Source organism: Ictalurus furcatus, chromosome 1, assembly GCF_023375685.1.
Source record: "Ictalurus furcatus strain D&B chromosome 1, Billie_1.0, whole genome shotgun sequence".
Classification (NCBI taxonomy): Eukaryota; Metazoa; Chordata; class Actinopteri; order Siluriformes; family Ictaluridae; genus Ictalurus; species Ictalurus furcatus.
This window is the reverse complement of record NC_071255.1, coordinates 19345057-19478070: the sequence shown is the minus strand read 5'-3', so window position 1 is coordinate 19478070 and position 133014 is coordinate 19345057. Positions and strand designations below refer to the sequence as shown.

Genomic DNA, 133014 nt, shown 5'->3' with positions numbered 1-133014 from the left:
GCCTTAGACTCCAGTTCTTGGATAACAGGAGTGCTGGTCTTCTGCTGTTGTAGACCATCTGCATCAAATTCAGGTGTGTTGTGCATTATGAGATGCTTTTCTGCTCACCACAGTTGTAAAGAGTGGTTATTGAGTTGCTGTATCCTTCCTGTCAGTATTGCAAAGCTGCTGCTCACTGAATGTTTTTATTCTTTCTCCATCATTCAATTGCAAAAACTGCTGTGCGGGAATGTCCCAAGAGTTCAGCAGCTTATGAATTAATCAAACCAGCCTATCTGAGACCAACAATCATGCCAAAGTCAGTGTCACTGAGATTTGATTTTTCTCTATTCTGACTTTTGATGTGAATATTAACTAAAGGTCTTAACCTGCATCTGCATGAATTGTATGTATTGTATGAATTGTGCTGCTGCCACATGATTGGCTGATTGTAAAATTGCAAGAATGAGCAGGTTTACAGCCATTCCAATTAGTTTTTTTAACTTCTCCATTTTTTTTCATGACCAATCTGAGGTTTTCTTTCAAGAACAGGAATAAATTCTGAGCCAATTAGTGTATAAAGCCGTGCGTGAGACATGTCTGAAAACTAATCTTTCCATGGGAGGCCATGTCATAACCCAGCCCACCCCGGTGACCGGGGATAAGGAGAAAGTGTTGACCATTCACTGAAATGTGCCTAACAAAGCTCTCTGTGTGTGTGTGTGCACGTGCACGTGCGCGCATATGCTAAGACTCTAGAGAGGTCCCGTCACACACCTTTATCTGTGTTTTTACGCTCTCATTATTATTATCCTGTCTCAGGTGCTGTGTGTGTCCTCCTGTCCTCCTCATTCACACTCTCTGTACACTCACACGCTCAGCAGGCACATCTGTCCATGGCGCACACACTTTCTACCACCGCTCTGTCATCTATCACCACCCTTCATCTCTTCAGTTCTTAGAAAATATCTTCTTTCTTTTTTAAACTTTCTGTCGGCTCTATCCTGGAAACGCATCACACCCCTCGCACACACTCTTAACTTTCTTTGTTCAGCAGTTGGAAGAGATAAACTTCTGGTTTTAAAGTTAGCACCAAATTCTGGGCTATTCATTACAAGACCAGACCCTCACACAATCAATCTCTTCGGCTGCCCAGGAAAAAAAAAAAACACCTCTCTTGCTCCTTATCTTGGTCTGTCCAATCCTTCTGTCAGTGTCAACAGCAAATGGGATATTGAGGTTTAAAAATGACTCGGTGGCAATGGATCATTATGCATGCCACATATCCGACTCTGACACCAATTACTCACTGACCTTTCAAAGTAATCATTTTGTGTACTTTTTCCCCCACCCAAAGTCAAAGCCATTGCAAGAAGCCGTGTAGATTTTGGTCGATGTGATGACTTTTCTGTTTGTATGGTTTGTTATAGTTTCACACCCTCGTATATAAAGGGATACAAACTTTTTGTCTATGCATCCCACAGTCCCACAGACATAGTGGCTGCCAGGTTAACCAAACCCATTGATTTTTGCCCGTTGATTTATGGAGGTGAAGGAAAGCTGTACTACTAGAGAATATGCTCTATGCCATCCAAGGGGAGGCAGGTCAGTAGACAATAACTGGACCTGCCCAGAGTATGTAGAATCTAAGGTCAGAGTCAAAAGAGTTTAGTTGTAATCAATTAAATGTGTGTAAGAATATATTATACTTAGGACTTTTCTAAATCTTTATGAAAGTGACTTGGAAATGGATATTTGAACTAACCAGTCATTTTACATTAACAGTAAACAGTAATTATTAAATAAAGCTTTATAAGTCCAAATAAGTAATAAGTCCAACTAGGTTGAATAATTTCACTGAAATAAAAATTTCCTTAATATGCTGGAACATTAAAGCACTTGAGCTTGAACTAGTGACTGAAAATGTATCACTTCCAATCTGGGCATTCTACTGTATGGTTATTATTGTTTAGAAGTTAAGTAAGTTATATTGCAAAATAATTCCTTTTTACATTCTTTTTGCAATGTCCAGGTCTCAGTGGTGTGTATGATCATATTTTCATTCTTTAATCCTACACCATTACTGAGTGTTTAGTAAAAACATGATACTGAACTGATTGTGGATTCATGGAGCCAGCTGAGATGGATTTTTGCAGAAAGTTTTCCATGGCTTTAAAAAGCCTGGTCTCACTGTCACTGTCAAGTAAAGATAACAATTAATGTACCATTAAAGGTACATTTGAAGATTTTGTGGGTGAAGTGTATAAAGTGGGTGAATCCAAACATCAAAAGCCCAATGAAAAATCTTATTAAGTTTATACATTCATTATATTTAAGGTTATTAAACGTTGTTAATGTTCTGACCAGGATTAAAAAATATAATAATATCTGAGGTATCACTGTGTGGTTTGGCAGCAACACCTGAACATACCCTTCTGAGAGCAACTCAATCGAGTATTGCAACAGAACTTGTATCCACAGAGCAATCTGACAGAGATCACTGTAGAGTTAAGGTCTGTGCAATCCTGAAAACCCTATACAGCAAATGTTATAACCCAAAGGAATAAGCTTTTACCTTAGGACAGCATGCCTGATTGCCAAGGGTATACAATCAGGCATGATTTACTGTGGGTTCCCACTGCATCGTCCCAGGTCTCCTGACCCCACACGCCTGCATACTTGTCCATTTATTTCCCTCATTGGACAGTTTTAATGTGCTTGTACCACTGGTGTAAATGGCACTAAATACATCTACAATGTTGAAATAATTGAACACAAACCCTTAAAACTGTCTATAACCAAGAACAATGTCATACAGTTTTCATACACGACATATTTTTTAAAAATCTGGATATAATTACCAAATTCCTTAAAAAAATGATATAGCTTTAATTAATTGTTATCTTTTTGGACTACTTTAATCACGTTTACCATGTTCTTTTGAATAAACAATGTGACAAATTTAGAGGACAATCAGAAGAAGCAAAATTACTGCAGCAAGTGATTGTTTGTGAATAAGAGTCGATTCTTGGGAAATGATTTCTCCTTGTGTTTTGGAGGTGCAATACATCACTTGCCAGTCCACTATTGGCAAAGGTGTCATGTTCATGATTGCTCCGTTACCTTCTCAGGCTTGGAGTACAAGCCATAAATGCAAACTCCTGATATGTGCATTTTTCACAATGCAGTGTCCTAAATAATTATAAATTAGCTTAGAGAACTTCTACCCACAAAAAGGGATGGATGGATGGATGGATGGATGCTGTATGTTGTCTAATTAACATACCTATATACATAAGAGTCTTATAAAATGTTACGTTTATACACAATGTGTATAACTCATAAAGATTTCAGACAATATGCACAGTGTGGAATTAACAGCTACAGTGTTTTGTTTACACCCACAGAAGACATATAAACCAAATAAATACTGTACAGGCTGTAGTTATTCATTCTTTTTGTTTTACTTCCGGATAAGTTATGGTTATCATTTAGGCTGTAGTTTATTTTGTCGTGTATTTCAAGCAAAGGAAGAATGGGAAGATGGGTGGCGGCCAGGGTCTTCTTTTACTAGCACTATTAGAAGAGTGCTCTCGGGTTCTCCCTCCCTCCTTCCCTCTCAATCTTTATGCTGCGCTCTCAGCTCTCCGCGCTCACAGCGTCTCCACATCGCACTGAAAGCAAAGTGTGCGCTCCACGCCGTGCCCATGCCGCCTCATCCTGCCTTTACGCACGGAACAAGACTTTAGAAGCGGTGATACCTGAGCGTTTTTAGGATACAGAAGCAACGTGTGACTTTTTTTCCCCTCGATTTAAAGGCGCTTCGGGCTGTCTGAGATGGTGAAGGAAGTCTTTTCTAAACTACAAACGGCTAGAGATAGATAGGCCTGGGGAAGGCTGAGAAACTTTTGAAGAGACCTGAATAAGCAAACATCAGCACAAAAAAAGTTAAGAGGGAGAAGGAAAAGCGCTGTTTGGGCCCTGCCCAGGCGGGTTCATTAACATTAACAGCAAAGCCAATAGGTCGTTTGGTTGTTTTTTTTCTTTTTCTTAAGGGGGTCCCTCACCAACCAGCAAGATTTCGTCCAAAAGCAGACAGGAGGAGCGTCCCGCGCTGACGAGACTAGTCGGCAGGAAGCGGTTGATCGCGGCCGGGGTGCTCGGAGTGGTCATGGTGCTCGTGCTGGTCGTGCTCATCCCGGTGCTGGTGAACTCGGCCGGCACTTCGGCACATTACGAGATGCTCGGCACGTGCAGGATGGTGTGCGATCCGTACGGCACCAAATCCCCGAGCAGCACGGCCACGGCAGACACGGCGGCGCGCGACACCGGCCTCGTGCAATCACTGCCCACCTTCATCCAAGGGCCGAAAGGAGAGCCGGGACGGCCCGGGAAGACGGGACCGCGGGGACCGCCTGGAGAGCCAGGTCCTCCAGGACCCGCAGGCCCGCCTGGAGAGCGGGGAGAGCCGGGACGGCCAGGCTTACCAGGACCCCCGGGGCCAAACGGCGCTGGCGCTATCAGTGCCGCCACCTACAGCACCGTGCCAAAAATCGCCTTCTACGCGGGCCTTAAGAAGCAGCATGAGGGTTACGAGTTACTTAAGTTCGACGACGTGGTCACTAATCTGGGGAATCACTATGACCCGACCACAGGAAAGTTTACCTGCTCCATACCGGGGATCTATTTCTTTACTTACCATGTGCTGATGCGGGGTGGAGACGGAACCAGCATGTGGGCAGACCTCTGCAAAAACAACCAGGTGAGAGTTCACGCGATGTGTCTGTTATTAGATCCTATGTATTGTTTATTATCTTTTGTCCTAAATGTATTCATGCTTTTTATTGTTATAATGCGTTGTATTGTTTAATATGATGAGACTAGATTTTCAATGGTCAGTGTTCTTTACCAGTTTTCATATGCTCTTTTTCCTCTTTTTTACTCCTCAATTAAACAACAAGGTATTTCCACGTATACACTTAAAAACACCTAGCATACGCCTGCTAGCATTCTTTCTCTTCTTCTTCCTGTTATTATTATTATTATTATTATTATTATTATTATTATTATTATTAAATAATATTTCTTGTTGTTAATGATGCTTAAAAATGCCACAGGGACGTGGGACAGATGCACTATGGGAATGCACTAACGAAGTCTTTTGGCTTTGTGGATTGCCTGCAGTCTTTTAAACCTATCAGTGTATTTTAAACAGTGTCTACCGTCTGCAATCCAGCATGTGGTACTTGGACCTTATGTGCTCATAAAAAAATACACCATGATCTTTGAAAATTGACTCAGATAATGAGGCCTTTTCATATTTTCCTTAGGGTAATTAAAGGCCTATTTCTATTAGAGCTAATTACGTCCTTAAATGACTGACAGTGGTGAGAAATTCCTTGAATTTATGCTATTGTTTTCCTAAATGAAGAAAGGTTTATTAGATGTAGAATGGTGTGAATCATTTTGTATGACTACTTTCATCAGGATAGATTGTGCAGATTGTTCATGTATAAATTAGATTGGCGCTGATACTGCTATGTAATGATATAGTGATACAATGAATCAGTGATATAGTGACATAGTGGCATACTGATACAGTGATACAGTGATACAGTGATGCAGGGACACGGGCTCTGTGCTGCTGTCCGTGGTGCTGAAATAAAGTTTTAATGGACTCCATTGTGAAAAGTTTTTTTTTAAATTCCCAGCAGGCATAAATATTGCTTAGTCAGTCAATAAGGCATCCCAGGAAATACAAAAAGAGTTTGTATTATTCTAAGGAGAGTCACTAAGTGCTATTTTCCCTCCACAGGTGCGCGCAAGCGCCATTGCGCAGGACGCAGACCAGAATTACGACTACGCCAGTAACAGCGCGGTGCTGCACCTGGAGCCCGGGGATGAAGTATACATCAAACTGGATGGTGGCAAAGCACACGGAGGCAACAACAACAAATACAGCACCTTCTCTGGCTTTATCATCTACGCCGATTAGGACACGAGCTTTCTTCCTTTTACCGGGCTTTTCCGACCCATATCCTCCTTTTCACACTCACTTTTCCTTTTCAACCTCAAGCCTCCCCTACAGAGCCAGTGGCTGGTGACGCACTCCCTCATCTGTGCCATTCACCATAAACATGTTAGTGAAAGAGTGTGTGGGCGGGACGTTCTGTCTCTCCGTGTCTAATTCAGAAGTCACACACTTGAAGGACAAGTGATATAATCCCATCACTGAGAAGAACATGGGAGAACAAAATCATCAGTTCCTAAAAAAAACAAAAACAAAAACAAAAAAACATCCCATCGCTCGTCGATCGACAAAGCAGTTACTTGTACTGTAAGTTGTTGCTTCTGTAGTTAACAACAAAGTCTATCTGTAAGATGCATTGTAATTATGGAAATGAGATCACTAGTAGGCTATGTGCAATAATGTTCACAAAAATTATTCTCATGACCATATTTAAAATATTCATTGGTAATCGCTGGTAGGCCTAATAAAGTTCATATGTCGCCCGACAACTTAAACCCATGTTAAATCATTGCTCATTGCTGTGTCCGATTCAGAAGGCAGCTGTCTTAGTGGGTAACCTAGATTTATCTTCTCTCCCTGTGTTAGGCAGTGTTTTAGCTGAGAAAAAACTTTTACTATGTATAGCATTCAGGTCTCCCTTCATCCTGATTATATGTCAGCACTTCTAATGTGCTGTGTACCTGATATTTGCATAATCATAATGGACCCTTCGCAAAGAGGCTAATGACATATCTCCGGTTTGGTTACATCATTTAGCACCAATCAACCTATCAGCACACACATACACAGAGTGTTACACATGGTCCGTTCAGGATTAGCACGCTAGCTAGCTAATGGACACCAATAGTCATGATCCACAGCTGGTGCCTCATGCTATACTGTTACTAGTTACTGTTACTGTTACTGTAACTAGTTCATATACTCTTTTTTTTTTTTTGCACATACACGTCTTTGCACATATTCAACTTTGCCCATATGCTATTGCGCATTCCAGTACACATATTTCTTTGTGTATTTATTTACATTGCACTTTATTTTTAAAATTATGTTCATATTTCATATTTATATTCAATATTCATCACTCCATCTGAGTGTGTGTGTGTGTGTGTGTGTGTGTGTGTGTGTGTACACACACACACACACACACACACACAATTCTCTTTCACATATAGCTCCTCTGGTCTGAAATGCTGGGTACACACAAAAGTACAGCCGCAAAGGATGGTAAATTTGGCTCTTTCCTCTCTCCTAATTGCTGTAATCCATCTCTTCCATATATGGTCATCTTTCATGAAGACATAGAGTCTAAAATCTGGATTATTTTTGCTGTTTGCGTAAAACATATACATTATAATAGCACGTTTTACACTATAGCATTTTACCTCAGTAAGCTTGCTGTGCTGTTTACCCTGCTTTTGTTTACTTCTGGGTTCTAAACACAAACCTGTGGCTTCCTGGCACAACGTTTAAAAGCTCTGGTTTACTGATCAGAAGGTCAGGTTTTAAGCCCCAGCACTGCCAAGCTGCTACTTGTTGGATGCTTAAACAAGGCCCTTAACCCTATCTGCTCTAAAGGTGCCGTATCATGGCCGACTCTGCACTCTGACCCCAGCTTCCTAACAAGCTCAGATATGTGAAGAAAGAATTTCACTCTACTGTAATGTATATGTGACAAATAAAGGCTTCTTCTTCTTCTTCTTCTTCTTCTTCTAAGTGTGAAAAAGGCCCATTGTGCCTTGTTTAACCTGCTGCCTATAGTTAGCTGTCTTATTAATGTTAGCTCACAAGCACAAGACCAATTACCATAGCTATCTAAATTTAATCAAGTTAATGGCTTTGTAAGCTGTGGCAAGCTGTTCAGTTAAGAAAATCATAGCTGGAATTAAAAGGATAGTCAGCTTGCTGATTTAACCTCAAAATCCAGCAAATAGAGCTCCATCCTACAATATGCTCTCCTAAACCACCTGAATACACCTTAACTCATGAAGCAATCTTCCATACTGTTTAATTATGACTGTACACCTCTCCTCCTATGTCTTAGTCTCTCTCTCTCTCTCTCTCTCTACTCTACTCTCTCTCCAAACATTTGCGATATTGTCTAATCCATTTACAAGCACTATATGCACAACAGTATTCCTAATCCTGGAAGTCTGTCATGGGTGTCTGTACCTAGTTATAATAGCCAAGCTATTATTGGTCAATCACTATTTAGGGGTGGGGTTTATGTCAATAAGATTTGCTATATATCAGATATATATATAACGTTTTCATGGAATCTTAGTCTGGCAGCTAGAAAAAAGCAATTATTGAAATTGTTGCTAAGTAAACTCTGCTGCTCTGAAACTCTGCTGCTGCTGCTTTTAAATCTGGCCAAAAAGTTTGTACCTGTGTATGCTGCCTTCTAAATGGGACAGTCTTTATGTTGGATGAGCAAAACTGCTGCCCTCCAAAATTTCTACCTAAGCAGCTGCCTCCCAAATGGAATGAATGACATAAAACAATATCTTTACTAAAACTTGAATAACCCACACAGTTCCTGTTGTAGGACATGTCCTGTGAGAAAGATCAATGAAATGCTCTGTATTGTGTAGGTAAATAATCTAACTGTAAGCCTGTTGTACATTAGCTGCAGTATTATGGTTCAGGGTACAGTGTCATATCATAATCCTGGTGCCATGTGGTGCATTTGCTTGCTTGTAACTGACTGATTCATACCATACCTGCTATGTAACATCTGAACTTTATAACATGCTGATAAAATAAATTCGGCTACTGATGCCATCCCTGCTGGAAAAAAAAAATAAAAAATAAAAAAATAGAAACCCTCATAGAATTTGTAATGGTTTTAATGCCTATAATGGGAATTGTATTGGTTTTAATGAAAACTGTAATGGTCTCTGTGGGTCTCTACTGTACTTCATTTCCTTCTATTATGTCTAGTGGATACCATTAAGGACATTTGGTAATGGTTTTAATGGTTAACTGATTGTTTGTAATGGCATTTGTAGTGGAAACCATTATAATCTCTGTGATGGTTTCTATTGTGTTTTTTTTTTCTTTCAGCAGGCATGACACACTGAGTGATCGTTGGATGTAGGTTATGCAATGATCTGGCCAGTCAAACAGGTATTTATGGTAGGCTAACTACAGTACAGCATGACAGTCAATGTATTCGTCACAGCAGAGTCATCTATGTCTTCTGTATCGCTAATTTTTATTTTATATCCTATATCAGCTAAATTCAGTATATGTCTTGGATCTTGGATTGTCCAGTGGGATGAATGTTTGATAGAAGAAAACCTGTCTGTTTTTACACAGACCTACTGAACAGAGGAAGACTGTGCTTTGTGATGTGAGAGCACTATGCAGAAACTGTGTTGATATGTAAATGTGTATCTATCTAAGAGAATCCGCAAAACATGACTACTGATATTGCAACTTATTTTCTATGTACATATTGTAGTGATTTATTTTTTTTCCTCTAAATATACAAATGGCTGGAAAGCACATTGAGAGTGTCATTGTTTTGGATTCATATCTCACATGACCTGAGGGTTTGGGACTTTTTCTGGCCACTTAGACTACACTTTATTTGTACACAGAATACACTTCACTGTACGCCATTTACATACAGTTTTCCATTAAATAGAAGTTTGATCTGATATGTTATTTCTTCTGATTTATACTGTTTATTCTTAGCTTGTCAGTTATTTAGCAAGTAGATCATTTCAAACCTTGGAAATATAAGGTTCTATCTGTCAGTTCTGTGATTTTAAGATACTGAACCATAAAAAGATCATAAAGGTGAAAGTAGATAGATATAAAAGCATATATTTCTAAGGTCTTGCATTGATGTGAAGTGATGCTTCAGCTGTCTAATATGTTGGTTATATGCTGAAGCATATTTCTGTCAGTCAGAAGTTCTCCATTCCTGCATCTTAACTCCACCCATAAATCAGATTTAACATGAGAAGGAACGTGGCTGCAGTCAGCACCCATAAGTCATTTCTTCCCACTTTATTCTGTTTCTAAAATCAGTGTTTTGAAATTAGAATTGGCCGATGCAGTCACCTGGACAATAACTCATATGCCCTTTTATGCATGGATTTAAGTTCTCAATGTTTGTGACTGTTTATTAACTTCTAGGAGGCCTCGCAGTTGGATCAAGTGACCTAACATATCTAAACAAAAGCTCCACCTACACAGAAATCCACATTTCTTGGATTGTAATGTGGGAAGTCTGATTCTAGTCACCTCATTCTGACAGTCGCAGTGTAAAATGGATCAAGATACACACACACACACACACACACACACACACACACACACAGACACGCACGCACGCACGCACACTGTTTTGTTTCACAGTCTCTAATAAACCCACTGTGGTGTTTGGGCTTAAGATGTACTCTACACCTCCCAATGTTATTTCTGTTCAACTTCACATAAATCCTGTGAGGAGATGGAGAAAGAAGTAGAAGCTGATGATGAAGGATGGGTTAGGGACTGGAGACAGGACATATAGGACAAAGCAATAGACTGACACCTTACACAACAATCCAAATGGAGGCTTTTTTGTTACATCCAATATATATATATATATATATATATATATATATATATATATATATATATATATATATATATATATATATATATATATATGTAGTTTCCTCTTCATGGTGATAATTTGTAGAGAGCTGCATTCTGTAGAATGGGGTGTAACTGGACCAATCAGTGAGGGGTCAAGCAGAGGTTATTTCAGTATGTAGAACACTCATATGCCTTACATAAGCCATAACCTCTCTAATGAGCGTTGCACTCCTTCTGCTCACTGCCCAACACCACCTTCCTTTCTCTCTCTCTCTTTCTTGCTCTCTCTCTCTCTCTCCTTTATTTATCTCGTTCTATTGATGATATCACTTTCATGTGAATGCATTGGTTATTCTTTCATCTTCCATTTATTCTAATCATGGCTCTGCCAGTGACCTTTGCCTAAGTATGAATCAATATTTGGTCACCACTTCTGTAGCAGCAGCAGAGGCCTTGGAGTGCTGACTTTATTAATTAGCTATAATGGCCATGTCACATCTTCAAAGTTCGAGGGACATAAAAGATTGTGGATGGCAGCAGGCAGGCCCATCAGAGGTACAGAGAAGAGGTGCTGCAAAGACATGACAGCTTTCCAAGGGACCAAATGATTATGAAATACCAGGGGTATTTCAATTAAAATGTGCAAAGCTCCTGCTACATAAAAGTCTTTGCTTATAAAGGAAAACCACCTGACAGTACCTTAACATACAACAAACATGACTGAATGGCAACAACAGTTTGTTTTACCATTGAGGATTAGTTTATGGCTGAAAATATGATCATTTGAAATGGTTATGTTTTGGTTCATCGTTGCACTACGAGTTATCACTTTTGACAAGTGCCAGGGAATTTTTATGCTGAGAGAATAAATGTATACTTGTCTGTGCATTTGTCTTTAAGCATTCTGTTTTCATCTACTTTTTCAAGGCCATGCCAGACAAGTGTATAAATAAAAATGTAAAAATCTGCAAAAGTCTGTGAAATCTTGTCTTCGTGAAGTAATGTCTTGTAGCTTGTCTCTGTCTCTGTGAGCTGTCTTCAGCTTAATAATTCACACAAATGCACGTGATTGGATAAACCACAACAGAATATCTGCTACTGAAGCTGAGCCGTCTCATGTCATTGAAATGCAGGCGGTATTTTTTTCCCCGTATGTTTATCAGCACAGATACAGTGCCCCCCCCCACCCCCACCCCCCAAATACTGTTTGGTCTGTTGAAATACTTTGCTGAATCCACATCATGGTCCACCAGGTTATGACCACTCCTTTACTCAATAAGGCAGATACCAAAATCAGTTTTGTATGTAACAATGACAGACTTCATTCCAGATGTTTACTCCTAACAAAAGCCTGTGATAGTATCACTGCCTCTTTGCTGATTTCTGCATGGGTGTCATTCATCATGTAGAATCCTCTCTGAGAGGCCACCTGTTCAGATGCTAGACTCTGTCCTTCATCAGACCTAGCCGGCCCCTGAGTGAGCATTACTGACACATCGCTCAGCCTCTGAGCACTGTAGGTGGGCTGGATCCTCATTCACTCATTCTCATTCTGAGCTCATGAACTGAAATGACTGGAGATGGTGGTAAGATATCTCAAGGAGGTTAACCTAACAAACAGGAGCAGCTATTTGTACAAGGGCATTCTCTGAAACAGAGAGAGAAAATGTCCAGACAGCATAAATGTGCTTTCTTTCTTTAGTATTCGATGAAATTGTAATGTTTTACTGTTTGAAAATGCATTGCAGTATATGAGGTATAAACGGAGAAAAGAAAATGCAATGCAAGAAGATCATACAAAAGAGTCAGATGTTTCCCACAGACTCAGGTTACACATCAAGGCTGAAATTTTGTCATGATGTGGGGTTGAATGTCACTGAATGTTGTGTGTTATCAGATATGTCCTGTAATAATGGCTGCTGTGAATTTAGCCTCCTTTCTCCCAGTTTGTTCTATTTAGTTTTTTTTTTTTTGTTTTTTTTTTTGGTGACCCAGAAAAGCTTCATCTTATATCCATCTGTCCTTTGTACTTTTTGTTGTGTGTGAAATGCAAGTCTGCATAAAGTGTCTAAAAATAGAAAACATTTTGGTGTTTACAATGTACATCTACATACAGTTGGTATGACTTCAAGATCAACACCAACAAGATTTAATTGTACTTGGGGGTGGGGCTTTCAGCACTGTTCATTGATGATTCTTTACACATACATGTGTACATGTGCATATCAAGGAGAACAGAATATACACAGACAAACACAGGGGCTATGTCCGAAATCGCGTACTGTGACAATGCATCCTGTGTTCGATGAGGTATATACTGCACAGCCATTGAAACAGTACGTACTAATCAGTATGTGTGTAGTATGAATACAATCCCGGACATACTACATCCGCCATGTGGGCATTGTCATGTGACCTTCGACTTCATCATAAATACTAAAATCTTAAAGGGACCACCAGATTAAAGCAACTGCACTAACGGAAAAATGCCGGTCAGGAAAGTTAACTGAATTAGTAATGTAATGTGGGCGGCGTTAACAGGCTGAGGTAAATCCGTTACCGTTAGCTTGGCCGGCTGAGGCATGATGGAGACCACAAAAAAAGTTTGAAACACTGTGACAACTGTTTTCTTGTTTAAACCTTCAAGTCAACAATTTATTAAGGTACTGTTACACAAGTCCTGTTTAACAACGGTTTAATACTTAAAAAGAGTCTTTTTTCTGAGCTCTTCCGCACCAGTCCCATTGCATTATGGGATTTTTGACATGCATAGAGGTTGCATACTGAAAAATCACGCAGGATGCAGTATGCCATCCAGGTATTTCGCGCCTACTGTTTCTCACCTACTGAGTATTTGGACATACTACTCCTCTGGCATACTGCTTTTCGCCTACTGTGTAGTAGGTTAGTACATGATTTTGGATGCAGCCAGGGTCTCAAAGAACATTTGCAAAGTAGATTTATTGTTAGAAAAAAGAGAAAATGGAGCTGTGAAACAAAGAAAAGACACTGGCTCTGATGATGCTGTTGCATGCCAAAGACATACGTTGTAGGCTGATTAGCATTTCCAAACTGTCTGTACTGTGTGGATTGTTGTATGAATGTGCCTGCAATGGTTTGGCACCCTGACCAGGGCGTCCCCACCTTGTACCCCAATTTCCCTGGGATAGGCTCCAGGCTCCCCGCTCCCCCTGTGTAGGATAAGTGGTATAGAAAATGGATGGATGGATAATGGATACTGTAGAAACACCCTAAATATCTGTAGCATTCTAAATGATGTCTGAGTAACAGATTCTGAACTTTTATATGCATTTTACATATAAAATGTTATTTTATTCATATTACAATTTTTATTCTTGTGCTGTTTTTAAAACCCTTTCTTGCCTGTCACAAGAGTATGTATATATATATATATATATATATATATATATATATATATATATATATATATACAAGTTTATATATGTATACACTTGCATAAGCACAGCAGGGAACTTATTACTGAAAGAAAAAGGTCGCTTGGATAAAAACCAATACAAATTGTTAAAAAATGCCAAGAGAATAGGTTTCCTCTCATTTATCTAGCAAAGGAGGTAAAAACCAGAGAAGAACTACAGGCCTGGAGCAGCGACAAGAGGGGGGTAAAATCAATCCATATGCTTTATTTTTGAGTGCTATTATATCTGAGGGCATTCATAAAGCTGACATGTTGTGCTACTTATTTAGGACTACAAACAAGTATAAGTACAGCTCAAGCCTGTAGCATCTTCAGTTCTCTACTGCACATCTACTGTGAATGAGAATCTGAGGAAGGCAATGTTACCCAAAGACATGGGTTCAGATGTCATTTCTGCTAACATATATGTATGCAAGGGGACAAAAACCCTTCACATGGTCACGTTTTGGCATTTTGTCCTATATATAGTTCTAAAAAATGCAGGTTTTCTGAATTGAAATATGTATCTCTTTTGCATGTTTCTCAACCAGAAATAAACTTTAAATAAAAAATACAAAATGGTTATCCCAAAAGTGAAAACAGAGAAAATGGCATTTAATGATTTAATTACAATTCCACAAAAGTCACAGTCCTCCAAACTCTACATTTATAACCAAATCTACATATGGAAATTCAACATTACTGCTAAACATCCATCCATTTTCTGTACAGTATATCGTACACAGGGTTGCGGTGGAGCCTGGAGCCTATCCCAGGGGACTTGGGGCACAAGGTGGTGGACACCCTAGATGAAATTCCAACCCATCGCAGGACACAATCGCACATACTCACACTCAGACAATTTGGAAATAAATTTGGAAATGCCAATCAGCCTACAGTGCATGTCTTTGAACTGGGGGAGGAAACCGGAGTACCCGGAGGAAACTCCCAAAGCACGGGGAGAACATGCAAACGCTGCGCACACAGGGCGGAGACGGGATTCGAACTCTCAACCCTCAGAGGTGCCAGGCAAATGTGCTAACCGCTAAGACACTGTGCCAAAACTCCATTTTGTTCCAAATCAAATGATTTGTGTGGTGTTATTATCGGATGCTTTTCACATTCCGCCACATAAACATCTGACAGGATTTCCTAGACCGCCATACACATACAATTTTTTTAAAAAAATAATTATCTCCATGTTAAATAGCAATAAGAGACCAAGACAGTGAGTATGAGAACACAAGGATACAAGGGCTGGGGAATGCATTTTCCTGTTAGAAAATAATCAACAGCTATTTTTCACATTCATGGGCTCAGGTATCTATAACTGTCTTACTTTAATAACACCCACCGACACACACACTCACACACTTTCTTAATTACTGAAGGTCAAGGAGTGAGGAGGGAAATTGCCACGTTAATATAAAAGGTAACATTTAATGATGAGGGGGCGAGAAGGGAGATACACAAGCAGCGTTTCCCTCATGAAAAAGGTTTGATTACAGATGGCGGAGTGAAATGTCACTGGTCTGCTTTCATCACACCACACTTCAGCCTGTAGGCCATAGACTCACATGATACACCTACCATCAGAAGCACCACTAGAGGATTCAGTATGCTGCTCATTCACAGAGGCAAAAGCAAAAAACAATGTAACGTAGAACAATTCTTTCCTGCATATTCATGAAGAGATGTTAAAATATTGTGTAAACAGGTTAAAGGGGCTATGTTTTATTGCCACTAGAATATCTTGAATACATGGAAAAAATATGAGTAATGGAGAATAACAGCGAATTTGACTATTTTATCTATTCTACTCTTCATCTCCATGTTCAGATTTGCAGTGTAGGCCTGCAGCTGGTGCCTGTCTCTGGTGGTGTGTGTGAATACAAAGCATGCTACTCTGTTTGATGGGAGACGACCCTGTCTTGGCTTGATAGACTCAAAATCTTAAAGCTCTGTTTTGGAAAACAGTTTGGTCCACCGACACTGCTGTCCCTGACAGAGCTCCAAGGAGGATAATTAAAACTCAAAAGGAGTCGGCCCTGACAACCCCAAAATCCTTCCAGACTTTGACTGATCTGCGCTGTGGAAAAATTGCCCAATTACCTTCAGCCTCATCCCATCTCCCTCAGTCATGTGAAAAGAGAGAGAGAGAGAGAGAGAGAGAGAGAGAGAGAGAGAGAGAGAGAGAGATAGAGAGAGAGAGAGAGGCTTCATGAAATTGTCATTACATTTAACAAGGAAGTAAACTGGACTGAGTAACTATTCATTACCACACTTTAAAGTCTGACATTAATTTTGGGCTGTTTGTCTTTAAACTATATACAATGTGTATATCTGTGACATACTGTAGAAAAATACACAACACATAAATGTTTATGTTAGCTTTAATAACACGAAGAATATAACTCTGGCATGAATAACATTGCAATACAAGAAATCTGGCAAAGATTCAGCAGATATAGGCACAGACAAACTGACAAAGAACCACACACACACACGAACACACACACACACACACACACACACACACCACCTCGGCTCTCTTCCCCACGCTTTGATTTGATCACTTGTGACAAGTGCTGTGAAACTATTTGGTTGGGGATGTGATTCACTTCACTCCATGCTTATCAAATCTCCAGGAGAGGAGACTATTAACTCAAAGCAAATTGTGCCAAGTAGCTTAAAGGGTCTCTTGTCTGTTCTAATATCACTGATATCTCCATTTGTTGTCAAGGTCTAAAAGAGTATGGTGTTTTCAGTTATGGGAAACTCGATGCCAAAAACATGTCACATGACACCATTGTTCTTTTCTCTCTCTAACATTATAGATGAATCTTCTTGTTATTATTAATATAGCAAATATTAATATGTAATACTAATATACTAATTGCATAAAGTGACATGATGGTGTATTAGTTAGAAATATATCCATCTCACATTAGATACCCATTTGAATGAAAACTGAAACCAAACCCTGAAATCACCAGACAAGCATAATCATCCACACACACATTTGGTGGTATACAGTCTGAGAATATTTTGAGAATGGACTAGTAGCCTTTTTTATTTGAAGGAATTTAAAGAAAAGGACATGATCATGGTGAATCACAAGGGCAATGAACTACACTTCCCATCAGCCCCAGCATGTCACATCTTAACCACTCTCACCTGTGTCTCATTTCACCCTGATTAGCACCTCTATATAAGTTCTAGTTTCTCAGCACCTCATTGCTAAACTTTTGTTGTTGTCGTGTTTGTGTGTTGCCGTGTGTACCAAAATATCGTTTATTATATGCATGCGTTACCTTATATCTCCTGTTCAAGATTAAAGCAGACTCTTGTTTTGGTTATTTGTTTATGGGGGCATGGCTTTACTGGTTAGTATGCTTTCCTGACACATCTGGGGTTGGGGATTCGAATTCCCACCTCCGCCCTGCGTGTGCAGAGTTTGCATGCTCTCCCTGTGCTTCAGGGGCACTCCTCCTCCCCAAGTCCAAAGACATGCTGTGTAGGCTGATTGGCATCTCTAAATTGTCTATAGTGTGTGAATAGGTGTGAGTGTGTGCGAATGTGCCCTATGGTGGGTTTGTGCCCCTTGCCTTGTGCCCAGAGTCCCCTGGGATAGGCTCCAGGCTCCCTGCTACCCTGTTTAGGATAAGCAGTACAGAAAATATCTGATGGATGGGTTATTTATTTATTCTTATAATAAAAGAAGTACAAATCTGCACTTGCATCCACTGCCTCTACAAATTCCTAACACACACTGAAATGCCTTACAATACATTTACAATGATCTGCACTGGTTATTTAAGCACAGAGCAAAATAATTAATTATAAAACAATTTGGTCAGTATACTGTATAAAGGGTTTAAGCATCAGGTTACTTCTAGAAAATCACCAGAAATGTGTTTGGCATACAGTAAATATACAGTGCATATGCATTAATATTCATTCATCGTCATTAATGATGCAGTCAATCCAGAGCCAGGGGTTAGAATTCACCCTCAATAGAGCAATTTAACATAGCCAGTGTTTTAGTAAGTGGGAAGAAACCCACATTGACACAAGAGGAACTTGTAAAACATTGTGCAGACAGTAACCTGAGCTCAGGATCAAACCGAGGACCCTGGAGCTGTGAGGTGGCAATGCTACCCACCATGTTATATGTCAGCTTTTTATTCCCCCTGTATGTCAATAACAATGACCCCGCAATCTAGCATAGGAATCTGAATTAGTGCAGTCATTACCCTGATCTCTGTGTGACTAGTCTGAGCGTGGACCCTTCACACCTGCTCACAGAGACTCGTCCAATATGTCTATAACTAGATGGGCAGGGCCTGTCCAACAGGAGAGAATCTGGCATCAGCTGGTTCAGAAGCATTCCTGACAAGAGCAGCACTGCAGAGACAGAGGAGGACACTGAGGTGGACTTTAGATAAGTCAAACCGGCCACTCATGGAATCATTCCCCACTGGACCCATGTTCAGATAGTCACCATGACAACAAAGCAGAAAGTGAAGCACTAACAATGACATGGTGTGCCATGCAGCAGCTGATCAATCTTCTTACAGAGAGAGACTCTTCATAGTGTGTTATTTAGTCCAGAACCTGAAATCACTGTCTCAGGACTTTCCAGGAATCTGCATGATTAGATCAGTATATATAAATATGTGATTTGGGGTCGTCTTTTCTTAGAGACAAGGTTAGGTTAGAGACAAGGTCTGGATATTTAGACACAGTCTTAATAAAACTTCTGCTCCTGAAATGCGACACTGTCTTCTAATAAGGATTCTCTCACAAACTCTACAATGTGATGAACTACAGTGAAGAACAATGCATTATTGAGTTCTGGTCTGCACACTGTGCAACAATCAGTTGAAAATGTTTGTCTTATATTCTACAGTCAATATTTTTTCAAAAAGCTACAAGTGCTGAATATTCGACCCTCAATCATTACAGCACAACAGTGTACATAGGTCTCTGTATGTTTACCAGTTCAAAAGCCTGTTCAGTATTTGGATCTGTGTTTCCATGGCTTTATTCATAGATAGTATTAGTAGAAATACACTTAGTATTCATTTATTTATTTGGCCTAGGAATGAAAAACACTTTTTAATTAATTAATTAATAATTAATTAATTATTTAATTAATTTTACCAATGGTTAACATAAGAAATTAAAAGTATCCAGATGATGTCAATACAAGCTGATATCTGGTAAAATACACTAGATAAATTAAATATTAGTACTTTCTATGAAATTTGTATGGACATCTATTTGTCCCACAACATCACCTCCACAAAATAGAGGCAATAACCACTTCAATTCGTCTTGTGTAAACACTAAAGTGTCTTTTCACTGAAGATGATAAATCGATTGTGGCATTCCTGGATGGAGTGCAATGCATTTAATTAGCACAAGATGCACTGGAGAAAGTTACACTGCCCTACATGGACCAGCAAAATCAGGCTGTCTGTTAAGATGTGCTGTGTGCAGTTACGTTGGTGTACTGCCTTTTTATATTGGCATCTTTACCCAATTTTTGTTCAGCAGACCGATGCTAATTTGCTGCTGTCTATTAGAGCTACTGGATCACCCAAATCTTCTCCACATGTTTGACTTTTTAACCCTGACACTGTTTCTTATAGTTTTTACTTTCACTTAGCGTTGATGCTGTGCCATCTACATTAATATAATCAATCAGTCTTCATCACCATTCAGCAACGCTCACAGACGGATCTCATTCTGGATGCTTACTCTTATTTTGGACAAGATAAACTGTCTGTGGAAGATGATATGGATGAGCAAGAAGAGCAATATTGTCAAAGTAGCTTGATCATTACATAGTCTTATAGGACTCTGAATAGAGGACTGTATTGACTTACTCACTCCCTAGAGTCCTGTTGCCCTTCTCCTCTCTGTTCGGCTGGTCATTTGTGGTGTGTAACTGTGGTAGAATGAGATAATTGGAGGTATGGTGTTTCCTTAAAAGACGAATTTATCGATTGTGAATGTGGTCAGCACCCTTCTCATACTGGTATTTGAATGGTAAAATGTTTTATATTTTAAAGGGTAATATAAATACATGGGTTATAACAGCATTTGGAGAGAATCGGTCTACTCTGAGGTCTTCTGTGTCCACAATTCTTCTGCCCTAATTCGTACACACATGGCCAATAGGATCAGATTTAGTAATGCAAAGGCCATATGAAATGGGAGTTTAACCATACATCGCAGACACAAAACACTACATTATTCTTCTTCACTCAAACTACTCAGATTGCAGAACCTGGTCCTCTCAGATTTTGTAAAGGAGTATAAAAAAACTTATACTGTACATACCTAGGGGGCCAGAAGAAGTGTCACTCACTCATAGCACATTTATAATAGATACGATTCAGTTGTCCATGCATGTGTGAGGTAGACATCATGCCCTGGTAAGTGAAAGCATGACCACTATTCCCTCACTCTCACATTAGCATGGACCCTGTCATGTCTCTTACTCCGTCCTTGTCTCCCAGTCTGCCTCATTCTCTCAGGTCTCAGTAGAGAGGACCAGAGCAGGAAAATCGATCGCTCCACAGCCTATTTGTTAGCAGTGCATGCCTGACTGAGCCGCTCTGTGCTAATACATCAAAGACATTTACAGCAGGACAGAGCAGAATACACACACACACACACACCAGACACACACACACACCAGACACACACACACACACACACACACACACACACACACACACCAGACACACACACACACACACACACACACACACACACACACACCAGACACACATAACCCTGACGGGTGCTCACACCTACAGATCACACTGACATACCACACATAATCACTGCATGTAGAATCAAAGCACACATCGCTCGATTAACCTAAATACACTGACTAACTATACTGAATGGGTACTAAGAACATTCTAAAATAAAGCAAACAGGTTTTACCATCTTAATAGCGTCAAGCCAAATGAGGACTAAATAAAACAGTCACGTAATGCCCTTAACAGTCATTCACATTTTCATTTGCATATTATATATTGAATTTCTCTCCATTTATAAATTGTCTTATAATTAGAGTTAAAGTTAGACACTTAGAAATTCATATCACTTGTGTTATTTCCATTGATAACCTGTTGATTGTTGAATGACCTGTTGATACATCATCATTCTTTCATTCATCTTCAGTAACTGGTTTATCCTGGTCAGAGTCATGCAGGATCCAAAGCCTATCCTGAGAACACTCAGTGTGAGGGGAGAATACATAGTAGGCCAGTCAGTTGCAGAGCATCATACACATACACACACACACACACACACACACACTTTCACCAAGGGATATTTTAGCGTAGCCAATCCACCCACCAGCATGTTTTTTGGAGGTGGGAGGAAACCAGAGAACCTAGAGGAAACTCACATGGACATGCTAAAAACATATGAAACCTCAAACTCATATGTAAGCCATATGTAACACTCTTCTTGAGGCTTGTGTTCCCTCACGCAATCTGCAATCGGTTAACGACCGATGCTTAGTAGTGGCTCAGTGTGGCTCAAGGTCCCTTTCCAAAACCTTCAAACTAACTGTCCCTCAGTGGTGGAATGAACTTCCAACCTCAATCCGGACCGCAGAATCTGTCACTATCTTCAAAAAACAGCTAAAGACCCACATCTTCCCATCCCAACCCCCACATTATCCTTATAAATCTTGTATAGTAGCACTACTTGTATTGTTCTCTGCTTGATATATCGCTTTGCTTGTATTTCCTCATTTGTAAGTCGCTTTGGATAAAAGCTTCTGCTAAATGAATAAATGTAAATGTAAATGAAACACCCTTACTGTCAGCATGGTCTGTAAATTACGCAGTACTGTATTTTTATTTCCACTCATGCAGATATTTTTTGTTGTGCCTGCTCATGACATTTCCTTATGAATTTAGTTGGTTTTATTTCCCAAAATATAACAGGTTAGTAGCCTAAATGAATCCAGTACAATCCTGACCAGGCAGTTTCTAAAGGATTTTCTGTTCTCACTTCTGCCTGCATGAATGAAAAAAATACTTCCCACTTACATCAATTTTTTGTTGCGTCCCTCAGGTTAACAATTCTGATGTACAGCTTTAGCCTCAACCAGATGTGCTGTGAACCTATTTGTCAAGCTTTATTTAAAAAAAAAAAAATCTCCTTCAAAACCCTTTACAAATGTGAGCAGTGATGCAAAAAAAAGTCCTTCATTGTGCCTTGACACTGCGTATTTATTAAAGAGTAAGTGAGTGGGTACTGTGATACTACATTATCAGAAATATTTGAGTATTGAGATGTCCAGTAATAATGGCCACAGAGTATCCAGTTGGTGATTTTCTGAAGACTCAAAAGATCAGAGAGTGAAATGAAGAACAAGATCACATGATATTAATCTCCCATTGATTTTTTCCTACTGAAACCACATGAGACTTCCTCTTTTCTCCCTAATTGTAGGATGCATGCGGATGGGGGTGACTGATCCAATTCTAAGGTACAGCCTGGGGAGATGTACTAATTAGTTAGACTAAAAAATGTGCTATTTTACCTTCATTTAAGTCGATTAGCTCTCATTTGGAGAAATAATTTTCCGATACTTTAGCTTCACAGGCATGGCCGTTAAATAAAAACCAACCTGAAAGGGAAATGTGCATTTTGTGAGTTGAAGTCAAAACAGTATCAACATACCTACATTGAATGCTTCTCCACTGTCCTGTTATTTGGCGACAGGGTCCTGAGGGTCATATGTGCGCACATTTGTAAGTGTGTAATGTGTGTGTTGTGTCTGAGCAGTGCGCTTTCACACAAGCACAGTGTAATAACAACGTGTAGACAGCTTGCAGCATTGTGTCAGTAGCTGTGGCCCCTGCAGTGACCTGTGCACCACTTGCTTTCGCACCCTGCCGCTGAGGAGAGGAAGTTAACGAGTGTCAGGCTGCAGGAGCGACGGAGCTAAAGACGAGTCGGCGTCAGAATGAATTGCCGCTCCTGCAGCACTCTTTTGGTAGCTATTAATAGAGCAGCACAATGGTTTGAGAGAAGATCCGCACGCCGAGATTATGGCTTGTCAGTCTGAGTGCCACTGGGCATAGCTGGACTGTGAAATCAGGAGCCTGATAAAGAGATAGAAAGCGGGAGGGAGGACTGATTAAACGCAGACTTCTGGAGGTTAATTGTTTGTTTGTGTGAACGGTTCACTCTGCTGGGTGCTTTGTACATCACAGTGGTTGCTCACAGCTGTGAGAGGTGGAATAATGATCAGACAAGGAGAGGAATTAAGAATCTTTGTACACAGACATCACCAGATTTAGTCACATTCTCTCTCTCACACTGTCTCTCTGTCTTGCTCTCTCTCTCTCTCTCTCTCTCTCTCTCTCACTCACACACACACACACACACACACACACACACACAAATACCTGATGGACTGATTGGCAAAACTGGTGTAAATGTGTTATCTGGGTGATTAAGATGAAACGGATTACTAGCTATTATTTGTGTCATGCAGGGAGACAGAGCGGTGTGTGTGTGTGTGTGTGTGTGTGTGGCTTAGTGGTTAGCACGTTCGCCTCACACCTGGGGGTTCAATTCCCACCGTGTCCCTGTGTGTGCAGCGTTTGCATGTTCTCCCCATGCTGCATGGGTTTTCCTCCAGGTACTCCGGTTTCCTCCCCCAGTCCAAAGACATGCATGGTAGGCTGATTGCCTTTTCCAATGTGTCTGTAGTGTATGAATGGGTGTATGAATCACTGCACCCAGGGGCCATCTTCAGTCGTCTTGACTTGGTCTTGCCACTGGATCATGGTGGTCACCGGGAAGTGAGAGTGAGGCCGATGCTGCGCAAGTCTTCCTCACTTTAATCCAATTCATGCGCAAGTCAAGTTCCAGTTTGTGTTCTCCATAATGGAGGCTGAAATGGAAACTTCGGTCTTCGTCGAAATCGACGGACGAACTCCTGTGTGTATGTATGAAACCTTTAGTTTCATTTAGGTTGATTTCCTTTTTTAAAAAAAAATCAACCAGCCAAATGTCCCCACATGTATAGGAATATCTAACAGTTGAGACTTTCTTTTGGTTACTGAGGTTAAGATTAATTATGGAAGGTCCTCACAAGGATAGTAAGTGTGTGTGTGTGTGTGTGTGTGTGTGTGTGTGTGTGTGTGTGTGCGCGCGCGCATATTTCCCATAAAGTACTGTATCCCAATGCTGATCTCCAAACACCTTCTGTCACGTTCTCTTTTCCTCTCTTCCACACATTTCATTTCTCTTCTCTCTCACCACTTCTTTCTCTGTCTCTCTCCACCTCTAGTCCCTTCTTTGTTAACAGCCCCTTGTGTTGTTGCTCTCATTTGTCAGTGTTGCCATTCTTTCCTCAAACCCCACACTCCGTTTGATGAATAAAGATGGCTCCCATACGTTTCAGTCACCATGGAAATGCCGTGCTTGCAAGGATTTAAGAGGAAGAGGCTGTTGCCAAAATCAGCAAGGAATGTTCCGGCACGCTCCAGAGCAGCGATCGTTCTGTTTCAGTGCCGAACACAGCTGTGCTAAGCCTCCCTGCTGCCTGACAGACATCCGCTAACAGCTTCTGTGCTGCTTAGAAATACAGTGCCGCCCCGAGGGAGCACGAGATTCCAGTTAAATTGCTCTTTATGAATTGCTCACCTGGCATGCTTTATTAATAGTATAGTGGAGGCCTGCATATTGTTCTGTTCAACTGGATCTTTAACATGTTCACATGTAGGTTACATTCATAGACAAGAAGTCATACCAACAAACAAAACACACACACACACACACACACACACACACACACGCACAATCAAATACACTGTGCAATATGAGTACATGGTTGTCAGAAATAAGAAGCGGACAGCAATGATCCTCAAGGTTAATTCAATCTTTAAGGCAGTAGGAGTGGAGGTAAAACAGGTTATTCCAGCTGTCATGGCAGGGGATCTCATTTACTAAATGACTGAAATATTCCTGTACCAGATATATCACTTACAGGCTTTTGCCACAGAATGTCATTATATTATACACACTCTTTAAAAAGGTATTCTTCATGTTTCTTTGTGTATTTAAGGTTCTAAATGAGTTCTGTTTGTAATATGTTTGTCTTTCCAGTAAAGAAACACTATATTGTAGGGATCTACAGAGATTCTAGACTTAATAAGATTCTAAGAGTGTAGCAGCTTGCAAAACACTTTGAGAAGTGACTTAAAATAATATAATAAAATCGTTTTAATGTATAATTATACATTTTATACATTTGCATTTTGACTTGTAATGGGACACTCAAATCTCAATATTTACAAAGAAAGATATAAAGATTCAACAGAGTATTTTTAATGTAATCCTAAATGAAGGATTGTATTGTACAAGTTTTCAAGGATTATAAGTTCGATCATTCATGGTTCAGAACTATAAGTTTGGTAATTAGACAGGTTTGATGTGGCATGTAAGAAAATCACAGAGATTTACACCTGTAAAGCTTAGTAGAATAAAGAAGCAGTTCACACCCACATCTTGTCATGTTTCCACATCTCTGGGTTGTGCCATCAGCAGACTCAACTAAAACAGGATCAACCACAATCAGCTCTCATTCGCACTCTACAGTCGATATATTCTGTGTCAACTGGAGCACTGGAACCCGAGGAGGGATTTTAACACGGCACTTTAACAGCAGTATGGTAAGTGCTGTATTGCTAACTTAACTCAAAATCAGTTTATTTTTGCTCATACACTGAAGTTTAGATATATGCTGTCTGTTTTACATTCGTGTTAGCACATCAGATATATACCAGAACTCTAACTTTCACTGTACACACCACATCATGGGTTCTGAGCAAAGCAAAGATAAGATGTATTGCACCAGATATTTAAATGGAAATGGGCCGCCATCGCTGGCTGACCAAGGTATGCTATTGTATTCTGTTTTTATACTATCTTAATATCTTTCCATAGTACAGTCCAGGGTGTAAACCAGTTCATTTTTTTTAATCAGTTGAAAATGGAATTAGCGGACACAAAATAAACTCTAAAATAGTCAATGGAAACCAACCAGATGATGGGCAGATGTCAATAACGCACCTGAGGAGGAATGTGGAAGGATATCCAGACTGTGACACCATACAGATCAACTTTGAATTTGACGATGGAATACAGACGGTCAGCTTATAATGCTTTTTATTTTTGTGTGTATAATTCTGTATTAATCCTTCTGCACTGTCACAGCAACATGTATGCACGACATAGTTTTGGGTTAGATCAGCTGAACTAAACGTACGCTCAGGGACATTCTTCCCAGCATTTCTTCTGCTCTGTGGTATTTGGCTCAACCCGTTTCACTGCTTTGAAGCTACAGTAACATCTTCATGTTCTTTAAAAGCCAGACCTTTTCACGGTGGTCTATGGGGCAGCAAGTAGGTTCTCTGATTTAATTAATAGAAATCAAACTACGGGCAATCAGGACAATGAGGCTCACTTTGTTGATTAGTGTGGTTCCACTTGGACAGTATGACTTACCATCCTTCTGATAGTGTTTCCTTCTTTCCTCTGAAGGACAAGCATCCTAATCCAGGGCAGAAATACTATGGGCTTAAAACAGTGGCCTTTGTGCCTCTGAACCATGAGGGAACTAAGGTGTACCACCTGCTAGAGATAGCATTCAAACACAAGCTGCTGTTTACAGTGGCAACTACTAGTACTGGAGAAGAACGCATTACCTTTGCTGACATTCCTTTAAAAACCAAAGAGAGTGGAGGACATGACAGGTGAGCACTTTGTGAAATCAGGTGGCTCATGATTATAAAGTTTACAGCAAACCTACCAGACTGCTCTATTTGCATTGTTTGAAGTTTTTCTTACATTACATTTTCTTTGTCAGCTTTAGCTATCCAGACCCGAACTATCTGAAAACAGTGAAGAAGATCCTGAAATCTAAAGGGATCAAATGAGAAGTTGAAAGATGATCAATATTCCAGCATAATATATGGAATAAACAGATTGTGCCGGATTTATTCACATGATGATCAAGACTTCCAATTTTACAGTGAAAAGTGACTTTGTTCATTTGTGTATATGTGCAGGCATACACAGCCAGTCAGTAGACATCTAGAGTTTCTCATGATTTATTTCAGTGTAATCACTATTATTGCCACAGACCAACGAAATGATACATAATAAATTAAATATGGAATTTTTAATTCATGTTGAACGTATTAACTGGTCGCTTTGAGATCTGAATAGAACTTTAAACGAGTGCTTTGTTAAAGGCAGGTGTACATGGAGGGTAAACTCCTTAAGTCTATAGATAAGACTCATATACATTGATAGTGATAACTGTTAAAAAAATAAATCTTTGGTGTAATACAAGTGACTAATTAGAGTCATAACGATTTTGGACTTTCAAATTAGATTCGAACTATATTGTTTTAATAAAATAAAGTAATTTCACAATTCATTAAACTCTGGTTAAAGCATCAAATTTCAGAGTATTAAAAAGAAGGTCCTTTAAACAAAAATATCAAAATATAGAGTGATATTTTGACTGGAAAGAATTAAAAGGACAGGGAAATCTGTTATGTTTACTGTAGATGGTGTTTGCTATGGCATGTTGTATAGAATGTTGTTGATAAACTGTCTATTTGACAGGAAGGAATAAGATAGATTGATTATACTGTACAGCATACCTAGCAAGTTATTTAGGCTCCATTGATATATATATATATATATATATATATATATATATATATATATATATATATATATATATATATATATATATATTTAGAAACGCTCTTCCTGTAGATCTCTCTTCCTTATGTCATGCTCTCTACTATTATTAAACTAGCACAGTTTGTACAACCTTACCAAATTATACATATGCAATATTTTATTTGTATAATGTAAATAAACATGTTCGAACGAAGCAAGGATACATATTCTACAAAATCACTTACTCTTTTCCTTTCAAATTCAAATGGATAGGTGTTAATTACAAACCAAGGTGACTCTCACACCCCAGACTCGTGGGAATGTGCCATTTGATTCATCAGGCAAGATGGAAGATTGAGAGTGTAAATTAAAACTCCTAATTATAAGCAAAAGTGTCAACATTAAACATTCTATATCTATTGATATTAGTTTGGCAGTATTGATTCACCACAAATCTATTCTTCTTAAAGCTAGAGGGTAGACTACAGGTAGCCTATATTTTATCTGTTTGTCTGCCATCCGTCCAGCAGATTGCAGAGTCTGAACTTTTTCAGGATGATGGAGGCCCTTTTGTTCTCTTCAAACTGAATTATGGGCTGGGCTTCACACAGACAATAAAGTCTAATCAGATTGGCGGGACCCATTAAAGAGGCCTCTGTCATCTCCACAGGCGTTCTTAAACCACTTTCTCCTGCATGCTCCACCAGGAGTCATCTGTCCCAACTGTCAGCCGCTACCGCTGCTATGACAGCTATCAAATCTGGCCAGGCTACATCATCTCATCCTAGTCATCCTCCACCATCCCACCCCTCTCAGTCCTGCCATTACTCCTTCTGCTACCAAAGAGCAACACTAGCCAACCTCTGTTTGCCACTATAGCCCACATATGAAGTAAACAGGTCTCCATCTAGGCATAGTATCCATACCCTGCCTTCTAATTCATACTGCTAATCTTGCTGTGCATCTCTAACAACTAATAGCTGCATTGTGTGAAAATGACAGACACACACATATACACTTATTTTTCTCAAGTCAGTAAACTGTGAGCTGAAATCTATTACCTACTACAATTCCTTTATGGGAACAAGTAAAACTTAGATTTCCAACAGAAATTATTTGAATTCCTCGCTGTCATACTGTTACTATAGGAAAGCTTAGCAGTCTTCAGCTACCTACTTAGCAGTGATAAATAGGCTTGATTTCATTAGGCTCTTTAATTTGGAGCACAATTAGACTTTTAGAAGACAAAGCAGAATCCGAGCTTGTTAATTAGAAGTGTGGAATCACAGATGCTGATGATGGATGTAGCTTCTGGGGCTCCACTTACAGGACAATGTTGAACCAGAGAAATCTTTTATTTAGGCTTTTGCACCAATATCCTCACCATGATTAATTAAATTTGTAAAGCTGTTTTGTGACAATGTCCAATGTTAAAAGCGCTATACAAATAAAATTTAATTGAAAGTCAATTCAATAAAATTCAACTTAATTTTCCTTATACCAGTACAGTATTTTTAAAAAAGAGCCATTTCACTGTTGTCTGTGAGACATACATCATAAACACAGCGAAATGCGCAGGACCAAAAATCTTTTGGTGTAGACCAAAAAGATGTCCACAACTCCACAACTATAAAATATATATATATATTTTAATCGCTGTCTGTAGATGAGTTTCTTACAGATAAGATAAAATATTACCTGTTGGACCAGTTATCAGTTGAACTGTAGATCAGTGTGAGACAAACTAAAAATGAAATTAAAACTTGACAATGTTTTGTTAATGTACAGCTTCCTCAAGTTAAGTTTCTGGAAAAAGTGTGTCAAAGCCCAAGTATTCATGAAATGTTCTCATTAAATCAAGGTGTCGTAACTGCTTCTCTCCTGGACTGAAGTTAAGCACTACTTTTTTTGTGTGTGTCTGTTTGTAATGCGACTCTGTAAACCATCAAATGCAAACAGGTTTGTTGTGACTGAAGTAGCACATTCCATTTGTGTCATGGAGCGTCCCTTTTACAGGCCCTATAAACTTTCCTGACAGGGAAGAAGAGTGACAACAGACATTGTGTTAACATGAACCGTATCCATAAAAAGAACAGCAGTTTCCACAAAGGTGAGGGGAGTCAATCTTACAAAGGAAATGGTTTATAAAGTGATAAATCTTCTGCAGGAGATGGATTGTACATTTTAGCCACTTCTCCTTTGTACTGATGGGAATACGCTTTATTTTAAGGTTATCAAACAGCCAAAATGAGAAAAAGGAAATATATGGAGAACATTCATAATGCTGACTCTTATTCGCAAGAGGAGTTGGTATTTATTTGAATGTGTTAAGGCATTGTTGTACAGAGCAAACAGGTTAGGAGTTACGGTGCAATACAGGAGCTATTACATGATAAACAGATTTTTGATCCCAGGGCCTGTTAATGGATTAGACACCTTTCCTATTAGTCTCATGGTAGTTATTGAATAATTCATAATAGTTAAAGAATAACATGCTTTACGATGAATAACTGAATAATAAGCTAAAATTAAATCCACAGGTATTAATATGAATCTTAAAATGGTGTGAGAGAGAGAGAGAGAGAGAGAGAGAGAGACTATCCATCTTTGTGATGTATGACTCTTTCTCTCCGTCAGTTCCCTCGGAGAGATCCGATGTTGTGCTTTCATAAGGCCACCAACCAACACAAAAGCTCCAACTTTATACCATTCATCTGTGAAGCAGGTCCCATTTGCAACTCTTTGGTCATCTCGTACTCTTTTCATCAGACACAGAGACCTGTCAGACACCCAGGGCATTTGGGCCCACATGGCACTTTCCTCACTGAGTCAAATCAAAACAGCCAGAGATCAGACTCTCTGATAACCCACACACTCTTTGTGGCCTAAGGTTATTCCCCTTCCGCATTCATCTGCCATGCATCCACATTCACAAAGTACTGATATCTCCATTACGACTGAATGACACCAGGACTTCTAAAAGAGCACAGATATGGTCTTGTGATACTGTTGTATCCTCTCTACGTGTGGCCTTTAACTGGAACAGAGCCTCAGTAGAGAGCCCACATTCAGAGAAAGTTTGATTTTTCTTCCCTTTTGCCTACACAAAGAGCTATGCAGTATAGACCAGAATATCTGAAAGAGAGATAAATAAGTTCTAACAACTGAGAAATAGTAAGTGTCCTATGCTTTGTTATCTATATATTTCTTTGGGTCAAGAGCACGCATACAGAGATAAAGCATATAAAATGGTTTGTGATAGCTAGTGTGTTTTAAAGAGTAAAGTTTGCTACCACTGATCTTTTGTTCCAGTTTGGTGTGTTAATGACGTTACAGTATTAAAGGTGAGTAGGAAAGGGTGATTATTTAGCAGACCACCCATCTATATTCTTTAAGACATTTCATATTGGAGCCAATAAAGCTGGGAGGAAGTGCTCTATCTTTCACAGCAGACCAATGGGACTAGTAAACTATGCTGCCCCTGTTTATCAACTCTTATGAAGAAAGGTAAAGATGACAGGCAACAGATGCAACCATCGACACCAAGAGTAATAATTTATAAACAAATGGGAAATTGAGTTATGTCAAATCTGTTATTTGTTTGTTGCTGGGACCTATTAATCGATTTGTGATTAAAATAAATAAATAAATACTGTGATAAAATGTACAAATATGTACTGATATGATTTAAGCTCAGTGACTTTCTTGTAATAAAACATAGAACTTTTTATTGTGTGCCCTGTTACACAATGGGCTACTAACTTTGAATTAGTCTGGATTAGGGCCCACGGTCATAATACTGAATTGAAGCTTGTTGTAGTGGTCCAACACATGTTTGTAGACTCCTCGATACCTTCTCCTGTGTTGAAAGTTCCTCTGGGTGGTTGACTGGCCTGGCTTAACTGCCTAAACTCACAGCAGTTTGTGATTAATGACCTTTAAGGTGACAAATCACCACAGTAACAAAGCATTGGAATAGAGGAGCAATGGGGCCGGGCTCCCCAAAATCGATGCTCCATTGTTCTCTCCTTCCCTCCTTCCCTCTCTCTCTCTCTCTCTCTCATTTTGTCTGCCATATAGAGTGGTTTAACAGGGACACCATCACCCAGATCTGTAACTGGGATACAAGTTGCACGGTGTGGATTTTTAGAAAATTCACTACTAACCACAGATGGTGAGTTTTATCATGGACACACAGCTGTGAATTGTTAGATACATTTTTGAATGTAGAAATGTCCAGAGTGCAGTGTTACAAAGTCACTTTTATTTTGGAATTTTACTTAAAAAAAAACAACTAAATTTTCAGAAGTAATTTTAGCCGTAACCAACATTATATGTGCCATGTGAACCTGTACATCTCTGATCTGTAGCCTACACAAAGCAAAAATCTATTGAGCAGTAAAGAAATCACAGTTTGTTTCGCAGAAGTGGTAGAAGCACAAATATTTCTTACTCAAGTAAAAAGTGCATCTGTTCATCTGTAAATGTCAGTACATGTTAGTACTAATGTTACTAACATTTACTCCTGTAAATGTTTATTTATTGTAAAGGTACAAGCAGGAGCATCTTTTATAGTTTACATTTATCTGTTATACTCTCTGATACTAACAATCACTTCATGGTTTATGAAAAATATGTAGATTACAGAGAAATGTAGTCCATAGTGTTAGAATAAAATAAAATTTGATATTTTTCTTTTGAAATGTAGTTAAAATAAAAGTGTAAAAAAAAAGAAAGCACAGATACTTGAAAACTGTACAATAATACAATACAACACTGTAGTAATTGTACTTTGTTTCCTCTCACATCTCATGTTCTGCAAATAGAAGATCTTTTTGTCATGTGAAGATAAAAATGTAATACAACATTGTGAACTTTTTATGATGTTATAATTGATACAGATATTACTCATTCTGTTTGCTCTTTTGATGCCATGAGGATTGTTCCCATATGGTTTATATGTAAATTTCCACGCATTAAACAATAAAACTTCCTTTTTAGCCTTAATAATTTTATTTTTTATTTTGCCTTAGATCTTTGTTGCTGAAGGTCACAGTTTTGAATTTACTCTCCAACTGGATGCACTGAGAGCTATTCTATGTCGTGTTTCCATCATGCTCCTCTCTCTCTCTCTCTCTCTCTCTCTCTCTCTCTCTCTCTCTCTTTCTTTTTCTCTCTCGACTTAAAATCAATATCAAATGCTTTACAGTTAGTGCTTGAGCTTCTAAATGGTAAGTAAATATATATATGCTATATTAGACATTGTATGTCTTACCTTCTTATATACTGTTTGGAAAGCACCTCTTTCGCCATAGTTCCTATTTATATTCTGCTTCTTTTAAATAAGATTAACAAGATCTACATATGGTACACTGAGCTTTTTATGTTTCCTGTGATATTTCAAGTCATTAGCATTTACAGGTGATAACTGATCACTTATTACTACAATATTTCCTGACAGCATTTTCTAGTTCTGCTTGAGTGATTGTTCATAATAATTTACACTAGTATTAAAAGAAATGAACCAGCCGCATCCATCCGATACAAAAAAGAATACAGAGATAAAAGCATTCTAAAGGTTGAAATGTATATTGAGTTTGACTTTTATTGTTCATAGTTTTATTCTTACAAAGACATTATCCTACTTCCTTTTTCATTGTTTGTAATGTATAAATTCTTTTGATACTTAAGTATATACAGTGGGGTCCAAAAGTCTGATAGTTTTCAATTATTTAAAACTGGAAATAAATAGAAAGCTATAGAAATTTAAAAATTCTAAAACAAAAAAAAAAAAAAGAAGAAGAAAATATGCAACATCTTGACTATTCAATATTTGAGATTTTGCACAATTTCTAGGTCATTAATTAAAGTTAGACAGATTTGTGATAGTGACCATGCTACCTCAAAAGGTCAGATTTTCCATGAATCTTATCCCTTCTAGTGAAGCATGCGTTTAGACAACACGGTGATGGATTTGACCTAACATGGATCATCAGGTTTAACACAAACTTTTGGAGTCTGTTTCAACTCGAGTGCACTCTCATTAAAGCAAAAAAGAGGGCATGCGAAATGTTAAGAAATTCTGAAATTCATGTAAATATTTCTAATATTCTACTTTTCAATCAAGTTATTGCTGATAACATTTGTAATGAAAATTTTGTGTTGAATTGAAAAAGAATGCCAGACAGAAGCATTTTCACTAGTGGTCTCAGACTTTTTGACTACGTTGTATGTTACTTTAAAACTTCTACTAGTAACTTTATTTGCTACTTTTTCCAGAAAGGTGTGTTTACATTTCCTCAAGTATGGTTACTGAGTACATATAGAGCATTGTTTGTTTTTTTTTTGTTAATAAAAACAGCGTGTGAGTGCGTGGGAGCTAGTGATGAAGAACATTATGAAAAGGGTGCTTACATACAAGCTCTGACAGTTCTCCAGCAAAAGGTCACATCATCTGGGATATTGGCTTATTGAGATTGAATAATTAATGTGTTAATGTCCCTGATGTAATGTAAAAATACACACAGATCCTTCTAGCTATAAGGGAACACAGTCAGGAAAAGGTACTAAATTGTACTTTTCACACTACTAATCCTACCGTCTGGGGTGGTTAAGTTAAGCGCATGTCTTCTTTACTTTTATTACCTTGGAAAGAGAATGTAGTGCACATTTAAGACAATTCACAATACATTTACATGCAGTTAAGAAAGTCTCTGATACACCCACATTGTTTATGCATCTGGAAAACCAAACTGTACCTGTAAAATACACTTTTTTGACAGTTCAGGGTGAGGCTCAGAGTTTTGGTAAGACAGACTCATGTTGTTGCCATATTAGTCCTGATTGGATTACACAATCATAAGAATCTCTAGTAATATTTAATCTAGCAATTACATCTATCAGAAAACAAGATGGCAAATGGTTAAAGCACATTTCTGTAATCATTAAAGAATAAATTGCCATTGTCTTACATCAGACTAAGCATCTTTGCTTCATGTCATGTGATTTTGTTGGCTACATTGGAACACTGAATAGCCGAAGGCAACTTTGAGAACTTCTCTCCTTTATTTCTTAATAAACGGCTTTTCCTCCACAGAAGCCTGATAGATAGCTCCTTTTTCTGCTCACAGAGGAGGGGAAGCCCAAGGAGGATATGCTTCCTGACAGTGGGTCTGTCTTCTTAATGACTGGGACTGCACATAACCTTCAAACTAGACTGTGGCACCACCCAGTCGTTGACAGCTTGACCATCTCCCAAACCTCCAATAAATGTCAAGCACTCATCTCTCTCTCTCTCTCTCTCTCTCTCTCTCTCTCTCTCTCTCTCTCTCTCTCTCCTGCTCCTATCTCCATTCCTGGATTAACAGGGGTCCCATAAATCTAAGTGGCCCAACTTCTCCCAGGTCTGTGTGGGGCCTAACAATTGGTACTGGCACTGTATTCATTTTCATTTTTCTTTATTTCATATGGCTCCTTTCCCTTCAGCCCGTCTTTCTTTATGACCTGCATTTAAGACGTGATGCCCGTCTAAGCTGCTTTCTGTCTATAGGGCTTAAGGGGAGTCAGAGGGATGTAATATTTACAATGTGAAGGACTTCATAGATCATGTCAAGAATAGAGAGAGAGAGAGAGAGAGAGAGGGGTGGGGGGGGTGCCTTATGGGGTCATTTCAGGGACATGGTAAGGTGGTTGCTTAATCCTTTTCAGATCTTTGGTCCATCCACTTATTTCATTCTATAGCATCTGGATTAATATACAGTATACGTGCCACAGGGATGCTCTTTTTTAGTTTGCAATATATTAATGAGTAAGTATATATATATGATATCGATATCTATCTATATCTATCTATCTACAGTGAGGGAAAAAAGTATTTGATCCCCTGCTGATTTTGTACGTTTGCCCACTGACAAAGAAATGATCAGTCTATAATTTTAATGGTAGTTGTATTTGAACAGTGAGAGACAGAATAACAACAAAAAAATCCAGAAAAACGCATGTCAAAAATTTTATAAATTAATTTGCATTTTAATGAGGGAAAAAAGTATTTGACCCCCTCTCAATCAGAAAGATTTCTGGCTCCCAGGTGTCTTTTATACAGGTAACGAGCTGAGATTAGGAGCACACTCTTAAAGGGAGTGCTCCTAATATCAGTTTGTTACCTGTATAAAAGACACCTGTCCACAGAAGCAATCAATCAGTCATATTCCAAACTCTCCACCATGGCCAAGACCAAAGAGCTCTCCAAGGATGTCCGGGACAAGACTGTAGACCTACACAAGTCTGGAATGGGCTACAAGACCATTGCCAAGCAGCTTGGTGAGAAGGGGACAACAGTTGGTGCGATTATTCGCAAATGGAAGAAGCACAAAAGAACTGTCAATCTCCCTCGGCCTGGGGCTCCATGCAAGATCTCACCTCGTGGAGTTGCATTGATCATGAGAACAGTGAGGAATCAGCCCAGAACTACACGGGAGGATCTTGTCAATGATCTCAAGGCAGCTGGGACCACAGTCACCAAGAAAACAATTGGTAACACACTACGCCGTGAAGGACTGAAATCCTGCAGCGTGCGCAAGGTCCGCTGCTCAAGAAAACACATATACATGCCCGTCTGAAGTTTGCCAATGAACATCTGAATGATTCTGAGGACAACTGGGTGAAAGCGTTGAGGTCAGATGAGACCAAAATGGAGCTCTTTGGCATCAACTCAACTCGCCGTGTTTGGAGGAGGAGGAATGCTGCCTATGACCCCTGGAACACCATCCCCACCGTCAAACATGGAGGTGGAAACATTATGCTTTGGGGGTTTTTTTCTGCTAAGGGGACAGGACAACTTCACCGCATCAAAGGGACGATGGACGGGGCCATGTACCGTCAAATCTTGGGTGAAAACCTCCTTCCCTCAGCCAGGGCATTGAAAATGGGTCATGGATGGATATTCCAGCATGACAATGACCCAAAACACACGGCCAAGGCAACAAAGGAGTGGCTCAAGAAGAAGCACATTAAGGTCCTGGAGTGACCTAGGCAGTCTCCAGACCTTAATCCCATAGAAAATCTGTGGAGAGAGCTGAAGGTTCGAGTTGCCAAACGTCAGCCTCGAAACCTTAATGATTTGGAGAAGATCTGCAAAGAGGAGTGGGACAAAATCCCTCCTGAGATGTGTGCAAACCTGGTGGCCAACTACAAGAAACGTCTGACCTCTGTGATTGCCAACAAGGGTTTTTAAACCAAGTACTAAGTCATGTTTTGCAGAGGGGTCAAATACTTATTTCCCTCATTAAAATGCAAATCAATTTATAACATTTTTGATGTGCGTTTTTCTGGATTTTTTTGTTGTTATTCTGTCTCTCACTGTTCAAATAAATCTACCATTAAAGTTATAGACTGATCATTTCTTTGTCAGTGGGTAAACATACAAAATCAGCAGGGGATCAAATACTTTTTTCCCTCACTGTATCTATCTATCTATATATATATATATATATATATATATATGTGTGTGTGTGTGTGTGTGTGTGTGTGTGTTTGTGTGTGTGTGTGTTGGGCGGGGCTAAACAGCTGTAACAACTGCACACACTTTCTTCATACAAGGTCTTTTTTTCCAGGAATTCCTCAAACATTATTCAGTTCAGTGTTGCAAGAATATTTGAGCTGGTTAATCACCTCTACTAACCTTTCTATACAACTCCTTCTACAGCATCTCAAGTGGATAAAGTCCTTAAACTCTCAGGAATGGTCATCAGGTCCTGACTTACATTCCTTACTCTTGTAAATATATACCTTTCCTATTAGTTTCATTTCAGCTAATAAATAATTCATAGAAGTAATATGCTTTATGATAAATAACTGAATAATAATCTGAGAGTGTAAGATGTGGTCAGGTGAAAAGGTCTGGCCACCCCCCACACCCCCACCAAAACAAAAATATACAAAAGTCCTATATACAAAAGTCCTCTTTATGTTAAAAATGAAGAAATTCATAAAAAATAACAAAACTTAAAAAGTTCAAGCTAAAGGTAATCTGTATACTCTGGGCATTTATTGCTTATTTATTTTTAATAATATATTTACAATTTTTATAAATGTATGCTCTATACTTGGAAAACATTTAACATGTCCTCAGCAAGAGGTCACAATATATAACTGCCAAACAAAGTGCCTAAAAATATACATTTATAATGAAAGGCAGAGATCTGTAAAATATCAAACAATACATAAAGTAAATCTTAAATGATATTTTCCACAAAAAACTGATGATCAAAGATGTGTCCTCACTTTGCGTCAACTCTGTCATACTTTTTTATAATCCTGAATAAATGTCACAGTCAGCTATAACCCTGAGGACCCCTTTCCCACTTCCTGCTCCTGGTGGATGCAACAGTAGGATGCATGGTCTGGAAAGTTTGATATTTAAAAAAAATATATATATATTTTAAACAAACAATATTTAAGTCTCTGTGGTCACAGGTTTAACATGTCACCACCATCTTCCCATTGTGATCATTTCTATCTATAATTGTGGGATATTTTGGCATTTTAGTTATCCTTATTGAGGTAGCTTCAACTGAGGAAAAAACCCAAAATGGTTCCACTGAACAAAATTTCTTTATATAGTGATATAATATTATTTTTGAATATGGGGAATTATTCTAATGTTGTTTCATGATTTTAATTGGCCTGAATTACATAAATGTAGACATTCACATGCACACACACACACACACACACTGGACTGTATAGCTTTTCTAGATTTTTAATAAGATTTCTGAAATGTATTGATTTGATCTATAAAATATGCAAAAATGGCTAGAAACAAACTGTCAGAGGAGGAGCAAAGAAGGAGAAATAGGGAGTATCAAAGAAAGAGAAGAGAAAATAAACAGAGAACCAGATATCAGAAGGGAAATTCTTGAGAAGGAAAGACAAAGGTGGAAGAAAAGCATTCAAGACAAAAAAACGAGACAAATCATTGAATTGAACTATAGGGACCAGAGGTATCAGAGAAGGTCCAAACAGCACAGGGCGGTGCAACAGCAAGTAGACCCTTCCAGAGCCACTGCTGAAAGGTTCTGAAGGCATCAATACACACATTACTCTTGACAGCATTAAGGAAGGAGACTCTTTCCAGTGGTGTACGATGACTACTGGTGGCTAGCTATGGTCATCAATGTGGACAATCAGCACCAAGATGTAACAGTGGAGTTTCTGCACCCTCATGGTCCAACAACAAATGCTAACCCAAAACATGGTAGGATGGATGTTTGTTTCTCTCCAGTCAATGGCATTCTCTTGAAGCTAACAGGGAAGGCACTTCCACTCCAATCAAGCCGTACAAGGCAGCTCTACAACATAACCCCTGATTTAATGGACTTCATAGAGAGTAAACAAGTCTGACAGCTGTTGCCCAAAGCTTAAGTCATGCAGGCCAGACAAATAAAATCTAAATAATTGATATAGTTTATGAACACATTACAGATCCCTTGTATTCCTATAGAATTGAGAAGATTTCTGTTGTTACTACTAAATGTCACATAATAATGCTTACTATTACACTGTACCTAACATAAGCTTCTTCGGTTTTTCCAGTGAGCCACCAGAGACCCAGAATGAGACATACTACTACAATGAGAAAAGCACTGGAAGGATTCTGGAACACAGTTATAATAAAATTACAAAATTATATTGTTGAATTAAATGAAATATATATAAAAAAACTACTTAGTTCTCTTAATTTGTTGTCTTGTCAATCAGTTCTTTGAAAAAAAATATTTGTTAGTACTTAATCTGTTGTAACCTCAGTTGGTTCTTTGTCAACTCTGTTATTTTGTCAAGACCATCAGAAGGTTTTTGTTCATTTTGAAAAAAATATTTTATTCTTTGTTCAATTTATTGTACTAATAATTAAAACACTAGCTGAACTACATGATATAATGGTTTATGTGCCTAAGAACATTGGTGATATTATGCTTAATTTTAAAAAGGAGTGTAGAGAATTAAGGATTTTAGGAATTGGATTGTTCATAATATTGTGAAAACAGATTTTTTTTTAATTTTTTTTTTTTTTAGATAATGTATTTTATCACTTAACTCCTTTACTGAACACCATTATTAGATAACTGAGGACTTTACATTCTTGTTGGATGGATGAAATTAAAATATCATGCTTTTCAGTGTGTCTGACAGAGTTGACAGAAATTAAGTTATGAAATGAATAAATTTCTTTCTTTTCTTTTTTTTAGAAAAACACATTTTCATTAAAACTTGTTCCCTTACATGATTCATTAGCTGAGACCTTTGTCTATAAATATATCCATTTCTAATTAATGTAGTATTAAAAAATATAAACTAACTTCTAAAACATGTTTTGTCATCAGTGAAAGAACACTGGGTAAATATTAGACTGTGACATTCCAGAAACAATGTACCTGCAATCTTCTAACATACAGTTATAATAATGGTTTGCTAGAAAATGTTATTAGAACTTCTATGAATCCATTTTCTGTACCTTTTATCCTACATAGGGTCACAGGGTAGGAGCCTGGAGCCTAAGAAGGGGACATCCTGGATGGAGTGCCAACCCACTGCAGGGCACAATCGCACACACACTTTTGCACACCCATTCACACACTATGGAGTGTGTGAATGAAACACACCCATTCACACAATTTAGAGATGCCTATCAGCATGTCTTGGGACTGGGGGAGGAAACCGGAGTACCCGCAGGAAACCCCAGAAGTGTGTGGAAAACATGCAAATTCTGCACACAGAGGGTAGAGGCAGGAATCAAACCCACAACCACGGAGGTGTGAGGCAAACATGCTAACCATTAAGCCACTGTGCCCCCCTGTTATTAGCTCACAAATTCTCTGTCAGGCAAACACTGATAACGGTCCTCTTAACTAAAAATGTTACAAAAATGTCAAACAAACATTTTCAAACATATAAAAAGCTTCTCTGAAAACCAAGAAAATATGACAAACAAAATGTCCTAGAACTTCAAACATGAAATTGTTAGCTGGTTTGAATGATAACTGTAGTAGTTTTCTACATGGGTTCTACCTTTTCTACATGGGAAATACTCTATTGAAGGGTTCTACATAGAGCCTTTAAGGGTTGCCCCAGATTGACAAACCACAGGACCCACTAAGGCTGCACAAGGAGTTTTTAGTGTAATAACAATGTTCCTCAACAATGCAATCTGCTTGTATGTAGATGAGTGTCTCCTAATCAAAGACTCAAAGAAAAAATTGTGCACAACACACATCAGAACAGATGGCACTGTGTCATTTAAACTTCGACCCCATGTCCCCAGCTTCGTGCTCACTTATCATCTTTGTCAAACTGATGGCTGTCAGAAGCATGTTGAATGATTTCTGTTGCAGGTGCATCCGATTGCTTGGCTAAGATTTATAGACCAGGTAACACACGCATGTGAATCAGTGTATCAAACTCTCCAAAATTTCAGCAGTTCATTAGTGACTAATGTTAGTTACTGTCATAAATAGCATACATGGGTAACAAGGACAGTTTACACTGAATCTCAGGTGTCTTACTTACCTCACAAAGCCAAAACTGTCAAATAAAAAAAAATAAAAAAGAATGTCCATTTTGATCATGCATGTTTATTATGAACAACTGTAAATTACAACTTGGTTTCATTATACCAACACTGACTGTCTGTGAAATCTATTTTTCAATTCTCACACTATAAAAGTAGGGACATGGTCTTGGTGAAACTCAACTGTTCTGTATTTTGCCGAACACCAGTGTGGTATTGGGAATTTTCTTCCCAGAACAATGACCTGCAAAACTAAAATCAAGACCCAAATGACATCCTCCCTTTAACTGAAGCACTGAGTGATGAACAACATGGAGACATCCAGATGACACCAGCCATACATCCATCCCTCTGTCCAGCCCTCCACAATGTTCCCTCCTTGGACGACAGCACCAGCCTTCACCTGTGCCCACCTTGGCACCATTACCACCCCCCTCTACCACAGAGACAGCATGGAAATGCAATCAGCTTCCAGCTCCCTGCTGGTAATCCCATCTCCCAGCTTGTGTCAGGGCATTTAGCCCTACGTGAGGCAGTGAGTGATAGCAGTGGAAAAGTGAAGAGAGGCTGAGGGATGGCTTGCAGACTCAGGAACAGCAGAGGCTGAGTGCATATCTAAAAAGAAGCAAGGGTCGTTGCTCTTCAGAAAACACAGAATGGAAACATAGTTTAAGACTTAAACTTCAGGCTGTTCAAGTGCAATTCACAATCACAAAATATTTGTGAAAGACTGTAAATAAAAGCTGCTCATCTGAATTTTACCCAGTCAAACCACAGTGATTAAATACACACAAGTAACAAAACTTCTACTCATAGTAAATGAGATATATATTTAAAAATATCCCTTGTATTGGACCTAAACAATCAAAATCCATGGGCATGGTTAATGAGGACTGTGTTTACAAAGCAATATTTTAGAGAAGGCTTGTTCATGGAGCATGTTATAAGGTATAAATCTGAAGGAAAGTTCAAATCACTTCACTAAAAAAAAAGAATAATAATAATAAATAAAAAATTTTAAATATCAAATGGAATCAAATTGGAAATGAAAATAATAAATGAATTAAAAATAAAATTCACCAAACTTACACACATATCTTGAATTCTACCGTTGATTAAGTATCCCAGACCCAAGATACTTCACCTAACTGTTCACTTTTTCTGCCATTACACCCTCTGTTTCCAGAACATAGAATATCAAATGGACCTAATCACACTCTCTCTTTCTTACATCTTTTCCAGTAGTATCTTTCTGTAATATTATAAGGCTTCTGCATTCCCAGAGTGGATTACAATTATTTGTTATATTCATTTGTCTTGTGGGATAGGAAAAAAGACAAGAGCGTATGTTCAAGTTCGTCATGCTGGTGATTCATGGCTCTGTCTCAAGGGCCGGATTAATATTTCAATGTAATTATTACAACCTCTACCTCTAATGCTCAGGCCAAATGAAATCATGTGAGTGAGGGATTTCATTAAAACAGGGAGTTTAAAAAAAAAACACTGAACAACTTCTTCAGTAAATGAGCTATTGGACACCTTAAATGGGAGTTCTGTTCTGCATTTTGATTGAAGGTGATATGTTCATTACAGAAAGCCATAAAGCATAAGAGAGAAAAGATGTCCTTATTTATTGACATTTGTTTAATGATACATGAATCAATGACAAATACAGAAACTTGTCATGACAAATACTTGTTTAAAAACAAATATTTTTAAAAGACTCTCAATACGATTTTATTAGTGCACATTATTTTAGTAATGCTAAATTACCCAATACATATCTTTCAGCAAAATTAGCACCCCTATGTAGTTTGTAGTTTAAAATTCGTAATCTACCATGATATGGGTACACACACACACAAACACACACACACATATATATATATATATATATATATATATATATATATATATATATATATATATATATCCTTTTTTTTTTTTTTTACAACAATAGAGCAGAATTATTCTCACTGATTTCCCCATGTGTGGACGAGATATAAACAGTACTGGCAGATCCAGTGAGGGGGAAGAAAAGCTGGGCGTATGTTGGTGACAAGCGTCATGCTGTCATCTAGCACACACTCTGCCTCTGCCCTGGGGATACACGGGCCACGGTGAGATGTAAGTCCGATTTAATCTGCACTGAAGGTGTATCAGCATCTGGAAATTCATTCATGATGAAATGCATTTGTTATAGAAATGTGCATGTCTGAGAGTCAGTCTTGCAGGTGGCGTGGTCATTGGGGGTCTGATTGGTGAGGGGGTGATGTTCAGTGTTATTGACTGGGGCACATGGAGCATGCCCTCCAGTTACATTCTTCTCATCCCTTGATCTGATGCCATGTCATGCCAAATGAGAGCTGCACCATGAGACTTACTGATAGGATCTGATTGAAGACAACATTCAAGTTTCCTTTTGAAAAACATTAAAATTCCTCCAATGGACAGATTAAGGGTAAAGTCACTTCACTTTGTTATATTTAACTATATCCCTAGGTTTTATGTAGGTATATATATATATATATATATATATATATATATATATATATATATATATATAGAGAGAGAGAGAGAGAGAGAGAGAGAGAGAGAGAGAGAGAGAGAGAGAGAGAGAGAGTGCATACCTGGAATCTGCTTTACTCAAATGATCACCCAAACAGAACAATTTGTAATTACTAAAGTCCAATTCCTTATTCTGCTGCTGAGTGATATTACAGTACTCTACACTTACATGCAGATCAATGCAGACTAGTTTACTATCTAGTCTGCATCTTAATATCTAGTCTTAAAATATGGTAAGAGTTGTATATCAGCATGCAAGGAGAAGGTAGAAAGAACGTAGAAAATGTTGTTGTTTTTTTTCCAAGGTGGGTCCTGTGCCTGAGAGAACAACCTGTTTGTCCTTGAGAGCGGATATCCACTCTAGCTCTCACTGTGATTTATTGTGTGTTATTGTTGTGCTTTTCAATATTGTTCAATAGCCAGGTGCTGATTACCTTTCTCCACTTCCTTGTCAGGCTGTGGCTTGCTGCCCTGGAGGGCCAGGGGCTTTTTAATTGGTTCTGACAGGATTTTGCACTCTTTCATCAATGACAAATTCATTTTAGGGTTGGGTTAGGAAGCTGGGAAAAAGACAGTCACAAATGCTATACTTCTAGCTTGTACCATGTAGTCTTAGAAGTGTCTTTAAGAGCTGTCAGTCAAGATTGACCTAAGTGTTTGGAGAAAAAGGTGAGTTTTACCTGATTAGTACAGAATATTTATTATAATTAAAGAAACATATTTTGAGTTAAGGGGCATGCTTTCTTTTGTAAATAGATAAACAAATTATATCATTCGAAACCTCCCAAATAACTGCTATAGATTCTTATTACACTTTAATTATCTTTGTAAAAATGCTTAAAAACATACAATTCAAAGGCCTGGAGCGGAAAAGGAAAAAGTTTTGTAGAATCCCTAATTAAAACCTAAGCACATTTTTATCTCCAGCCTCACTACTTAAACAGTCAGTACTTAAACAGTATTTCAGATCAGAACACAATGTGCTATATAGAAGGTTTTGCTATCATCACTTTTCAGAATATGGCATATAATAAGCTTTAAACCATCATTATTATATATCACTACTAAACTAACTTTTATAAAATGTGAAAGCCTGTAGTTTCACTCATTAAAATGAACTGCACAATTTGTGTCACAATCAAATAAACGATGGATTGTGGAGTGTTTGCAGACATTGCCCTCTTCAGTCCAGCACAGGTCACATCAGTTTAGGAGAGAGATATAGTGACGCAGAAGGCCAACAGTGTCGATCTGAGGCGTGCTGGATTCTCTATGATGGATGGCTGAGTTGGGCTGACTATATTGCTGTCCTAATAAAAGCTGCCCTCCAATCCACATGGCTGGGAGTGGATCTAGAAAATGTTGCTGTCTTTAAAAGAAAAACTGCTCTATGCATCAAAAAGAACAATGTTCCTCTGAAAGCAGTGCCTCACCTCAGCAACACTGAGAGCTATATTTGCCCCTTACAATTTCTTTTGTGCAAAGGAAAGCAAGTAAAATATAATGTTCCTCTTGAATTAAATTTTGGATGACATTAAAAAAAAGAAAGAAAATGGGCAAGGAGGGAAATTCTTAAAATACTCAAAATTTTCATTATCAGTTTATACATCAGTTTATACACACAGCATATAAGACACATTCATACATATGTCTATTGCCATAATGTTGATATGTCACCTGCAGCTAATATTTAGCTTGAAGGGACGCCAGCATCAGTAAACATTGCAGTTGGCAGAAGATCGCTGTGTGCACAGGAATTCACTAGTGATTTCTTTATAACCTGGAGCCTCAGTCAGTCCACACCCTATACAAAAAGAAAAATCTTAAGTCAAGACCACATGTATTTTCTTTCTTGTCTGTAGATCTGTGAATGTAAAAAAATCTTAGTCATATTAAAAGACAGTAGTAGTCCAATGTTTAATGTTCTGAGCTCCTGACCAGAGTCTAAATGCTGCGACTGCCAGAGATACTCTCCTAGACTCTTAAGCAATGCATTTAACATGTAGGTATGGATAAATGTAAATGTGCATATCAGGGGAAAATATTTGAACTGTTTGTGTAATGAATTACCTTCTATTAAGTTGTAGAGGTTGCAGTAATTAGTGCCATGGTCTGTAACAGCATACCAGGTTTCTGAGACTGACATGGCCTATGGAGAATAATAATGCTGGTCACATACAGTGCTGTTCTCACGTTATATGTTAAAGTGATATATGCAAAGGAAATTCACTGCATATGCAATGAACTCTTACTGATACGTGGCAGTGGGTGAAGAATTTACAAGGAACCAGTCTGAAGTTTATATCTTCAGTGTATTTCTTCGATGGTGCAGTATGCTTTGCTGCAATGAAGTGGATGGAGGCTGACTGGAGCTGTAATTGTAAAAAGGTTTTGTCATTCATTCATTCATTACAGCTTAATACTCGTTCAATAAATGCACACACACACACACACACACACACACACACACACACACACACTTACCTTATATAGACACCTTTCCCCACCCATAGTACAACCTGCCATTGTCCTCCACTGTTTAATCTGAGTGACCAAGCCTTCGTACACATGACTACAGGGAAGTCCAAAGTACCTGAAATAAAACATATTGCAACTTTTCAACATAGAGTTATGGCCATGGGAGGATTAAGGTCTACACAGGCCACTAGGCTCAGGGGCCTAACCCTAACAGTATTCTGACCCTGATAGTATTCTATTTATTGCAGCCAAAGAGCTTTTTATTCCTGATATTTTCTTCAGACAGAACATATAATGTCCAAGTAGACATTATTTATATGCCTTGCTTTTGAGATATTGAGGTTTGGATTCAATCCATTAAGTTCAAGTGACCAGTCTAATAATAAAAATTCAACTTAAAAATAAAATTGATAATAATGGGTTGTGATTACTCCCTCTATATCAAAGTAAAAAAAAAAAAAAAAATCACAGACCCCCTGATTATGCTTCACCAGACCCCACTTTAAGAACCATTGCACTACAGCACACCCAAGTCAACATAACTATAGAGAATCTCTGTGTTGAGAGAGTTGACATTTGCCCATCTCAATTCAAATGCTGCCATCAGCTGGAAGAAACAGGACATCGCGGAATTCATTCATTGTCCAGATGTTTAGCAGCTCAGCTCACACAGAACCTTTCAAACTTTCAATGACGGTTTTTCGTTTCATTTATTAATTATTCGTGTGAGGTTCATAAGATGCAAAAGGATATATATGTTGTTGTTTTTTCTGTCAGACTGCTTTCAGGATAACAACCAGAGACATGTTGGCTTCAACCAGAGACAGAATGACAATGTGGCCCTTAAGTTCTGTCTGTTTTCGTGCATGTTCTTCCCATGTCTGTGTGGGTTTCCTCCCAAAAACATGCAGGTAGGTGGACTGGTTATGTTAAATTGGCCCTAGGTGTGAGTATGGTGCCTTGTGACGGACTGGCATCCCATTGAGGGTGTGCTCCTGGCTCACAGCTAGCATTCCTGGTATAAACTCTGCATTAACCACAACCTGGAATAAAGTGGTTAGTGGCAGTGACAGAGTGAGTAGGAGTTCTGAAATGCAACAGACACTCTTTTGTTTAGCCTGAATTAGTACATGTAGATGTTCCACATTTATTTGACACATCTCAATAAACAAGGAAATTAATTAATCATATAGTACATAATATGTTCTTCATGATTAACATTGCCATGCTACAATCATTTCTAATGCAAAAGTCAGCAATCTATGTAGTCTAGTAAACTAGGGTGAAAGAGTTCTGATTTACACATATAATCAGGTGATTTCACAACATTGTATTATGTCAGCATGTATTTATTTTTTTGTACAGATTTTTACTTGCTGCCACTGCTCATCCAACAAGAGTTCATTTTCCACTTGTATTCTGTAATCTTAACTGTAACATTATCTTATTGACATCAAATAATAGATATACAAGGGGTGTTCCTTTTAGAGTACAACACTGTTCGACCTAATCAAATCACACCAACCTCACAACAAGAGTTAAGACTTAACATTCATAGCACACACAGTTAGGACTTAACTCTCCTAACTTAACACACACTAAAAATTAACACATAGATTTTTAACGTTTACAGGGCAGAAAGCGGAAACCAAAACAAGCAAGCAAACAGACAGGTACCCAAACAGATACAATAACATATTTACCATTCCACTTTGCATTGTGCATGAAGAGGGCCTGAGGAGCATATAGTTAATGATCCTAATGCCAGCATGGACAGCAGGAGACACCTAGTGAAATGCATTATGATCTCAGTGATTTCAATCCATAGCTATTCTGTCTGATGTTCTGGTGAGGAATGATGAGAGTCGTTGCAGAATCACAGGACATTCATGTGAGCTGTTCTAAAGGAAACTGACTGAAATTAAATTAGAAAACATTCTTGCTCTCTTCAGAGGAACAAGGCAAAGCAAAAGCAATCATTCAAACACTGTGCAGTCCACTGACTTCAGATGCTATTTATTGTTTACAGTTACTGTATAAAGATTCTGGTCCATGTTGACATGATTGCACACAATTCTTCAGATTTTTCAAGTGCACTTTCATGCTGCAACTCTCCCATTCTACCTCATCCCAAATGTGTTCTACTGGATTCAGACTGGAAAGGCCACTGAAGAACACAGTTTGAGATCACTTTTGCTTGTGTGACATGGTGCATTATCATGCTGGAAGCAGCCATTAGAAGATGGGAAAATTGTGGCCATGAAGGAATGCACATGGTCAGCAACAATACTCAAATAGACTGTGGCATTCAAGCAATGATTGATTGGTATTATCAAGCCCAAAATGCGCCAAGAAAACATTCCCACACCATTACACCACCTCCACCAGCCTGGACTGTTGACACAGTCCAGGCTGGGTCCATGGATTCATGCTGTTGCTGCCAAATTCTGAGTTTGGGATTTGCCTCTGGATTCTGGTTGGACAAAAGAGAAGGAGGAGAAGTAAATAAGTGAGAGGAAAAATGTGCCTCAGCAGAAATCGAGACTAGGTTACATTTTTTTTCAGTCTTCAACTATCCAGTTTTGATGAGTCTGTGCCCATTGTAGCCTCAGCTTTCTGTTCTTGGCTGACAGAAGTGGAACCTGATGTGGACTCCTACTGATGTAGCCCATCCGCCTTACGTTTTGGCATGTTGTGCATTCTGAGATGCTTTTCTGTACACCACAATTGTACAGAGTGGTTATCTGAGCTACTGTAGCCTTTCTGTCAACTCGAACCAGTCTGGCCATTCTCCACTGACCACTATTGGCTGATTAGATAATTGCATGAATGAGCAAGTGTACAGATGTTCCTAATTCCTAAGTGCTCAGTGAGTGTATAGTATAAAATGCAGTATATGGGAAGAGCTACTGATGCTTTGGTTATGAAAATGATACATAGGATATAAAACTACAAAAATGAGTAAAATGCTTAAAGCAAACATTGTTCTTATTTGCATAAGTATATCTTTAGAAGCAAATGTCAGTCCCTCAAGGATTTTGAGATTTTGCGATCACAGAAATTAACGCAAATTCAAGCAAACTGTGCAATATTCTGAGGAGTTTGCAATTTTTCAAAATCACGGCAGATTTTCCTCCGATTTGGGTCAAGATGCATCATGTGACGTCATCATAGCATACATCCAGCCAAACCCTCTTCAATTCGCGTGGCTCGAACACGAATACAGCTAGAAGGTCTCATTTACCAACAAACATCACAGTGAAAAACAATTTCATGCAATTGCAATTTTTGCCAATTCAAGTAGTTTTCCACAAAAAAAAAAAAAAAAAAAAATATATATATATATATATATATATATATATATATATATAGATAGATAGATAGATAGATAGATAGATAGATAGATAGATATAGATATAAAAGTTGCACTGCAAATTTTGAAGAAAAAAAAAGCTGCAGCAAAATCAAACATTTTTGGCCGCAACAATCACACACACACACACACACACACACACACACACAAACCTCCTGCATGGAGTGAAATGTGGGCTTTTCAACAGTAACTATAACAGGACTGTTTCTTTGAGCATTCTACAATATCATGCTTTTAAAAAAATAAAGAATGCATTCACATTTAATTACAGAAACTCATATTATAGAAAATATTTATGAAGCGTAATCACTATCTGTAACTAACATTTGGATATGTTAATGAAGTGTATTCAATATGTATAACCAACATTTAGAATTATTACTTAAGCATAATCGAATAAGCAATATTAGTTAAAAAGCATAATCTATATGTATAATCAATAGTTAGAAACATAATCTAAATCCATAGAACAATGTTTGATCCACTATATTCTGAGTGTGGATTGAGTTGGATGAACTCTGTGTCTTACTGTACAATAATTGTACCAGCCTGTATCTTCCTTCACAGAAACAGTTAACTTTGAGGCCCGATACCAACTAACGAGCTAGGATAAGTTTTTTTTTTTTAAAAAAAAGGCGAGTGTGGATCAAGGTCACACAAGCCTGTGTGAAACATCTTTTTTTTTTAAAAAAAAAAAAAAAAAAGAAGAAGAAGAAGAAGAAGAAGAAGAAGAAGAAGAAGAAGAAACCATGACCTCATGAAATCGTTTTGAGGAAAAACAACTAACTGTGCATGCTCCACAAATTTAAGATAACACATAGACATGAATATTTAATTGTGGCAAAGAAGATTGGTCTGTTTTAATGAGGAAAGGCTGCAGACTGTCACACTTTATTGGTTTTCAATAAAGTTTATTTACTTTTTGACATCTACTAACCCTCTGTCTATGAAGTTTTTGACTTAGCCTAAAAAGGTTGATTTATCCACGACAATATTTACTGAAAATGTACCAAAAAAAAACTGTTTTATATGGTTTATACACAGTTAACTGTATAGTGTTTAATACTTGCAGTTGAACTAAAGTGCAATGTTCATGTTTCTTAAAAAAAAAAAAAAAAAGCGTTGCACAGGGCGCTCTCTATGACGTATGTTATCTTTGATTGGTGAACTTTTATAGGAGGCGGGGCTAACATTTAGGCGTCTTCGTGTCCGGTAAAGGACGTCTGCTGTGTGTGTGTGTGTGTGTGTGTGTGAGAGAGAGAGAGAAAGAGAAAGTAGTAGTTTAATACTTTGTCTTCACATATTCTTTTAGCTAGATTTTTATTGAATAAAGGGCACACAGTTAACTACACGGACTCTGTTGTGGACTGGTTGAGAAGTGGGAAGTTTATGTGCTGAGGTATGGCTCTATTTCTGATTGTATGACCCACTAAGTGTATTTTGCTGGCTAGATGTGTTGAATCGTGTCTTTGGCATGATTTCACCTTCAGTGCCATCTGTCTATTAATGTTACACACTAAGCATGAATGGAGAAGTGCTGTGGATCAGCTAGACAGCATGTTCCATGAAATGAGTTACCATTGAAATCATCACTGACCTCCATAACATATGAAGTAGTTGGATTAGTTATTTTTACAGGAACAGATAGTTCAAATATTCAAAAAAGCCACATGCTTCATATGTAATTATGTATAGCGTGTTACACATAGCAATATAAAACCTGTACAGTTTTAGTAATAATGTTATACACTTTGACTTCTAGAATACTCAGTCAGGATGAATAACTCATAATGCTTAATCAAGATACTAAGTGTTAAGCCTCTTAACAGCACCAGCTGTGAAACTAGCTCCCTAACTCCAGGAATTAATGCCTTGGTTATTGCAGGGCAGTCACATGTATGCCAGACTTTGTCTTTGTGCCCCCATGCTTGAAGGGTTCATTGTTGGCATGGGAATGAATTGCAGTAAATATCTAATGTGGAGTTTATCCAAAGGCCTAGCATAACAGTGCATTGTGGGTAAATTTGTAGGTTTTACTGCTCTTTGCCCTACCATGGAGAGATGTCCTTGTGATTTGGGTGAGGTAACAGCGTACCATGATGAAAGCCTTCAGTCATTTGAAGTGGAACCACGAGTACAGCTCACCCAAAAGGCACGGTACAGTACACTACAGCATATTGTGAATGACCCATATAGCAGGCATGTAAAAGAAATAAAACACATACATGTATCAAAACCTTCTCAGGAATAATGAACTTATTCTGATTGGCATGCTTGCTTCAATTAGCTAATATGTTACATTGTTTAAAAAGTGTAAGAAAACAATTTTTGTCATTTGCAAATTATACTAGTTGCCATTTTCTATTTTGTGGAAAGAAGTTTACAGCACTCTGGAGAAACTTCATGTTTAGATATTCTTGGATTTCTGAATAGAAAAGAATTTATGCTTTCTAACTCCTACTCAGGTTTTAATAAATTTATTTTTAGGGGTTTTGTAATCTTTTGGATTGATGTTCAGAGGAAAAACCTAGACTGGGAAGCATGTTTGTGTCTTTTATTGTAACGATGTAGCTGAAAAAGAGTATTGCCCCTAAATAGCATTTATTTGGTACAGCACCATATTATCTTAGGATCACAGTTCTCCACAGTCATAATTAGATTTAGACACTGATTACAGCTCTTGCTTTCTTTCAGGAGCCCAAGGCGGGAGAGATGGAGGATGAAGAGATGTTGTCAAGCATGGATCCTCACCCCTTTCTGTCCTTATTCCCGCTAGAGGAGTTTGAGTTCCCTGTCAGCATTCGCCTACAAGAGTTGCCCCTTTTCCCCAAGTGGCACCTCCCTCTCAAGCTCATGGCTGTTTTTCTGGCTGTAGCTTTTGTGTACACATTCCTCCGGGACGTGATGCAGCCTTATGTGTCTCAGAGTAAAAATGACTTTTATAAGATTCCCATCCTGGTGTTAAATAAAGTTCTACCCTGGACATCAATCACTCTGTTGGCACTTGTCTATTTACCTGGAGGACTGGCTGCTCTACTGCAACTACACAGAGGTGAGCAAACAAGCATCTCAAAGTAATCTTCATTATCGATGATTATGCCAAAGTTAAAAACACACATACAACTGCAACTGCATATTGAAAACTCATTGCAATAAGTAACAAAGTCAATGTTTGAAAAGCATGAGACAAAGTACAGGTAAATAGAAAAATAATTTTATAGAGTGTCCTTCATGCCACAGCCTCCAGAGAATCCATTTTTACACTTAAGACACACAAACAGTTTTTAATTAGTCTGCTGAGGTTGTTTATAACTTGTGCTGATGCTAGAGCTTATACTGGAAGCAATCAGATTCTCAAGGAATAAACGCCTTCTGTCCCTTGTTGTACATGGCATCGGCATTGATAGTAATCCCATAGTGAGTTGTAGGTTTTCACCATCTACGCTGACACCATATATCCCTGGGCATTTCCTGAATCCACCACCATTTTGCAATCAATTACCGTGTCATCAGAGATTTGCGGCTGATGACATGAAATGACATGCTGCGACATGAAAACCGTTGGTGTACGTGATATGATGTCTGCCAAGGACCATGATTTGGATTAATATTGGATTCAAAGCCAACCTGGTCCTTGGCTTGTGTTAATACCACCCTGATCTGGAACAGTTTAAGTTCTTAAACAGCAAAATCATTTTAATTTTACCACCAAAATACAGCTGAATATAAGCTAAAGTACTATAACTACATTGTAACTATAACATATTGTAATATAAGCTACATTGCTATTGCAAAACAAAGCTTTGTTTGAGCAGCTGGAAAAGTGCTTAGTGAAATATGTTAATATGTCCATTACCAAATTATGTTTGGCTCTTTAGCCAGTAAAACCGTTCTAAAAAATATTTTCCTAACCCAGTACTGGTGCCAGCACCATGTTGGTGAACAATAGGTATGTTTGAGGATCCTCAGTGCTTTCTAAAGAGAGTCAATAAAGATTAAGATTACTGTGCCTTGGAGAAATATTGTTTTGTCTTTCCCAGAGGCGCTCCTGTTTTGCAACTTCAAACAGAAACAGTCATAAGAGTTTTTTTATTTTTTATATGCACTGGCTCCTGTCTGATGTTGTGAATCCACCCACTGTTTTCTCATGGACCCATTCACCACTGGGTGTTCTGAACTACTTTGACATGGGTGTAAAATGTGACTTTATCTTCCCCTTTTGTGAGAAAAAGGACATAGTGTGAGAGAGATCTAGTTAGGTGATTCTTGTCTGCTGCTATGGTTGAAATGAAATTGCAGACCTTTTTTTGCCAGTAACCTGCTGAATCAGGCAGGCTGAATGTGGCAGTAAGGTGCAATGTTTACTGTGTGTTACTCTAATGCAAACATCCTGTTAATGAACCACCACAGACAAATGACTTTATTTATAAACCATCCATGACTGATATTATATATTTATTACAGAGCCAAGTAGTTGGCATCAGGTAAATACATTTACTCTTCTTTGTCAGGCACTAAATACAGCTCTTTCCCAGTTTGGCTGGAAAACTGGATGGGTGTGAGGAAACAGTTGGGTCTGCTGGCCTTCCTTCTTGCCTGCCTACACGCCATTTACAGCCTGAGCTACCCAATGAGACGCTCTTACAGATACAAACTCCTCAACTGGGCTTACCAGCAGGTGAGGAAATCATTACGTTTAAATTCTTTTCACATGAAAAGAACATTGTTATTAGTTACTTAACAGCCATGCCATGGCACATTATATTTCCCTCCTGCATTACACATGCAAGACCATGGCCAGTCTTGGGAGTCTGCCCCCCCCCAAAAAAAGTGCCAAAAAAATCCTAGAAAATCAGTAAATTTATTCCTATACTAAAGTCTACAAATGGGAACAATGTACAAAAAGCTTCTTTAGCTTTAAAAGTACTCTTAAATGAGTGAGTGTTTAAGAGTATTTTCAGATGTTTAACAGTAATGAACAGTGGCAGCACTGAGACTGAAAAGATATGCAGCCACTAACTCAGGCTCGTCAGGATGTATTGCAATTCATTCAGAGTTCATTTACACAGTTTCATTTTTATTCATAGACTTAATCACTAATCAAATATAACAACATAATATTGGCTGATTGAGACAGCCATTTTTGTGGTCATTTGGCTGTTCTGTTTATTTGCTTTCAAAAGACACCACAGCATGTAATATTTGGATTGTAAATATGTGTTAGTGCACAATTAGTTATAAAGAGCTTCATTTTGTCTTGTAAACCAAGTGTAGATTGATGCAAGTGCAGTTAAAGCTTTTATTGAAGAGAGGCAGGCAGATGAATCCAAATCGTATGGCAAAATGTGGTCAATAAACAGGCACAGGGTCAGGCGATCAGCAAACAACATAAACTAGGCTTAGATAAGAGCCGAGAAATGCGAGGACAAAACAGGATCAAAACCATGAAACGAGGAACAAAGATCAAAGGCTTGGTACGGGTCTGGCGGAAAACACAGACACACAATACTTCGCAACGTGACAGTGAAACACAAGGGGTTTTAATTCTAAAATGTAATAAAGGGGGCTATCACAGAACAGCTGAGACATAAGAAAACAACTAATAACCGTACAGGTGCGGAGACAGGACAGAAACCAAAACACGTGAGACAGTAAACAAAAGTCTGACAACCCGGAGCGTGTGCTGTCCACTACAGGCTGCCGAGCGCGCTGCTCACTCCGACGTTCAGTGCGAGGGGAAATCTCTGACACCTTTCTTAGCTAATTTAAGCATTTATTATTATTATTATTATTATTATTATTATTATTATTATTATTATTATTATTATTGTTGTTGTTGTTGTTGTTGTTGTTGTTAGTAGTAGTAGTAGTAGTAGTATATTATAAATTACATATTTATTTGTCACATTGGAACCAGCTTTCTAGATTGAAAAAAACAATTTTAGAAGGATTAAAATGTTATAACAAATGGCACTATTCTCCAGCTTCTTTTTATGTTAGCACATAATCTATATAAAGAATGTAAATAATTTTAGTCTGCTCTTTGTTAATGACATCTGTTCTCTAGCACCCATGTGTAGTCTGTGTGATAGGTACAAGAGAAGAAGGAGAACTCATGGGTAGAGGATGATGTCTGGAGGATGGAGATCTACATCTCACTGGGAATCCTAGGACTGGGCATTCTGGCCTTGGTGGCCATCTCCTCGCTCCCTTCGGTTATGAGCACACTAAACTGGAGAGAGTTCCAGTGTGTCCAGGTAGGTGAGAAACAGAGAATCCAGATAAGCACTGAAATATAATACTTCAGTTTTACTGTCACCATACATCAGGGGTCAGGATTCCACAGCCATGATGGACGTTATAGAGATTTGCTTTACACATTATTATTTGACTTGTCATTGATACTTGCTTGATGTTGCATAGGCTCTCTCCATATTTCCGTAGAGAATTCTGGGACATGTAGCCCTGTTTTTGTGCATGGCTCATGCTCTGGTGTATGGATGGAGGAAGTGGGTGGAGCTGAAGCACTATGTATGGTACACACCGCCATCATTTATACTGGCCTCCTTCCTGCCAGGTGTGGTGTTACTGCTCAAGGCTGTGTTGGCCATGCCCTGTTTCAACAAGAGACTGGAACGCATTCAACATGGCTGGGAAAGACCTGGGCGAAAGGGACTAATAGACAAGGACTCTCTCTGACTTAAATTTGTGTTTCAAGAATGTTGGGTTTTAAGTCGTGGTTGTTTTGCAAAGTGCTGTTTTTCACAACTTATGAATGATGTTTAATTTTTTTGTACTATAATGCATCAGGACATTTAGGTATGAACTAATGTGATCTCTCTTTTCTACTTATTTTACAGTAGTTATTAATTGGAAATACAGTACAATTATGTATATTGTTACTATAGCATATTGTTCTGTATAAATGAAAAGAAATAAAATGTTTTGTGACTGATATATGATACTCTATCATGACTACCTCATTAAGCTATCACAAACAGATTCAGATAACAAATAGCACAGGTATCTTACACTCCATTTTGGAGTTAGCTGGAGTTTTGGAGTCCTTCATTAGCTGCTTAGTTAGGTTTATTGTTCCTCAGTGTTCGGTCACTCTTGAGAACTGCATGTGAAATGTGATAAGTGGGGGAAAGCTAACCTAAGCCCTGCAGCAATGTCCTAAATTATACACTATTGTACTAAATAGTGTCTTAGACTTGTATGACATCAATGGTGACATTCGGCACCTTCCTATTTGACCATCTATGTAGTATGGTAGTACGGGAATAAGAATGCAGCCATTGTTTTGAGGCCTACGTTTATACTCGCTGCTTATTAAGTTTCTTATCAAGTATGAAGTTTTGCTAATGTATAAAGCTCTGTAAATCAGGGTCGTAAAAAAGCCCACTTCAGTACTTTTTTTAAGATTTTAAAGGGACATAAACAAAAGCTGTTCATTTTTTAACATGCTCTAACATCAGAATAGGACATTTCTAGAAAAAAACAAGTCCTAACAGAAAATATTCAACTGTATGCACTATTAAGTGATACAATAGTGTATTAGGTATTTTAAAGTTAAAAGTTTTAATATATCGTAGGGGTTATCGTAATATACCGTAGACTAGCTGATTAGATTAATACCATCACTAATCAACACTGATGTTGACTAGTCAGGGTTGTTGAAAAAACAGTAAGTTAGATAGTAAGGAAATGCAGGCAGATGGTAAAAAGCAATCTAGATGTAATGTGACAAAATTCTACTGCACATTGTGTAAGACTACACTGTCATGAGGGAGAGTCCATGGAGGCGGATGCACATGTTGAACTTCTTTATTGCGTTAACACAGGAAACAGACTCAAGGAAACAGGTTTATGGTACAAACACGAGGAGTAGAGTTCCAGTAGAGGAGTAAAGAAGTTCTGCACGTGCATCCCCCTCCATGGACTCTCCCTCGTGATGGAGTAGTCTTACACAATGTGCAGTAGAATTTTGAATATTAATGTAATATATCGTATATATCGTAGACCGTATATCATATATCGTAGACGTATATCATATATCGTAGACTAGCTGTTTAGTCTAATACCATCACTAATCAACACTGATGTTGACTAGTCAGGGTGGTTGAAAAAAACAGGAAGTTAGATAGCAAGGAAATGCAAGCAGATGGTAAAAAGCAATCTGGATGTAATGTCAAAATTCTACTGCACATTGTGTAAGACTACACTGTCACGAGTCCATGGAGGCCGATGCAAGTGCAGAACTTCCTTTATTGCGTTCACACAGGAAACAGGCTCAGGGAAACAGACTTATGGTACAAACACAAGGAGTAGACACATAAGGAACCAGGATTTGCCATGACATACACTTGGGAAAAAATGTATTACTATTATTATTATTATTATTATTATTATTATTATTATTATCATTTTGCTTTAATGGATGGTTTTCTCTTTGATATTTGTATGGAGTATACTGCACTCATTTATTTTTGATGACAAGTCTACTAGTTCAATACTTATTATTATTATTATTATTAGTAGTAGTAGTAGTAGTAGTAGTAGTAGTAGTCCTACTGGTTGACTAGTAAACTGAATATTATGCAACATCTAATATTGGATATATCTGTTCTCCAAATATTGAAAATATGTAAGGGTAAGAAAAAGGTTTCAGAAGAACACAGAACTGTATCTTGTATGAAGATCAGACATGTCCTATAACGTCCCTACTCACTTGTCTGCTCTGAATTGTAGATAGTGTGAAAATGTTGTTGTGTGTACTATAGTGCATTTCAACAATATGTTTTATAAATTTGAGCCAGCTGAATGAAGTGAAGCAGCAGCATATTTTTACTGATTGCTTGGTTTGCTTTTACTTTTATAGTTTATTTTTAAAAGTTATTTTTGTATATATTGTTTTGTTTCTTTTGTATTAAAAAAAAAATATTTTATTTAAAGCATTTAGAGATTCTGGACTCAAAATGACAAGTGCTTTATTATTATTATTATTATAATTATTGTCATCATCATCATCATCATCATCACTACTACTACTACTACTACTAATAATAATAATAATAATAATAATAATAATAATTATTATTATTATTATTATTATTATTATTATTTCTTTATTTATTCCGTTGTAGTCGTGGCCTGGTATCTGGTCGCTGATTGGTGGAGGTCTGCTCGCTGAGAAGTCAGACCCAGCCAATCAGGCCGCAGAGGGCGGGGCGAGAGTGAAGACACCTCCTGCTACTCCATAGTCAGGGAGGATCCATGAGGGACACCGATAACGCCAGCATTTCTTCAGATCAAGGTTAGCTCGAATAGTGTCGTGATTATAAATCCTAAACGTGCGGTCGTACTGTGATAAATAATAATAATACGTAGCCTGGTGAGCGTTTCGTGTTAGCGCAGCGTTACCGGGTGACATTGGCAGGTCTCTGCAGGTCACTGCTGTGTAGTACTACAGTAACATTCACTACAAACAACGCGGTGTTTTCATCCAGATGCGAATCCTGAAGGCTTCCTCTCCAACATTTCCCTGAGTTACAAAGACGCACTCAGGCATGTAGCAGCAGCATGTGGAGTATCGGTTATAAACTAATGATGAGCGGAATAATGCTTAATGAAACATTTAGACCGGAGAGAACCTGTGGAGCTCATCACAATCTACCATGCTGCATCTTTATTAGTCTTAAACATGCTATCGTGTAACAGATCACATGTCCGACAAATTTAAAATGCTTTTTAGCCCAATATTGAACATTATATATTAGTGCAAATGTTATCACTAAATCTTGTTGTACATCAGGCCTACTGAGACCATAATTATTCTGTCTTATTATAGTCTAGTATCTGATATTGTCTTGACTCTCTTAGACTCTGCTGGGGGGAAAAAACCCACAATAGAAACCCTCATAGATTTAATGGTTTTAATGGGAATTATATTGGTTTTAATTGAAACTGTAATGGTCCCTGTGGGTCTCTACTGGTAATTTGTTGTGCATGTTATGTCTAGTGGATACCTTTATGGACTAATAATGGTAATGGTTTTAATGGTTAACAGCTGATGGTTTGTAATGGTATCTGTAGTGGAAACCATTAGAATTTCTGTGATGGTTTCTATCGTTTTTTTTTCTTTCCAGCAGGGAACACTCTTCTAATGCAATAAATCATCAGTATAAAAAAAAAATAACACAGTGACATTCTAGTTAATTTAACAGTTAATACAACATGTATTTACATTGTAACCAGAGTGTGTATGGTTAAACTAATTCAATATAAAAGAATAGTATGAAATCTATTCAATTTATTGTCCTACATAGAAACATGGTTTTATCAGCATAGAGAGCAGCACGTCTGAGAATGGACTCCATCTCACTGGTGGGGAGCAGTCCTGCCAGCAAGGCCTCCTTCCTTCCTAACGGATTGAAGAATGGACCCAGCGAAGGCTCCAGTAAGCCCTCAGTGGCCATCATTGGCTCTGGGGATTTCTCCAAGTGCTTGGCCATCCGTCTGCTGCATAGTGGCTTCCATGTGGTGGTGGGCAGTCGACAGCCCAAGCGGGCGGCTGAGTTTTTTCCTCATGTGGTAGATGTGACCCATCACGAGGATGCAGTGGGCAAAGCTTCCATCATTTTCCTGGCTATCCACAGAGAGCACTACTCTTCTCTCTGGGACATCAAACACCTATTAGCTGGCAAAATCTTGGTGGACGTCAGCAACAACAGGAGGTCAAACCAGTATCCAGAATCCAATGCAGAGTACCTTGCTTCCCTTTTCCCAGAGTCCAATGTTGTGAAAGGGTTTAATGTGATCTCGGCATGGAATATGCAGTCAGGCCCTAAAGATGCGAGTCGTCAGGTAGGACCTGCAGTCAGTCAAACAATGTCAGCATTTGTGATGTAAGGAATAAAACATGATGGAGCATGCTGTTATAGAAAAATAATCAACAACATGGTGGTGTGATGTTTACCTCCCTGGAGTTATTATTTTCCAATGACAAGATGTCCCAATGTGTTTTATTCCGCTTTATACCAGAGAAATTTGCCAAATATTAAGACTTTTTTTTACTTTTTAATCATTTATCGTTACATGTAATGTTGTGGAATGTCTATGAGACAAATCAGTCCCTGTTATAACATTAGTTATAATAGGAATTTATTTGTCCGTAATCAGTTGTTCCCTCATACACCTCTTTTTTCTTTCTTTTTTTTTTTATCTCTGTTGAAGTTAACAAGACAACAAAAGCAGTTTATCATGGTACTGAGAAATCAGAAAGTGCCACGTCCTCTCGATTCTCCTGTGTTGGAAAACTTACTGACTCATAAAGCTCTGACACCCTATACTCCTGCCATAAAATAAGCTTCTTCTTTTTTTTTTTTTTTTTTACAGAAAGCTGAAACATAGCAACAATTATACATTATTCCTTGTTAAAAAACAACACATTTTTAATCTGTTTATTATTACGATTAGTGGTCGACCGATAGTGGATTTTACCGATACTGATAACTAAGTTGGGCAGTAGCTGCCAATAACCGATTAATCAATCGATAGTTTTTAAATGAAAACATAAGACTCAAAGTAAAATATTGCTGAACTTTATTACAAAAATTAACAGTACTGTCTGTACCATGAAAATGTACTGTACTTTTTAAAAAGGAAATAAATATAATATATAAATATATATTAACTATTAATAAATATTGAAGTATATATAATATATACATCCAAACTGAACCCAAAAGTAGCACTCCAAATAACAAATAAATATATAGACATCCAAAATGAATAAAAAAACACTTCAAATAACGCAACAAAATTGAGAGTTTTTATTTCACCTTTAGAGGCTGCTCTCGTACTGTATAATTACAGCGCACTCTTCACAGCCGCTCTCCAAACGGACACAACCGGGAAAAACTATTGGTGTGGATTTTTGCCTATTAATGATAGTTCCAGCAATCAGTTATCGTGCCGGTTAATCGGCAAAACCGATGAATCGGTCAACCTAATTTAGCTGAAATTATGTGCAGCATTAACTTTACAAACCCCTGTGAGTTGTTACTATAGAAATTATGAAAAGAAGCATTGATGTTAACCTGTGATCCGAATGATTATTAGCGTATCTGACTGGTTATTTGAAGTTAATGGGTTTAATACAAATCTCTATCACTCAAAAACAATTAATATATAGTAGGGGCAGCAATATAGCAGCAACAAAAAGAACTCTGTTTCTTACAAAATTTACACATTTTTACATATGCCTAATATTTGAATAGTAAAATTACATTCCTATAATAAATGTGTACTAATCAGTGAGATTGTTTGAGAAATAAAGAGAGCAGAATGTTTGAGCTCCCTTTCCCAAAAGTAATTGGCAATAAAATTGCAAACTAATTATTAGTAGTAGTACCAGTTAGTAGGCCTGTCACCATAATTACTTTAGATTTAAGATTTAAGAAGAACTGAAATAATTATTCATAATTTCAGAATCCATTTAGAGATCATTTCCTTATACTTGTGAAATGAAAGGAATACACGTCTGATCATTTGTTAATGTTATATTCCGCACTGCAGGTGTATATCTGCAGTAACTCAGTGGACGCGAGGCATCAGGTCATCGAGTTGGCCCGGCAGCTCAGTTTCATTCCTGTGGACATGGGCACACTCTCCTTGGCGAAGGAAGTAGAGAAGCTGCCGTTAAGGTTGTTTTCTGACTGGAAAGGTCCCGTTCTGACGGCTATCGCCCTTTCCATCTTCTTCTTTGCCTACTCGTTCATCCGGGACATCATTCATCCGTACGTGAAGAATAAGCAAAGCTTTTTTTATAAGATCCCGCTGGAGATGGTGAACAGGACACTGCCAGTGGTGGCTATAACCTTGCTGGCGCTGGTGTATTTAGCGGGCCAGCTCGCTGCTGTGCACCAGCTCTTCTACGGCACTAAGTTCAAGCACTTTCCCTGCTGGCTACAGGGATGGTTACAGAGCCGCAAACAGCTGGGCCTGCTCAGCTTTTTCTTCGTCTGCATCCATGTGCTCTATAGCCTCTGCCTGCCCATGAGGAGGTCTGAGAGATATCTGTTGCTCAATATGGCCTACCAGCAGGTCTGTTACTGTTTGTTTAGTTTTCATTTGTGCCTATATGAAAAGTGCGAGTCCACGTTTAAACCAAGTTTACACACACTAAAATATAAACGTTATAAAAATTGAAGTTTTAAAGGAAAGACAGATATGATGATTGTGTCTTCAGATATTTTCTCATATATTTGTACTTTGAATCCTTATTCTGTAAATGAACTACTTAATAATAGCAATTATTAATTGTTAAATAATGAAATTCATTGGACCCAATTCATGATGTAACTGCACACTTGTATCTACGCTCTGTGATTTCTCCCTCATTCATGTGTATCACATTTTCTAATGTTTCCATAGTCTAATAGGGTTGTCACGATACCATAAACACATCTTACGATACTATACCAGCTGAAGTATCACGATACCAAGTAGTATCCTGACCACACAACATTGTGTTAATTTATAATTCACATCTACAAAATGAACCAAATTTACTGAAATACATGCAGTACATGTAAATGAAAACAGACAAAACAGAATTTTCATCTGAATACTTTATTAATGAGAATGAATAACTGGCTGTTGGAAAAAACTCAAGAACAATCATACAGTTGGCAAGCAACTAATTCAACTAATTCTGTTGTTCCCTAGAGCAATGAAATCATGAAATGGAAATTGTCCTCAGAGTACTAAGAATGAACACAGCATTAGGAATTAATAACTGAATTTGGAAACAAACTCCAAAAAAAAATCATAAAATTGGGAACATTAGCTCGCTTAGTAGTAAACACGGCTAATTTTAGTATTTACACACAGTGGTTAGCATAGCATTAGCTCACTTACTAGTAAACACGGCTAATTTTAGTATTTACACACGGCGGTTAGCAAAGCGTTAGCTCACTTACTAGTAAACACGGCTAATTTTAGTATTTACACACAGCGGTTAGCGTAGCGTTAGCTCACTTACTAGTAAACATGGCTAATTTTAGTATTTACACTCAGCAGTTAGCATAAAATTAGCTCACTTACTAGTGAACACGGCTAATTTTAGTATTTACACACAGCAGTTAGCGTAGCGTTAGCTCACTTACTAGTAAACACGGCTAATTTTAGTATTTACACACAGCGGTTAGCGTAGCGTTAGCTCACTTACTAGTAAACATGGCTAATTTTAGTATTTACACTCAGCAGTTAGCATAACCTTAGCTCTCTTACTAGTGAACATGGCTAATTTTAGTATTTACACACAGCAGTTAGCATAACTTTAGCTCACTTACTAGTAAACACGGCAAATTTTAGTATTTACACACAGCAGTTAGCATAACGTTAACTTACTTACTAGTAAAAATGGCTAATTTTAGTATTTACGCACAACGGTTAGCATAACGTTAGCTCACTTACTAGCAAATCTTTAAATTTTGTTACTAGGAAATCTTTAAAGGTTAAGGTGAATAATAGACCTTTTTCACAATGACATCACAAAACTTCCACCTCTCTGCAAAGCAGTGTGTACGTACTTCCGTTTTACCTTAGGTTGCCATAGTAACATGGGTGGCGCAACTATCATTCCACTTTTGACAACAAACCAGTTTTCTTGCTGCTAAAATTAAACATTCTGGAGGGAGAGTGATCTTATATAAAATTCACCAGTGTATATGCACATCATATCCTACGAGATGAAGGAGAAGCAGTGTGTGCTCGGCCATCTATGTGCATTAAATGCACAAATGCCAATTAGCTTAACTTAGCGTATGGCCTGAGTGCTTTTAAAGCAAAATTATAATAATGAAACACTCACTTTTTTGCAATTGAGCAAAATCCCAGTGTAGCTCCTATCTCAGTGTCACCATCAGGGTGTCATTCACTATAAGTTCGATGGTGACCGGGAGCCGGACCGCAGCTCTTCAGCCGTGGCCTCTGTGTTTACTGGTGAAGTGTCCGGCTTGGTGCTGCTCTCTGAAGATAGGAGCTACACAGGGATTTTGCTTGATTGCAACAAAAAGTGAGTGTTTCATTATTATTTATATAATTAATAAAAAATTTTCTACATTAAACCCGCTAAGATCCTAAGCTAAGCTAAGGTAATACGTTACTGACTTTTTTTTATCGAACAATGCACAATCTATAGCTGACATCAGTAATATGGAAACACGATTGCAATGAGAGTTTGCACGAGTATTACAGTAAATTAATCAAGAGTAAGGACTTAAAGACTTTCTATTTGCAGAAGAGAAAGCTAACAACTACCATTATCCTAACTCCTATGCTAACATAAGCTGGACTGGACAATACAAAAATGCTTACCTTTATAATAAACAGGTACTGCTCAGTGAAGAATTTGTATCCTTTATCAAGTTTAGAACGTGTCGTAAGTGAAAATTTGTCTGCAAGTCGCTGTACATTATGTAGACATATTTCTGGACTGGGGAAACTCCATAGTTCCACCATGCTGGCGGAAGTAACCATACACTGCTTTGAGTCAGAACGGAAGTCGTGTGACGTCATGTGACAAGGGTCTATTTAGGTTCAATGAAGTGTCGCTAAACTTTGTGTATTCTGAAAAAGCAGTGGCACGTGTCGTTTTAACGACGATGGCATTAACTGACTTAAGTCTTCTCTCTGTTTCATTCTGCCCAGGTACATGCCAACATAGAAAACTCATGGAACGAGGAGGAGGTGTGGAGAGTGGAGATGTATGTGTCGTTCGGTATTATGAGTCTTGGCCTTCTGTCTCTCTTGGCTGTAACGTCCATTCCATCAGTGAACAGCACCCTCAACTGGCGAGAGTTCAGCTTTATCCAGGTTAGAGACACTGCACCATTACTGTGAGTGGAAACACTTACTGTTAGGAGTTTATCGTTTATACGTGGTTATGCTGAGCACTTTTTTGAGTACTGTTGGTTAGTTCTTTTGACACCATTAAAAGAAATACACATTACGTGCCATGTTATTTGTTATAGTCTCAGTGATATTATTATTATTATTATTATTATTATTACACCGACTATGCATTTTTGGCTTCTATCTATGCAGCACTCTAAAAAATGGCCGTGATATTAAGACAAGACTAATATAATTTATTCCCATTCAAACATTTTAATATTTTGTTGGCAGTAATTTTTTTATTAATTATGTCAAGGACTTGATTAATGCGCTAAATGTTGTGCTTTATGTAAAAGGCTGTTCATTTAATCCAGAACGGTCTGAAAATATACAGACCTACATATTTCTGACTCATAATTATGTAGCTTTTATGTTTCGCTGCAGTTACTGAATTCATATAAGTTACTGAATATTATGCTTTAAGTAAGGGATAATCCACAGTTAGGTGTGTGCAATACGCGATTTTAATGCACAAGGTGGAGGGAAAGAAACACTCGACGTAAAGCCTCTGCTGAGTGTATTAAAATCATGTAACGCACACTTATACCATGATCACTTGCCAGCATCGACAAGTTAAAGCTGTCACTCATGATTGCAGTGCAAAATTTGACTGATAGGATGAAAGCAGTTATTTTAAATAGGGATCATTAGATCTAGTATTCTGCCCACTCTAAATCATACACAGAGATAAAGTGATGCGATAAGATTACATTTATTTGAATGAATTATAATAAACAGTTATTAGAGAGAGAGAGATTGTGCTTGTGTGAATCACCTGCATCTCTTCGTGTCTCTACTAATAGTGACGTGAATGTGAGTTTAACAACTGTTTCTAGGCAGTCCATTAATATAGAACGGTGATTAAACTGACTGGAATTACCTGTGCATTATACGATTTGAACGCACACCTTCCAGCCAATCAGGATTGAGTATGCAGACAGACCATAGTATAAGAAGAATAACTGAATAGCAAGCTGAGAGTGTAAGGGGTTAACTGATTCATTTTTCAGTCAGTTTTGGTATGAGCCAATACTTTCACCGATGCTTTATATGCTTTACATTAAAACTACCTCCTTATATATAATGTTGCTAAATCATACATAAAATCAAATATTTCATTGTATTTTTGTTAGCAGTGTTCAAATGTAGAGACTGAATGTCTCTGAATGTTTTTTGATGTTCTAGTCCACACTTGGCTATATTGCGCTGCTTATTTCCACGTTCCACGCACTGTTGTTTGGTTGGAAGCGGGCGTTTGAAGAAGAGTCCTATCGTTTCTACATGCCACCCACCTTCGTAGTAGCTGTGGCCCTTCCTGTCACAGTGATTATGGGTAAAGCTGTACTAATGATGCCTTGTGTGGCCTGGAGGCTGAAGAGAATCCACAGAGGTTGTGACGGCAGTAAGCATCATTCTGATCGTGACAGACCTGCGGCCCATGTTTCCCCAGAGAGAATCACCATCATGTAGCTGTATCTGTACTATTCTAACTGCTCAGCAATAGCTTAGCCTCATTCCTACTGTGCCGTGCCCAGACGTCTCTCGTGTCCCTGCTATGACCAATAGAAGCAACTGTTTATAGAGACACAAAGAGAAAAGGATCCTGATGTTATGTTCCAAAATTTGTTTGTTTTTTCTTGTCATGTGGCCTTCTTAAGGTCTTAAACTTTCCTGTAGGTATCTCAGTTTACATTGTGTTGTTGGGAGTCACATGATTAGTGCATGAAATGAATTTGGAGTCACACTGGCTAGGCATGTGACTGGGTCTCTGATGCCATATGATTGAGCCTGTGGCTAAAATGAACAGCTCCATTTAGGCCATGTGCTTCGCCAATATGCTGTGATAATTCTGAATTCTGAATATTATGCTATAGGAAAATAATCAGTGATTGTCTGTTACCATCCTGAAGTCTTTTATTCTTATATCACAGCAATTTGCCAAAGATTGTTTGTTTGTTTTTTTTAATAAAAGAATGGGACAGCATATTTATATCATTTAACATCCACAGAACAAGAAAGTTCCTGTTATCACTTCTGTTTTAGCAGCTATAAACAGTTGTTCCCTCATTTTCTCTTGAATATGACAAAAAAACAGCTTATTACCAAGAAACCACAAAACACAACATCCTCTATCATTAGACTTTCCCTTTTCCCTCTGTCAACAGCCTTTCCTCTGACTGTTACAAAGCGCTGACAAAGGAGACTCCTTTCATAAATGTTAAGACACACACACACACATGCACACACACACACACAGTACATAATGTGGTAGGCACCTTTTTGGCTTGAGTTGCTGGACAGGTAGATTGCTGTAATTATCAGCCTCTCACAGTAGTTACAAAGCAATAGCACCAAACAAGTGTAATCAAACTGCAGAACAGTTTTGTGTGTTATTAAAGGTCCATGTGCTGTTGTTTGTGGAAATGTTTAAAAGGGTAAAATATTCATACAGTGTGCTTTGTTGTCTGCACATGTGATAAACAAGCAAAATATAAACTGTCTCACTCCTGTCACTAAATTTATATTGAGTGTTTTAGCAGCAGCACTGAGGTGCTCTAATCACACGATTAACCAGGATTCATTATAATTCATCTCAAGGTTACTAAATGATAGCCCTTGCTTCAAAGCTTCTACGTAGGATACTACCAATGTCTGTTAATTGTATTTACCTAACAGCAGCAAATCAGCGAAAAAAATTAAAACGTGCATTTTTTAAAAGTGTAATTCAGTATGGTATGTGGATTCTTTTACAGTGAGCAATAATAAAAGTTTGATGGTGTCACTGCGGTTATCTGGTCAGTGTTGTTACTGAACATATGCAGCAGATGGCGCACTTGCTTCAAATCAAATTTTGGTTCACTGAACATCCAGCGTTGGGAGTGCTTTCACAAGTAAACCAGACTTATGAGAAATTGACCTGTGACAGTCAGTTTATGAGTAGGTAATTAGCTATCATTTTGCATCTATTAAGGTTTTTCAAACATTACCTTTCATGTAGTGTGTTATAGAACTGTTTGTGAATGTAAAAAGTCTGCAAAGTTTCAAAAATCAAAGCGCACGACAAACAGAGTTATTGACTCCTAAAAGAAGGAAGCAATTGTGAACAGCTGAAATGAGTCGTTAGTGATTCCAGATTTACTTCCTGTACTAACCTACGTAGGTTTTTAACAAAAAGCCCGGTCTTCATTGGCTGCTCGCTGACAGACGGCACTGAAAGTCGTTATGGTAGTGGGTGTTTCCTTTTTGAAACACGCTGACAGCGGTAGACCAATCACAACAGACTGGGACATCTGACCAATCAGAGCAGAGTATTCTCTCTGAAAGGAGGCGTTTAGAACGAATCCTTTAGAACGGATCATTGAACGAGTCGTTTGTGACTCTGGAGGGAAAAAGGTAATGCTGCAGTTTAAATTATGAACACATTAAAGTGTTTTTTTACCTTTGATGCATGTAAATCTATTGTATGAGACCTTTAAAACAAAATTAGGCATGTTTCAAAACCATAATAGGTGCTCTTTAAATAGATTAATGTATTCAGTGATGACATTCTTGGATTATCTTTATCTAACTGTTGCCACAAAGTTGGAAGTACAGAATTATCTAGAATGACTTTGTATACCGTAACATTAAGCTTTCCCTTCACCGGAACTAAGGGTCCCAAATGTATTCCAGCATGACAATTCCCCTGTTCACAAAGCAAGGTTAAGTCATGGCTTGCCAAGTTTGGAATGGACAAACTTGAGTGGCTGAACATCTTTTGGGATGAACTGGAACACTGACTGCACCCCAGGTCTCCTAACCCAACATCAGTGCCTATCCTCACTAATACTTTTGTAGCTGAGTGGGCAAATCCCCACAGTCACGCTCCAAAATCTAGTGGGAGTCCTTCCCAGTAGAGTGGAGGTTATTATAACAGCAAAGGGGGGACTAAATCTGGATTGAGATGTTCAACAAGCACATATGAGTGTGGTGGTGAGGCGTCCACATACTTTTGGCCATACAGTGTATAAATACATAAGTTATTATAAGTAATATAAATATATAATTTTTTAAATAAGTATTGACATTATTTTAATTGTTTTTTAATAAATACACAACATTATTTTCTGTTATTTGCATATTTAAGAAGACTTCACATGTATGAATTATAGAAATATGTTGAATAGAAAATAGAATCTGTTGCACTGCTGGAGTCAAGCTGATGTTTGATTTTTGTACTTGTGATTTGAACTGAACTATTTTAAATGTTTGTGTGACACCAAATATGGTAAGTATTGAAAAAAAAGACAGAATTGGGATAAAGCTCTGAAATAATAAAACCCAGCTGAATTCACTGATCAAAGTCTTGGCATCTGGGCATTGGGCTAACTTTAATTGAAAATGTTTGATTCACAGCCACCTGTCCAAAACTTACAGCCTTCCGTAACTCATGCAGAACTGTTGGGAGAGAAACAAAAACAGCAGCATCATCACCATTTCAAATAAAATGTTTTATTTTCATTTTGGAACACATACTTTGTGATTACAGAAGAATTAGTTTTGTTTTTAATCTCTGATAATATTTACATGAATTTGTTAATGTTATATCTCTCAGTCAGTAGAGAGAGCATGGTTTAGTCAGTGCAGGGATTTGCCCCAGTGGCCACATTTGTTCAAAAGAAATCGAAGGCTTTAAGCATATTTAATAGCGAGACAGTAGCCTATGTGGTGTGTGTCCTGTTCAGCTAATGTATTTTCTGTGCGGTTAAACCCAAATATTCAATTTAATGGATGTGCCAATTACAGAGACCAGATGAGTTCCAAGGCCATTACTGGAGTTATACTGATATAAAGCTTCTCTTCATTTTATGATGAAATTAAGTTCACGATCATAAACTTTCTCAAAAACCAGAATAGAGGTGCCTGGTGAATGTGAGACATCAAGACAATCGAAGAAATGTTATGCAAAAATTGAACTGCTCTCTTCTGCATGTGCCTCTGCTTCCTCTAGGATTAAGCAGCTAATTGCTCTACATATCACAGTGACTCAGGGCTAAAGAGCTCGCACAGGGCAGAGAAGGGAGCAGTTACCATGGCTACAAATATGCTTCTTGTCACTTCTGAGAGACAGAGAGATATTAGTCTTAATTAATGCTAATGATCAACAAACCAGGCGAAATGATCTGCCTGTTATCCTCTGCCATAGGTTTCTACATCATGGAATAATGACAGAGTAATAAAACTCATGCCATCTCAGCACTGGTTTCATTTATCAAAGGAGATGTACTAAAGCAGACATAAAATTAAGTAGAGTTAATGAAACAGAGAGGGCAACGGGTGGCCAGCATATGCTCATAAACAACATTTCCACTGGGTTTACTTCATAAGACGTGTACCAGCTCTTTCTGAAATGTATCTGATATCAGATGACATTTTTCAACCATATATTGTTACGGTGTGAGGCAAACGCCAAGTAGAAAGCGCTGAATAAGACCCACTTGTCCAAATAGACAATATATCCGGAACCGGAGAGCCGAGGCTCCATGCTCAGCCACGAACCAACTAAAGGGAAAGCAAACGTGAGCGCGATATAGTGCTTATGCGACTCTGCGAGCATACCAGAGCCAACAGCTCGAATACACGGATTTGCCTGAGGAGGCCTTCGTAGCGTTACATGTACTGATTATAAGAATATCAATTGCTTTTTCTCTATAAAATCTGTTCAGTTTAGAAGAATGCAATTAAAGGTCTTAGAGATGCAGTTCTACTTCCTTTGTGAATTCACTTTGTGAATGTGACCTCAGCATAGAAGATCAGAATCACCTTTATTGCCATGTACCATGGGTTTACATACAAGGAATTTGAAAATGTCCCAAATATGTCACATTGTCATCTTTCCTATTCACATCTTGCTAAGGAATAGAGGAGGTGGATTCAAAGAATTATAGAGCATAACACACTCATTCTTTGTTTGTTGCTATAAGCATAATTACACTGCTTGCAAAGAACTCTGTTATTATATCTCAAGATGATGATGATGATGAGGATGATTATAACTCAAATGCTCTTGACCATGAGAGGTGTACTCAGAGCCGTTTCTAGGCATAGGCGAACTAGGTGAGCGCCCCAACACCCCCGCCCCCACCTGACTCACCCACCCACAAGAAAGAGAGAACCAGGGGTGTAACCTGGCCTGGGCATTCAGGCCTGTAGTCCTGAAGATTTTTTCTTTACCCACTCCATGTCACTAGTCACTACGTAACTGAATGTCAAAAGTAAAAGTAATTTTGTATCTTCTTGTATTTTATCTTAAATGAACAAAGGCAAGACCAATCAGACAGGGTTTACTGGAAAATACATGGAAATACTTGTGTCTTATTGGCTGACAGGTCTCAATTCTGCCAAACGCGAGCTCACACAGTCAGTCAGTGTGCTGATATATGCAGATTTTTTTTTTTTTTTTTAAGTAAAAGGGTGGAAACTGAAACACTAACTTCCTCTTACGCTGAGCAGGAAAACAAGGTGTGTAAATGTCTGTATGAGTTCCAAGTTACCTGAAAATGATATGAGCAGAGCATAAGGACAGATAATGTACTTTACATGGCACTGTAGCAGCTAAACCCATACACTGATTGCTTAGTTGTGCCTCCCCTTGGCCAGCGACACCAAACTAGCTTACTCTTGTGTTAGATAGACAAAAACTTTTTGTCTGATCATATCATACGTTGATAGCTAAGTGACCACTGGGGGCAGCAATAGGAATCTTGCCCAGAGCAGCAGAATGGCCAGAAATGGCCCTGGGTGTGCTGTACTTTTTGTGCACACTGGAGCTCAGAGTGAAGGAGCTAGCAGTGGGTAGGAGACAAATGTAACATAATGAAATGCAGAACTCAGAGCAGTTTAGTACAACTCCCTAGCATGCAGACACATATTGTGATACTCTTAGAAAGTGCTTCTCATTCTCTAAGCTTAAGAAATTATCCCACCCTGGTAGACAGCGCATGCACTCAGTGCTGAAATCCTGTTATTGGAGCACTGTGATACACAGAGTAGAGCTGCAACAACTAATCGATAATAATCGTTGTCAATGAATCTCCTTACTGATTAGTAGGATTTTTCTGTTGGCTTTTAGATTATTGCAGAAAGTAAGCTCTGTGACCAACAAAAAGTTTATGATTCTTACACGTTTTGTTCATTAAGTCACTCTTCACAAAGGAAGACAACTTTTATGAATTTTGAACCCTAAATGCAATCGCCAAAAGCTAAAGTTAGGTAAACGAACTACACCATGGTCGCATGACTTCAAAGTCACCACCACTAAGCTTCTATCTCTTTCAGTCTTTATTTAAAAAAACACTACAATTGGAAAATACTATAAATTGATAAATCTACAAGTTGGAAAGTTTGAGTTGGAATAGTATGTCATGAAGCTCCTCACTTGCAGTGTAGATTCACTGATAAACAGTGCTAGCACAAGATCAGTAATGTCTAATTAAAACAGTACAATCAAATTAAACATAAGTAAAAGAATATGCCTAAACGCAATGAGTAACAGAGTTTTTTTTTTTTTAAATATTATTAATTTAGGACTGCAGTTTAATTATCAGTGCTTTTTTGTGCATCCAGATAAATGATGTACAGTATGTATGTATGTATGTATGTATATATAAATAAAAACTGGACGAACATTATTTTAATGTAAAGTTTTAGTCTGAAGTTTATATGTGTAACAATCAGTTTGTGGATTTTATGTTAAATAAACAAAAAAATGCTAGATAATTTTTTAATCCGATTAATCTAGAAAATAACCAACAGATTAATTGATTATGGAAATAATCGTTAGTTGCAGCCGTAAATCAGAGTATAATGCTGAAGTACGGCTCAGCAGCAGCAGTGAATGTGCAGCAGGCTGGCATCAAGACCACCTTACCAAAACTAAAACGGGTTCTTCCACTCGACACATATTATATGACACAAATGCCATACCAATTTATTGGTACTTTTGCCCAAGCATATGACTGAGTTATTTCACAGATTAGTGTATAACAATAACACTTCCAATTCATAATTCACTAAATGTGCCAAGGGATGGATGGATTTATTGAGTATTTTATTCAGTCCCTCCAGGATTTCATGATTTTGCGATCATAGAAATGAATGCAAAAATCAAGAAAACTCTGTAATATTGGGAGGAGTTTGCAATTTTTCAGAATTGCCACAGATTTTCTGCAGATTTGGGCCAAGATGCGTCATGTGATGTCATCACAACATGCATTCAGTCAAAGCCCTTTTCGATTCGTATGCATCAAACATGAGTAAAGCTAAAAGATCTCATTTACCAACAAACATCACTGTGAAAGAGTGCGCAAAACAATTTTGTGCAATTGCAGTTTCGTCAATTGAAGAAATTTCCGCAAAAAAGTTCTGCAAGTTGCATCACAAATTTTGAAAAAGCCGCAGCAAAATCACGCATTTTTGGCCACAACAATAACTTTTTTTTAAAAAAAAAAACCTCAGTGAAATCCTGTACAAATCCTGCTTTGAGACAATGTCCATTGTAAAAAGTGCTATACAAATAAAATTGAATTGAATTTAAATTGAATGCTGACTTACAGTTTCACAATCGACCACCACCATCGTCTAATCCTAGTGGTCTGGAATGTAAGGATGTAAACTTGGGTTGGCTAATTCCCAATGGAACCCTCTACTTATTCCTACAACTAGGCCTACAGTATGGGATACATTTTATTTGGATATCCATTTTATTTACAGTACACTATTTAAGTGCTTAAATACTATTTGTCTTGATTTGTGCAGAGGGCCTTTGCACACTTTTATAGCTGTGGGCACTCAGATACTATTCTGGGCACTTCCTCTCCTGTTTTCCCTCTCCTTTTAAACCCTGCCCATAAATAGAAAAGGAGATATTTTTATCTGACTAGTTGCTTGCATAATCTGTTATGTGAAAAATCAAATTATTGTGGCACAGTATATTTGATTTCATAAGCATATGAGATCTCATATTGTGTGGTGAATATGTTAATGAACATATTCATATCAAGATATTATAACAATATGATAAGGATATCAAGATATTTTGTGTGCTCTTACTCTCATCATTAAAAACTGCAGAACCAAGTGCTTCTAGTGCTGCAGGAAGCTGTCATGCTGGGATGCTTACATGCACAGATTTCAACTGCTCAGTAATTGTGATGCACACTGCTTAATGTCGGCTGGTGCTATAGCTAATTCACTTCTTCAGTACCGGTCCTAGCCTATTTGGTGCCCTAGGAGAGATTCATCCTCAACACCCCATCCCCACCTCTCCCCCCTCATTGTGACTTTTGAATAACAATATAAAAGTCACAATGCAGTATATACTGTAATTTAAACACTGTGCTGTACCTGCATTTATTTCAAGTAATGTGTGTGTTTAGAATTTTACCTTAGTGGCCTTCCTTCCTGCAAAATCATTAATAATGTCATCGTATGAGATTTGACCAGCAGTGTCATGGTTAAGGGCAATCACAGCCAGACCGCTGAGACGCTCCTGTGACATGGTTGAGCTCCTGATGGTTTTTGTCGCTTCATTTTGCATCTCAACTAACAATCTTGATTGCTACTGCCGTTAATACGTCAGCAGAGGTAATTAAATATTTTTTATTAGCATAAAAATTATGCCATGATCATTATTGTCCATAATGCTGTAAAAAAACAAACAAACAAACAAACAAAAAAACCACTAAATCATCATCACCGACACTCACACACGTCACGGTACACTTCTGCTTATTTACATCGGCACTAGGGGGCGCCAACAAACCAATTTGACCAAACAAACTTTTATGAGGTAATAAAAGATATGAGGAATGTTAAATGTGGCTCAGTACGGTTAATCGGATTCGGTGGGGCTGCGGTAGGGCAGCTGTGGGCCGGTGGTGGGGCCTAATGGATTGACCAGCCCTGCACTTCTTGTACCCAGAGTTCATTTAACCAAATGTGTCTCAGAAAAACTTTCTCTCTCACGCTCTTTCTCTCACTCTTGCTTGTTGAAGTGTGGGCGATGCAGTGCCATTCTTGACTGTTCTCCTTCTCTATCACTTGCTCTGCTATAATAAAATTTTTACCACCAGCCTACACACAAGGAGTGGGATAGTCCCTGTCACCTCTTCTGGTGGATCGCTAAATCCTCAGAGCTCCGCTTTCTATGTCTGTCTACACATTTTCTTTTCCTAGCACAGTTTAGCAATGCATTGCCCACTCCTCTCACATCAGAAAATTGAGGGGAGCAAAATGTACTGTAGATTTCTGTTGATTTATATTACCATGACCTGGGATTCTCGTGAGATATGTAATGAAATGTACGTTTATAATAACCACTGTTATCCAGATGTAGTCACCATTCATTAGCTTTTAGTTCATTTTAGGATTTGGTTTGTAGGGGTACCGTGTAGAAATTTAACTCCAGTGGTTATAAGGTAAACTACAAAAACCTTGAAATTATTTGTTTACTTCTTGACCATCCATACAGCTGCTGGAGTTCATCCATGTTATTTAGGTAAAGTTAGTTGTTTATTGTATCATTCTAATTGCTTTGTTATGACAAAGAGAATATGCATAATAGTGACACACCAGATAATTTGTTGCTGTGGTTATGTACCCAAACAGTTCACCTGTTTCTAACATTGATGACTGCATTATCTGTTCAGAAATGTATCTGCTTCATTGTTCAATTTCTTGGTCATCAAGTTTCTCCATCTTGGAAAAAGCAACTCGCAAATTAGCTCTTGCTTTGCTTTGCATGTTGGTGTGGGTGTGTGGGTGTGGCAGTGTAGGTGTGTGGGTGTGTGTGTGGGTGCGGCTGTGTAGGTGTGCAGACATTGCAGCAGATTGTGTTTTTGTCTTTTACAGCAATATTGTCTGGTGATGCTGGGCATTTAGCACTGAATTCCACCATGTTGTTGTTTCCCAGCAGCAAAGATGGCGGAAGAGTAGGGGTGTAATGATACACTCTGGTCACAATTCGATTAGATTCACAATACTGGCATCATGATTCCAGTCGATTCAATTCGATTCTCAGAATATTTAGAAAAAAAATTGAATGACTGAAAAAAGAAGAATGCTTTTTTTATTTCTGGAACAAACAAACAAACAAATAGATAAATCAATAAATAAATTCCTGCAAAAATTTAATTGAATATACACAGTCTTTGATCTGGGGGAAATGAGCTCTGTAGCAGCATCTGAGGCTTTATTTTAACTTGAAATAGAGCTCCAAGTCGGCTAAAATAATAGTATTCTGTGACGTCTTTTTTGGGCACCATAGATCACAGTGGCGAGGGGATGGCGTCATTTGAAAGCTAGTGAAGAGCTCTTTTCAGCTGTTCTAATTTGATTGTGTAACCATATAATGTATAATGCATGTCAGTCATTGTGTTCCAAAGCTATCTACCTGCAGGCTGTCTGTATAGTTTAACTTGGCTTAGACAGATTAGGATCTCTGGTTTTCAAACAGTGCAACTGCATTAGATGCATAATTAATAGAATGCTGATTCCAATACTGAGTGTGTAAATGTGTGTGTGATTGTGCCTTGCAATGGGTTGGCACTCTGTCCAGGGTGTCCCCTGCCTTGTGCCCCGAGTTCCCTGGGATAGGCTCCAGGCTCCCCAGCGACCCTGTGTAAGATAAGCGGTACAGAAAATGGATCGAAGGATTCCCATGATGCACATTGTCAAATTTGCATTGCAATGCATCATGACACAATGCATCGTTACACCCCTAGGGAAGAGTAAAGGGTGCTTGGGAGCTTTTCTATAACATGACTGACAGGAGGAATCCAGCATGGACCTATGTTATTTGAAAGTGCTTTTAGGTATCATATTTTCACTATTCATCAAGTGGCAGTTTCACAGAACTGTAACAAAGTATCATTCCTTCAGTCACTTCTGTTCTGTTTGTGCAGGTCTCAATGCACTTGTGGTCATTCTGCTTTGTCCTAGATACAACGGATAGAAAATTGCCCTGCTAGCGTACAGATCCATCTTCATCACGGACGGCATCAGGAAGCCAGAATCCAAATCCTGAAGTATTGCCAATACAACCAATCAGAGCATGTCAGGCCCTCAGGCTACAGTGGGAGGAAGGAGCAGAGGTTGGATGCATGGCAGACAGAGAAAAAGAGAACCTCTAAGCAGGCTATTGTGAAAATTGTAGTGTGTCTGAGAGTAACATTAAAGTGTCTAAATAAATGGATAAGAAGTAGGTAGAGAAATCTTTAATTAATGACCTGCTTTTGAATGAAAACAGCTCATTCATTGAAGATTAGAAGCTTTTTAATGAACTGTAAGTGAGAGAAGGGAAGAAGAGGGGAAGGAGACATTCCGGTGACACTACAGTCGTAGGAGGATGCAGCTGCAATGCAGCCTGTTGATTACTGAGTGAGTCTGTGTGGTCAGCCAGTTCCTGTAATTAAAAAATTGATTAAGATTAAGAAAAAAAATGGATTCTTATTCATTTCCTGTCAAGCTTATGTCCCTTTTATATGTAACTTTATTGCAATGTGGTGACTGTGCTGCTATGGGTCATGTGATAGTTGTTAGAGAACTCTGCGATGCTCTGCACTGTCCAAATAGTAAGCTCTAATAATTATTGTTACCCAATTGGTAAAGATGGGTTAAAAAAAAAAAAAAAAGGTTATGAAAAATTTCCTTGTGTTTATTCTAAATAAAATAAAAATCCTAAAAATGTTTTTAACAAAACCACATGTATTACAATTATTGGCACCCCTGCTTTTAGTAGTGTGCAACAAAAAAGAATTTGTGACCACCTCAGTACAGAATTTCCCCTAATCCTCCAGGGTCCTAGGTTCTCTCTTGTGAACTTTTTTCAGAAGCTTTCATAACCTTTCTTTACCAAGCATTTAAATACCAAGGGTGTCAATAATTCTGGAGGTGGCTGTACAACTTCCCACCTTAAATGGCTTATAATCTGCCAATCTCTCATATTCAATCTTGTATCTAACTGAGGTTAATGCAGCTAAGGATAAAATGAGGAAAAAGCCTATGCACTCATATTTACAGATATGTGTTATTTAGCTGCTTTATTATTATTATTATTATTATTATTATTATTATTATTATTATTATTATTGCCCGTTTGTATATTTCAAGCTTTAACTAATTGCTTCATACAAATGCTCATAAAAATAAAAGAATAAGCAGACATGCAGTATTTGACCTGCATCTATAAATATTTTCAGCTTGTTATGCATGGCTTAGATGCTCTCTAATGTAAACACATCCTTGCAGTTTATAGCATATTGTGGTTGATATGTGGCAACAAAGACACAGGGCTTCTTACATAGCAGATAGTTGGTTTAATCTGATATATAGTGTACATTCAGTGGAGCCAGCATCCAGGGCTGTTGTGTCTCGAGGAAAATACAACATGTGTTTTTATTAGAACATAAGAGGTTGAGGGTGGAGAAATGCTTACATGTGATGTATTGGAGCCTGTGGTAAAATGCTCTATCAAACCACACACTGTTGTTCCAGTTCATTTGTCAATCTGAAAGCTGGGAGGATAATGCATGAGAGATGTGTGGAAGGCAATGAAACCAGCTGCTTTTGAATGTATTAGATGAATTATTAATTTCACACAAAGTGATGTGCAGGTTTGAAATAGATGATCTTATGACTGTTTACCTACTGTATTTGTACAAGAGCGAGAGAGAGAGAGAGAGAGAGAGAGAGAATAAGTAGTACACTGAACAACAGTGGGAATTAATTTTATATAAATACAACTGTGGAAATTTTAAATCCTTATTTGTTCATTTGATTAACTGTAATAATTTAAGTGTTTTATTTCATTTTTCACACTCAAGGCACACCATGAACACAAATCAAATGCAAATAGTACAATTAAAAGGGTGAAATTAATTTTGATAATATAATAACCTTTATAATAACCATTATTCCTTTCCAGAGGTGGGTAGATTAAGCAAAAACTGTACTCAACAGTACTGTACTGTACTCTAAAAGTATTGTTACTTTATATTAATGACTCAAGTAGAAGTAAAAGTACTCATCAAAATAACGACTTGAGTATGAGTAAAAAAAAAAGAATCTCATAAAATTACATGAGAAAAGTACTGAGAAAAGTACTTCATATAATGATTTATTACGATTTACTATGATGCATTACATCAGAATATCAGTTATGCCCTAAATAAAAATTTTAAGTGCTTGTTTAAAAAAACACAACATAAAATCTGCTCATTCAAGTACTAAATCAAATTCCAAATAAAGAAAAAAAAAAAAATTTAAAAACATAGCTGCAAGCAGCAATTATCAGGGTTCAAGCCGCTTAGGGCCCATAAAGATGTTGAAAGATATTATTTAATATTGTGTAATCCTTTAAGCACCTAAATCAAAGAAAAACCAAGACCATTTTAAGAAATATTGGCCTTCATTAAGCTTGTCTAATAGCTGCTGAACATTTCTCGACCAATGGCGGCCATGTTTTTCACAATTGTTCTCGTATATGCTGACTGGACCTTGGACAAGGACAATTATTGCAAGATTTATTAATTTAAATCTATTGGACCAATGGTTCCACATTTACTGCCAATTTCATATTTTGTTCTGTTATAGCACCACCAACTGGTCACAATCAGCATTTTTTTTTTTTTTAGAATTGTCCTTAGATTGAGCCTATATGTAAATATCCCAAGTTTGTTTAAAATATCTCATTCTGTTCAAGAGTTATAGCCATTTAAGTAAAAGTGGCCACGCCCACTTCAAACTTTTTGAATTGCCCTTATGAGGGTAAATCAAAACTTCAACTTTTTTTTTAAATTATTGATCTAAGTAAGTAGTCCAAATAATTATTCTGCTATAGGATTATTACAGTTGAGCAAAAAACCTAGGACTACTTTGCAATACTAGGTTTCTGAAATAATCTCAAATATTTAACAAACGATTTGATTAACAGCAGTGGTCCTAGAGGCAAAGTTGTTCAGAATCTGAATGTATGATACAAAGAATATGAAAATATCTGAAACAATGAATGATATTCAATCATTTACACACCATTTATACAGCTATTTTCAAGGTTTTTATTATATTTTTTTTTACTATTATAGCGCCACCGAGTGGCCACACGCCTCCATTTTTGACAAGTTCCCTCAGACTGAAACCCTACATAAGTTTACCAAGTTTGGTGAAAATGTCTCATTCCATTCAAGAGTTATAGCCATTTAAGTAAAAGTGGTCATGCCCATTTCAAACCTTTTGATGTGAATTTGTGAAAACTTAACAGTTCTGGTCTTTATTTATGTTTGTTCATTTGTGCATAGCTGACTCTCAACATTATTACATTCAAGTCGGCATCTTTTCGCAGGGAATAGAACACCTGCATGACTAAAGTGTCTCACATGCTGCAGATGCTGGGAAAAATCCTCCCTCATTCATAGATAACTAATGTCAGCTAGCTCGGCAGTGTGCCCAATAGTAGCTTTATAAGCTACTATTACATGGTTTGTTTGGGGTTTTTTTAGGTTGGATCTGGAGTCTTAGAATGCTGAAATTTCCATTGTTTTCAGCTGACCAAGCAAGAAGCGCATGATGTCACTATTATTCTTAGTAGACTGGAAGAAGAATAGTGTCTGAAGATGAGGCCAGGGACGTAGGGGTACTGCTGCATCTGCCTCAGGAGCCATTTCTTCAGCCGTCTTGTGAAAAGGAGTCGTGGAGTCTCAACGGTGGAGGGGTGTGATTACTTTAAAACGGTGAGCCAATAGACATATAAACGTGCATCAAAGCAGTCAGCGTTGTAGAAACTGTGTGTGTGTGAATTAAATAGAATTAAATAAAAGTAGCTAGAAGTGTGTAGTCACAAGTATGAAGTATTATGCATTAAACCTACTCCTATAAGTACAATTTATTGGAAAAACAATACTTAAGTACATGTAACATGTTACTACCCACCTCTGTTCCTATGCAACCTGTTAGTTTCTATGTAGAACCCTACAACTGAGTATTTCCCTCTCAGAAATAGTTATAAACTAGAATTATTTAGGAGTATATGGACCCTTAATATACAAATAAAATGTTTTCTAAGAGTGTAAACACTACACTGTCTATCAAACATGCTCAATATACAGGGTGAATACAGGGGTCCCGAAATTCTCCATACATAGAGAAAATGATAACTTTTTTAGCAAAAATTGTTCATGATATATATATATATATATATATATATATATATATATATATATATATATATGTTTCAGATAGCCTTTAAGAATGCCTTTGACAAAAGAAGAATGTATTGAAATCACTCTCATGGCTGGATCAGGAAGCTGACACAAGGTTGTGCTGGAAATTCAATTACATGCATAACACCAGATGTGTTAACATAAGTTCATCATGAGTGAGAGAGACGACTCCATGTGTGTTTACAATGAAATGGCAAACAATCATGTTGAGGATGTTTTGTAAATAAATTTACATTTTGCTAAAAACTGTTCATTTCCCCCATATATGGAGACTTCTGGGACACCCTGTACTATGCACAAGTTTCAATCTACACTAGAATAATTTCAGCATCTGCAGTACTCAGTGCGTGGTTTATTTGTGGAGTGTGCATTTGTGCACTACAGAAGGAAATGATTCATACAAGCAATGCAATCATTTTTCATGGGAAAAGTAAAATGCACACTTACTCTTTCTGATGAAGTGTCCTCAGTTAGTGTTGTGACCAGACTGTAAGTCTTCATTCCATATCCATAGTTTACAGGATTTTCAGATGAAATTCTACCTGACTTTTGGCTGTAACTCTGCTACTTCATTTGCTACAAAGCTACAAAAATACTGAGAAATAATTCAAGTTTCTTCATATTCATAGTCACAAGAACCAAAGCTCAGTAACCTAATTATGTATATTTTATAGCTCTAATTGATGTGTACTATCATTTATAAACCATTGAATCTTAAGTTAACTCAAGAAGGATAGAAATAGCTTTTAACATGTCTACAAGAAATCATTTTCAAGAATAACTATTTTTACGATAAATTAAATAAGGAACTGATTTACCTGATAATTATCAAGTAATAAATGTAATGTCCAAAAGATTGAGCGTTGCATTTTCAATTCCCAATATATCTTATATCAAGAGAGAGCAATGGAGTAGAGGTCACTGCCCCCAGTAGCATGAGGCACATTCATATCATTTACTGGAATTTACTATGAGTCACGATCATCTTGTTTAGTGTTACCTACTACATATCACATTCATTTCACTGACTGTTATGTGACACATTCATCTAATTTACTTCTACTTACTGTTCTACATATCACTGTAGGGTATGTATGTAGGTAAATTATTTCTTTAAAATAAAATATTAGAAATTATTATTATTTTCATAATAATAATTCCATTAAACAAGGCACTAGTCAAATGGACAAAATAATTTCAATGTGAGATATGACTTAATGATGGTTGCATCACAAAGAGAAGAAATAGTAATAATTTGCATGTTATATGAAGCATTTGAATTCATCATTTGTTTACACATACATCTCCTTTACTGTTACATACTATGTGTAACATTCATTTTGTTTACTGTTACCTACTACATGTCACTTTCATCTTTGTTCCGTTACCCTCCTCTGCGTGATGTTCCTCTTGTTTACTGTTACCTACTACATATAACATTCATCTTGTTTACCGTTACCTACTACATGTAACATTCATCTTGTTTACTGTTACCTACTATGTGTCATATTCATGTCGTTTACTGTTACCTATTACACAGCAGTTTCAACTCTCTTCCCATTATCCCCCTCTGTGTCATGTTCATTTCACTTACTGTTACATACTACAGGGAAGGACTAAGTCCTTTAGAAATCAATACATTTTACAATGTTGTGTAGTATGTTAATACAACCCCAATTCTGAAAAAGTTGGGACAGCATGGAAAATGCTAATAAAAACAAAGAGAAATGATTTGTAAATATACTTTGACTTGTATTTAAACAAACAAACAAAAAAAACAACGTATAAAGACAAGGTATTTTATGTTTTACCTAATCAACTGCATAGTTTTTTGAAGATAAATGTTTATTTTGAAATTGATGCATGCAACACAAACCAAAAAAGTTGGGACAGGGACAATTTAGGACTAATAGCGATGTGACAAGTTGAAATAAGAAGGTGATGTGAAACAGGTGAGGCAATCGTCTAATCATAGTATATAAGGAGTCTCCAAAAAAGGCCTAGTCCTTCAAGAGCAAGGATGGGTCAAGGCTGGGCAATCTGCCAACAAATGCGTCAGCAAATAATCCAACACTTTGAGAACAACAATCCCAAAAGACTAATCAGTAGGGTTTTGGGCATTTCATTTTCTACAGTGCACAATATACAGTGAGGGAAAAAAGTATTTGATCCCCTGCTGATTTTGTATGTTTACCCACTGACAAAGAAATGATCAGTCTATAACTTTAATGGTAGATTTATTTGAACAGTGAGAGACAGAATAACAACAAAAAAATCCAGAAAAACGCACATCAAAAATGTTATAAATTGATTTGCATTTTAATGAGGGAAATAAGTATTTGACCCCTCTGCAAAACATGACTTAGTACTTGGTTTAAAAACCCTTGTTGGCAATCACAGAGGTCAGACGTTTCTTGTAGTTGGCCACCAGGCTTGCACACATCTCAGGAGGGATTTTGTCCCACTCCTCTTTGCAGATCTTCTCCAAATCATTAAGGTTTCGAGGCTGACGTTTGGCAACTCGAACCTTCAGCTCCCTCCACAGATTTTCTATGGGATTAAGGTCTGGAGACTGGCTAGGCCACTCCAGGACCTTAATGTGCTTCTTCTTGAGCCACTCCTTTGTTGCCTTGGCCATGTGTTTTGGGTCATTGTCATGCTGGAATATCCATCCACGACCCATTTTCAATGCCCTGTCTGAGGGAAGGAGGTTTTCACCCAAGATTTGACGGTACATGGCCCCGTCCATCGTCCCTTTGATGCGGTGAAGTTGTCCTGTCCCCTTAGCAGAAAAAAAACCCCAAAGCATAATGTTTCCACCTCCATGTTTGACGGTGGGGATGGTGTTCCAGGGGTCATAGGCAGCATTCCTCCTCCTCCAAACACGGCGAGTTGAGTTGATGCCAAAGAGCTCCATTTTGGTCTCATCTGACCTCAACGCTTTCACCCAGTTGTCCTCAGAATCATTCAGATGTTCATTGGCAAACTTTAGACAGGCATGTATATGTGTTTTCTTGAGCAGCGGACCTTGCGCGCGCTGCAGGATTTCAGTCCTTCACGGCGTAGTGTGTTACCAATTGTTTTCTTGGTGACTATGGTCCCAGCTGCCTTGAGATCATTGACAAGATCCTCCCGTGTAGTTCTGGGCTGATTCCTCACTGTTCTCATGATCATTGAAACTCCACGAGGTGAGATCTTGCATGGAGCCCCAGGCCGAGGGAGATTGACAGTTCTTTTGTGCTTCTTCCATTTGCGAATAATCGCACCAACTGTTGTCCCCTTCTCACCAGTATGCTTGGCAATGGTCTTGTAGCCCATTCCAGACTTGTGTAGGTCTACAGTCTTGTCCCTGACATCCTTGGAGAGCTCTTTGGTCTTGGCCATGGTGGAGAGTTTGGAATATGACTGATTGATTGCTTCTGTGGACAGGTGTCTTTTATACAGGTAACAAACTGATATTAGGAGCACTCCTTTTAAGAGTGTGCTCCTAATCTCAGCTCGTTACCTGTATAAAAGACACCTGGGAGCCAGAAATCTTTCTGATTGAGAGGGGGTCAAATACTTTTTTCCCTCATTAAAATGCAAATTAATTTATAAAATTTTTGACATGCGTTTTTCTGGATTTTTTTGTTGTTATTCTGTCTCTCACTGTTCAAATACAACTACCATTAAAATTATAGCCTGATCATTTCTTTGTCAGTGGGCAAACGTACAAAATCAGCAGGGGATCAAATACTTTTTTCCCTCACTGTAATTAAAAGATTCAAGGAATCCGGTCAGATGCATAAAGGTCAAGGCCAAAAACCACTTCTAAATGCGCGTGATCTCCGATCCTTCAGATGTTACAGTCTTAAAAACCGTCATGTGTCTGTAATGGATATCCTGACATGGGCTTCGGAATACTTTGGTAAACCTTTGTCAGTCAACACCATTCGCCACTGCATCCACAGATGCATGTTAAAGCTTTATTATGCAAAGCCGAAGCCATACATCAACACTGTCCAGAAGCGCCGCCGACTTGTTTGGGCTCGGTCTCATCTGAGATGGACAGTAGCACAGTGGAATCGTGTTTTATGGTCCAACGAGTCAACATTTCAATAGTTTTTGGACAAAACAGCCATCGTGTTGGAATGAGTGTATATTTTCAAAATTAAATGAATGTATTTTCAATATAGTACAGGGTGAATTGAATTTTCAAATGACTCTTGTTTGTTTGTTTTGCATTTTCCATAATGTCCCAACTTTTTCAGAATTGGGGTTGTGTTATTTTTTTGTTACCTCTGATGTTCTAAAGTATGTTTTGTCTGAATATGTCTTTTAGGAGTGGACAGCAGACATTAAGGCAAACTTTTGACATGAATTAACCCAGAGAGAGAGAGAGAGAGAAAGAGAGAGAGAGAGAGAGAGAGAGAGATTGAGAGGCAGATAGAGGGACTTAGCAGGAGTTATTTTTCCCTCCTACTCTGCTGTTAAACCAGCTTTGATCAGATAGGATCAGGATCAGTTCCACATTTTCAGCTAGGATGTCTGCTCCAGAGCACTAGAGGTCTGTTCCAGCTAACTATTTCCACCACAGGCTGAGTAATCAACATGCTCTTACAGAATATTGATCCCCACCATCCCTGTATCCCACCTGCTGCACTATTGACTACTGCTGCACTTATAATTGGTGGCTGAGGAAGGCGATCTAAAGGCCCAGGCAACTGAGAGAAATTCTCAAACAAATGGCAACTAGGACTAGCTGCAAGTCCATATACAATACGTATCTGATTCATGTCCCTGGACATTTTTACTCAGCTGCAATAAATATTCATAGCCAGACAATAGCAAGTGTCCTTCCTGCAATAAAAACTCTGACAGGCATATACAGTACATGTGTGTGTTAAAACAGCAGCAAGGTCTGTGGATTTATAAACCTCTGCTTAGGCTGCTTTCAGCCTGACTAAAGTAAGATTCAATGCTCTATAGTGTGACTGAGATCTAAAATCTCTTTAGTTTGGGCCAACATGAAGGTCAAAATATTTAGACAGTGAACTGTACATTTCAGGGTTGCATAGTTGAACAGGCCACAGACATAAATAAGTTTCTAGTAGAACTATTGGTAAAGCTTTTTATTTATTTATTTATTTATTTTTAAGACAAAATAATGTGTCTAACAGGGGTTCTTTAAGAACTTTGCTTTTTCAGTATCACAAAATGAGAGAAGTAGTATAGCAATGCTGCCACCTCACCAAACACAGCCATCACTCATTTATTTATTTATTTATTTATTTATTTATTTATTTATTTATCCACATGTCTCCTTTGTCTTAAAATTATTTATAATGTCATTACTGCAATCATTTGCATTATGCAGAGGAAAATAGCTCCAGTTCTTTATCTACCATTTACCTAATAATATTAAACATTAGGCAGGAACTCAGTACACTCAGATAAATAATATGATGGTTACATGTGAGTGTAACATGGCAATAAGGTGCATCTGCTTTAGTGCAAATATGGTGAATCCTGACACTAGTTTGTACTCTGTGTCTTTGACTGCAAAGTTTTAAAAAGATAATGACTGTCCCTCTGGGATTAGCACCGCAGTGTTATACTTTAATAACATGCATACAGTGTGTAGCACAGGACTACACACTGAATAATTGCACAGTTTATAGCTTCTCCTGCTGTAAGTACATCTCATTAAACTCATTAAGTACTTGACAATCAGCTGGTGAGGCACATTAAGTGTGCTTGCTTAAAACAGTAATACACTCCTCCCCGGAACTGAAGATCAATTGTAGATAGACGTGTTAACAATCTTAAAAAAATAAAATAGGATGATAGTCTTTATTATCATTGTACATGTACATGTTTAAAGCACTATGATTTTTTTTTCACATATCTCAGATTGAAACATAGCAGATCACAGGATCAGCCATGGCTTGCCTCCTCTGGTCCAGATCGGGGCCCAACAGTGGTAGCTCAGTGCTTAGACTCTTATTTTAACAACCATGGACGTTTTATCCACATATTTTAATTTCTTTAACACTAATGGTGATGAATGGTGATCTAAGAAATTGCAACTCCCAATAGTGAGTTAATATGTAATGGAAATGGACCTGTTTCCATATGTATTCTTATCACAGTCTTAATGCAGTTCTGTGGAGGAAAGAGATCCTAGAAGCAGCATGCACACTCTACACAAAGCTTGGCATGCTTTGAACACTTCTCAGCTAGATTTTTTGACATGTCAGGACTAACCACACAAACATCCCAAACACTAGCCAGTCAATAATCTCACAGATGGCTGATCCCACCTCTGTGATATGATGGTGAAGGGCTACTCATTAGGTGCAGTGTTTGGATCCCTTCCCAACATCACAGGAACATACATGCACAATAGTGACCATGCTAGTTTGGGCAATACACTGCCTGTTTTTCCTGAGTCTACGGCAGAGCACCTCCTCTCCTGGCCTGCACATCAGCCACTCCTTGCCTGACCCACTCACAATCTGGCATCACAAATGTGTTGCTTGTTTCTGTTGCTGGCGAACATTCGTAGTCAACATTCACAGTCATAAAAGGAGAGCTGGATTGCTTGTTTTTGGGATGAAGGGGAAGAACGCAACACAACAAGCACCATCTGTGTTTTCAACGTGAATCATTCTTGAAACTTCATACCATACTTTTGAACAGCAAACTGTTCAGAACAATCCGTTTGTTCATCAAGAGACTGCCAAGAGTTAATTATTCAAAATTAAATGAAGAACCATTAATTAAACAAGTATATTAAAGAGAAATAACATCATCAGCAGGCCTCAAAACATGTGACCCTGATTTAGGCAATATGTTAAATAAATAAATAAATAAATAAATAAATAAATAAATACACACACACACACACACACACACACACACACACACACACATATATATATATATATATATATATATATATATATATATATATATATATATATATATATAGTGTAGGGAGTTAGCTCGGGGGAAGGGCAGAGCACAGACCCACAAGAGACAGATTGCAGTCACAATGGGTGGTTTTATTTATCTTAGTGTGAGCTGTCCGTCGTGAGGGGGCGGGGGTGTGTGAGTGCGTGGGGGTGTCGTGGGGGTGTGGCTGTCGTGTGACCTTCGTCATCCACCGTCATCCACCGGTGCGTGCGTTCTCACCAGCCGGCGGTCTCGTCCGCGCTCGCACCTTCGGAGAGAGAAGGGGAGAGAGAGAGAGAGAGAGAGAGAGAGATATTAGCGGTCGGAGTGAGTCAATCTTGCCGTCGTGCTCAATGTTAGCGCGCCTGTATGCCGCTGAAGAGCTCTCATGGAGTCTGTCTCTTCGCCGTCGTTTCCTTCTCTCTCGTACGGCCGGAAGCGCGTCCTTTTATCCTCCTCCTTCGTCGCCTGAGTGGTGGAATCTTCCCGATGAATTCCCCAACCGCCGGCCGGTGTAGCGTCAACGGTCCCGCCCCACCGTGACGGTCCTTCCGGCTGATGGCGTGTTTGGCCCGAGGCTGTCTGCTTCGTGCCGGTGCGGCAGTTGGGGAAGGAGCGACTTTCTTCTCCTGCGCGCCGGCTGTTGGTCCGTCGCGACAGTACCCCCCCTCAGCTCCGAGCCTACTGCCGCTCGGTGGTGGGCCCAGAGTGCGTCTCGTCGAGAGAGCCCATCTGCGTTGCCATGCTGGGCCCCCGCCCGGTGCTTAACCTGGAACGAGAAATCTTGCAAGGCGAGAAACCAGCATGTTACCCGGGCGTTTGTGTCCTTGGCTTTGGCCATCCACTGCAGGGGGGCGTGGTCAGTTACGAGGACGAAGTGCCGGCCAGCCAGGTAGTACCGCAGCTCCTCGATGGCCCACTTTATCGCCAGGGCCTCTCGCTCGACGGCTGCATATTTCTTCTCTGCGGGGGATAACTTCCGGCTGATGTAGAGGACCGGATGTTCTTCCCCGTCAAAGATTTGCGAGAGGACGGCGCCAAGCCCGGTCTCGGACGCATCAGTGTGCACGGTGAATGGGAGGTCGAAGTCCGGATTACGCAGTACCGGCGCGCTGGTGAGGGCCCCTTTCAGGGCCTGGAAGGCCCTCTCTGCGTCGGCTGACCACCTGACCCGGTCTGGCTGGCCCTTCTTGGTGAGATCTGAGAGGGGGGAAGCTACAGCAGAGAAGTTAGGCACAAACCTCCGGTAGTACCCCGCCAACCCCAAGAAGGCCCGTACCTGTTTCTTTGAAGTGGGACGAGGGTAGTCCTTTACGGCCTCGATTTTCTTTGCCTGTGGTTTCAGCATTCCCCGGCCGATGCGGTACCCCAGGTACTGGGCCTCAGTCAGCCCTAGGTGGCACTTCTTGGGGTTGGCCGTCAGGCCGGCCTCCCGGAGCGCCTTCAGGACCTCCCTAAGATGGAACAGGTGGTCGGCCCATGTGGAGGAATGGATGACTACGTCGTCCAGGTAGGCAGCGGCAAACGTGCGGTGGGGCCGCAGGAGGATGTCCATCAACCGCTGGAACGTGGCGGGTGCCCCGTGTAGCCCAAAGGGGAGAACCCGGTACTGCCAGTGGCCGGTGGCCGTGCTGAAGGCCGTTTTGGGTCTGGCCTCTGGCGCCAGCGCAACTTGCCAGTAGCCCTTGGTCAGGTCCAAGGTGGAAATGAACCGGGCCCTCCCCAGCCTCCCCAGGGGGTAGCTGTCGAACTCGGACACCTGGTTCAGTCTCCGGAAGTTGTTGCACAGCCGCATGCTCCCGTCCGGCTTTGGCACGACGACGATGGGGCTGGACCAGGGGCTGCTGGACTCCTCTATGACGTGGTCCCGTAGCATCCGGCTGATTTCCTCCTCAATGGCTTTGTGTCGGGCCTCTGGGACACGGTAGGGCCGTTGTCTCACCACTACGCCGGGGGGGGTTTTGATCTCGTGCTGGACCAGCTGGGTCATCCCCGGGGAGGCCGAGAACACATCTGAGAACTGGTCGATCAGCTCAGTGAGCTCCTGTCTCTGGGCGGGGGTGAGGTCCTCCCCTAACCCGACCAAGGTACGCTTGCCGTGGTCCGAGTCCCAGGTTGCATATGCCGATACTACTGGGGCCGGTTCTATCCACTTCTTCAGGAGGTTCACGTGGTAGAGTTTCTCCTCTGCACGCTTACCGGGCTGTTGCAGGCGGTAGTTGACCGGGCCCCGGTGCTCGAGGACTGTATAGGGGCCTTGCCACCGGGCCAGGAACTTACAGGCGCTGCTGGGCACTAACAGGAGGACCTGGTCCCCCGGCTGGAATTCTCGGGGCTGTGCTGGGCGGTTGTACACTTTTCTTTGCTCCTCCTGCGCAGCGTGCATGTGCTCCCGGACTATGGGAGCTACCCGGTCGATCCCCGCTTGCATCTCCTGCACGTATTCGATGACCGAGCGGAAGGGGGACGGTTGCTCCTCCCAAGCTTCGCGTGCCACGTCCAACAGTCCCCGCGGGCGCCGGCCAAACAGGAGCTCAAAGGGGGTGAAGCCCGTGGACGCCTGGGGGCACTCTCGGATGGCGAAAAGCACGTAGGGGAGGAGGAGGTCCCAGTTCCTCCCCTCCTTGTCCACCACCCGGCGCAGCATCCGTTTGAGAGTCTGGTTAAACCGTTCGACTAGCCCGTCGGTTTGGGGGTGGTAGACTGACGTCTTGAGGTGCTTCACCTGCAACAATCGACACAAGTCGGCCATTAATTTAGATACAAAAGGCGTACCTTGGTCGGTCAACACGTCCTTTGGAATCCCCACCCGACTGAACAGGAGTACCAGCTCCCTGGCGATGTTCTGGGAGGTGGCCTTGCGCAGTGGCACCGCCTCGGGGTACCGAGTGGCATAGTCCACAATGACCAGGATGTACTCGTGGCCCCGGGCAGACTTGGGTAGGGGGCCCACAAGGTCCATGCCCACACGTTCAAAGGGGACGCTGATGATGGGTAGAGGGATAAGGGGAGCCGGGGGGGGCGGCCGTGGGGCCGTGTGCTGGCACTGCGGGCATTGCTGGCAGAAGGCCCGGACATCCGCGTCCATCCCGGGCCACACAAAGCGATCCCTCAGCTTCTCCAGGGTGTTTCGTGGCCCCAGGTGGCCGCCGAGTGGATGTGTATGGGCCAGATGCATGACGGTGGGTGTCCTGGGTTTGGGGACCACCAGTAGGTCCACCTGCTCCCCGCGGCGGCAGGTCCGTTGGTAGAGGAGCCCATTCCGGACGAGGAAGTACGAAGCGGGGAGTCTCAGGTCGGGGCTTTGGTCGACCCCCTCTATCAGTCGCACCTGGGCCCAGCAGTGCTTCAGACGGTCGTCCTCTTTCTGCTCCCGTCCGAACTTCCCCTCCCAGTTCACCTGGGAAAAGACAGACCACAGAGGATTAGTGGGTTGGGGGGTCTTACCTTCCGTGGAGGTCTCTCCGCCGTCCTGGGCCAGGTAGGCCTGCCGGGCCCGGCTCCTCTTCCTGCGTTGCCGCGGCCTCTGGGGATCGGCTGTCGGTCCCATCGGGAATCCTGGCCAGTCCCGTCCAAGGAGCAGGGGCACCGGGGCAGCTCGGGGGCAGCTCGGGGATCTGTGCTGGGCGGTTGTACACTTTTCTTTGCTCCTCCTGCGCAGCGTGCATGTGCTCCCGGACTATGGGAGCTACCCGGCTTCGCCCTGGATCTGGACCTCGGCTGCGGGAACTTCCCGGGTGTCCCCATGGACGCAGGTTACGGTGAGAACCCCTCCCGGGCGATGCCCCTTGGGTAGAATGGAGGGCCGGGCGAGGGTCACCGTGCTCCCGGTGTCCAGCAGGGCGGTTACCGGGTTCCCCTCGACCCACACCATCAGGGAGGGGGCCTCCGGCGGCTGTTGTAGATGGAGGGCGCAGCCCGCTAACCATGCCTTCGAAGGCGGCCGGGCAGGTTCCCTCTCCGGCTTCGTAGGCATGGGCTCGTCCAGGGGGGTTCCACCAACGGGCGACCTCTGGCGAGTCCTCCAGGTGCGGGGGCGGGACTGGCGGTCGGCCCGGGGGCCAGGGGCCCCAAGGGGCCGGTTGCGGGGCTGCTGCTCATCTCGGCCGAGCTCCAGGGTGGCCATGGTTCGCTCCAGGGCTGTTAGGAGCTCCTGGGGCGTAGTCGGTGCGTGCGCCCCCACGGCCTGACGTTCTGTCCGGGGTAATGCCCTCAGAAAACGGTCGACAGCCACTTTTTCCGCCACCTCCGTGGCGGTATGCTGATCCGGCCGGAGCCACCTTTTGGTTATCCGGATGAGGGTGTTTAGCTGGTCGCGTGGTCGGGCCCCCGGTCGATAAGCCCAGCGATGGAACTCTGTCGCCGCCTGGTAGGGGGTTCGCCCACACCATGCCAGGACTCCCTCCTTCATTGCCGTGTAGTCGGCAGCTTCCTCTGGCTCAAGGGCATAGTAGGCCGTCCGTGCCTCTCCCGTGAGCAGTGGGCCGAAGGCGCGAGGCCAGTCGTCACGATCCCATCCCTCCCGGCGGGCAATACCCTCGAAGGCCTCGAAGTACGCCTCAAGATCTTCTTCGGGGCCTAGGGGGGGCAGCAGGCGGCGGATCTCACGGGCCGGGTCGGGGCGGGGCCCTGTAGGCTGCGGGGGTCTCAGTCCTCAGGCCAATCAGCGCCTGGGTTGCAACCTGAAGGCTCTCGGCGAGCTGTTGCGTCACGGCTTGCTGCTGGATGCTGGTCTCCAACAGGTGTTGCAGTGTGGGATCCATGGGTTGCTTTTCCCCTTTTTTTTTTTTTTGTGCTTATTTGTAGGCGAGTCTGTACTCTAGTGCCCGCATCCTCCACCAGTGTAGGGAGTTAGCTCGGGGGAAGGGCAGAGCACAGACCCACAAGAGACAGATTGCAGTCACAATGGGTGGTTTTATTTATCTTAGTGTGAGCTGTCCGTCGTGAGGGGGCGGGGGTGTGTGAGTGCGTGGGGGTGTCGTGGGGGTGTGGCTGTCGTGTGACCTTCTCGGGGGCGTGTCGGGGTTCCTGAGACGAGGGTGTGGGTCTCCTGTGCCGTCATCCACCGGTGCGTGCGTTCTCACCAGCCGGTGGTCTCGTCCACGCTTGCACCTTCGGAGAGAGAAGGGGGGAGAGAGAGAGAGAGATTAGCGGTCGGAGTGAGTCAATCTTGCCGTCGTGCTCAATGTTAGCGCGCCTGTATGCTGCTGAAGAGCTCGCATGGAGTCTGTCTCTTCGCCGTCGTTTCCTTCTCTCTCTCTCTCTCTATATATATATAGTGGGAGGGTATGTTTTGTAGGGGGGGGGCAGCCCCACAATGATCAGAACTAACAATTACAACCCATTCATTCCCCCCAAGCCCACCAATATTTATACCATGATCAACTAAAAAATATGTAGTCCAGAGACACACCACTGAATTCTGTAGTTCTCACATCTCCAAAAAAATATAGCACATACTATATAATACTTAGCATCTCATGATACTCAACAAGCTGTTATAGACAAATGATTGATCACTCAGCCTTTGACTTGATGTCAAGGTAAAGCCTAAGTTAAAGAGATGTGATATCTACAGTACATGATCTGATCCAAAGTGGAACCCTTTCGATATGTTTGATATGGTACTGATCATTTAAGAGCTGATATTTTATTCACCAGTTACAAGCATGCACTCATTCATATTGATGTCAACAGATGCTGCTCTTCTGCTTTTGTATACTGTATACAGACAGTTCTCTAGGTCAGGGGTTCCCAAACTTTTCCAGGGCAAGGCCCCCCAAATGGCATTAACATTTGACCGATGCCCCCCTTTTGAAAGATGTCTTTAAAACACATTAAAAATACAGACTTCTGAATATATGCCCCTTTTTTATTATTATTAATAATTACATCTTACATCTTTACATTACATTAGGAATTGATTGTGTGTGTGTGGTTGTCTGAGAGTGAGAAAGAGAAAACATACTAGTGAGAGGGCTGGGCACACCAAATTGTTGAGGCCCCCCAGGCGCCCCCTGGCAGCCCCCACTTTGAAAACCACTGTCCTAGCTCACTGCTACATGGTTGACATGTTACTGACAGCTTGTTAATATTTTACAACCGATTTACAAAGATAAACAACATGTTCACGTTCATGGCTGTTCATGCTGTTCGTGATTGACTGTTCAGGGATAAGTGACAATATGAAATGTTATGAATTTTACCTAGTATTTAGTTCAGTTTTACTTCTGTATGCAGAAACATGCACATTTCATACACAATGTGAACATTGCTGTTGTGCAGATTTCATATAAAGGTTCACAGTACTGTCTTAGTAGCTTTTGCTGTTTTATCTACTTCCAATCTTCTGTACATCATCCAAGTTCTCACTAACACTGTGTTTAATGAACTAGAGAGCCATCTCAGTGTGCCTCACTGGAAATCCATCTGTCTTTTAAAGTGAAATGAGTCTGCATATCTTAGTGGTTTCTTTGCCTTTTTAGTTCAGCAAATACTCTCTGATTTTCCCTGCAGTAGTACATGGTAGACACATGGTCGATAAAGAGACTGCATTTCAGCATGTGTCATTTTGATCAGAGTGAACATTTTGGCTTTGTATCAACCTACCTTCCTCCATCTTTTCCCATCTCTCTTAGCCAACTGTATTTTTCATGTGTGAATAGAAGGATAAATCCAGCATGCACTAGAGGAGAGAAAAGGTTGGACGACTGGGATAGTGGTGGCCCGTTTACTTACAGTTACACAGTATAAATTGATAAGAAATTACACATTTTTTGTTAATTTAGTTAATATCACTCTCAGAAATGATATCTGTTCGAACTGCTGCTAATGTTACAGCACGTCGCATGGCAGCTGAATACACACAGAAGAAAGTGCTAGCTGCCCTCTTCTGCATACATGAGCTTACACTCACTTACAATTGGTTAGCATCACTCTGATTGACAGGGGAGAGTGTAATGACATCCCTCCCACCCAGAGAGCATCTCCAATTTTGCTCTCTTGGACTCCAGGATACAAATGGATGTGTCGTTATTGGGATTCCAACTCGTGATCTACTGACAACAGGGCGATTGTTGATCTGTCATGCCAATCAGGAAGGAGCAATGATATTTTTTATTTTAAGTTGTCTGTGAATGAGTATTCCGTTTATAATGAAAAGTCCAAAGAGTGTGTTTAATACTTTAATCACATGTAATGTGACAGGTCATCCCAATCCATAAACTCCATTTCCCAGCAGACACCGCGGCCTACTAACATGGCCACTCCAGACTACATTCCCCAAAACACACAGATCACAATCTCAGAGTTTCTGATTGAACACACCTGCACTCAAGTACACACACACACACACACACACACACACACTTTAAAAGAGACTTTCATTCACATCCAGATTGTGAACTATATGCTCAGTTTTGTGCCTCTGAAATCTGTATGAAGCCTTTTGTTATTAATTGATTCTCTGGTTTTGAACTGCTTCTGTTTATCATTCTATGCCTTTGCCTGGCCTGATACAGAATGTTTGCTCATTGCCAGACCATTGACTGTTTAACTCTGAACCTGTCTTTCGTATTGGATTTGTTTACCTTTTTTCATTAAAGCTGTTTCACCTGCAACTGCATCTCTCTTCGCCACCGTTACATAACATAGTGGAAGTAATGTAACAAAACTACAAATCTAATCAAGTTCTGGCAAACGGTCAGTTTCTTTATTCTTCTGTCTACTTTGTCTCCTTCCATCCTTAAAAACAACATATCCAAATATGGGGTGATAGTGTATTTCTAGGCCACAATAATAATAAGAGAGTGGGAGGTGGCAAGCACACTCCACTCTGTGCTCAGTGTGTGGGAATGTGTGAACGGGGGCCGGTTAAATTCTCATAAAAATATACCCCCTGCTTGGTGTCCTCTGTCCCGCTGAGGGACTCCGTCCTCACTCCAGCTTAGAGAAGTGTACATGATACCGAGAGTGTGTGGGAGTTATCACTCTTAGTGTACAGGAATCGCCATCCTCTCTTCTCCTCCATCAATTCACACTCTGCAATTGAGGTCATTGAACATTTTTTTTTCTTGCTGGGACAGTGTGTGTATTTACATAACCTTCTGAGTTCATCTCACAGCTATAAGCTTAAAGAAAAGGTCCACTCTGCCCTGAAGCTATGATTCTTGAAGTGTGATTAAGATGCTTCCATTTCAAAACTGTGAAATTCCTTTATTAAAGACAAATGTTACTTCTAATGAATGTAAAGCGAAAATAACTCAACACACAGCCATTAATGTCTAAACCGCTGGCAACAAAAGGGAGTACACCCCTAAGTGAAAATGTCCAAATTGGGCCCAAAGTGTCAATATTTTGTGTGACCACCATTATCTTCCAGCACTGCCTTAACCCTCTTGGGCATGGAGTTCACCAGAGCTTCACAGGTTGCCACAGGAGTCCTCTTCCACTCCTTCATGATGACATCACAGAGCTGGTGGATGTTAGAGACCTTGTGCTCCTCCACCTTCCATTTGAGGATGCCCCACAGATGCTCAATAGGGTTTAGTCCATCACCTTCACCCTCAGCTTCTTTAGCAAGGCAGTGGTCGTCTTGGAGGTGTGTTTGGTGTCATTATCATGCTGGAATACTGCCCTGCGTCCCAGTCTCTGAAGGGAGGGGAATGCTCTGCTTCAGTATGTCACAGTACATGTTGGCATTCATGGTTCCCTCAAAGAACTGTAGCTCCCCAGTGCCGGAAGCACTCATGCAGCCCCAGACCATGACACTCCCACCACCATGCTTGACTGTCGGCAAGACACACTTGTCTTTGTACTCCTCACCTGGTTGCCGCCACACACGCTTGACACCATCTGAACTACATAAGTTTATCTTGATCTCATCAGACCACGGGACATGGTTCCAGTAATCCATGTCCTTAGTCTGCTTGTCTTCAGCAAACGGATTGCGGGCTTTCTTGTGCATCATCTTTAGAAGAGGCTTCCTTCTGGGACGACAGCCGTGCAGACCAATTTGATGCAGTGTGCGGCGTATGGTCTGAGCACTGACAGGCTGACCCCCCACCCCTTCAACCTCTGCAGCAATGCTGGCAGCACTCATACATCTATTTCCCAAATACAATCTCTGGATATGACGCTGAGCATGTGCACTCAACTTCTTTGGTCGACCATGACGAGGCCTGTTCTGAGTGGAACCTGTCCTGTTAAACCGCTGTATGGTCTTGGCCACCGTGCTGCAGCTCAGTGTCAGGGTCTTGGCAGTCTTCTTATAGCCTAGGCCATCTTTATGTAGAGCAACAATTCTTTTTTTCAGATCTTCAGAGAGTTCTTTGTCATGAGGTGCCATGTTGAACTTCCAGTGACCAGTATGAGGGAGTATGTGAGCGATGATACCAAATTTAACACACCTGCTCCCCATTCACACCTGAGACCTTGTAACACTCATAAGTCACATGACACCGGGGAGGGAAAATGGCTAATTGGGCCCATTTTGGACATTTTCACTTAGGGATGTACTCACTTTTGTTGCCAGCGGTTTAGTCATTAATGGCTGTGTGTTGAGTTATCTTGAGGGGACAGCAAATTTACACTGTTACACAAACTTTACACTCACTACTTTACATTGTAGCAAAGTGTCATTTCTTCAGTGTTGTCACCTGAAAAGATATAATCAAATATTTACAAAAATGTGAGGGGTGTACTCACTTTTGTGAGATACTATATGTATAAGTACCTTTTTGTTTTTATGTTTGATTTAATGGCACAATAGTATTGTTGCCAACATCCTGACAATGGTTTGCATGAAAAGAAAGATTAATGAGGCTAAAGTATTTGATACTTTGAACATATTTTATAACCATATTTTGTACCTTGAACCTTGTCACAGATCTCTGTTTTGTTAGATGAATTGAATGCATTGTCATATTTGGCATTAAAATGCTCTTGGTTTGATACCCAGCTATCAGGGGGTGATATTGGGCAATATACATTTAGCTCAGTGAGTCGTACCCACAATTCCCTGCAACACTGGACATTGCCTGTGAGGAACAGATTCAGTTCAGTGAGTCAGTAACTCATTTATCCGATTATGAAAATAGAAGTAATCTGCTTTCATCAGGAGATTTTATATTATAGTATGCAACATATGACTTGAAGAGACACAGTACTTTGTTATTCTGTCTGTCTAAAATATCACTTTGGTTAGCATGTGCTATGGCCTCATGCCTAACAGCTGAATAAGTTATTCTTTTTTTGACAAAGGCTATAATTGAAATATTTCCTTACATTCATAGCTCCAAATAACGTGCTTGCAGAAGAATATGTGATATGTCATAGTTACTTCAATATTTGGAAATAAAGTCTACATGGTTTAAAGGACAGTGAGTGATAAGCTAAAGGAGACTAAAGACATGCTCTAAGGAAAGCTTCATACAGTTTCTTCTTTCTCTATTAATTATCTTTGATCACTTACCCTTTAATCACATATAGTCATCATTACGTCGCCCCAAGAGTCAGCGTATGTCTTAATTTCTCATCATAACTTCATTCCATGATACTTTTGATGATTACCTACTCTTCTGCATGATGCTTATTCATCTCATCAACAATACTTATTTAGCATCCACCAAGGTTTGTGTCTGATATGTGATCCTGAAAGCAACCTGACTCACTGGAGGAAAGACAAGAAACGTCTGACCTCATCAACTTATTGGAACTGATCTGATGCTTTTCTGACCATAAGTCAATAAGGGCAGGAATTCAGGTTTCACTGTTTTAAAATACACAATGCATCTTAGTGGCCAAGATACATAAAGATAATGGCATCAACATAGGGTCTGGATGACATCACACAAGTCTTGTTCCACAGCCATGGTCGGGGAGTAAAGTGATTTTCCATTTTACTCTTGTGTATTTAAGAATTTCTATTCACACTTGATGCAGACAACTAGTCAGTTTTTATTGTTGTCTTTATTGTTGGTTAGAATAGGTCCAAGATATGTATATCTAATAACAACAACAACAACAACAACAACAGCCTAGACTTAATGTGTAATTGGTACCACACAGAAAAAAGAACAATTTAAAGGGTTATTAACTGTCTACACAGCTGTGTTAATACCACATGGGGGATGGAGATAGTCAAAGTTGACTAGCTGTATTTGCAACACAGTTCATTAATAACTGACATACATGACACAAAGCGCTTCAAATGTATTCTGTATGAGCCTATAAACTTGAGTGTTGTGGAGTGTCTATATTGCTTTGCATCAATGCTATGTAGTTAATAACTGACATGTCTGATTTTATATTCAATTAGACAATAAAGCAGTTTAGATACTACAGTAGCTTTAGTTGTCTCTGTATTGATCTATTTTACTATTTTAATTAAAATAAACACGTGTCCAACTTGTTTCTCTTACATAGTTGAGCAAAGTGAACTGGCACTCAAACAAATAATGTATTATAAAGTTACCAAAGTAAAACAAATTAAAAAACAAATAAAACTTTAAATCAAGAAGAGTAAACAAATGCTATAGTAACTCCCCAACAGAGTTTTTTTTAGACTCATAGTATTCTCAGTCCATGACCTAGTGAACCAGTATCAGGATGTATTTTTTTGATAGAGACTTGTGTAAGCCTCTCTGGAAAAGGGCATCAAATGCCATAATTGTAAATGTAAACAACAATAACAGAAGCAGCTGAAGCCTTTTTCACAAAGCAAGTTGAACAAAGTCAGAGTTGTAGAGTAAGTTTTGAGTTGCAAAACCAAATAAATCCAACCTGGGTTAATTAAGGTTAACAGGTTTCATTAACTTTCTCAGTTAACCCAGGTTTTAACTCTAAATCAAGGTTTACTCAGAGTGCGCGTGCACATAAAAGCCAGACGTTTGCAGCAAACAGTCAATAGTGTTCAACATGGGGACAAAAGCAGGTCTGCATACTTCCAGTTGAAGAGCAAGGAATAATGCCACCACATGAAAATCTGTACCACTCGCAAAGAACCGCAAAGCAATACAAGCAATACATATATTTTGTGGTACAGTAAGAGTGGCTTCAATGTGTCAGATTTTTAATGTGCGGCTTAAGAAGCTGGCAAAGATAAACTATACCATCTGCCTCAAATCTATATCTTTCGTACAGTTGGTCATCAGGAAAAGCAAGGGGATTGTGTCTGTCCCTAAAAGTTATTTCCCTTCAAAGTACCTTTATTATTTGCACTCCGAGCTACACAAACGTTGAAGCCACCTCGACAACCACTAAAGGGTTAACTTTGACGCATCAGATTTATATCACTTTGCTCACAACTGATTCGTCCAAGTTGGGTTTGAGCTTTCTTACTCAGAATAAAACCTGGTCCAGAGCAGGTTAGCTTGTAGCGTAGGTTACCATGGCGATTAAACCCACTAAAAACCAATCCACCTTGTTGAGACCGAAAGACCAGTGTTTGCTCAAACTAAACTCAAGCTTACCCGGGTTGCCACCTAAGCCGGCTTCATGAAACAGGTCTCTGATATGGTATATTAATAATAACATAGTAAAAGTTAAGCACAGTACACAGTAATTACAGAGAAGCTGAACATTTCTGAGAGTCCTTCATTAGCTGTGCAAGCATCTCTTGTAGGAAAGACAATAAAGAACTCCTGAGGTGATGCACAAAGAGTGATGGGTAGCCAACAGATTCTATTAAGCAGATGAATTAATTCAATACTGACAGGCAGGTCTTTGATGTTTTTATTTGTGGAGGCTCCTTCAAAGGGGAAGCAGTCTCCAGATCAACATGAAGGATGATGAAGGTTTTAAGTATAATTTCAGCCACTCTTTTATTAGTGGAATAGTAAATGTTCAAAGAAATTCCATCTGGCTTAACAGTTAAGATAGCTAGCTAGATAGATAGAGTACTGTATTGATTCCTGAGGGAAATTATTTTGTTGCAGCAGCAAACACCAAATTACAACAATGCAACAAAAGAACATAACATCTTACAATGATAGACAATTATTTAAAAAAGTACAAAAGAAAAAAGGTATAAGCAAAGTGATCATGTTGCAAGTGATCATTTTCAAGTGTTAAAATAAAATAGAGTATTGGTCAATAGCATCGATAAATAGTTGAGTAGAATGACCAAATAAGTAAATTAAAATAAATACAGTGCAGATAAATATGAAAATATGAGATTTTGAGTTGTGTCACTTGCAATACTGCTCCTTACTGCACTGTAGCTGGTTCGGGGTAGAGCTAAAAATGCTTTATTGGTTAAAATCATGGAAGAAGTTGGGTGACCCACGAGCACTCCTCCAGAAAATAACCCTCCCTATCCATGAAAGATTGGAGCTATCCCCTCCTCCTGCAGGAGTTCAGGACAGCTTTCATGGCATAGGCCGGGGGTCCATCTATCATGAGAACAGGTGGTGATGTATCTGAGAGGATGCTTCATGCAGGGGTACTGGAAGAACAGGCCTGAGGAAAGAGACATGGAAAGAGGATCACACAAGGTGCTGTCGAGACCAAAAGAATAAATTCTAGAACAGGGCTTCTGATGTCTTGTGTGCAGTGGGGTGACTTGAAAAGGGATCAGCCAACAACCAATCGATCACAAGCAAGTATTATAGTATGACCTTCTGATTCAGTGACAGAATCCACCAAGAGGTGCATAGAAGGATTTTGGGGTGCTGATAGAGTTTCCAGTTGTCTTATTTTGAACACAGGCAGAACAAGACGTGACCAATTTTTGAAATCATAATTTGATTAGACTCCTGTAATGATACAGTGAGCTCTAGCCACACCCACATGTCTTGTTGCAATAGATGTGTTTACCCATGTGATTAGCTTACACCAGATTGCCATCTTCTGAGGTGGTCTGTCACTCTGCCCTGGGTTGCCTGCTGCTGCTTCAGAGATCTCCTAGTTGTTTTCTAGAAGGTAAGTACAACCAAACAATAGGTGGTGGAGGGTGGTGATGGGTCAGTAGGTGTAGGGTCATGAATGGGATGGGGATTTCCCGTTCTTAGCTCTGGGTTTATAGGAAATATTAAAGAGAATTAAAAATAAAGAGCCTCCCTTGTTTGGTGAGAAGACAAACTCTGGGCCCTTCTGATGTACTCCAAATTCCTGTCGTCATAGGCAATGCAGGGGTGGATGACACCAGTGATGCCACTCCTTGAGGACCAGCTTAATAGCTATAAGTTCCTGGTTGCCCACATTGTAATATGACATATAACAAAATATTTCTACTTCAGATAACTTCAGAAGTACGAGTTCCAACTTCATGCTGTTGCACCTTTCTCAGTTTGGATGAAACCTACTTCTGCCACAAGCATTTGCATGATGCATAGTATGGTCTGTTATTGCATTAATGTTTTCTTGGTTATAACTTTTCCATCACTTCAAGGTTCTCCTGTAAGTCTTGATTGTTCTGTATTTATTGGATTTATCCCCCAAAAACCTCATCACATACCTCCATATAGGGATGCCTGGTTTACCTCTTAGTAAGCAGTTCCTATGTTTCTTTAACAAAATGGTCGTGGGGACTAACTCTCTTTTAAGGACAGAGTTAGATAACCTAATGGATTAGATAGAGCGGGGGGTGCACGTTTTCTCCTCTTTTTAGAATCAGTGTTACCACATCAGTCACACGAAATCTCTTAACTTGTTCAATAAGCTGATTTTACTCTCAGACGCAATATCTTCAATTACAACATAACCTCCCTCATCTAGAGACATGCTAAAGAAAAGTAGGTGAAATAGCTTTAGGAGTATCAAAGCTTTTGGTGGGTGCAGTCTTTGCTTCTGTCTGTCTCTGAAATGTCACTATGAGAAGGTAGTGATCTGGGGTTCAGGGAAATGGTTCTTCTGTGGTTTATGTCAATTGGATCCCAACATATTGGTTGCTGAACCTTTCATGCAGCCTCCTCTATTAACTTATCATTTGGTCTCTTACCTTCCACTATGTATTTAAGGCAGTAATGTTTTTCCATATAAAACCATTCAAGTTATTAGACCTTCACAAAAATGTGAAGCCTGCAGACAAATGAATACACAGGACCTATTAATCTGTTTTTATTCCATTTAATGTGGGGGAGCAGTCTGTTTTATTTTTCTTGTTAGTCATAAATGCTCCAAAATAAATATGTGTACAGTATATGTATAGTCCATGCATGCTACTACAGGGATAGTTAGATTTACAGTATAGATGGATGGATTAATGTATGTCGGGGGTGGGGGTGGAGGAGGTAAGACTGAAAGTGGATTTCTTTATTGCTCCATAATGATGGAAATCAGGAAGTCATGAAAGTAATGTTATTGTATGCTCAAATTGGGAGCCATAGTTTAGTATATGTAATTAATCCATCTTTCTGTTTCAATGTATTATCCATCTGAGCCACAAGCTCAGTGTCTTATGCTACTTGTCAACAAGTTCTACTGAATTCCTTTTTGAAACTTTTGTATAGCATTTCTCCCATGTGGAGGAAACGAACAGTAATCCCAAATGAAAATGCCTGGCTAGTGCTGCTTATTTCCAAATTTGAATTGAATGTTTGTGACAACATAATTTGTCCACAGCACAGCCTCTCTTTTCCCCTCCATGTTTCAGGAAGTGTCAGCTCAATTTTACCAGAGTCAACAGCACTATTATTTTGACACCCCAATAGTGGGGATCTTTGGGAGAGTTATTTCACATAACACTATTACCAACTGTAGAAAATCAGTCTGGTTAGTCTTGTGAAAATTTTTAATAGTGTCAATCATACTGAAACCTGCTACTGAGACATGCTCTGATTGAATGGCATTGCCATATCAAAGAAATGGGTAGCTGAAAGACAAATGCTAATTTCATTACTTTAACACACTCACACACACTACCTATGCAAATAAATAACTTATTGAGTGTCGCTGGACCACTGTAGCTGGAGACATTGTCCCTTCTGGCCAGTGCCTACTGCCAATCGTGTCAGCATGGCATGAAACTGATATTCCTAATGCACATGCTGCCGCAGAGCTCGTAAATCAGACAGTGATACAGAGCAGGGAATCCTTGCCAACTTCATTTGCAAAGTGCGCGTGATAAAGGCAAGAGCATGTTTTTTTTGTACACAAAGATGCCAGAAAGAGCCAGCAACAGCCATCTCCAATTGCCCAAACGCACACTCCGGTCTCCTCTCTCCCTCTCAGAAGATCCCCCTCTCTCTTATTGATCATGCACTTTGGGGAATGACTCAGCAGAACACAGTGCTACAATATTACCTTTTCTTTTATATTTACACTGAAAGCAATTATTTTATAATAATAATAATAATAATAATAATAATAATAATAATAAGTGTTATTATTATTATCATTGTTATTAATATTATTTTTATTATTATTATATTGCATGTTAAACCTAGTGTGTGTTCATGTATAATAGTTGAAGAAAGTTATAGTGAAATGATGCCAACCAGACAAAAAAAAAAATCCCATTAAAACCAAATAATCTGCCTAAATTGCATTTATGGTTCACTAAAATCCCTGTTTCAATTGTTATTCTGTTTTCTGCCCTGTCAAAGATGTTTGTTGTGTGACTCATTAGTGACTGTAACCGAGTCGCGTCATCCGTTCTCTAAAATCTGCAGTCAATCCCTGTGAAAGGGCCTGGTCTATGCATGTCAGATATAAATTTACACTGGAACGATCGCAGATAGTTATGTACAGATTGATTGTAGTGTCGCATATTTAACCCTGGAGTTGTTATGTATGCTGCTAATCCTTTTCAATGGGGTAAAGAAAAGACCTCAAATGTCCAGAACTGTTTGTCAGCTTTTAGAATTGTTCTGTTTTCAGTCACTGTTATCTATTTGAGTAATGACCCATGTTAGACCCATGTTACTGTATTTTCATTATCGAATTAGTGGCTCTTCACATCTAGCTTCCAAATCATAACATCTTTCTAATTTTGGATTTATTTAAAAAAAAAAAATTATTGGGTCATAGAACCTTTGGTAAATTTGGATTTTGTAGTGTATGTTTAGACAGAGAAGGAATTAAATTAGTGGATGAGAATGTAGCTCAAAAAGTGTTTTTGTGTTATTGGTCCTTCTTCTTCTTCTTCTTCTTCTTCTTCTTAGTCTCACCTTCTGTGAACTATAACCAGTGTGGATCATGTTTCCCCCAGTGTACTGATATGTTAACCTTATTTGAAGTTTAAAAAAAAAAGAAAAGTAAAAAATAACACTCGCTAGGCCTTTCTCAAAATGGTTTTTGGGTAATGGGATTATTTGTAATTGTTATGTCACTAATGTAATATGTAGGAGGATGATTGAGTTGTAGATTAAATTAAATGATGGGGATATGTGTGAGTTTGGGAGTATGGCCAGTGCTTATGTAGGTGAGACAGTGACATCTCAGCTCAGTTCCCAGGAGTCTTCTTCAGGGCGCATGAACCAGAAGGGACAGATGGAGCCGCCATGTGGGCACTTGACCTTTCACACTGAACATGCAGCATTATGTTCTGTCTGTCCTTCTCTTATTTTCTTCTTCTTTTTCACTGTCTGTTGATCTTACAAATCAGGACATCATTGTTCTGATTTTTTCTTTTTTGGCCAAGCATTTTCCACACCAGTTTTCACAACCTACTGGTATGTTTCTCCTCACTTCCATCTAATTTAAAATTAGTATTCATTTTGTTGATGAAAACTAAGATATGAAGAGAAATGTTTGTTAGTGGTCTTTTCTTGTGAAAACAGTTAAACAATAACTACTTAATAATGCAAAATGTAATAAAATTTTTCATGATGATCAAGAAGTGATGAAAATGTCAGAATCAGTCAGTTTGACTTACTGTTTCATTAACAATGAAATGCACACATTTTGTTGCACTCAGCCGCACATTGTGAGAGCGGCCTTAATATGTTATTTGTAATAATTATATACTCTTGAAGTACATTCTGTTTGCAGTATCTGTCTTAAGCTAAAATAATACTAGCCAGCTGGAATGAGCATAAGTTAGTGGTGTTTCAAATAAATACTTGTGGTACTCTCATTTGTTCCTGACTTTTTGGACACCCTATAGATTGGAGAAGGAGAAATAATTTGTCAGCCAATGCATCTACATAGAAGTTATCAAGATGGAATTTGAACGTAACAAATTATTAATTTGTTCTTTAAAATGTTTTTAAAGATAATATTTGGGGAAATTTGAGAAGAAAAAAACTAAAACCGGGACTAAAAACCCGCAAAACCTATGGCAGAAGCATACAGGGGAAAAGCTGTACAAACATTTTTTACTCACCTCCAACTCTCTCTGCAGCACACAATCCCTGCTGCCCACGTGTGCTAATCCATTTTTCACCCACTTTCTTTGTCTTTTCCAATTTGGGGTTTCTTCAGCACAAATCATCACTCAAACAGCTCGCACCACTTGTTTTAGTCCTACGTCTATCTACAAATAAACAACTCGTGTTTCGCATGTGGTTTTCACGTCGTATATCCATGTCACTTCTCGTGTGTGTTTTTGTGACAAAATGTAGTTTGGACACTAGATAGAGTCATCGGGTGACAGAGTACTTGTCAGATCATGTAGTGTGTGACCCCCTGCTGCCGACCAATCACATAGTGTGAGCACCACAACGACTTCAAGACTCCGGATTACAAGAGAGCAAGTCGTGTAGTCTGAACAGCATAGAGATCTGCCGATGTTGAAAGTAGTGTAGTGTGAACTAGGTAACTCTCACACATCTTGTGAACTCCCTGGGTGGTAAAGCTCAGCCAAAGGGGCCTGGACTGTCACTTTGCTTATGTGGAACTGGAAGATTTGCCTGTGTTCCACAGTATGTAGAAATATGCATCCTTCATTCTATGGTTACAAACCAATCATGTCAATTAGTGTATTGTCACATCTGATATGCAAGCAAACGAGCAAATGGAAAAACTCCATTAGTTCCCGGCAACCCATAATGAAAGAAAGTAGAACTAGCTTTTATTGATTAAACTTGCTGTAGTATTTTGTCAAATAAATCTGGACTAACATTAACAATAACCATATGACTAAAATATCATCAAAAGACCATGACTAAAACTGAGGCCAAATTAGACGTCAAAATGAACACGGATGATACACCTTAGCATATTTGGCTGAAACAAGGAGTCAGAGACTGTAACAAACTCAAAAGTCTGGCTTGTCAGGAGAGGGCGTTATGTGAAATTCAAGAAAAACAAGACTGTCTGTAAAAACAACGTGCCTCAAAGCAGCTGAGGACTAATTTAATCAGTGCGACTGAGATAGAAGTGCTTAGTCCTCTAGCTCTCAGGCTGAAAGAGCAGTAAATATTGATCATAGGTTAAGGCAATTAAAATAATGGAGAAAAAAGCTGAAGACATTGCCAAAGTGGTCTTGGCATGGTGGGCTGTTAGCAAAAGCTTGAAAGCCTTAGCTCTGATTTAAAGAGCCAGAGTGTCTTACAGGAATAAGCTTTTAATACAGCATCTCTGGATGAGGTGCATTATACCAGCTCAAGGGCCTGATCAAGGGGAAATGTGTGCCAGTGCTTTCAGGCTTTAGTGAAGAGGCGACCACACAGGTCCTCTAAAAAGTAATTTCTTTAAAAAAAAAAAAAAACTGCCTAGGAAATTAATTAATTAAAACTTTAATTGATGGATAAACAAACTTAGCATTTAGAGTTTCTGGGAAAGCGTGGCATTGAAGAAGCATATTTTATTTTTGTTGTAGCAAATGATGAATAATACAAATATTTCTAAATGAATTATTGTTTTAGTCATGTTGAAATAAATGTTCAGAATGCCATATGAATGAAGAAATGCTTACAAATTAATAATTAATTTTGTTATGTTTCTTTTGATGATTAATGGCCTGCTTTTCATTTGGCTCATGATGTCCAGGTTGGTAAGTTGCAGGCTGTGCAGTCCCAGATGGTCAGTGCCCCAGGGTGAGTCCAGCCTCTCCAAATGCTGCTTTCAACACTTCCTCATGCCATCTCTCAGAATATGCCATATATCCTGAAGCAGTCTCACATGTATGCGCACAGAAACACACACACACACACACACACACACACACACAGAGAGAGCCCATTCCCTCAGTCAAATGGCATATGAATATTTACAGTCTTATCAGAGAGCAGCCAGAGCTGAAAGGTCCTTGAGGTCATATACATATGCAGCCATTTTATGGCTGGGTACTGGTACTTTCCTCCAAGCTCTGCATATCAGATGATCCACTCTCACCCTGACTAGCTATCCTAATATCAGTCTTCACCATGAAATCAGCAATGCAGACTGAGTAGTTTATTAAAGTCTTCCACTTTCAGTCTTATAAAGCAGTAGGTTTTACGTCCCCAAACAGAAGTTCTATGCCTGCAGAAAAGAAGATCAAACAGAATGCCAAGTGCTTTATATAACTTCATGTTTCAATAGTCATTATGGTGGTCTGGTCATTATGGTGGTTTAGTGTTCATGGATCATTAATTTACTTAGTGTCTGTAGTGATCAGTGGACACAGAAATGAGTATGAGGCATTTGCTGATGATTTAAAGTCTGCCCCATTAAGGCTCTATACACAGCCTGCATCCTGCAAGAGGAAGAGGAAGTTTGTTATTACTTACCAGGGATCAAGCGTAGGTACTTAAGTGATTGACGTGTGCCTGTAAAGTTATTTATATTGTATCACACAGAGAGGTTGTGCTTCCTGTTGGGTAGTAGCAGGTGGCCTGCTCTTTCACAGGCACACAAAACAAATCAATCCCACTCACTACTGAAACCAATCTATCCCACAAACCTCAACATTTCACTGGGTTCAAGCACACATCTGTTCTAAGGCCGAACCATAAGTTTCCTTTAACTCTCCCCCACTCCCTTTATTCATGCTCATTCAGGCCCTCACACCCAGTCTAAATAAACATTGCCTAACACAGGCTGGACTCCCTTCCTGCCCTGCCCATCCACTCCCACTGTAAGGCCAGATGTAGTCTAAGTTGTATTCCATGACAAATAAACATGAGCTGCCCTATAGGATCCTCTCACTACACACAGAGATACAGAAGGGCCTCCCATGTTCTCTTAGCCTGGACAGTATTTTTGGTTCATGTGTTTGAGCTCATTCAAATGGAGGGGCTCTAATGTAAATGGTGAAGACACAAGGGCCTGATTCAAGGTTGTATAAGTTGATAAGGTTGGATTTTTGATTGTTTTATTGGCTGGTAACAATTAACTTGAAGTGGATTATATTTTACTTCTCGGGAACCAAGAATTATAGCTTCACCAGCAGACATAAGAAAAAATAGACATATGAAGTAGAGTCTGGGGCTAATTTTTTTTCTAGCCAAGACTGTAGGTCCATACATAGGTGACAGTTATGTCATAGTGAAATATGTCCCCTAGATTTGGTGTTCATAAGGCTAATTTAATTAAGTTTACTTTGCTTACACATCCATAACAGATAAATGGTTGTGGTTTAGAATTAATTTTTGAAAATACAGTTGGAGGAGAAACAAGGATAACATACATTAAGCAAACATGACACAATGGGACAAAAGACAGAACCAAGTTTTTTTACAACCTAGTTTGAATTGAATTGAATTGAAGGAGCTCATTTACACTAAGCGTAGCTTCTCTGTTTATCATGTTTGCTATTCAGAAGAGACAGAGCATGAATAAAAACTTGACTTTAATGGTGTTGTCTGTGTGTTCAATGCATGTGTGTGTGTGTCCCTGTGCTCCTGCCTATAATGAGACCCTGTGCTATAAGGTTCAATCCTAAAGGGTTCATTATAGTAATGGTGAATTTCTATTATTAGAATTTTTTCAGTTAAATATGAAATATCCTGACCTGTTAAATATCATGACCAGCTGTCACTGGTCACTGCCTCAACAATTCACTGTAAGTGCACTTCATGCACTATACACTGAAAAAAATGATCCGCACACACACACACATACACACACACACACACACACACACACACACACACACACATACACACACACTACGCATATGCTGCATGAAAGGTTGGACTCAAAGAACATATACATACATATACTGTACATCATCATAATCACCCATAGCATGAAGAGGAAAAGATTTAGAGATGGTTGAAGAGAGTCAGATTTTTTTGTGGAAAATAAAAGAGAGAGTAAAGATGAGAGGTTAAAGAAGGCATGACAGGAGGCAGACTGAAAGGGTAAAAGAGAGAGAGAGATCCCTTGCCAGGACATATATTCAGTTTCAACACACAGACCTGAAAAGGTTCTTGTGGTAATTGGGCTACATTAGGCAGTTGGCCAGGATGCAGCAGCAATCAAATGAATACATGTACTAATGAAATATGCAGTTATGTGCCTCTTGATGTATCGAGCCCTGAAGCTTTTTAAAGAAAGCTATCTAAAGCATGCACCCAGACAGATGTATCCATCACATATGCACATATATTTTGTATATATTTATTTTTTTGCATATGGTTTCAGCACTCCTAGGGAAAAAATGGTTCCTGGACAGTACTTTGAATTGTTAATGGTTCTATCTTTCTTAAGGGATTCTACTTTGAAACTTTTCTGAAAGAGCACACTGTACATGCTCTACATAGAAATTTTAAGGGTTCTCCCAGAATGAAAAACCTACCCAGTATCACAGAAAAAATGTTCACTTGCAACTTATTTGCAGCACCTTCTATACAATGAATAATGTTCTGTCTTAAGCACGATGCATATCAATGTATGAAACATTCCCTTTAATGCTCACTGAAAAGCTCTTTAGGGAATTATAGATTGAAGATTATAAATTGAACCTTTTTATTATTTTTTTTAATTTTCTGTATTTTATGATAATATTTATATTGTTAAATGATTGCATGCATGATGCGGAGACAAACCACCTGTAATTTCGGACAGAACAAAGGTAAAATGACAAATCTTTCTGCTAAAAGTCTCTTCCTGCTTTTGTGTTGTGCAGTTCATTTTGTTTCACACCTCATACCTTGAACCCATAATAAACTTCAAATATTACATTATTACTGGCCACATTTTCTTTCTCAATTTCACAATGTTTCATCTTTTCTTTTGCATAAATTCACTTCATGTCATCATGATGGATAAAACACTAGCTAACCTGTCTTTTCTATTCTACCATGACTCAATTCATTAGGTTCATTTGTTTTTAATCAAGAAAATGCTGCAAGTCATTTGTAATTTCCCACATTGGCATTCCTCCAGAACTTTAAGCACTGACACTTGAAGAAACCTTATGTTCTTGAATTCAAGATCTGCCCCAGCACTCACCTGCATTTCCTCTCTATCAAACCATGTCTTCTGACTGGAAAGCCATCAAAGGGAATCAGACCCTTGATCCTCAATTTAACTCAGGATCTTGGCCTCAGTCCACTCTCCCCTGTTGTAGATCCATAGACTCTTTAAGGTTGGGGGAAACTTAAGGTGAGTAGGGAGGAAACATACTGGCTGGGAATTCCTATAAATCTTTTGAGAAGTCGTTGTGGTGGGTTTGGGAATTGGGAGGGGAACTCTACATATGATCACAGTGAAATGGTTAACAACAGAGGAAATACCATTCCTTGAGGTATGTTCATTTCTCTATGTAAAACATCATATGCTATTGTTCTGTCTGAACTGCATTAAACTGAAACATATGCCAGAGGGGCCCTTTTGGACTACTTGCTTTTCTCTGTACTCTTCTTCCTCTCAAGTAAACTTAGAAAATCTACTAAAATCTGCAAAAATGGCCATATTCCATAGTGCAGTGTTAACAAATCTAACATATATTTGGTAAATGATTTTGAAATAGGTTTTTCATTTGAAAGGCTCATTGCTTATATATCACCTGTACGCATACAGCCTTAATAAAGTAAAATAAATTTGACAAAATATTCTATGTTTTTCAGACAAAGCAGAAGCAACCTGATATTACTCACAATCATTATTTTTTTCCCAGACTAGGTCTTTTATACTCTCATACATGGAAATTCTGTATATAATCTGGCATTGCCATGCCAGCAGCAACAGATGGCACTGAGGGTTTTGCAGGTCAGTGGAGAGCATCTCTGGAAAGAAGTACAGGAAAGGCATCGCTGGCAACTCAGCACTCTGTCACTCAGACACTGACATCAGCAACTGGTGAAAGTGTTGAAGAACAAAATGCTGTCATCAGGGCTAAAGACTCACCCTTGTTGGATTGCCAGATCTAAATGAAATTCTATTTGATACACTCCAGTAGGTTTAGATCTCTGTTTCAATTATGCAATTCAATTACATCTAGAACTTCATATGGATTTTATCCATATTAGCCTGTCTTACCAGAACGCTCCCACTGAATGAGTGATAATAATTGAGATTATTTAATTGGCTTTGCATTAAATCAAATACTGTGAGTCAGTTCCTCTCAGGAATACAAGGTTTAGACTGGACCAGTTTGCTTTAGCATGCAATATTTAAGAATGATCTGTCTGAGACATTGGATGTTTTTGTGACCGGTAGTGTATTATACCTTGCACTGACATAGAAATGCAGCAATCTCCAGTGCTGGGTGATGAGGGTAATGCTTTTACCACTGTCTTGTGGAGAACATTACCATAGCACGATTGATCAGAGTGATAAATGCCACTATTAGGAAGACACCTATGTGCTTTTTACTCAACCGTAGTTCGTGAGTACCTCTTTTGTCACTTCTAGTACATGAAAAGTATAAGCCATGTTTTGCATTGAATACATGCACATGAGAATGAACCACTAATAATAAAAAAAGTACCATACGGCATTTACAGTGAATTTACAGTGATTGTTGAGAATTGAGAATTATTGGCAATGCATTTGGGTAGTTATTTTTCAATCATACAAGAACAGGTCCCTATCTACTTGAAACAGATCACCATGCTGACCTTTCAAAAATTGTTAGAAATAACTGTTACAATAGGACAAAATGGAATAATTTATTTTCACTGCCAATGATAACATACGCACACACACACACACACATGCAAAAAATTAGAGTGCTCAGGCCACTACACATATGGGTACCTTCATGATGAAGTGGTCAAGGATGTTTCTATGGTAACATCAATCATCACCCCAGAGATTAGGCAGAATCCCAAATGGTTTTCTACTCACTACATACATGCTCTACTGTATATATGGTAAAAAATAATGGCTTCTACATTCAATATGGTCAGCACTATATATATATATATATATAGAGAGAGAGAGAGAGAGAGAGAGAGAGAGAGAGAGAGATAGATAGATAGATAGAGATAGATAGATATGGTCTAATACTGTGCCTGCATTAATATAAGTGTATTAACTGAGGTAAAGTTTGGTGTTCCGCAAGGTTCTGTTTTAGGCCCACTGCTTTTTTACTTTATATATGCTACCTCTGGGTCAAATTATTCGTAAATATGGAATTAGCTTCCACTGTTATGCTGATGACACACAGTTGTATGTTTCAGCAAGGCCAGATGACAGACACCAGCTTAATAAAGTTAAGGAATGTGTAAAGGACATTAGACACTGGATGCTTATTAACGCTCTTTTACTTAATTCTGACAAGACAGAAGTACTTATACTAGGACCAAATGCAACTAGACTTAACCTTTCAGATCACATAGTAACACTGGATGGCCTTTCTGTTTCATCATGTGCAGCAGTAAAAGACCTTGGTGTGATTATTGACTCCAGTCTTTGATTTGATGTTCATATAGATAATATTACTAGGATAGCCTTCTTTCATCTCAGAAATATTGATAAGATAAGAAATATAATGTCACTACACGATGCAGAAAAAATAGTTCATGTTTTCGTCACCTCTGGGTTGGACTATTGTAATGCCTTACTGTCTGGATGTTCCAGTAAGTACATAAACAAGCTCCAGTTAGTCCTGAATGCAGCTGCAAGAGTCCTTACTACAACCAGAAGATGTGACCACATCATCCCTATCTTATCCATACTGCATTGGCTCCCAGTGAAATTTTACATTGATTATAAAATACTACTACTGACCTATAAAGCACTAAATGGTCTTGTGCCACAGTACCTGAATGAACTTTTGGTCTTTTATGATCTGCCACACCTACTTCGATCAAAAGGTGCAGGCTATTTGTTGGTACCTCGAATAGTGAAGGCTACAGTAGGAGGAAGAGCTTTCTCTTATAAAGCCCCACAGTTATGGAACAGCCTTCCAATTAGTGTTCGGGACTCAGACACAGTCTCAGTGTTTAAGTCCAGTTGAAAACATATTTGTCCATTACTGGACAATATTCATACCTAACAATCTCTCCCTTTCTTTCCCTCCCTCACCCTTGTTCCTTCTGTCGAGCTACACATGATACTCCTGAGATGCCAGTAATACTGACCCTTTCTGTTCTCCGGACCTGCCTGATCCATCCTGATGCCCTACTTCTGGTTGGAGTTCTCATCAACTGGAGGCTACATTCTGCTACTGAAGACAGCCCCATGCGGTGCCACCTGGAGATTGCTGAGATTTCTCAGGATGGCACCACTTGAAGTACCATAGGAATGGTTTTGGATTTCAATTTCACATGGACAATTTTGCTGTGGTCACTGGGACTACATTTGCTGCTATTACCACATACAGTTTTGCACTCAGGTCTCCTTTAGTAAACAATGGATCAGTTCAACAAAACAAACTTCATATAAAATTTATAATGAACTTCCCTTTACTTTCCGTACTTTCTTTACCCAGATCAAGATGGTTTCCCTTTTGAGTCTGGTTCCTCTCAAGGTTTTTTCCTCATATCGTCTTAGGGAATTTTTCCTTGCCACTGTTGTCACCGGCTTGCTCATTAGGGATAAATTCACACATTTAAAATCTGTATCCTGTGTTTATATGTTTCTGTAAAGCTGCTTTGAGATGATGTCCATTGTAAAAAGTGCTATAAATATAAAATTTCATTAAAAAATTAATTAATAAGGACTCAGGACATTGGTCCCTGGACCCTGCCAACATTGACGTTGTGCCCACCAAAACTTGAGCATGACCATGCCTGATTCTACACTATATAAACTGTTCATGGATGCTATCTCAGTGCCACTGACACTCAGACATTTTTATTAAAACTTCCACATGGGGATCCTCATCCAATATCTGGCTTGTTGTAGTAAGAATCTGATAGGCCTAATAGGATTGTATGACTTTACCAACATTTGCCATTTGGCTCTGTTTTTTGGCTCTTTTTAAGAGCAGGAATTCCCATAATGCGCCAGCCATTTGGAGCAATACTGTAGGTGCTGTCACAACCTTATTTCACTTAATGAAACATCTTATTTCCTGGTTAGGGCTGCAAAAATCAAATAAAAAAACAAATGTTTTGGGCTCCCAAGTGGCGGAACAGAAAAGCATCATTCAAATCCCCAAATTCCACAGCCATTCATGGCCAGGAATCAATAGAGCAAAATTGGCCATGCTTTCTAGATGAGAGGAATGGTATACTCTCTCTCCCCTATCAATCACAGCAACTCTATCCAATGGTGGGCATCTGTGAGCTCACATATACAGATGAAGGCAGATAGCATTTTCCTCTGAGTGTGTTATGCTGTCCTGTATAGGGCAAGGTGCTAACTTGCCATCTGGAGCAACTTGGGGTTCAGTGTCTTGCCCAAGGACACTTCGGTATGTAGAGTCATGTGGGCCCGGAATCGAACCGCCAACCCTACGGTTAGTGGACAACAAATAATATATATATATATATATATATATATATATATATATATATATATATATATATATATATATATATATATTGTCTGCGTGTTCTTCCTATATTATGTCCCAACAGAGTTTTAAGTTCTAGTGAACCAGTATCAGGATGTTTTTATTGATAGAACCTTCAAAGCACTTGAATAAGGGTGTCTGCCAGTGCCCTAAATGTAAGTCTATACTGTCTTTTTGACTCTTATTTTTGCATTCAGGCTGACGGCTCCCAGCCTGTTATTGAAATCAGTTGGTCTGTTGTTTTGTGTGTGTGTGTGTGTGTGTGTGTGTGTGGGTGTTCATTAACAAGAAAAGAAATGGTCTTAACAGTGTTAAAAGAGTGTATATGTTTATATTTCTTATAATTGGGCCTCTTGAAAGCAATGTTAACATTGTTCACAGCATTATGTGGTGTAACAAAAGTAGTCCTGTCTCTCTACACCAGACAGTTTCAGTATTGTATTACATTCTGCCAACATTTGGCATTTGGCACTGTTTATTTGGCTCTTTTTTAAGTTGGTGCCATAATGCACCAACTTTTTGCACTTTTGCATTATATTTTTTGTGTTGTTGTTTCAGTAAACAACATATAAAATTTTTAAAAATCCATTATTAATATAGCTGAATGTTGACTAATCATTGTAGCCCTACTCCTAATACAGTCTCTGGAAGCACCAATTAATGGATAACAATATAGGTATTAAGACCCAGACAGATGTCATTGGAGTAGGAAAAGGTTTGAGAGACATGCAGTATCCAAAAACTTTTCTATGGGTCCATTGGGACAGCACAGAGCATAAAATCTCTTTTTAAACAGTGCTTAATTCCAGGTACAATGGAAGTCTCCATTCTCCAAATTCTCATGGGTCAGTGGTGCATGTAGGTCAAGTCTAAGCCTGTAGTGGCTCTGACAGTTATAAATTGTAGGCTGTTCCTGAAATTGGGTCCCTCTACTGTCATACCAAAGCTGGCTGTTGATTTAACACATGAATGCCCTTAAGAGTGTATGACTTGTGCCCCTTAATGTTGTGTGTGTGTGTGTGTGTGTGTGTGTGTGTGTGTGTGTGTGTGTGTGTGTGTGTGTGCGTGTGTGTGTGTGGGCTGAACAAAAGAAGTGCAATTTTCATGGAGGTGAGGATTCAGAAATAACCTTGAGTCCTTGTAAGTTACAATACTGCCTAGCACAAAGATGTAGCCTTGCAAACCTTCATTTAAGTGACATACTTCTTATATAAAGCAACAGTGATTGGTTTTGGTTTATTATTATTATTATTATTATTATTATTATTATTATTATTGTGCATGTAGAATGATTTTACAAATAAAGAGACTTAGTGGTTTGTTGTGTGTGTATGTGTGTGTGTGTGTGTGTGTGTGTGTGCATGTAACTTACTGACTTTATGTCTGTGTGGGCAGATGTGTAGGCATAGCATAGAGCCTAGTATGTAGTCCCACATAATGCTCTGGGGTGGCAGAGGCTTATACTGTCTGCCACTGCCCTGTGCCAGCTTTCAAAACATCACTGCATTTATTTTAAAATTGCCCTTTACAAAATTGAGTCAGCATGCATAAACACTTAATGTGCTTTAATAGCAAATAGGACCAAAATGGAACAAGCACCATTTCCTTTTATTGGTAGAGAAAAGATAGTAAAGCAACCGAGAGGAGGCAACATTCTGAGACAGCAACTGGTGCCTTTTCATAATACTTCACAGCAAGCTATGATTGGCCTTTGTTCTTAATGGAGAACATGCATCATAAAAATGACAATTTATCATTTTGAACCTTCTAAAATGTATCTGGGCAATTCAGGCACAAGCAAAAATTTACAGTAGGTGATGAGTAGAATGTGCCGTATTTATCATACAAGGCACTAGAGCAAACATCTCTACATTGTAACCTCCTACAGTGCATCAGATTTACAACTGAGTAGATTAAAACTGCTACAGGATCAAACTTGTTCTTGAATCCTACACACACACGCACACACATACACACACACGTCTTACCATAAATGGGCCTCATATTCATTCTTTTAGTAATGTTGTGTGTAAATGTTTGCATAAGCAAAAATGAACTAAACTTTTCCGCCGGTTTAACAAAAGCCTTCAGAAAGGCTTATTTTCTTCATATTCACACGTGTATGTTGTTTACAAAGCACTTCTATAAGCCACTCTGGATAAGCGCATCTGCTAAATGCTGTAAACTAAATAAAAATTTGCAATTTAAACTCAACAGTATATTCCATGAATCTGTTCAAATTATATGATTTAAAGTTGATCAAGTCAAGGTTCGTTAGTTAGTATGTTTATGCAGAAATGTACACACACACTCAGGAGCACTCATGAGTAGGATATGAAAGTTTTTCCAAATTTACAGGATTTTCATGAATACTAAGTTTGTTTAGTATTCATGAAAATGCTTGAACCAATGATTTGTGCATAAATCCATTCGTATCCAGTTTGATAAATGATGCACACTGGGAGGACCTTCCACTGACATAATTATTAATGTAGCTGTTTAATGCTGTGCCTACACCTAACGCTAATCTAACCATAACCCTCCGTTTACCCTAAGTAACCAAAAGGAATTCTTTTGGCTGTTTTAGGTTCTTAAAAGCATAAAAGAGTGTATATAAAAATGCAGTCAAATGACCCGACAATGCTAAACCTGTCAGATATTCCTATTCTTGTTGGAGCATTTGTGCCCAGGCACACAAACACACACACACACACACGCACACACACACAAACTGCTATTAAGACATCTCAGAGCAATAGTAGAGTAGTTTAATGTTGTGCATTGGTATTGATTTTAAAGTGGTCTGGCTTTTATACTACACACTCTCGACAGACCCGACAGTCATAATGAGGAAGTCAAGGCAAGTACATCTGGCTTATTAAAGCTAAATGTTAGCATTCTCTGAGAATAATCTGCCCTGAAATGCATGCTACATCCAAGGCTGCACCACTCCAGGCTATTTCCACTCTTTATTTCTTCCATGACTTTCTCACAATCATTTAACACAACATGGTTTCTGTGCTTATACCATTGCATAGTACCCATATCAGAACCACTACAATCCTGAAGTCACAGTAACTGAGGATGAATAACTGATGAAATGTAATTTTACATTGGATTTAGTAAATGAAAGGGCTGATGACTATGCTGCTATGTTGTTTATTCGAATCTATGATAAACCAAAACTCTAAGAGAAGACATTCTGAGTGAGGGTAGTAGCACTGCTTAATAAAATTTGTGTGAGTGGGCTGCAGGCAGATGCAGCCTTGTTGTGAGGGGATGAGATTCAGTCTGGAGAATCCTAGTTGTGAGCTCTAAGCCACACTCGACCACTAACACTGATCTCTGTCTTATAGCTGTGCTACCTCTTTTGGACAGTGGACTAGCAGAGACCTCCCTGCTACTGTAGCTAAACACACACTGAATCCCTCTGCAGGAGTTGGCAAGGTGAAGCTGCTCATTGGTTTGTCTTTGACCCCCTTTCTGATATCAAAACGATAACATTTAGGCCACTGATTGCCTGCAACTGATGAACTTCACTACCTTTAATACCTTAGTAGCTTACAAGGATAAAGTACAAATGCCTGGAATTCAACTGTAGCAGTTTCAAATAAACTTTTGAAGCTAATGTATCATTGCTTTTTATTCTATTTCAGAAGCGAGGGCACTTTAGTACCATATGGTTTATTCAGAGTAGCCAGAAGTGCACAGTCGCTTGCATGTAAACTAGTGCAGATGCATGAGTTATATGTTTCATAAATTGTATCTTTAATAGAGCGCACAAGGATGGCAGGCCTGAATGCGCAGAATATTATTAGTGGTTGTAGTCATTAAAAGTGTGCACAAAGGGGGCTCCTGGGTGGTGCAACAAGGAGGGCAAACTTGGTCATGGTCTCTGGGTGGTAGGGAAGGTGCAACTCTTTCTCCTGTCAATCAGAAATATAAGTGATATAAGTTGGCTTGCTTGTAAATATATATATATATATATATATATATATATATATATATATATATATATATATATATATATATATATATATAAACGAAAAAAGAGTTTTGTCTTAATGTGACTACATTGGTTAAACAATGTCTCAGTGCTCTCACATGCTGAACCTTCCCTGCATCCTGAAACTGAAGTATAGAAATGTCACTTTATTTGGAACTTCTACGTCCAGATTCCAGCCATTTAAACTCATTGATAATGTTCTGCATGCTCAGTTGGGCCATCCTCTTGCTCTCTATTAAAGATACTCTTTGAACACCGTAGAATTAAATACTGTAGATGTTAGGGTTTGATGCGGGTTTGTGTGTGTATCTATTTTGGATGATGTAGGAGAGAGAAATATGGCCAGTGATCATTTTCAAACCTGATCATGTTGTTTATTTTTCCTTTTACATATCCATCCTATTATACACATTCACCCTGCTGTCCAACATTAAAACTGATACAATATAGGTTCAAACATGAAATGTTTGTAGAATTGACACTTTATTTATGTTGCAAAGCAAACACGTCATCGAGTCTTTGATATGCCACTCATACATGTAAGTGTCCAGGTCTGATGTCGCTAGTGTGTGGGCTGGATCTGGATGGAGAGACACAGAGTGGGATGACGATCACTCGGGTGAGGTAAGAACTGACTGGAGTTGGACACAGTCAGACTATCTGAAGTCAGTCCTTCTGGGAACAGAATGTGGTGGGTGTGAAGTGTCCCATTTTTCAAAAACGAGTCATATAAAGGGGCATCTGACAAGTCGAGCCAACTCTCAGTCACATTCATAAACATAAACACACAGTACAAGAGGGAATATGACAATTATATTAGCATAAAAATCTGTATCACTATAACACAGCACTAATGGGAGTATCTTAAAAGTAGGTTAAACAACTAACCAATAAGGAATAACAGGTGTTATCAGGACCCGAATTGGGAAAATGTGTGCAATATTTTCCAAGAAGGATCCCAAAGATGTCATGTTATCAGGGTTGGAGACAGATGAAAGTGCAGTTAAAGCTTTTACTAAAGGCAGGCAAACAAATCCAAATCATGAGGCAATATCAATTCCAAAAACAGTCGTGCGTCAGGCGATCTACAAATGAGCATAAACAGGGCATAGACAAGAAATGAGGAAACCAGGGCAGGATCAAAAACTGGGATATGAGGACAATGAACAAGGCTTGGTATGACTCTGGTGGCAAAACACAGAGATGCACAATACTTTGCACAGAACAAAGATACACAGGGGTTTAAATATACAATGAAATCAAAGGTAAAACATAAACAGCTGTGAATAATGATGATACGTGAGGGAGATGTACAAATAACAAGACAAAGGCAGAAACATGTCATAAAACATAACAAAACACACGTGTGAAAAAGTAAACAAAGTCAGTGACAACCCGGAAGTGTGCGCTGTCGTGCTTTGGGCAGTTCATGCAAGCTAAATGCTCCAGCACTCAGGGCGAGGGGAAATCCATGACAGAAGTCATAAACTTGAAAATTAACTTCATCTTAATCTAATAATTCTTTAATTAAAAGAAGAAAAGAAATGTAATTTTAATAATTTGAATTACTGGTAATGGTAATTATTGGTCATACATAATTATTGGTAATTGTCATAAGGGTAAAATGTAGGTTTTTCCCTCTAGGGGAATCCTTAAAGGTTCTGCACAGAACCCTATATAAAACAGTTTTCGTTTTAAAGAGATGAAGAGGTTTCAAGTATATTTTGGGGAATCTAAGAACCCTTAATTATACAACTATGAAGAACCCTCTTTAAAGAGTGTGCATTTTTTATTAGCTCTTTAGAGAAGGACGTGGTTATATATAGAACTGTAACAATTCAAAGAAGTTTTTGAGTGCTGAACTATGTGTGTCATTCAAATTATACCAAAGTAGCATCCATATAAGGGCGGCTGTGGCTCAGGTGGTAGAGAGGATTGACCACTAATCGTAGGGTTGGTGGTTCGATTCCTGGCCCACATGACTCCACATGCTGAAGTGTCCTTAGGCAAGACATTGAACCTCAAGTTGCTCCCAATGGCAAGTTAGCGCCTTGCATGGCAGCTCTGCTACCATTAGTGTGTGAGTGTGTGTGTGAATGGGTGAATGAGACACAGTGTAAAGGACTTTGGATAAAAGCGCTATATAAGTGCTCCCTCCACTGGCTTCCTATAGCCGCCCGCATGAAATTCAACGCCTTGATGCTCACCAACCAGACCTTATCTGGAACAGCACCCTCCTACCTCAACTCCTTCCTGAAGGCTTACATTCCCTCACGCAATCTGCAATCGATTAGCGACCGACGCTTAGTAGTTCCTACTCAGCGTGGCTCAAGGTCCCTTTCAAGAACATTCAAACTAACTGTTCCTCAGTGATGGAATGAACTTCCAACCTCAATCTGGACCGCAGAATCTCTCACCATCTTCAAAAAAACAGCTAAAGACCCATCTCTTCCATGGACACCTAATCAACTCATAAAAAAATAAAAAATAATTTTTTTTTTTTAAATTGCACTTACACCTCTACTCTGCGCACTTTGCTTCTTGTGGAACTCAATTAACGGATCTTGTATGGTAGTACTACTTGTATTGTTCTGCTTGATATATCGCTTTGCTTGTATTTTCTCATTTGTAAGTCGCTATGGATAAAAGTATCTGCTAAATGAATAAATGTAATGTAAATGTAAATAAGTACAGACCATTTACCATAATTAAGTATTCTTAATCATAATCATAAAAATAATAATAATAATAATAATAATAATAATAATAACAATATTAACAATAGTTATTATTATTATTATTATTATTATTATTATTATTATTATTATTATTATTATTGATAAATTCACCTTATGACTTTGGATTCTTGTTTTGAGCAAAATTATGTATCAACCAGTATATATTAAACGCTTGATCTTTTTTTTTCATTTTGCACATGCGTTTGGAGCTAACAGAAGTAACAATACATGTTTCTTTATAGAACATTAAACCAAGTGAGAATCATAAAATGAAATTTGATAAAATCACCTTATGACTTTGGATGCTTGTTTTGAAAAAAGTGCTCTTGCTTATTGCAGATTTTAAAACTGTAATGGAGAGAAGAGTAACACTAGCAGTGCCAACAGTACATTGTTTTGTTTTTCTTAAAATGCTTTTAAAAAAAAACAAACATGTACTGTCCCCTATATTTGTTAGATTTTTTTTCTCTTAGGCATGATTTGAAATGAGCTTGTAGTCCTGGATTACTATTGTTTTGTATTCTGATTTTTTTTTAATTAGGAGTCAAAGCAATTAGTGGAATATGTCAGGACATCATAGTCAGTGAACTCAGTGTGATATCGAAGTATGCACACCTGTCACTGATCATTACCTGCACTATATCTTGGACTCTCATGCAGTTTGTTCATTCATCTGAAACTTACCAAGCCTTTGTTTTGCTGTTTAATATTTTGGTATCTTTTAACCCTTGGATATCCTGTTTGTGCATCACCTGACCTTTTTGTTTTGGATTTGTTTGCCTGGTTATTCATTAAAATCAGCCTCAACTGCAATTTTATCTGTCTTAGCCTCCTACCTTATGACAGAATATTCCAATTCAGATTTTACAAATATTTGCCAATAAAATTTAAATATAAATAATTCATATGAAATTGTTTTCGTGCATGCATTAGTCTTTATTTTAGCATAACATTTATGGTTAAATAATTTATTTGCACAGGAAATTTATATAAATAAAATGTTTTCTAATTTCATATCTAGCATTGTTATTTATTTTTTACTGTACATTAGCAACTATTGCATTGTTACAATAATAATTGATCACATGACAGTTTTATTACTAACTTTCCTCTGTTATTCATAATTGTATTCATAATTGGACATTCACCTAAAACAGTCATTTATCTTGTAAATTACTGGAAAATAATAGTTTAGTTTAAATATGTGGGTTTTTATTCCTCTGAAAGGTTAATTACCATAATAGTTTATCATTTACCTATGTTTATTTTCCACACAGCAAATTATTTTAAATTAATGTTATTCTACTGGCACCACTGCTGCTACTTGTTTAACTGAGTACATGGCTCTTAAAACAAACAAACAAATAAAATATTTAAATATCCTCTTTAAAACGGTTCTATATAACAATAAAAAATAAAGGGCTCTATTTCTTAAAAGGTAATGAACCTTTTTTTTGTATCATATGGAATTTCATGTTTGGCTGTGCTTGTGTGTTAGTTCATTTGAACTATGTGTGTATCCATCTCCTGCTGTTTAGTGTGCCAATACCAATTTGCACTGGATGTAAATGTTAAAGCCAAATTATTTCATTAGACAGGAGCCTGTATTGATTTCTTGGTGGATGTCTTCAGAGCAAAAAATGGCTGAGCACAGGATCAGAAATCAGGTCACAAATTTCCCTCATTCCTGCCTACATGTTTGCAAATAGATACCATACAGAAGATGTATGATGTATGTATGTGAAAAGATTAGTTGCACATATACAAAGCAAAATTGTAAGCAATGTAGAGGTGGATGAACAACCTCTGGAAGTGGGCAGACTCATATCCACAGTCTTTCAAAGCTGTATCTACTGAGCTGATACAGCAACTGCTGAGCTGATACAGCGGAAAGCATTTTACAGAACTTAAGTGCATGGTTCACTGTAATGGAACTTTTTTGATAATAATTAAATCCTTTTATGTTTACTTGAGAAACATAAGCAAGTATTTCATTAGCTAGCTGAGTAGTATTAGCTAACCAGATCGTTTGATGTTTTACAGTGTGAAAGCTCTGTATTAAACTTAAGACGTCACTTCATGTCAGTGTTCAAATCACTGGAGTACATACATTATTCATATATTCATCTTCATTAGTCGCTTTATCCTGGTCAGGGTGGCAGTGAATTCAGAGTCTATCCTGGGAACTCTGGTCATGTGGCAAGAACACACGCTTTATGAGATACCAGTCCATTGCATGGCATCACACACATACAGCCACACAATAATTCATAACCAGAGGCAAATTTGAGTAACCAGTCCACCTACTGGCCTATTTCTGGTAGGAGGAAACTGGGGAATGAAGAGGAAACCCAGGGAGAAAATGTACAGAACCACCACACAGTCCGCATCCCATGTGACTTCCTTACAGCAGATTTCATATAGATCAATAGGACTTAGTGTATTTTATTGAAGTTATTTAGCCTTGCTGTCATATTAGTCCCTAGTTTGACTGCCTGGTTTTTAATTGGTGATTTCTCTTTGGCTTAAAATAAAAATTATTTTCATTGAACTTAAAAGGCAATCTTCAAGCATTGGTAACTCATGAGTTGTCATTAATGAACATATGGACATCTTATTCGATTGATGGTTTATTATTATACAGGGTGGTGTGTTGTACTGAGTGAAATTCAACCCATAAATATATAAAGAACAACAAAAAAAACACCAACAGTCATCATCCTGCAGTCCTTCAGTACCTTGTATGAACAACACAGCTTGACACCACTTGCAGTTTGACTGATGGAGAATGCTAATTAGTTTCCTAATGTACAGTTGTGGGATGTTCTGCCATCCTGTAGAAAGTTTCTAGTTATTACTGGTAGAGGCTCCTGATGTTGGAATGGGGTTAAAGGTCAAAAGAGAGTGATGAGAGCTTGTCCAAGGCTGCTGAAACCTTCGCATTTGGATCAAAGTGGATGGTCCCTGTTGCTTCCTATATGTATTATGGAATACACAGGAAACTGAAGTCTTGACTCTTTTTTTGCAGTGATATTTTATATGAGTCTTTCAGAGCTTGAATTAAGAATATTCACAAGGTGACCTGATTTTGAATCACCTCAACTGTATTATTTAAAAAAAACACACACACACACACAAAAAAAACGATGTCTTTTAGTGTAATTAATAATTAGCAATGACTTACTGCACAATCTGTATTATGTATTGTAGTGCCTAACACCAGCAACTTTCTTCTAAACTCTCAGAAGCCTGGCTTATTATTCGATTAAATCATCTTACAGCATATTACTCAGCAGTTACTATGAATTATTCAAGAGCTTAAAGTTAAGGAACAAAGTAAGGCACAAGTACAAAGCATAGTGATCTTTTTGATATAGTTTTAAAAATCTCAGTTCGTACAAAAGGATTTAACTTTGCTTGACTTTGAGATTAATCTGAAGATTTTCATGACACTGCACACTCATAATTGTGTTTATGTCACTGATGCTATAATCATCAGTACTGATTTGGCTTTAAACAGCCTATGAACCTCCGATCTGGTAATGAAAAGGAAATCTACACCACAATTTGTCTCCCTCCTGTCATCAAATCCTACTTAATCCTTCAACTTGGGCAAGTTTATATAAGAGTGGTTGTTGAAATAGCATATACTCATATCGCCTACCACCACCTACTTTGCCTGCTGTTCAAATGCATGGTCCAGTTTTGACATCCCTCCTGGCTCTTTGTTTTGGCTGTCGCTCATACATGCATGTAACATACCTGCTGAAAAAATGGCTCTACAATTAACTTAGCTTTACTATGTTATATTATGACAAAAACAGTGTGGTTTTATGGCATGGATTACTTCGTTAAATCTTACCTGGGAACTGCTTCCTTTGCACATATTCTGTTTATCAGAGAAATACTATAAGACAGTTTGGCAATTTCTGGTCATATTGCTCAAAAGTGAAAAAATCGGTGTTGGTAGAATCGCAGGCTTTCCATAAGAATAATTTATTTGGATTTTTATGGTCACTTAAGCGTTAACTTGCCGGACCCTTAAGCATAAACAAGTGTATGAGAATGCTGTTATTAACACCTGATTATACTTCAGTATATAGACCATGCTTATTTGGCACACATGTACACACATAATCGTAGATCATATAAAAGTATTCCCATGCAGCAACTGAACCTTTACTGAAATGTGCACAGTCTGCATTTTAGATGGTCAGATACAAGTGTATCATCTAATTTAATCTGGCATTACGTGAATATATTACACTAAGTATCAGTTATCATGTTGTCACTCATATATAATCTCATTTGGAGATCAGTGTAACTGATATCTTGGCAGTACACTGCTTAGAGAACACAGGTGAACCAGGTAAGACTGAATATGATTTATTAGATTTTTTTTTTTGCAATTGTGCAATTGTGCCCTTGACACCATATTGGTAATGTAAAACTTCTTTCAAAACAAATAATGTAACAGTTCTACTTCATCCTGAATATCACCTGGAAAACATCCTGTGCTTGTGGACATAGAGTGATCAGCCATAACATTAAAACCACTGTCAGGTGAAGTGAATAACATTGATTATCTCATTACAATAGCACCTGTCAAGGGGTGGGGTATATTAGGCAGCAAGTGAACAGTCAGTACTCGAAGTTGATGTGTTGAAAGCAGGAAAAATGCGTAAGGCTCTGAGTGACTTTGACGAAAGACAAATTGTGATGGCTAGACAACTGGGTCAGAGTATTGTGGGGTGTTTCTGGTATGCAGAGGTTAATGCAGTGGTTCAAGGAAGGACAATCAGTGAGCTAGCGACAGGGTCATAGACACCCAAGGCTCACTGATGCGCATGGCAAGCAGAGGCTAGCCTGTCGAGTCCAATCCCACAGAAGAGCTACTGTAGCAAAAATTGCTACAAAAGTTAATGCTGTCTATGATAGAAAGGTGTCAGAACACACAGTGCATCACTGCTTGCTGCATATGGGGCTGCGTAGCTGCAGACCGGTCAGAGTGCTCGTGCTGACGCCGTCCAATGCCGAAAGCATCTTCAATGGGCACATGAGCATCAGAACTGGACCATGGAGCAATGGAAGAAGGTGGCCTGGTCTGATGAATCACGTTTTCTTTTACATCATATGGACGGCCGGGTGCAAGTGCGTCACTTACCAGGGGAAAAGAACATCCAGCAAAAATAACATCCGCATGAATGCCAGGAATCAAGGTTTCCAAGCAAAACATTGCCCAGAGCATCACACTGCCTCCGCCGGCGTGCCTTCTTCCCATAGTGCATCCTGGTGCCATCTTTACTCCAGGTAAGCAACGCACACAAACCCAGCTGTCCACATGATGTAAAAGAAAGTGTGATTCGGCAGACCAGGCCACCTTCTTCCATATCTCCATGGTCTAGTTCTGATGCTCATCCGTGTGTGTGTGTGTGTGTGTGTGTGTGTGTGTGAGAGAGAGACAGAGAGAGAGAGAGAGAGAAAGAGAGATCACATGTTAGTCATTACCCCTCTGCACCTCCACCTAATATAATTGTATTACAAACTACAACCACGTAATCCCTCCACCGAGGATTAACTGCCTACCTGTGATGATGTGATTTTGACTCATATAATCATGGGCATTCAGTATTACTGACATACAATACGCTTTTGCAGTTGTGCTGGTCCTAATGACCATTACGATTCAAAAGGGAGGACTGACGGAACTAGAAGAGGTCTAGAAAAGGCCATGTGAGACTGTAAGCATCTCAACTTAGCTCTGAGATGGCTGGGAAAATTAGATCAGCTGGACATTTTAGTTGTACTTTTCTGGTAGAACACTGACTTTGACTTTGTTTGTTTTTTATGTTAATAATACTGCATCTGATAAACTGTACAGAGGCTATTTGTTCATTTCAGGTAGCAGACGTTTTAGATGGGTAGTACAGATTTTTTAATTGTAAACATGAAACACTGGCTGGTGAATTATTGATGACGAATTGATTCCGTAAACATCTGGGTCAGCTGTTTCACTATTACCTTCCTCAAAATCTGCTTTCCAATACACTCTGTTCTGTCTAATTAGGCCTTATTATCTTAATCCTTAATTACTACTACACTGTGTGTGTGTGTGTGTGTGTGTGTGTGTGTGTGTGACGTAGAATTCACACTAAAACAAGCCTTAAACTTCACACCATGTGTGATGTAAAAGATGATAATTAAAACTTGTAGCCTCCTACAGCCTGTTTCTAGTAATCAAAGGAAACCGATAAAAAAAAAATTAAAAAAAGAAACAGTAATTTATCTTCAGTAGGTTATTACTGTTGTTGCTAAAGATATCATTCCAGGAGGCAAAATTCTGTGGAATTTGTCCGGTTCTCTATTTAATATCATAAAAATTCTTGGTAAAATTGTCCATAAAACTGCATCGCAAATCTGCAGGGTTGGAATCTAATAATGGATGTGAAAAGTCTGCTGTCTGTGTGTGTGTGTCACTGGGCCTGATGGCCACAATCAGACAGCCTGTTGTATGTTCTAGGAAGGCAGGAGAGTGTGACTGGTGCTGTGTTTCCGCTTTACAGCAGGGGGTTTATGGATTTGACATGCAAATGGTGGCACAAAGAGTGAGTCTGCTCAGTCTGTCATATCACAAGAGGATTTGACATTTCTCTCTTCCTCACCAATAGGGCTTCCTGTCAATAAATGACAGCTCCTCCTAGCCAGGGGGTCTCACCTCCTTACTCATCTCCAGCATTGTATAGTGCTCTCAGCACACCCTCAAACAGACAGTGGGCTTGATCTGGATGAGGAACATGACCACATATCACTGTAAGTGTCTAGAACATTATGATCACTTATTGTATCACTCTGCAACTTTTCTTGTATCTTTTATCATGACACCAGCAACCCTCTCCCACTGACATATGCACAGTGACAAATAAGCAGGCATTTTTCTTATAGGTTACTATCGTTTTGTTACTGAATACTTCATAGTAGTTCCTGCATAATATGCTGTAAGGTAAATAACAGAATAGGCCACTTTGATCCTATTCATTACCGAAAACACAAGTGAAGCTCACAAGATACTTTTTCCACATTACTATCTACTCTTCCTACATATCTGCTATGACTACAGATGGCTAGTTTCTTCCTCAGACTTAAGATTATTAATATTATTATATGTATATGCATATATATATATAGATATAGATATATATATGTATGTATGTATGTATGTATTTCAAATAATCATGCATGGTTGCTTTTTTTTATTATTATTTCACCCAGCCAGTGTAACTGTAAAATAGCCCTTTCATTTATTAACATAAACAATAGCTAGCATAATATATTGATAATTTATATAGGAAGATATGAAAGCAGAACCACTTCTACTGTGCTATGTACTATATATTTATTACAGGCTTCAGTAGGTCATCTACAAAACGGAGAGAACGGCACTAACACTCATTTCCTTTAACTGCAAGTCCTGGATTAGTTCAGGCTAACTGGAGCAGTAGTCCTGGTTTCCTGAAAAGTCATATGAACTCAGTTTGACCCATGGACTCTCAGCTTTCAACACTGGCAACTTGGCTTCAGGCTCTATCAAAATTACATGCTGGTGTAGTATAGTCGGCCTATTGCATTCCTGTCTGTTCTTTCTTGCCTAAATTTGTATGGGTCATTTCATCTCAGGATCTGCGTCAGTGATTATGGTGTGAAGAGGGAAAGATAAACATTTTTTTAAACAGTTTTAAGAGAAAGAGTAAGAGTAATGGCACCAAGTTTTAACCTGCTTACTCACAGCTTTCTCTGAATGTTACAGCTGGTCTGTTAGGAAAGCTAAAAGTAGTATTCAGAGCTGTACTTTCACTGGGGCTGTGTATGAAAGGGGAACAGATATTCCTTCTAACACTTATAGTATTAGAAGGAATATTCTGAGAGGAAGGTTTGGGGGCACTGGAAAGAGCCTCAAGGCATCAAGTCTCCACTCTGGATTACACTACTTAGAAGGAAATTGTTAGAGGGGGAAGAGAGGGAGGAGGAAACAAGGGAGGGAAAAGTGCCCATGGTGGCACAGATGGCTGCTGAAATGAGTGTGAGTACTCTAGTTTAAGATGCCATTATCTACACATGGCTGCAACAGGACTGCCAGGACTCAGACCATAGCACCTGCCATGCATCCCCCACCCCTAAAACGGGGGGCATGTGCTTAGGGCTTTTAGAAAAAAATGATCTGTACTGAAAAAAAAATCATTTCCAAGGATAAATTGTTCACATTTTACATTAAAGCTCATTTGTCCCAGTTGTATAAATGACTCATTTTTCACAGGCGCGAGATCAAAAAAGTGAATATCACTGACAGTTTGTGGATATAGTTAGAACCATGTTTCCTGAAGGATTATAACACTCCTTGAAAAGAAAACCAGAATGAAAATTGAACCGTCTCTTTTCAGACATTATTTTAAATGCTTGCAAGCCAGATTTTAAATATTTTGCTAATATTGTGCACCATATTAAAATCACCAGAGTTTATTATTTATTATTTATTTATATGGTTTCTTTATTTAAAAAAAAAATCTCTCTGTGACTGCTACAACTAACCAGTTTTATTAGGGTGCTTGGTGAATCAGCAGGTATTAGATATTAGGTATTAGATGCTGGCTAGATGGGTCAAGATGGCTATTAATGGTTTGAGTGCCTCTCTGAGGTCCATAATGGTTATGATGAATGCTATGAAGATTCAGATAGAGTATGCTCATTTAGTGTGTACAGTTGATCCCTCTGGATCATGTGCAAATTGAAATCCTATCGACAGGATTAATGGTGTTGGTGTCTACCCTGCTGGGGAAGTGCAAGTTCATTTTTCCTGATCTTCTTCATTTAACCTGATTCCATTTTTCATCAGCAGCCGTGAGATCTCCTTCTGTCTGTGTTTAGGATTAGTGGTTCAAATTTAAGATTAACGCTGAAATTTTGATAACATAAGCTTTTAAGTTTGTATTTCTCATGATATTCTGTATTGGGCATAAATATAGATACTATCCACTGTGTATCTTTAGGAAAATTCTATTTTTTGTTTAGTATTGTTTATATTTTGTAGTGTAGTAATTTAGCAACAGAGAAAAGTTGTGATGTTCAGCACACTGGGTGATTTTGGTATTCACTTCCCTCTAGTGGACAGAATGTTTTTTGGTGCGCCTCTGCCTCCTGAGCATTAGCCTTCATAACAAGGCAACATGCCAGACAACATCAGAAAGCGATACTTTCGCAATAATAATAATAATAATAATAATAATAATAATAATAATAATAATAATAATAATAAAGAAATGATGTCAATTTTATAACGCTACACGGTTAAACATTGAAAGTGTTACAGGATTATAGTGGTGTGCCTTTACTGCTTTGATGCGGTTCTGGATAATCTTTGTTCCTGTGTTTTATGGACACTGGGAGTCTTTAGATTCACAGCTATACAGTATATGAGATGCGTGTGTGTATTATTTCCAGATGACATTGTAGGAGTTGTAGTAATGGTTCTAGTCAGTGCATAAAGTTGTGCTTTAGTGACACTGTGAATATAAAAAAGCTCAAAAGGCAGAGAAAAGAGGAAAATAATTTATGAAGGTTAAAAC

General features: G+C 38.9%; 4 protein-coding genes across 7 annotated transcripts; all 4 read left to right on the top strand.

The window, feature by feature from the left end:
* The first annotated feature begins 2949 nt into the window (after nt 1-2949).
* Nucleotides 2950-5974, top strand: c1ql3a (complement component 1, q subcomponent-like 3a). The gene is made up of 2 exons (XM_053631385.1): nt 2950-4741; nt 5795-5974. The coding sequence occupies exons 1-2, from the start codon at nt 4151-4153 to the stop codon at nt 5972-5974; spliced, it is 771 nt and encodes a 256-aa protein (XP_053487360.1). The 5' UTR covers nt 2950-4150.
* Nucleotides 5975-25664: 19690 nt separating this feature from the next.
* dtx3la (deltex E3 ubiquitin ligase 3L a) lies at nt 25665-27781 on the top strand. The gene is made up of 5 exons (XM_053634443.1): nt 25665-25768; nt 25864-25994; nt 26083-26246; nt 26640-26851; nt 26965-27781. The coding sequence occupies exons 2-5, from the start codon at nt 25913-25915 to the stop codon at nt 27032-27034; spliced, it is 528 nt and encodes a 175-aa protein (XP_053490418.1). The 5' UTR covers nt 25665-25768; nt 25864-25912; the 3' UTR covers nt 27035-27781.
* A 23257-nt stretch (nt 27782-51038) lies between these two features.
* On the top strand, nt 51039-57198 carry LOC128611666 (STEAP family member 1B-like). 2 transcript variants are annotated; one of them, XM_053631370.1, is made up of 6 exons: nt 51039-51176; nt 51808-51929; nt 52472-52829; nt 54313-54455; nt 55870-56034; nt 56222-57198. In XM_053631370.1, the coding sequence occupies exons 2-6, from the start codon at nt 51831-51833 to the stop codon at nt 56474-56476; spliced, it is 1020 nt and encodes a 339-aa protein (XP_053487345.1). In that variant the 5' UTR covers nt 51039-51176; nt 51808-51830; the 3' UTR covers nt 56477-57198. The 2 variants fall into 2 exon arrangements, with proteins under 2 accessions (XP_053487345.1, XP_053487336.1); XM_053631361.1 differs by having other exon boundaries at nt 54289-54455; nt 56222-57197.
* Nucleotides 57199-57918: 720 nt separating this feature from the next.
* LOC128611646 (metalloreductase STEAP2) lies at nt 57919-109892 on the top strand. Of its 3 annotated transcripts, none has more exons than XM_053631336.1 (6): nt 57919-58158; nt 58927-59096; nt 60109-60646; nt 62360-62887; nt 65498-65662; nt 108808-109892. In XM_053631336.1, exons 3-6 carry the CDS (start codon nt 60149-60151, stop codon nt 108856-108858), a joined length of 1242 nt encoding a protein of 413 aa, XP_053487311.1. In that variant the 5' UTR covers nt 57919-58158; nt 58927-59096; nt 60109-60148; the 3' UTR covers nt 108859-109892. The 3 variants fall into 3 exon arrangements, with proteins under 3 accessions (XP_053487311.1, XP_053487308.1, XP_053487303.1); XM_053631333.1 differs by lacking the exon at nt 108808-109892 and adding an exon at nt 77723-78675; XM_053631328.1 differs by lacking the exon at nt 108808-109892 and adding an exon at nt 66929-67725.
* Nucleotides 109893-133014: the final 23122 nt, after the last annotated feature.

Excerpts from the sequence above, each read along its gene's own strand:
- LOC128611666 (XM_053631361.1), top strand. The coding sequence starts at position 51,831 with ATGGAGAGATGTCCTTGTGATTTGGGTGAGGTAACAGCGTACCATGAT. Across the intron at positions 51,930-52,471 it reads GAGTACAGCTCACCCAAAAG|GAGCCCAAGGCGGGAGAGAT; the intron begins GCACGGTACAGT and ends GCTTTCTTTCAG. Across the intron at positions 52,830-54,288 it reads TCTACTGCAACTACACAGAG|GCACTAAATACAGCTCTTTC; the intron begins GTGAGCAAACAA and ends CTTCTTTGTCAG.
- dtx3la (XM_053634443.1), top strand. The coding sequence starts at position 25,913 with ATGGGTTCTGAGCAAAGCAAAGATAAGATGTATTGCACCAGATATTTA. Across the intron at positions 26,247-26,639 it reads TTGACGATGGAATACAGACG|GACAAGCATCCTAATCCAGG; the intron begins GTCAGCTTATAA and ends TTTCCTCTGAAG. Across the intron at positions 26,852-26,964 it reads GAGAGTGGAGGACATGACAG|CTTTAGCTATCCAGACCCGA; the intron begins GTGAGCACTTTG and ends TTTCTTTGTCAG.
- LOC128611646 (XM_053631328.1), top strand. The coding sequence starts at position 60,149 with ATGGACTCCATCTCACTGGTGGGGAGCAGTCCTGCCAGCAAGGCCTCC. Across the intron at positions 62,888-65,497 it reads TCAATATGGCCTACCAGCAG|GTACATGCCAACATAGAAAA; the intron begins GTCTGTTACTGT and ends CATTCTGCCCAG. Across the intron at positions 65,663-66,928 it reads GAGAGTTCAGCTTTATCCAG|TCCACACTTGGCTATATTGC; the intron begins GTTAGAGACACT and ends TTGATGTTCTAG.
- c1ql3a (XM_053631385.1), top strand. The coding sequence starts at position 4,151 with ATGGTGCTCGTGCTGGTCGTGCTCATCCCGGTGCTGGTGAACTCGGCC. Across the intron at positions 4,742-5,794 it reads ACCTCTGCAAAAACAACCAG|GTGCGCGCAAGCGCCATTGC; the intron begins GTGAGAGTTCAC and ends TTCCCTCCACAG.